Below are 118385 nucleotides of genomic sequence, written 5' to 3' on the forward strand. Positions count from 1 at the left end.
ACCGTAGATAGAATAGATAGCAGTCGTGGTCATACACGTGAAAATGTGATGTTGACCTGTCTTGAGTGTAACCGACGCAGAGGTGTTGCTGCAGTTATTTAAAATGATTGAATCACTTCCGCGAATCACTTTAGTGATCGAGGTGGTAATTGTGTATCCGTGGGATTCACCTGAAGTTGCTCGCGTGTGAATCCACGCTGAGGAGCAGTCGAATCTAATCTGTAGATTGCGTTTCTCCCAGTTGATCTGGTTATGCTGGATATCTTATGTGTAGTAACACTCCATGTGGGATCGGTTGCTCTTTTTTTTCCTCCTTCTAGTTCGCCTGGTTCGTATAAATACCTAACGGTGACATTACCCAGCAGTGGGAACGCTAGCGTCCCTGGCTGCGTTGAAACATTTTGTTGCTGTTGTCCGCGTTCACTGACGCGGGGTATATATTTTTTTGTGATTGCATTTACAGGTCTCATGTTTGTTGTTCTGGTAATTTCATTATTCAGCGCGGCTATCACGTTTGGCAGTCTTGCAACCCATTCACGAGATCTCGTATCGTAAATGAATTCCCTCGCGTACTGGTATCCGAATAATCTCTCAGCGAGTGTTCTATTAAATCGCTCAACAATTGCCTGATCCCGATGAATTTCAGTATGTCCTCGTCGTATGGTAACGTTATGCTGCTTTGTCAGTGATGATACCGCGCCCTGAAATTCCTTGCCAGGATCAACTTGTAATAATCGTGGCCAGTTTAGAGGTCCTCGTTGATAAATTCGTTTAAACGCAGAGGCGACTTCGGACGCTGTTTTAGTCGCTAACGGTTCTGCTTCTTTGTATCTACTAGCAACATCAACTACTGTTAGCGCATATTTGTATGTTTTTCTACGGACAGTATCATGAGGCAGGAATAGTATGTCAGCCTGATGAACTTCATTGGGCACACTAACATCAAAATGTGCAAAATTGATTTGTCGAGGTGGGGGTAGGTAGATTTGCCATATTGCTTGTTTTGATAGCCAATTTTTGGCAACCTTGCGTGTTACTTTTGCTGCGCTGGCGAGTTTATTAATTGCTGAGTTACCTCTCCAGTATCCGGCCGGGGAATAATAAATCGCTTGCATTTGCATTTTTATTAATTATCCAGCACCTAATGCTAATTTAGATTTCATCGCTGATCTTATTAACCAGTTGGCGAGTGACTCCTTAAATGATTTATTTTTTATGGCGCTTAGTGCATGAATTAATTTCACATCCGCGATATGCCTGTCTTGTAGATCTTTACTTAGATAAGCAACATCATGTATGTGACACGCTGCGTCGATAGCGTTTATCGGATACTTTCCCGGTTTTGGTTTAGATTGTTCATCAAGTCTGATATCTAGTCGGGTCCCTGGACCGCAGTAATTGTATCCCGGAAGATGTTTTTCTCCTGGATATTTTGCCCAGGGAGTTCCGGGGAGCTTTCCAAGTTTGGCTGCAATGTCACCTCCTCGCTTTTTTTTTGAAATCTAAATTTTTTTGTGCCACATCGCGCACACTTACCAGAGAGTGCTTGTCTGTTATTTTTTGTTGTAATGGTTGTTATGTCGTTTGTAGGGGTTCGTGCCTTGCACTTTACACAATATAAATCCATAATTATTATTCTTTATATACAAATGGAGATCACTGATTTTTCTGCGACGCGAAGGAAAGAACCAGTCAAGCATAATTCCGTGCTACCAAATTCTATCAGAATGATCATCATAGGACCGTCAGGATCAGGTAAAACGCAACTGCTACTGAACATGATAATGAAGTGGATGAAGTGGGATAAGCTGTATTTGGTAGCACCATCTGTAGATGATCAGCGATGCTATAATGTTATAAAAGATTTTAATGAGAGTGCAAAAGCGCTGAGTGAAGACGGCGACGAGGATGTTGTTGAATTTATAACTGATATTGAAGAAGCTCCGTCCGTGGAAGACCTTAACGGGGAAATAAATAACCTAGTAGTGTATGATGATGTGATGCTGGACAAGCAAAAAAATCCTGCAAGAATATTTTCCCGGGGTCGTCATAAAAACACTGATGTGATTTATGTTACTCAACGTTACACACAAATACCAAAAGTAATCAGGGATAACTGTAATCTTCTTGCTGTGTTTAATGGAGTTGATGTTCATACGCTGAGAAATATTCATCAAACCTGGTGTAGCGGCGATATGGACATAAATAAATTCAAAAATTTCTTTAGTCGCGCTCAAAGAACCCCGCACGGATTTGTAACAATAAATTTACACGACCCGCGGACACGATACCGTATCGGACTTGATACATTGTATGGTTAACATAAAAATGTTTTTCCTTGGAAACTCATTTCCCAGAGCAGCAGAGGGGGGGGGGGGGGGGCTGGACCGACCGACCGTGTCAATGACGACCCCGCACGGAAATAGTTTCAGATTTATTAAAGTAAACCAAGAACGTCAGCGGGAGGATGTTATTGCATTCCCCGGGTCGTCAAAGAGTCTCTCCGAGAGAAATTATTCGACGTTCAGGGATATTTTTTTTTATTTTATGGTCTACATGGAAAGGTTTATCGTCGAAATAAGTAAACCGAAACTGTTTTTGTCTATTCAGTACTATTTTAGTTTCGGTCTGTTCACCCCCTCTGCTGCTCCCGCCCAAAGAAGGACATCTGAACAGGTACGCAGAGTATATTACCTTTCTGTCGCTTTTACATGAACGTAAAGTAGCAATACATTGAGCCCCCTTCCTGTCAATCGTCCTCTGTCGGAAACTCAATAAATCGCGTGTATAAGGGTTTATCTATTAATACGGATAAACAGAAAGACAGACGGGGAGGCAAGCATACATACATAGCAGATGCGTCTGCTTGTCAATATACTAGGATGTATGTCTGTAGGTTGTCAAGATTTAACAGATCTAGGATCTCACATTTCATGTCAGGTATTTTACCAGCCCGCTGTACTTACTCGCAGCGTATATTGGACAAATATTTGGCAGGTAATTATGTATATTTAGCAACGAAACAGGACACGCTAAGTTCCATTCGAGTCACTTACTGTTGGGCCTTTAACGATAAATAACGTGGTTGTCAGGTTCAAGTTAGTGTTGGCTGTTTATCGTATGACGAATTTGTCCGTGCTGCATCTCATAACACTATACTCTTTGTGTGTCATTAAGAAAAGGACAAATTCCTGTTATAAATCTATGTTTTTAAGTCGGTGCCTTTTGATTATTGATTACCCATTGGTGGCCTGTCTAGTACGAATGCCCCTGAACTCTCCATTTCCTTAGAGACCGGTAATATACGGTTACAACATGTTTGCCGAAAAGCGACTTTGGTCTTTCTTGATCTGGACCTGGTTTTCTTGGATGTACAATGGTCGAGCAGGCGAGTATTAAACTCTCTCTCTCTCTCTCTCCAATACGTACCTCTTCGAGGGGCTGTGACGCTGCGACCATATCATTATTTCACTTTTCATTTATGGTTCGGGTGACAAAGTGACCTTGCTATATAATGAACACATATTCATATTTAAAACTCAGGAAACACAAAGTCAATAAAAATGACTTAGCGGTGATTAAGTTTTATTTATTTTACCAAAGATCCAAATCTCACCACTGATCTATCAGTCTGTGTTGAATAACAAACCCTGAGACAGCTGACGATGTATGCTTTCCATAGTCTAGTATATACACACGTATAACATACGAATACAGGTTTCTGTCAGTTTTGCCTTTGCAGGACCTTCGTGGACGATACAGACTATGCAGCCATGGCCATACGACATTGCACAAAAAAGCAACATTATTTTAAATTTTTAAAAATAACAATAAATGTATGTGTGACATTTGATTCATCGCCATCATTTTCATATTGTACCAACACTTTTAATTATTTGAGACTGTCATACGCTTTTGTATACTGTCCGCTTTACCCACACATCTAATGATTCGTAGATGAGTCTTGTTTACCTTTTCTTTATGATGGCTAACTGCTGATACATAATGGGACTTGTCAACACTATCACTGACTCTTGTTTAATGTATGTGATCATTTTGCCACGACATGTAAGCGCAACACAAACTAAACATATCTAAACGCTAATCTCTGCTACAGCTACCAAGAACGAGTTGATACAGTTGATCCGTGTTAACATATTTTGTTTTACTCAAATGATCCAATAGCGACTTCGATAAAGAAAATGTCTGACACAGAAGGATGTCACATGCTTAAAACAAGTATGATGATGTATGCTGGTATAGATATACATGTATAAAGTCTTTATTAAATTAATTATTTTTTTAAATTGTTGTTTGGTGTTAAATCATATGGACGCGGCACATGTTATGTTAATAGCAGCTGTATGAATCATTATGTCGGGGCATACTCAAAGTCTGTCATGAAGTAACTCATGTGAAAAGGATATTCACTTGTAAACAATCACCTCTATCATAATAACAAGATAAGAATAATTATTTATCATTATTAGATAACATTTCCATTTACTTTCAATGACAATGAGCTAAATATGTTTGACGTACGGGCATTTTGACATTTTATTGTAGAACATGAAAATATAGAATTATTTTGTTGGTCGGTGATGATGGATTGGAGAACCTGAAAAATACAGTTTTTCTTTTTCTTTACTTTTTCTAAATAATATTCTAATAATGTCTTACCATATTCACAAAATTGTCAAAACTTGTGACTGAAAAAAACACAAGTGCAAAATTTTACTTGGAAAACGTTTTAAGAGAAAGTTTATGGGGAAGCGTACATAGATATAGTAAAAAAAGAGTGAAAGAATATTCTCCCTCCAGAGAGAAACAGCATCTGGAAGAAATATATTCATATAACTCGAGGCATATTAAAATTAGTGCCATTGTCTGATAATTCTAAAATGAAGTATCTACATGTTTGTGTTTGATTTTTGTTGTTTGAGGGTTTAACGCCATTTTTCATCACACGATAGGCTATACATGGCGGCCAGTATTAATGGTGGAGGAAGAACCCGGGAAAACCCCAGAAAGAACCACCGACCCAAGAGAAGCTACTGGCCAGCTTTCTCACATACCCACATTGGCTGAATCCGAGACTCGAACCCACGCAGGCTGAGGTGAGATGGCAGTGATCCGTAACGGAGAGCTCTCTAGCCCACTCGGGGCCCCATGTTTGTGTTTGATGTTTCATACTAAGGTTATCATTATGAAAGAAGAAAGTACTCTTAATATCAGTGATAATATTACGTGTGACTATTACCGGCATTATGGGGCTGCTATATTTTACGTTACTATTTGTGGGGGCTGGGAGTTGAAGATGAAGCAAAATGTTAACACACCTTGCCTACACTGCGTCATGCAAATAATGCATGCAAATGTTCATTTGAGTGCTTTCGAGTACTGTATCGTTGACTCCACTAATTCAATTAATCGAGACAAATCTCCATTCATGCCATTGAATATGGTTCGTCGACGTGTAAACCCGTCTAGGAATAGGCACTAAACCGCCAATGGTAGTAATGTCCGTCTTTCGATGAAGGCGATGACAAAGGAAACAGCAAAAAAAAAAAATACGATGAAGATAAGGACAGAAAATGACAGAGATCGTTGTGAAAAAATACGCTGTGCTGATCTGTATCATGACAATTTGATAAACAATAAACAATGTTGAAACCAAAGACCACTCCAGTGGCTAGTGGTTAGTATGTCCGCCTTGTATGCGGGAGGTCGCGGGTTCGAACACCGGACGAGTCATATCAAATACATAAAAATTGTGCTAACAATTGACTCACTTGGCGCTCAGCAATAATGGGTTAGTGTTAAGACTGGTCGGCCGTGTGTCAAGATAATGTAATTGGGTGTTACATAATGCACAATATCTGCCACAAGATGCGCCAGTGCAGACATCGTATCGATATGACTTTTTTTTATAGTTTTAAAACTACGTTACAAATCCAAAACACACACACACACACACACACATTCACACACAATGTTGAAATGTTCGTATGATACGCCTAGTGTAATAGTGTTTGTCTTTCATGAATTTTGCACCGAAAAAGCTGTGATACTAAATATATTTTGATTTTATTTTATTTTTAAAAAGCACATACTGCAACATTTGTTCCAAAGGAATGCGATTGAAAGTCCAGAAATTTCATATAAAATAACTTTTACTGAATTGATTCAAACGAAATTATTATATTTTAATGCGACAAGTAGTGATAAGGTCTGTGGAAAATTAATCAGTTTCTGCCATATTATACTCGTGTTATTTGGAACTGTTTTAATGGTAAATCGTAGATGGGAGTAAATGCACTTAGGTTCAATTAACAACAGACACTTTCTTAATGATTATCCAGGAGCTGATGCTCTTCTGAGAGAGTTGGTGATTTTGTTTTCTTATACCGGTGTTGTCAGAACATTCACAAAAATTGTTAAGCAGCAAGGATGTCAACTATTATAGTATAAGTGTCTTTCAGGGCAGCAAGATATTTACAATACTAGTCACGGATACACAACACTCCTAGACATACATATACAGACAGACAGACATACTAAACATAATAAGAATAGTTCCATAGAGTCGATTGAAATGTAATGGCTTAGTCTTCTTGGAACAGATTGTAAGGACTTCGCAAAACCAGTTATGATGGCCTCTTTTTTTTATTATGGTGTTAGCTGTAACATTTGTGATGATAGATCGTAGATGGGGCTAAACATGTCCATGTTAATAGCATATATTTGTCATGGTTATCCCGGACGTTATGCATTTCAAATAGATTCGTGCTGATATGTTTCTTCTATGTCGTATTTAGGACACTAACACAAGATGTGCATAGGAGAGAGAGAGAGAGAGAGAGAGAGAGAGAGAGAGAGAAATAATATAGCAATAAGCTGGAACGACTTATCGGTGATTCGCTCCAGCATTTACATTTCCTTTACTTTACATATATCCCATCTATATGGAACACACGCATATGCCTTTAACATTTTATAAGAAACTTATGAAATTATTACAATAATGTTAGATTCTGGAAATTTGAATGGACATACACACATAACTATACCTTGAACTTGGAGACAGTAAAATGCGAAAATTAGAAACACGTACGTGAAAACAACAAACGGTAGAGAATGACTATTTACATCTATTGACAAAAGGATATCTGGACATCTTTATATAAGACCACTAGATTGATAATGTTGTCGTAAACTAAATGGAGAGATTCACAAACATGTATTTGCTTTTGCATGCCAATGCTACCATTATATAACATCAAATGTTTTGAAATTGAAAGATTCTCTTAATTAAAACTACTACTCGCACTATGGGACTTCCATAATTACGTTTAAATGGGTTGGGGGATGAAACAAGCACCCAAACCCACCGTACCAAAAATTCCAGCGTGTATATGCAATATGCGGGCTTTCATTCGCACAATCGCTTATCTCATTTTATAAAGTATACTGAGACTAAATTTATTCGTACAGATGTGATAACATCTTAGCTGATGGACTAAATCTTCAGAAGCTGGGCTATTATTCAGCGATGATGGCGATGACCAATTCAACAGTCTCATAATTGATATCGACGACACAGATGACAAAGATCACGTTCAAAACTACGATAATTTTTTGACCACTATATAGAGTTAAAAAGTTTGCCTGCTCAGTATCATTCGGTTTTCAAATATGATTTTGTGGGGCTGATAAAGTTCTGATACTAGATAATTTACGCAGGTTCAAATTTATTGAGTAGATTCGGAATGGAGGAGATATCATGTTTATAGAGTCAGACATACGTACAGACAGACAGATGCACATAAGACAGAAATAAATGAAAATTTAGTCTGCCTTCTGGCGACTGCATAAATTGACCTTATAATCAAATATTTTTCATCCGTTCATGTACAGTCTGTGAAATGTATATTTTTTATTTTTTGTTGATTGAACTATGCCTTGAGAAATGCGATACATCTGCACTCACACACACACACACCTATCTAAGTATGATAAAATACAGGTGCAAATTCAGAATTTCTTGAATCAATTAACCTTTTTGAAGATTTGATTATTCCTGATTTATGAGGTTGTTTCCTAAAATCTGATGGTTATTTAAACAATTAAATCTATACAATAATTTAATGTGCTAGTTTTATTTATCTAGCGTAATATCTGAACTGATTTTATAACACTTAAGTGTTACTTGGCTTCATGATCTATCTTTACTTTTACTTAATTCAACAAGTTACATCTGTACACTCGGTTATCCGTAATGTTAGATGCTATTTTCTATCATTTTGCGACTATACTGCCAGTTGTTACCACTCCGGTGGCCTAGTGGTTAGAGCGTCCACTTCGGACGCGGGAGGTCGTGGGTTCGATTCCCGGCCGAGTCCTACCAAAGACTTACAAAAATGGTACTAACAGCTTCCTCGCTTGGCGCTCAGCATTACGAGGTTAGTGTTAGGACTGGTCGGCCTGGTGTCAGGATAATGTGACTGGGTGGGACATCACGCTACACGTCTGCAACATGATGCCCCAGTGCTAGACATCACTATAAACTGCCACACTGCAGACATCGTAGCGATATGACTGCAAAATTTTTAAAGCTACGTTAAAAATCGTAATCACACACAAAAACGTGGCCTACGCCAATAAAATGTGAGATTTTCTCTTTGAAGGCGGTACCACCAAGGATGAGTAGTTTGATGAATTTTGCTTGAACAGAACTTGAGAAATGAAGTGTAAACATAACATTTAATCACTGTCACACACACACACACACACACACACACACACACACACACACGCACACACACACACACAGAGACACAAGATATGTTAAGGCCCATATCCACATCATGTTACATCTAATCGTAGCTATCGTTTGCCTTCGCCATGTGGTCTTACTACCTTTGCTTTCAGCAACTCCGCTATCTGCGCCAAGCCAAATTCATCTTAGTTGTTACTTGGCTTCATGATGATCCTTACTACCAAAGAATTCACGATGGTCCCGCTTCATGTAAAGATACATACATACACGGTACACTTAGATTTAACGGTATTGTGTCACGCGTGGCTTACACCGTATGTAGACTTCAGTTCGTTTGATATTATGGTTCGCTGACCACTGTATTCACATTTAACCTTTTAGAAAAATTAGTTTCACGTTCTTTCTCCCTCGGGGAACATTTTACCTTGACAGCCTTATGGTTGACATAGTTACGTGATATAAACATTAGTGTATTGTTTGCCGTGCTACACAGTGTTCTGCGCACGGTAACCCCGAACTTACAACTTTGACCGACTATCTTAATTGGGGTAAATTAGACTGTATGTGGAACAAAATACCAAATATCGATATGTTGTTACTATTTGAGATGCTTTATGTTAAATACGTATAACCCGACTAGCACATATTGTTTATATTTAAAAAAAATGCTTTTAAAACAATGATGTTTTGGAACCATTTGTACCTACCAATTCCTACATTCATCTGCATTACGTTTAGTTTGTCTCCCTTCTGCCACACGTAGAGCTATTATAACAGGATACACGTTCAATGTTTGGTATCATTAATGAAGTGTATAAGACTAATTTTCACCAAGGAAAATTTTATCATTTTCTAGATGAATTATAAAGTCAGAGGTTCAGTTCCATATTTGCGGATTTTTTGCTAGGAGTTTAGTGTGTGTGTGTGTGTGTGTGATTTGGATTTTTAACGTAGCTTTAACATTTTTCAATCATATCGCTACGATGTCTGCACTGTGGCAGTTTATAGTGATGTCTTGCAGTGGGGCATCATGTCGCGGACATGTAGTCAAAATATCACACCTAGACACTAGTCCTACAAAGTAAGACATAGGACATGTTGTTTTTGTTTTAGTGCTATGTCTCACTATCCAGATAACGGTCTTGTATAGCGTGTTCCTATGTTGTTGACATCGGAATGAGTAATCAAAGTTTCAGGAACATCTCACACACTTGACAGCCTATATATACATTCTTCCACTAATGTATGTGTAGTTAATATACTTAATGTGCTATATTTACCCTGGCGGAATGAAAATATGATAATAACAAATAGACTCATTTTCACGTTCCTTTGATATACATTTGAATTTGTTGCAATACGGCGGTAGTCGAGGTATGCCGAAGTAAGTTCAAATAGGTTCATGTTGGGGATATGTTTCTTGAACGAAACTACCCGTTGCTTGCAGTTACAATAGGCATAATATATTTTTTATTCGTATCGTTAAAGAATAATATTTCAACTTAACCCGATTTCGGCATTCCCGGTTTTCATAGCTTTCCAGCCAACTGAAATGTAGACCAATGAAACTTGAAAACAGGTCAATTTCTTTTGTGAGAATTTGAATTTATTAGAGAAAAGACATCAGAATAAGTAATGTTTAACTAAAACACTATGACTTTACTTTGTAGAAAAGCGTCGTTATTTCAGTTGTCAGTTGTGTGAAATATTCCTGAGAATTTGACTTTCGTTACGATGTTAGTCGACATCAAAACACACTACACAGCGCCGTTAGTTAGGCTGTAAGACCTTGACGCCCACAAAATAAATATCAGCGTCGAGATCTTACATGTAGGACTAAACCAGACACCAGGACAACCAGTCCTAATACTAACCTCTTAATGCTGAGCGCAAATCGAGGCAGCTGTTAGTACCGTTTTTATAAGTCTTTGATATGACTCGGCCGGGGATCGAACCCACGACCTCTTGCATCAGAGGCGTTTAGTTGTGTATAACAGCGAAGTATGGCTTTATATCAATTGATGACAACATAAAAATGCAAGGTACGCTATTTCAGAACTGGACACACCAGAATTTGTTGCAACTCAACTGTATGACAGTGTTGTCCTGTACCACCACTCCCGTTAATCAGGTCATTCGACGCGCCCTTAATAATTTGTTTACAAATATGACGTCATAGAAAAGGTTGACAAAGGAAGCCCCTAGCACAGTGTTATATGAGTTGGAGAGATTATGCAGGAGAAAAATATTGAGTGAAGAGTAAATTAATTCTTCCTCAAAATAAAATACTGATTCACAGAACGTAGTTGTAGTAACACTAGTAGTAGGAGGAAGAGAGATGGGAACGGATACACATACATATAAAGAGTACAGATATAAACAGACAGTCAGACAGAGGTAGGGGTAGCTAAATAATTTTTTAACGTCGTTTCGTTTCGATTTGCCGTATATTTTAACTGCGGCAACGTCGCAAGTTCTTTAGTCAGTCAAATGTGTCAATTATTCCAAACACAATAACATAATTAATGGGTGGACAATAGATTAGTTGTGACAGTAAGTAAAATATTGATGAAAATATGCATTTAGCTTCGATGCTATTTCAGTTTTACAAAAGTTGCAACTTTCAAGTTTAAACTCAAGGAGGTAGGTGGGGAAGAGAGACCCCGAGAACCATGCAAATAACGTGAATAGTAACAGTAGAACAGTATCATCCAAATGACCAATACTAAATGTTTTAAATACATTCGTAAAACATGAAAAAAAAGCACATGTATATATATATATATATATATATATATATATATATATATATATATATATATATATATATTTGCATACGCCTTTTAACGAATATTATACATTGCTATTGATTATAATTTTTGTCTATGTGATTCTGAAGTTAATGTTCAGCAGATATTAGGTTTTACAGGAGGTTAGTCACATGACCAAACAAAGGGACTGTTCAAATATTAGGCAGTAATACACCATTATCGTATCAAATGGTATTAAAGAAAAGTGGTCTTAATCACATACGGGTCTTTTAGCGTGTTACCGGAAACTGTTTACAGCGCTGGGCAAGCTGGCTGCCATTTTGCAGCTTGTTATGTATGTCAGTATTCGGAAAGCTGGCTGCCATTTGTTTATATATTGTTAAGTGTGCCAGGGTTAGACCAGTTTACTGCAAGTTTATCACGCTAGTTTTCTTACTAGTTATTCTACATATCAATTGTTTTTGAGTTCAAACTGATGTGTTCATATTTACTGTTTTCCCTCAACTAATAAGATTTATATACAAATATCATCCTATCTTTTAAGGTTGTAACCATTTAAACCCTATTTTGCATTTGATGTATCGTTTAAGGAATGAGTTCATTCGGTCTTCGGTTGTGTTTTCATCATGTTCATATTTGTTTCAAGGGATTTATCATCCTTAAACTTTTGACAACATTTATATTCATTAGAAGCTATGTTTAATCAAAAATCAGTATTATATATCTAACAATTCGATGATGTGCCGTCATACCCAAAACTTTCACACACACACACACACACACACACACACACACACACATTATTCAATGTATTGTCTAACTTAACTACTATAGCAGTTCCCTTTGAGGTGCATAACAGTCCACGTGCATCTAGCGTAAATCTTTCGAAAGTAGTGCGCACTTTGTAATGGTGTTAATATTGCACTGAAGTCCTGATTATTTTGAACGATTTGGTATCTTTACACTTTATTTTGTATATTATAGGCCTACATCGTTAATTGTATTTGGTTGTTTCTTTATACCAAAATAATTAAGTTAATTCGTTTTTACCCTGACCATTGTGTACTACCTTAGTTAAACCCTACACTGTAGTCACTATTTGTAGGTGTGCCATTAATCTCGACGCTTACCTAATTTGAGATGAGCTAAGACACAAAGCAATTTCGTGAATGAAATGTTTATAATGTAGCTTAACGATGGGTGAATCTGAAACCAAGCTCTTGCGCATAAAGTCCAATAATAGATTCAACAGAATAATGCCACAGAGTTAAACAACCGAGATAAGGAATTGATGTCTTCGAAAACAACCGAGATAATCAGAACATCTAAACCTTTTTTGAAACAAGAATAAACGTATGCTTGTTATATGGGTCTATCACCATGGGTGATCAGTTTTTAGAGTCTAAAGCAGACATATGAACAATGTTATATCAGCAAGGTTGTCAACGTATAGGATTAAGACAAATACGAATAACATAACGAGTTTATCACCAAGGATAATCAAAACATAGATTTTGGACACAAATATGAATAATGTTTAATCAACAAATAAGAGATATAAATGTACTATTTATTGTCTCACAGCGTTGCTGAATACTTCATTTCACTCTTATAGTTATATTGAATATCGAGTTAACAACGGAACATATATAGCCCTTTGCGTTCAGTTGAAGAACACAAGCTTTTTCTAGTTCCTTATTGTGGCACGTAACCGGGTTTTAATGCTGAATTCAGTTTGCAAGTTGGATCCTTTGCTTCCACATCCTCGAGCGGAGCCTTGGCTGAGTATCGACGGGCGCGATATGTGAACGCTAAATCATACTCGACGAGATATCCATTCTGGTTTGGTCCGTTGTCAGAGCGTATGGCAGCTATTTCGACATGGAGCGATAACTAGTCTTCGTCAGATGTTGTAAACCACTACCGCTATGCCGAGCTATATGTCTGCGATCCTGGTTTCAACATTCTACGACTTTTTTGGACGACTCTGCACCGTTTCCAGACAGGACAGGGTCGTTGTGCAGTCAACACTGACACTTCCTGCAACTGTGGAGCTCTACAGACTATGTTACGCATTATGAACAACTGTCCACTTACTAAATTCCCCGGTGAACTGCAGGCTCTGCTCCTTGCTGATAATGACGCTGTTAAATGACTGGACATGCGCTGCAAAAGATACATACAATCTAAATAAATTTCAGGTTAGACAGCTCTCGTCGAATGATCAAAGAGCCACCACTTATGACCGCACCCCCTCCCTGCCATCTAAAGGAACATTTGAGAGCCGCCATCGCTGCTTTGGTCCTTCACTGCGAGAAAACAAATGCTGTCCACAGTAATAAGGTCACCATCAACATCAGCGTACGGGTTATACGAAACCCTACAGTTTTATGCATCGTCATACAAAATCCGCTAAACATAATGAATGGAGCAGTGTTGCACACTAGACACGCTAAAGTACGAAAGCAGTTATGTGCGCTACGCATTCAAGACAATGACTTTGCTTCGTTATAAACTAAATCATTTCATCAAAACTGCAATACGAGATTATTATGATAATAACAAAGGTTCGTACATGAATCTGTTTCCGTCAAGAATGATCTCACTGACTTATAATATATATATATATATATATATATATATATATATATATATATATATATATATATATATATATATATATATACATAACATTACTCATCATTAAATACGTGCAACGTCTAACTGAATTCAATTTGTCCAGTTGTATAATAACAATCTTGAAACAGGCTATAGTCACTATGAGAGCATGACGTTATATCTATAAAATTTAGAATAAATACTTGAACATTCAATATATCAAATATATCTATCACATAATGCAGATAGCTAACATAATGCAATTTTATATTGCATATAACGCTACAGCCGAACATTGCTCCAGTAAAATCGAGAGCTTAAAAAAAAAAAAAAATTTAAAAATCGTGCTGTTATAATAGTCAGACGTGACTTTCTAAGTTCACTGGATATGGCCTAAGAGCTGAATCTAATCGGTTTATCTACTTCTAGGACTTTGCCCTTGCATCTTTGGTTTAACATCCCCATTATTTTGAAATAACTAAAGGAGTAAATAAACCACTCTCAGATAACGATACACACGATAACGGAACATAAGGATTATATTTTCTTTCTTATATAAAAATTGACATTAAGTATAAATACATACATACATACATACATACATACATACATACATACATACGTCATTGTAAGCATCCCTTAAGACATAGCATTTTCCCGGATAAACAAGGCAAATGTATGTGGAAGCTGGACGCTGAGACACAGGAATGAGTGTCAAAAAGACACGGATAAAGTATTTCTGATAGACAAGACGTGTCAGCTCGGTTAACTCTATCAGTAGAATGCCCTGTGGCAGAACACTCGACAACAAAGCTGAGTTGTTGTTACAGCTGTTATTTAAAACTTCAAATGCATTTTTAGGTGAATCATGAAGTCTTTAAGTTTAACATGTACTTATACTCTGCATAAATGGCTGTAGCGAAATGAAAGAGGTCCGTGTATAGTGTGAAATTGACACGAAAGCTGTCCGTGTATAGTGTGAAATTATCACGAAAGCTGTCCGTGTATAGTGTGAAATTGACACGAAAGCTGTCCGTGTATAGTGTGAAATTGATATGTTTCATGACACCATAAAGCCCGTAAGCAGCAGAGAGGGTGAACAGACCACTTAAGGAAATGGTCACCCTTTGTTTTTAGACCAAAAAAAATAGTGACCCTTCATAGAGGTCAATACCACGTCTACAATTATTGTTTGTCCCAAACAGAATTGTAGACGAGCCCTCTCTGCTGCTATATTAATTAAAAAATTGTTATATTAAAAATAATGGTACATCCAGAATCTCATACTGCAAGAATAGCACGAGAACGATTAGAAGCAATTAAAAAATGTCTTCCCGTGCGAGATTCATTTAGAAAAAATCTACAAGCGCAGCAAGATGCACAAGTTGAGTACGAAGAAGAAACTAAAAAACTGTTCAAACCCGTCACTGTAGCTACTGAACAAGTTACAACAGTCATCAAAGAAGACCTTCTTCCGGTATCAAAACAAACAGCAGAACAAACCGAAAAAATAGCAAGAAGAACTAAACAAACAAAGAAGATTTTACAAGATCTTCCACCTGGCATAGCCAGGGAAATAGCTGCGGCTCAACCTCCACCTGTTGGTGAGGAAATACTTGAAAGTATTGGAAAACGTCGTACTGAAGTCGCCGACGTGCAAAAAGAACACGCACCTAAATTCAAGCCAGTAAAAGAAAATATCAGATTGATTGCAAAATTTAAGGAAGGGGTTGTTGAAGAAATTAGGAATTCTGAAAGAGAAAAATTACCCGAAAAAATATTAGATTATATATCTGACAAATCTGGTATTTTAAAACCCCGTCATGAAAAAGTAAAAAATAAAGATCTTATTAAATGGATATATCGCATACATGCAAACAAAAGACGTGTTGAAGGTAATGATTCGAAATACAAAGATCTTTATAAAGAAGTAGAAATACTTCATAGAGAACGACTAGAACAAGAACAAGAACAACTCTCCCGCTATCAGCTTCCTCCACCTTTACAACGTAAAAAAATTCTGCCCCGACAATGACATTTACACCGGTAGATTCACCACATGGATTTCGAAATGACTCACGTGACATACCCCCGGTCACCACTGAAGTACTTTCTCCGGTAATGCAACCACCAGTATTTAAAACACCTCAAGATGAACCTAAAACAGGATCTGGTTTATGTCCTGATACTATCATTAATGATGTGTCACGGTTAGAAGTTCTCGTAGGAGGAAAACGTGCAGGAAATAATTCACCAGAAATAATCAATGAAGCAGCTGATATTTGTCGGCCATTATTTCAAGGTGGTATCATGGATATCGGAGTTTACCGAGAACTTATCGATGAACTTGTTGATGACTAGTTGTTAAATAAATGGTAAATTAAGAAAGATGATCATACATAATAATCATCGTAAAGCTGTACAGGTCAGAGCGGTAAACTCACGATTACCAATCTATACAGCTACTTACGGAGATGGACTTGGTGATGTTGTACGGGGATTATTTACAAGGATAGCTCCAAAAGCAGTACCTGTTGCAAAACAAATATCGATGAAAGCTATCGATGTTGTTCGTGATAAAGCTCCAGGTGCAATTGTCAATGTTGCTGGTAAGGCGTTCTCGGCGATCAAAGATAGACTAGCACGATTATTGCGACGAAAACAACAACCACCAGTGAAACTGGCAAGTACTAAAATTATGCCCGCAGACGTAAGTAAAATAATAAATCAGGCTGCAAATCAAAAACTAGCGGAATAATCTAAAGAGGCAGAAAGAAATATAACATCAAATTTGATAGCAGATCAAGGACTCAATCATGCTGCAAATAAAAAACTAGCGGAATTATCTGAAGAAGCAGAAAAAAATATAAAAGCAAATTTAATAGCAGGAAGCGGTCTTCGTCGACAATGATTTAGATCATCATTTGGAAAAATGGTAATTATAATAAAAATGTTCAAGCGTGAATCAGACTCAGCATTTGATATGGAGGCACCTGTCCTTAAGTATGAATCTGTATGTGATTATCAGTTTTATTCCTATGACGCAAGACAACCAAATCAGCGGGGGAGAATCGAATTACAGGTTCATGATACAAGTAGATATTTCTTGCCCGCTGAGGCGTTTATTGAAGTAGAAGGTAGACTTGTAACGAATGTTGTAGCTAATACGCCATATGCTGCTAATTTGCGAGTTGGTTTTGTCAATAACGGAATTATGGCGTTGTTTGATAGCGCCACTTACATGATTGATGGAAAAAATATCGAATCAATTCAGAAGGATGTTGATGTTGCTACAACAATAATTGGCCTAGCGAGATATTCTGATGATTACTAAAGATATTACTAACCACGCTGATCATGTTCAGTATACTAAAATACGGACAGCACAGGCTAATGCAGTTGATCCACAGCCAGTTGATTTTGAACACGCAGCCAGACCAGGTGCTGCTTTTGATATTTATAGGAAGTGTTAATGCGACTTACAACGTAGGGTTTGCAACACGCCGAGCGACGTTGTTAGGAAATGATAGAAATTTTTTATGTGCAATTCCATTATCTCACATTTTTGGATTTTGTAGAAATGTTAAAAAGGTCATCTTTGGAGCTAAACACACAATTGTGCTCGTAAGAAAAGGTGATGATAATGATGCAATCTGGCGAGGTGCTGGTGTTGCTGATGGTAAAGTAAATATATCAAAACTTTCATTGTGGATGCCAGTAATGACTCCATCTATTACTGAAGAACAAAAATTACTTTCTTTTATGGATCAAGGTGGTAAATCATTGCTATCATGGTTACAGTAACCACAGATGCTATTCAAAGTAATTATATCATTTATTTACATGGCATATAGCATCACAACAAGGTGTTTCTGCGCCACGACATATTTTTATTGCGCTGCAAGATGATGCTTGGACGAATAATCAAGAACGTTCACATATGATATTTGACAACCTTGGAGTTAATGAAGTTTCCTTAAATGGACATCAAGAACCAGCTGAAGATATGTTGTTAAATTTTGATCAAAATCACGTAGCGCGTGCATATCATCGTTTAATGTCATTCATGGGACGTGATCAAAATATAGATACTGGTTTGCAAATATCACAATTAGATTTTACAGGTCTATATCCGATTTATTATTTTTCACTAGAACATCTTGATTTATCCAAACAATCTATCGTTGATATACACTTTCGAGCTCGTGTTACTATCCCTCCTCCTGATATAGCTGGTCCACCTCTTATTCGCGGCACCTACAGAGCAATCGCGGTCATACTCAGCGATAAAGCCATGTTACTTGAAGGCGGTAGTGGTCGAATGAGAGTAGTTGATGCACTAGTGGAAAATCTTTAATTATTCAGAAAAATATTATTTATATAAAAATGTCGTATAGTCATGTTAATGTTACTCTGACTCCCGGTCAGGTCAAAAAGCTTCAATCAAAAACCACCAGCAAATGCGGAACTAAAATATCACTAAAACGAGATCAGATGGGTGGTGGTCCAAACAAATTATCGTTGACAAATAATCAGATTAAACATTTCAATAAAGCCCTAGAATCAAAAAGCGGAGTTCAATTACATCTTTCTCCGAGCGCCATCAAAGACATGGTTAAAACGGGTGGTATATTTCCACTTCGTGCGGCTATTCCAGCGTTAATAGCTGCTACCGCTCCAGCCGTAGCAAAAGCAGCCGCGTTAAGTGCTGTTGGAACAGCTGCTGGAATGGCTCTAAAGAAAGCAACAGGGCAAGGATACAGAAAAAAGGGACGCGGCCTAAGATTACCGGGATCTCGTTGGGGAAGAGGTCTGAGGCTTCCACGTTAGATGCTCCAGCATCAAATTTTGATTTACTTGATGTTGCTAAAAAATTAAAAATAAAAAACTTTAGAGGTGTTTTCATGCGAGATCAGTTACCAAAACAACCAAACAAACTCGAAACAGGTATTATTAATTTATACTCAAATTCAGGACCCGGTACTCACTGGGTATCATACGCGGTTGATCCACGTGGAATTGTTTATTTTGATTCATACGGGTTAGCTCCACCCGTTGAATTTATCAAGTACGTCGCACCACTTCACGCAAGAACCTCTGGTTGTAAAGTTTGGTATTCAACGCTACCCACACAAACAATTACAGATCCGCCAATATGTGGCCGTGAAGTAATTAATGTACTTAACGCTATATCAAAATCATCCAAACCGCCACATAAAGTCGTGCATGATTATACAAGTAACCGATTCGTTGCGCGTAAAGCGTTTTAAACAGATCTTGGATCTTAAAATATAATGGTTGATATTTACGGAAGATCTTCATCTACCAGTAAGAAAAAAAAAATCCGACGTTGATCTGTCGAAATACGCAACTAAAGATGAACTCGCTGATATCATGAGCCTGGCTGAAGTTGACTCAGATGAGGTCGTTATATTTCAGGATCAATATGGAAAACTAAAAACGAGCAACATCAGATGGAATGACATAGTTCGGCGAGTACTCGGTGCGGTCACGGATAATATTCCTGTATTTACTGACAACGGCAAAATCAAGGATTCAAGTATATCGTTTATAACCATCAGAGATGAAATTGTAAAAAGTGTTGCTAATCGCGTGAAAAACACCGGTGACACAATGACGGGTGAACTCAACATGAACGGAAATAAAATAGTAGTTTTAAGAGATCCAACCTCCGACGAAGATGCAGCAACAAAAAAGTACGTCGACACCGTAGATAATAAATTATCCACGTTACGGGTCGAGTATGACGTTCACGTAGGCGCTTTTGGAAGATTTCGCAGAAACCATCAAAGAATCGTAGAAGAATTCTTCGGTAATCCGCAAACTGTTGTCATAAAACTTTCTTATATCAAAACCAACATTGACACGATCAAACAAACACAGCAAAACATCGCAGCGGGGATTACTGATATCGTTAACAAAACCAGTCTGATTAAAATTCCAGCCGGATTAACTCCTGGACATATCACAAACAACGTATACAAGGTATCATATGGATCTGCAACATGGTCTAAGCAAAATAATACTATCAAATATACCGCAACAGTCACTGGCGTGTACAGGCTGTCTGTGTTCAGTGGTGCAAAATTTGAAATATTTACAACGTATCTATGGTGTCATTCAACAGATAGGTTTTCCGGGGTTGTATCTGTTATATTAAATAGCGGAACCGAAGAAATATTTATTTTGGAAGCATCTGATAAGACATTAAACGCAACATCTTACTGGTGGTGTTTGGAATTTGTAGCTGAAACACCTCAATTGGTTGCGGCATAAAAATATATGGATGGTGCACAATACAGGTACAATCAAGCGCGTGAATGGCAGGCGGCGCTAAAAGATCGAGTCGAACAATATGCAGGAAAAGTACAAAAATATCGACGACGATTAGTTATCGTGGACGTGATCGTTTATTCAGTGTCCGCTGTTGTTGCTGGAACTGGTGTTATATTATCAGCGGTGACAATGATGGCACCAGCAGCTGTAACTATTTGTATTTCAGCAGCAACAACTATTGCAGGTGTGCTTAATATCATCACAAAAAAAATATGCACGTGCATTAATGAAAAATTATCCGATTACATGATAAGATTGCATACAGCGACGGTCGCATACTCGAAGTTATCTTCGTTGTTATCAGCGAGTCTCAGTGACGGAATTATATCTTATGTCGAGTTTTCAATGATGACTAAAATATATCATGAAGGCATCGGTATTAAAGATACAAGTACTAATAATGACAGAATTACTTCAGCAGATCGTGACTAATACAACTCCGCCAAAGATAACGATGATCTCGGTAAGTTCATCTGGTCCTGAATTTAGTATTAACTTTCCTACTGCAATTCCAGTAAAGGAAATAGCACTAGCGCAATTTCGAGTATATTACAGCTGGCCAAATATCAGATCAAAATCATTTAATGGTACACCAGCAAATAATTCGCTTGTATTTGCCAACAAGAACAAACCAGATGGTACTCCTGACTGGATAGATGTTGGAATACCCACTGGTAGTTATGAGATCGAACAAATCAATGAGGAATTTCAACGTAGAATAAAATCAATAATCGGAAAAGAAACAAAAAGATCAATGTTTATGAGCCGACGCTGTCCTCGACGGTTGAGATACATTCTCCTGATTATGCCGTTGATATTTATCAATCCCCGATAAGATCCGTACTAGGTTGGCCTGATGTTCCTCCAGTGTATGAAGGACCACCAGAACCAAAACGAGCTGATTTCGCGCCAACAAGTAGCTCTCGTCACGATATTGAAATGAATTCAAATTGGTTAGATTACATAGAATTAAAACCAGAGGTGATAGGTGGAGAACTTTATTATGATCCTGTACTTATTTCTTATAATCTTAACAGACGTATTATTGCTTCGAATATTGATTCTATATTTTCTTCAATAAACTCAGACCATGCAATACAGTTAAATAATTTACGTGATAGTTTTCAAGAGTATTTATTTGATTTATTTGACATCTTCGCGCGATAATATCATCAGGTACATAGAGGTTTTAAATTTTATAGTTGATTCTTCTGAAATTATCTATAATAGAATTAGAGATGTAGTTCTTAGGTCATCAAACGATTATAAAAAATCCTCCACAGCCAAGTCCAAAATATCCGAAGCTGATATTGCATCATTTAAGTTCCCTGATTATAATCCAGATAGATTAAGAAAATCTGTCAATGATGTTATCGATGAACATTTTCCTAAAATACTCGATGTGTGGAGAAAACTAGCCCCACCTCCAACTGTTCTCAGATATAATATTGCTCCCCATGGCGGCGGCAGACACGTATCTCCAGGAATCGTTAATATAACCAGCACGACTGTGGTCAGTCTGGTTTGTGACGTAGTCAATGGTAGCTATCAAATAGATCTCGGAAAATCAAATCAGGCTCAACAAGGATATATTTTATATACATTTACACCACAAGTTTCCTCTGGAAGTTTAATCGTGCAAGAACCAACTAATCCTGTGTATCTGCGGTGTCACAATAATATGTTAACACGAATAAATTTTAAGCTCACAGACCACCTTAATCGCTTAATTGACATACGTGGAGAAGAGCTTGTGATAAATCTTTATGTGAAATCTTAATTAATCCGGTAAATATTATATAACGTACCAGCACGTGATTGTTTTTATACATGACAAAGAAGCACTTGAAATCGCCATCAGAGCAGCGTTTTCACAAAATACAGAACAATTTAACGTTAATATAGTTATTGATGAATACGGAAGCGAGGATTTCTTATTAACACAAGAACAGTTAGATGAGCTCCGTCGAGAACATCTGTAACAGAGATCAGATTCTAAATTATACACACTCCTGTATTAAAGTCGATCAACTTAAAAAAATTATGTTTCAGAATAAATAAATAAATAATAAATTGTGTACAATCTGGAATATTTTTATTATTTTTCTGAAATATAATCAATCTGATGGGGTAATTGGTACTGAAAAGCATACAAATCAATCAGTTTTCCAAAAAATACTACAAAAAATTTTTATTATTATTCTGAAATATTTTATTATTTATGTAAATTAATTAATTTATTAATTCTGACTGGGCGATTGCTACTTAAAAGTATGTAAGTCAATCAGTTTTGTAATTTTGATGGGGTGATTGCTACTCGAAAGCATACAAACCAATCAGTGTGTTAATTCTGATGGGGTGGTTGCCACTTAAAAATATACAAATCAATCAGTTTTCCAAAAAATATTTTATTATTATTCTGAAATATTTTATTTTTTATGTAAATACAGTGAGGGAAATTATACTACTACTCAGGGTTGCTTTGGTCGTTACCCGCTGACATAATTTTTCTTAAGTATCTTATGCGGGTACTGATTGTTTTTTTCGTTTGGTATTCGCTGGATAATCCCGATCTGACCTTTTCTACTGCGACAGAAAGAGGAACAAATTCATTTACTTGATCATCGTTCACCATAGCCAGTAACTGAAACATAGCTGCCTGAATCCGCTTTATGAACTTATATTGAGATGATAGAACATACTTATTTTCATTTTTAAGTTCTTCTAACGTTTCAAAATCAGATATTATTTTTTCAGGATTTAGTTCATCAGATATATTAATTCCGTTTTCTTCTAGTTTTTTAATAGCAGAAATAATGTTTTTGATATTCTCATGGTTCATTATATAATATATAAATCTTTAAAATAAAAAAAAAAATTATCCCTATAGAACCCCTATCGAGTCTTTAGCGAGTTCGTCGGGATGTTTCAAGGACAGCACAACATATACAATGAAGAGCCCCTATTCGAGTGTCTTAGCGAGGTCAGATTATGAATGATTATGGATGACGAGCCCCTATTCGAGTGTCTTAGCGAGCTCAGATTATGAATGAAGGGACGGTACAACATATATTATAAAATGAACTTCTATTCGAGTTTTTTAGCAAGTTCATTAAGTATGAAATGAATATGTACAATGAATGAACGAAGGACATTACAAACATATAATGAATGAAGGACAGTACAAACATATACGCTCAGCAAAAACTCACCCACAATAATCGAGCCCGTGGGTGATACGAAAATATGTATCAACCACCGGTTAATATGGTGGTTGGGTTTTGCTGAGCGGAGGGGCTTTTTGCTGAGAATTTACTTAAATATTGTTTATAACACAAATGTTCGTGACTTGAAGAAACTGGAAAGAACTTGTTCGCTAAAATACATGTTACTTTAACATGGACAAAAATGAGACAAAGCAATGATTGGGCATTGTGCACTGTTCTAATAGGGCAGAAAAATACACGAACTGTAAGTCAGAAATCATAAATCCTTTCTGTGATGCATACTGTTCAACTGGCATCACAGACCTTACTGATTTTCACACTTTTAAAACTGCAAAGCACGTGTTTGGTTTCCCTGATGATCATGACCATAAATTACCTCCCTTTTCGTGAGTCAAAAAATAAGTAGTATAATAATGACAATTTCTGACCCCCCAAAAACTAAATATAATTCGAGGTGGTTATGATAGTTAACAATACTGAAAGGTGATTTTCTGCTTATATTTTTTTGAGAAAGCGGTTTTATATATATTTTCTGCTACTTTTTGTACTGAATGCGGGTGAATATCAAAGTATTTCGCAGCAGAACGTATCGAACGAACTATAATTACTTCGTCAGTTTCTATGTTTGTGGAATTTACCGCCCTTCTAGAAACTGTCTTACATCTTCCAGTATTACCACATGCAGAGTTCACGCTTTGTGTGACAACACGAAGGTTGGATAAGGAGTTGTTCTGAGGATCCCCGTCAACAACTCATACATAAATCGATGACACAGATATCTTTTCTTCCCAACTGTAAATCTAAGATAGCGAGTATTAGAAACAACACCACCCGGTCTCTTCAACCTGCAGTGTCTGATGACACCATTACGATCTGATTCATAGTTTGTTATTGTTGTTATTGTGGGATGTGGGACAAATATATTTTGCTCCATATATGCAATAATATTATTTGTTTAAATCATTGTTTGTCTGAAATCTTGATATATAATCCTCCACGGATTTTATAGCGTTTTCACTATTATTATTTTTTTGTCATAATATCTTTTAAGTTCCCTGAACCGTTTTCCACCGCACTTTCCACATAATTCTGTTTTTCCTCGCACTCTAATACCACATCGCAGACACGGTATTGGTCCTAGACTCCCCCGCCGTATGCCTTGTAAGTGCATCCAACAAAATTCACCTCTACAGGATTTGTTGCATCGATTTACTGAGCCGATCATCAACCATTTGCATTGAGACATTGTACATATATAATATTTTTTATTTAAATATTTGTTTTAATTATATGAATGAGTTTGAGAGATTATCCCAAACTAGGCCTGTTAAATATAAATTCAACCTCGACAGACCATCTCCCGACTTACCAGTACGAGATTTGGTTGATCCGAAAAATAAAAGTTTGATCAATAAAATTCACGACGCCAAGAAAGAATTTTACACAGACGGTGCATCTCATACATGGTCAACGTTCAAGATTATACGCAATACTGTCAAGGACGCCACAATGAATGACAAGCGAGCGGCAACTATCATTAACTACATCACTGAATACGAGGGCAATCAAAAATATTTCTTCAGAGTAAAATTTATTGTACTAACAGAAACAGGTAGTTGGATTATCCGTGACAAATATGATCCTGTCCTTGGTAATAATAAAATTGCCATATTAAGTAAAATTTCCAGACCGGGTCTGTTGACGGGTATTGACAAACCGTATTATGAGCGAGCGCATCCTGTAACAGCAGTTATTTATGGAATCTATGAGATAAATAAAAATCCCAACGTTGATAAACTGACACCCATGAAATTTTCAAGGTTAAATTGTGTAGCCGAACAAGTAATAGAACACTGTACAAACGCGATGCGTGGAAACGGATTAACTGATTTATGACGTGCAAAAAATAAACTCGTGGGCTGATTCAGTTAAGGATACCGGCACTACAATAAAAGATGTTGCTGAATTAGGAAAAATATTAAAATTTCCAATCAAAGTATCAACAATAACGGGAGAAGTATTGTATGAATCGAAATATAAATCGAAAGGAGCTTCAATAAATATTATTGATCATAACGCGCACGCATGGACCAGCGCAGTAACGATATTTCCGCGTGATCGAACTGTTAGATTTTACCCCCCAGATATGGGAGCAGATATGTTTGATTTTATCAACGAAATTAGTAAAAACGATCCTGTATCGGTATGGTTATTTAAAAGTAATGAGGAAGGTGGATTTGATCAGTTTGTTAGACCAAACGGTGAAATATATCGAACAGAATCTCTCCATGACGAGATGAAAAATCTTGCGGAGAAGTTTTTAGAGTGCAAACTCGCGGAAAATACTGACAAATTACTAACTAATTGCTTTACCGTTCCATCTGTTGCGGCTCATTTTGCCAGAGAAAGAAATTCATGGAAACCAACACGATTTGATTTACTCGATGACATACGCGCAAGTTGCGTCGAATACGGACACGGTGGATTGTGGAATACCAAATATAATTACAATGATGTTATTTCAGTTGATATGGTTGCATGTTATCCGGGAAGTTTTCTAGGATACGGAGATTGTTCTGTGTACTTTAAAAGATTTGGTCACCCTACAAACGAGATGACGCGAGTGGCAATTAATGGACCATTACCTGATTTTGATCTGACTGGATTCGCTTGTGTTGAATCATTCGAGCTTAACGAAAATCTTCATCAGATTTGTTATGTTTGGTTTGGCAGACATTTTTGTGAAAAACGTTGGGCACCTATAGTTTTATTACGATATATGCTAGATTGTGCTGTACTGACATCGTTGGTGGTTAGTGAGGCAATTATATCATATCACGTGCAGACCGAAGTTTGGTTGCCCATGCCAGATTCTATCAGTCTCGATGAAGTTATTAAGGAATTTAAGGAAAAATGTCCTGGTGTTTCCGAAGATGATATTATCAAAGAAGCTCCTAAAATTCTCGAGATTAAACTTAAAAATAACGAAAAAACCGCAAAAGATCTCGGTAGAAAAATTATAGGTAAGTTTACTCAAGGTGGTGCATATTACCATAAAAGACATCACGCACGATTAATTTTAGATGATGCCGAGTACGATTTTATAATTGCTGATACAACAGCGAGAAAAATATTTGTAAATCGAGAAAGTGTTTATTTATCCGACGGAACAAAATTGGGTACGATCGTTAGTTACATAAATGATATCTCCCCACAGTATACTCATCTAAGATCTTCCATGTTGGCTTATGTTTCTATAAATTTATTATCGATGATTAATAGATTCCCTGAGACCGCAGTCAGAGTCGCAACAGATTCGTTTTATATTTCGAGTAATTATTTAGAGTCTGTTATGAAATTTACAAGTAATGATGAACGATGGAGTTCGTGCAGAATAAAAAAGGAAATATTACACAATTATACAGAATCAGCAGATGTTCCAATGAGAGATTTTTATCGTAAGGGTAATAAAATATCAGAAATGTCGAAAGCACCATCGTTGAGTGATCCAATAACTAGATATAAGACAGTATATCTCAATGGACCTGGTGGATGCGGCAAGACGACTCGAGCAATTAATGTTTTTAGAAATTCAGATATGATCGTGCTGACACCCACACATAGACTTGCACGGGAGATGAAACAACGGCAAGAACAATCGTGCACGTATCATAGTTTCTTCCGGTGGCGCGGGAACACATGGACTCCTGAACGAATGGGAGAAAAGTATATACCTAAAATAATTATTTGGGACGAGATATGCACGGTGTCATTGGATACATTAAACATGTTTCTTGATTGGTTCTTGATTGGTTGTTGACGAAAAATACCGCTATAATAATGTGTGGCGATCATGGTCAACCGCCGCCTTTTGTTGGACCATCTCCACATGATTGGTTAAAAAATTTCGTGGATTATTACGAAGAAATAGATGATGATCATAGAGCTCTCGATGCAAATTTAAAGGAATTAAAAAAATTAATCAGATTACAATCAAACAAAATTCAGTGTGAAATAATACGTGGAGTGATCTCAGAGACCTCAATGAACGATTTCTTAAATTTATGGAGACCCAACGATTTGATCGTAGCAAGCAGAAAAATAATCAGAGACGCTTTACAACAGCAGTTATTTCAGCTGCATAAAGAAAAATATTCAGAATTACCCGTACCGTTGTGTTATAGACCATCAGATACACGAAAACAGAATATTAATGTTGATATTCCAGGACAGACTGAGAATCAGAATCTCGTATTAAATGATATTGTCGCCGTTGATATCAATGTGGTCGAAGATGCATTACGCGCTGACAAATCTCCATGGGTGTTGGGATACGGTATGACGATCCACTCGTCTCAGGGATTAACTATTTCTGATACACGAGTCTGGATTGTAGACGATCGCATTGAGTGGTCAAATTTAGTTTATTTAGCGGTATCAAGGGTGAGAAATATATCTCAATTACGTAGAATTATAATTCCTGAAATCGTTAATAAATTTAACATGATTGATGATGATATAATAAGAAAAAAATTAATCGGATACAAACAATCTGATAAAAAATAAACGCGACTTTGATCTTGATGTTGAATTTATTATTGAGTTAAAACAGCAGCAGAATAATCATTGTGCCAGCTGCAATTGTATAATGTTGTGGAGGTATTCGAGTAATGATTCAAAACAATTTACCGTAGACAGAAAAGATAATAGTCGGGGTCATACACGAGAAAATGTGATGTTGACCTGTCTCGAGTGTAATCGACGTAGAGGCGCCAGCGCCTTGGGTGCTAGTTAAGTGATCGCGGTGGTAGTTGTGTATCCTCGGGAATTATTTGTAGTTGTTCACGCACAAATCCACGTTGAGGAGCAGCCGAATCTAATCTGTAGATTGCAGGTATACCTGAGGATCTTGTCACGGTGGATATTTTGTGTGTGGTAACACTCCAAATAGGATCCGTTGCTCTCGCGCTACCACCTTCAAGTTCACCCGATTCATATAAATATCTGACTGTAACATCACCCAATACTTTTTGTTTTTCAACATCTTTTCGTTGTGTTGGTATATTATTTTGTAATTGCATTAATGGGTTTCATGTTGGTTGTTCGTGTATTCTCATTATTTAACGCAGCTATCACGCTTGGTAATCTTGCGACCCATTCGCGAGATCTTGTATCTTGAACAAATTCCTTAGCGTATTGATATCCAAATAACCGCTCAGCAGGTGTTCGATTAAATCGCTCAACAATTGCCTGATCACGGTGAATCGCAGTATGTCCTCGTCGTATTTTGGTATTATGTTGTTTCATCAACGATGATACTGGACCAAGAAATTCCTTACCAGGATCAACCTGTAGTAGCTGTGGCCATCGTAGACCACTTTGTGGTCCACCACCTCGTTGATAAATTCGTTCAAACGCATCGGCTACTTCAGATGATGTTTTCGCTGATAGCGGTTCTGCATCTTTATACCCACTTGCAACATCAACAACGGTTAGCGCGTACTTGTACGTTTTTTCTACGTACAGTATCATGTGGTAAAAACAGAATATCTGCTTGATGAACTTCATTAGGAACACTAACATCGAAATACGCGTACTGAATTCGTTTCGGTGGTGGTAGATACATTTGCCATATTGCCTGTTTGGATAACCACCCTTTAGCAGTAGAATGTTTAACCGCTGCTGCATCAGCAAGTTTACCAATTGCTGCTTTGCCTCTCCAATATCCTCTTGGAGAACAATAAATTGATTCCATTATATACTACCAGACCCAAACGCTACTTTACTTTTCATCGCGGATCTTACTAACCAATTAGCTAATGATTCTCTCATATTTTTATTTTTTATAGAAATTAATGCATTAATTAATTTCACATCTGCAATATGTCTGTCTTGTAGATTCTTACTCTTATACGCAACATCATGAACATGACAAGCTTGATCAATAGCGTTTACTGGTTCCTCGCCTGGTTTTGGCTGATCTTGATTATCAAGTCTGATATCGAGTCGAGTACCAGGACCGCAATAATTATATCCTGGTAGATGTTTTTTCTCCTGGGTATTTAGCCCATGGAGTACGTGGAAACTTTGACATCAAATTAGCAATATCACCACCGCGCTTATTAGGTAAAAACGAAAATTTCTTTCTACCGCACACAGAACATTTTCCACCATACGCTATTTTTTTATTTTTTGTTATAACCGTAGCTAAATCAGTAGTTGGAGTTTTAGATCTACAGCGTAAGCAATATAAATTCATGTTATAATATATATGGATATAATTGATTTCTCAGCAACTCGGCAACCAGAGCCAGTTAAACACCATCCTGCACTACCGAATTCCATCAGAATGATTATCATAGGACCATCTGGATCGGGTAAGACGCAGTTATTACTTAATCTGATAATGAGATGGTTGAAATGGGATAAATTATATTTGGTAGCACCATCCGTTGATGATCAGAGGTGTTATGATGTACTTAAAGATTTCAATGAAAACGCAGGATTACTGGACGAAGATAATATTATAGAGTTTATAACCAATATTGATGAAGCGCCGAGCGTTGATGTTTTGGACGGATTTATTAATAATTTAGTTGTGTATGATGATGTGATGCTAGATAAACAATCAAATCCAGCCAGAATATTTTCTCGTGGTAGACATAAAAATACAGATGTGATCTATGTTACTCAACGATATACACAAATACCAAAAGTAATCAGGGACAATTGTAATATTTTAGTTGTGTTTAATGGCGTAGACACACACACGCTGCGAAATATTCATCAAACTTGGTGTAGCGGTGACATGGATATAATTAAATTCAGAAATTTCTTTTCACGAGCGCAAGTTACTCCGCATGGGTTTATAACAATAAATGTACATGATCCTAGAACAAGATATCGTGTGGGTCTTGACAAAATATTTGGATGATAAAATTAAATTGAATTAAAAAGATATCATTCATATAATGAACAATTGTGCGTGGCTGCGTCAAGGAACCACTAACAAATGTGATAAAAAATGCCGTGGAGAATATTGTAAAAAACATAATTATCTTATAAAGAAAAACCCTCATGCTGGTCCACGAAGTTGTGTTGGAAGTAACAACGGCGTTAGAGGATTATGTCAGATCTGCAAAAATTGCGGTGGAGATCGATACAGAAGTTTAATGAACTATTACAGAAAAAGAAAGAACATAAATCCAAAAATAGAAAAACCACCATCAGAACTTGAATATTACTTGAAACATAGAACAAATTCCCAGGATTCAGATGAAGATTCCCAAGATTATTGAGCAGCAGAGAGGGCTTGTCTACAATTCTGTTTGGGACAAACAATAATTGTAGACGTGGTATTGACCTCTATGAAGGGTCACTATTTTTTTTGGTCTAAAAACAAAGGGTGGCCATTTCCTTAAGTGGTCTGTTCACCCTCTCTGCTGCTCCGTAAAATATGAAATTATTTCTTATGAATACATCCAGGTATTCATATAATAATGACTCAATGAAGAGAAAAGCCCAAAATATATTTTGACCCTTCTTTGCTAATATTTTCAATAAGGACGTATTAATACAAAAGTTGTTTTCACCTGCTATTACGAAGTAGCATCTTGTTGTTTTCTGTGCCACGTGCTGGAAATTTAGTCATTCTAAATTCTTGTCAAAAAGATTTGGTAAAAATGTGAAATTATGAAGTTTTGGGTGTGATGTTGCAAGACTATCGAGAGTGCTTATAGTGACAACAGTGAATTAGAGTGGTTATATTAACTATAGTAAATTAGAGTGGTTATTGTCACTACAGGAGACTACAGTGGTTATAGTCAGTACAATATAGTATAGTGGTTAAAGTCACTACAGTAAATTAGAGTGATTATAGTCAGGACAGTAAATTAGAGTGGTTATAGTCAGGACAGTAAATTAGAGTGGTTATAGTCAGTACAGTAGATTAGAGTGGATATAGTCACTACAGCAGATTAGACTGGTTATAGTCAGTACAGTAAATTAGAGTGGATATAGTCACTACAGTAGATTAGACTGATTATAGTCAGTACAGTAAATTAGAGTGGTTATAGTCACTACAGTAAATTAGAGTGGTTATAGTCACTACAGTAGATTAGAGTGGATATAGTCAGTACAGTAGATTAGAGTCGATATAGTCACTACAGTAGATTAGAGTGGTTATAACCCCTACAGTAGATTAGAGAATGTTCATCGGGAGAAAGCACACAACACCCTTTAAACGGAGAGATGAGACGATATATAATGGCAAACTAGGAGGTCGAGTGCGTGTTCGATCGGCGACAGAGTCATACCAAAGACCTATACAAATGGTACTAACAGCCCCTTGCTTGGATCTCAGTATTAGGAGGTTCGTGTTAGGACTGGTCGGCCTGGTGTCAGGATAATGTGACAGGGTGCGACATCGTGATACATGTCTGCGGCATGATGTGCCAGTGCTAGACATCATTATATACTGCCGCACTGCAGACATCGTACGATGTGACAGAAACATTGTTAAAGCTACGTTAAAAATCCAAATCACTCATACACACTACCAAACTAGTCTTTAAATGTCAGCTGCATTGAGCATTCATCTTTCTTAAACACTCATTTGTGCCAATATCAATGCAATACATTATTAAGCAAACCTCTGCAGAACAAACGTGTGTGTTCAGAGGCAACATTTTTCACCTCCAACATTAAAGTGCACTAGACTGGTTTTTTTTAATCTGCTCTCTGTAGGAAAATTTCAAGTAAACGAAACGGTTAGTAGCTACTTGTGTGTATATCGTATTGTGTATTAGTGACAATAAATAAGAAATCATGCGGTATCATGTTAATTATTCCCACACTGGGTAAAGCTATGCAACGTTAGATCAATAACTCTAATCATACATATATAACTCACGATCATATTACAATGTGAATGGAAATCTGTATACATTAAAAACATTCAGTACTAATTAGATACAATTTACTAATTACATATAATCGATTTGTACCTGAATGGGGTTATTCATGCACTTTCCTGTTTTAATATTAATCAAATGTAATTGATTAATGCGGGAAATATTTGTCTAATCAGTCCACTTTAAATGTCCCATTGACGTATTAGGCAAAGACAATACTACATTACAAGCATCAACTAATTTGTTGAATTTTACCTTTCTTCTGTCGTCGTTAGTCTTTCGTTGCTTGTATTATTTAAATTGTTTACACTGGACTTTGGTACTTTTGAATGTATTCACTTAACTGAATCTTAAAGATATTGCTTATCCAAAATGCGATCCCATCACGCAACACGCCTACAGTGCTACTTGCGTACTTGACGTCCTAAGGTCATGAGTATATTTCAGTGTACGGAGTATTATTGGATTGTATATCTTAGACTTAATAGCGACAGGATAACACTTTCCAACGCATTCAAACGCTGTATGATTTCAGTCGACTGATCTCTGTGATCTGTATGTTTAGTTTTTATATATGGCATCCATACGATCGTTATGCGTCATTATTTAGAGCGGATGAAAGTGAATTTCATCTCATCCCCATTAAGCAATTTAATGGTTGAATTCTGAGGTCTTTGTGGACAGATAATCACACAATTATCGTCAGCTAAAACGAGGAATATAAGGAAGAAAAACATAAGGTTTTGAAAATTGAATGCCCTTAAGTTATTTAAGTCGAATTTTATTTTCCGTGCTTGTCTGGTGCCTTAGTTAAAAAAGTATGCAAGTGATAAATTCTAAAGTTTGTTATTCATATTGTTTTCTGTGTTTGTGTTCGTTCTTTTATGTTTTTGCTTGTGTTTTATTTTTTTAATATCCCCTGTGTTCAGCGTACGTCTGTACTGCTCATATGCGTAAAAAAATTGCATCTGATTTTTTGCCACCTACTTCTGATAAAATAAAACGATTTCTATAAATGTATGGATTACATTGGATTTGTTTTCCCTGTTAGGGACGTATAAATCCCGAGGCAGGCATATGTTTACCTGCTCCCGAGAAGCCTTAGCTACTGCCTCGGCTTGCATAAAAAATATCTCGCTTTTTGACATGTTCTTTACTAAAGTTTTAGTAATATACATGCTTTTGTTGAAAACTTAGAATGTTCTATAAATGCAATTTTGACCCGTATCCTGGACCTCACATTGTGAATTAGATTTTATGTAAGGGTACGAAAATATAAATTATTCATTCCATCTTAGTAGAATTGAGTTGTGTTCGCTGAGAGGATTTAAGTTATTTTTGTATTAGTGATTGGAATTATATGCTATTCTATGACTTTAGAACTAAATTACTGATTTGGAATTATTGCGAATCAATTCAAGAACATTTTAGATTATATTAATATGATTGATACATAAGGTTAGCACATCAAAACTATTCCAGACTACTGGCAAATCAGCACATTTTATATCGAAATCCATTCGGAACCCCACCGCAATTAATCTGGGATTTTGTATTGATTCCGATCTGTTCGGACATGTATATCTAGGATACATGATTTACTCAGTCGCATCTGGCTCATTCATCTCTCTGTAGGCGACACTTGAGTCGTGTTTATCTGCATAATCATTCTATTATCTTTAAGGAGCGCGTAATCTCTCGCACGGGTAGCCTATGCGACTTCACAATATGGTTCGGGTTAAAATGCTTATATGTCTGCAGGTCTTTACGCCCGTAAGAAACTTCTTATGCACGTATAATTTCATCGTTTCTGGTACATGTATGTGAATTTTGCTCTACAGTTGCTTTTGTCGCCTTGGAACGCTCTGTTTCAATGATTCTACCTTTGTATACTGTCCCTGGCTTTCCCTACAGGTAGCATTGTAATTGAGATAGTTTGCTAGCAGCTGTATCCAGGTAACCATAATTTAGTATAACTCTCCTCCCACGCTGTATTCCAACATCACCCAGAGATTCACACTACTTCTACGTGCAGGTGGTATTTTCATTATGTTTTGTGTGCTTCATTGCTTTATTAGACTGTCTTTTATCAATATCTGGGTAAGTATCTTTTAAGATTTAGCTCTGCACAGACATTGCGTTCTAATAGGCAAGTGCACATTTAGCTCTATTTCTCTGAACGATTAGAACTGTGAGCGTAGAAGAGGGATAAATCAGATTACAATTCAGCCATGAAACGGCAGTCATTAACACGATCCGAAACAGCTCCGGCACCGAGGTTGCTTCCGCAAGAACAAATATTTTCAGTTGCTCTCTACCTTTCCTCCTCCGAGTTCGATTTGATTCCGGTTGCGGAACAGCGATGAGCAGAGGTAACATAGAGCAAATTCCCTCTCATTGAATCAATTTACAGACAGGTCATATGGATCGAAACATCCCATAACCCGTTCCAACTAATCATCATTAATATATCCTCCATAACACGGATGGCCCATTACTGCTGAGACCGGCCTAGCCATAAAGTATGATCACGAAGGGCTACAATAACAACAATAGGCGCTCAAACACTAACAGCCGAGCTTCTGATATGTCTTTCATTTGGAAACCTCAGCAGCTGACAATGATATACGCGCTTTGGGGATGACGAAGCCACGTTCGAAACGTACGGACCGGATGGCCTCTAATGACATTTGACAGTTAGTGAGCAAAATAGTTGCCGTGGTTTCGTTGTTGGACTTTCGTCTCTATGACTATCTTCCAACAGAAGGAAAATTTCATATATTTTCCCACCTCCAGTACTTCAGGGTGTGATTGGGTATCGGTCTCAAGAAATGCCCGAGAGTTAAATAGAGCCGCTCAACACACCATGGCCAGTGCCGTAACTGCAGCCACCAATTTACAATTAGTGGAATGCTACTTCGTGATCGCTACCTGTACTTTCCTGAACCGGCATAAGGCCAAGCTAAAAGCATAGCTTTTGTCCTTTAACCTTCCTTTTCACGGCAAATTAAAAATGTACGCAAAGAAGCCACGAAGAGACCGATTTATGTCACTGCCAAAACCACAACGTCGATACAGTTATAGTACCAGAAAGAAATGAAAGGACTCAAACCTCTGAAACCGTTCAATCATAGCTTCAGCCAGCCTATTGTTAATGTCATCCACGACGGAAACTTCGTCATCAGCGTCGACTTAAACGCAACATACCTTCTTGTCGGTATTTACGAGGCTTTCAGAACGTTTCTGCTAGTTGCGTAGAAAATAGTAAATCATTTCAGGGCACTATACTGAAGGCTAAGCATCGGCACCTGGGACTTCACTCATCTGTTGAGTCGAATCATGGCGCATGTCCAGACCATTCCTAGGTCGGCAAGGTCGGGTTACCTGAAACACATCGTGCTACATCATTAGTTTGTTAGGTCTAACAAGACATGATGCCCCTATGTTGCCTATTTGTAATTATTGTGAACAAGGACAGATTTGACATAGTACCGTCAAAACAAGTTGTTTACATAGGATAGGAGGTCAATAAACGGGCAACATATTTATTCAACGCGGCAGTTTACCATTTGATACTTGTTCGCCTTTCTTGGCACCCATTGTAAACGATTATTCTGCCTGACTGTAGGCCTAAAGCTTGCCCACTGGACCATCTTCCCACCATCTGCATACAACTGAGGCATCATCTGCGTAACTGGGGCAACATAACTTAGCTCATGGAGGGTATACATATACTGGTACAACACCCCGTGATAACAGTCTGTACCGATGGAAGTACTGACGGCTGGGCAACCAAATGACTCCCATCCTTTCGGAAAACCAGCGATTCATGCTTTCCCCAGGAAAGTCATCTTTATATCAATTATTTCTCGAGATGACAGCCATTCGCATGGTGACAGGAATATTTGCATGACAAAGGGAGTACTCATTCGGGCTGACAACTCTACAGCGGTGACATATCTCAAATGACAAGGAGGAACCATGTACTACAGTGGTGATGTATTTATATCGACAAGGAGAAACCAAGTCCCAAGATCTTTGCGTCCTGGTATGGGACTTTGTAAAGTTGTGTTGTCAACAACAAATCCGTATACAAGTTCGCCATATCCCAGGACTCCCAATCTAGGAGACACAGTTTTGTACCGGAACAATTAGCTAACACAGACAGAATGGTGTTTTCATCCCTCAGTTTTCATTCGGATATGTACAAGAGAGGACCGACCGTTATTGGACATGTATGCACGAAGGTGATATACCAACTCACAACCTTCGTATCTCTCTTCCCGGAAGCAAAGTAAAGTTTGAAAACGGCTTGGATGCATCCACTTATCCTCCAAAACATCCGATTAAAAACATTTGATAGAGAAAGCAGGATAATCAGTGTGTAGCCTTATCCTCACTGTACCACTCGGATGCGAGAAGACAAGGATTAATCGCGCACTCGATCTCCTCATAGAATTCGGAATTTCCCTCACCTACTCATACAACCACGTGCAGGTTTTTCATTCCTACTCAGACGTAAGGAACTTGCTAGTCTGGGTCATATGAAACAGGCCCGCGGAAGTACAAATCTCCACCACCAGTCATGGAGCGAATGACTTCTAACAAGAAAGTCATCCAATCTGAAAGCATACGAAGGCAAATGGTACTTTTTCACACACTGATGCACACACAATTACAGGATACCTCTCTAGGAATATATACCGCAACAACCTAACTTCTTCTTGCTCTACGTGGAACGTTTGTACTGAGTATGATATATGCTTACTGCTTTGCATTTGGTGACATCTTTCTTCGTCTAAGAAGAGAGGATATCGGAGAAAATAAGGACTTAACTTATCTACTCTCCAACGTTGTTCATACCGGACCATACACGATAGTCTTATATCAATTGCAAAACCTTTCAAAGGTATTAACTAGCTAAATAATACATATTTGAACAATTTTTAAGGGCGTCTCTGGCGCATCTTTCATACAAGACCTGCTTTATCATGACGTTAGGCAGAATTACCCCAATACAGGTCCTATCAGCAGACCCAAATTACGCGCAATTCCGAGAGACTTACTCATGACGGCATTCTCTTTCATCGCCACGATCCGTCTTCATTCCATGTCAAGGAACCTTTTTCATGCCTGGACAGGGCAACTGAAGGCCATCTGTAAGAGAAATTCTGGCTTTCAAGTGATTCCTTAATGCCACATAACCTCTGCGTCGAGAGTGATCTCAACCTTGCATACTTCACATAACAGGACATAAGGAGATATCAAGTGGGTTATTCGCTCTGCATATAGAGAAACAGCACCTACTCAACGAATATATTACAAATTTCGGCTCACAAGTTTAGAGCAGTTGCCGCCTGCCTAGAATTTGACCGGAACTGTTCAATAACGGACACCAATCAAACTGTTGGATGTTCATTCTCATCGCTATTATCTCCGACATCTGTCATTCCAATGGGACCAGTTTGGTACGGTAGGCCATATATCTACAGCTCAAGAGGTCACTTTTTCAGGTCAATCGACAGCTTCTTATAACTCTGATACAGGTCTCCAGTTGGCTTTGCGGATGGGGTGGGAATTTTTCCTTTTTTGAATCCTCGTCCCGACAGATGGAGTCCCAACCAGTAAAGTCACATAGAAGCTGTCTCGCATACATTAGGGGACAGGATATGGTATCTCATGGGTAAGTGGATGTAACTCCGTCAACCTGTTAACTATTATATTAAACTAATGTGACTGGGTAACGAATTGAAAGAAGACACCAATGTTTCAAAGTTAAAATTTTACTTACCCAATCATAATATACATACACCGCCCCGGCCTCTCAGCAGTTGGATCCATATAGAGACTGCCTTCCGGTCCAGTAGTAACTAATGTATTCTTAGTCTTTGCCGCAAAGTCTTATAAAGAGGGGAGATAACTCTGCCAGACCGCCACATAGTTCAGCAGACAACTTTAAACTCTCTTTACCTAAACGTAGTATCTGGGAGGGTTGGATTTACGAGGTAGTAATAGTTTCCCTAAGGTATTGTGACTGGATAAGTGTTCTTAAACAAAACCATGTTTTAGTAGGAAAAATTTGTTTCTCTTTTATATTTTTGCTTCGCTGTCTACGGTAATAAATTATTTATTGAATTTTATTTCGTTGTTTAATGTTACTTTTATTAATACCACGCATTTATAATAATCACATGATGAACGTACATTTGAAACTAGAGTTCTAGCGGCATTTATGTCATTTTCTGATCCGTAGCCGACTGTTTGACGAACATCTAGCGAAGTGGTATAAGTGGAACATATGTAGTTTATTGACGAATTAATCAAATTATTTAGTTGACTTGCTCTACCTGTAAAGTACTGACATCGTGCCTTATATCCTCTCAATGAGGTACATTTTGTTTTAGAACCTTTGATATTTCTGTCCAAACGACCGATGGCATTTTGCTAATAGTGATGTGCGCTTTATTCATTCATGTGTGGCCTTCGTAGCTTGGTCAATTGTGTAAGCACAATATGCCATTGACGCAGACAGAATTATAGGCTCCGATCGTGTGTTCCGCAGAAGAAGGTAAAAGATAATTTTTGTTGATAAGGAACTCGTTCATATTACTATCTTTAATTCAATGATGTTTCCATGACAATTGTTTGTCTACGAATGTTAGTGTGAACGTAAATCTCAAGCACACTAACCAATTTGCCTAATGAATCGCTTGTAGAGAAAACAGTCTTTGATATGTCAAGCCATTTCCTTTCTGTCTTGATTTAAATGAATATTTAGATCACTTTCTGTGTGGATAATATCCTGAATAATTAGCAACGTATAAAATAGCCGTGTTTGTATTTCTGATAGTGTCAACGTCTATTTTAAAATCCATATGGTAATATTCTACCTTAATCTGAGATGAGTCCCACTATTCTCTGAATGACGCTAACCAGTTCGTAGTTACCTTTGTCAAGAAAGTTTTCTTCGTATGTGTAAATTGCAAGTATCGAGCAAGCATCTTTTAATAAGCTGTAGGATTACATATTTTGTGAATTGTTATTTTATGGAGAACTATTGTCCTTAAATTGTTTTTTGCTATTCGTTTGAGCTGTAAATATCACAGAGACTCCATGTGTGGACTTGAATGGCTTGCAATATAGTGTTGGTTATATCATGAATTTTCACTTAATTACAGCAAGATGATGCAACAGTCTTGTTTATATGAATTGTAAAAGCAGCACGATCAACATGTATTCAATAATAATAATAATTAATAATACTAATCATAATAATAATAATAATAATAATACCAATAATCTCATGATAATGGTGTTAGAAAAAATCCGTTCCATGGAACTATATACTTGAATATTCCTTTAGTCTCGCTTAAATCCTTTCAACATACACTGCATGTTTGAAAGTTGAATGACATAAGAATGTATGTGGAATTACTTTTACAGTTCATTAATTATTGTGCACGCAAGGAATGTTAGAATGTTATCATAGTAATGGATAAAATTACCTAACCAACGCAAATAATTACGTATCACATACCATGCTATTTGGAGTACGTACCACATATCATGCTATTTGGAAGAAGTGTCACGTACCATGCTATTTTGAGTACTCCAAGGTTAAAAATCTCCGATCATTTCATATTTTTATTAGAAGTATTGAAGTCATTTACAAGACTTGCATATGAAAATCTCAAAGATTAGCCGGTACGTACACATTGCTTTAGCATTGGAAGAGTTTCTGACTGTATACATGTATCAATATTTGATCTCGACCATAATTTGGAGGCGCGCACTTTCAGATGGCGTAATAAGTCTTCTTTACTTCTTTTCAGAAGTTTGCAATAGTTCATTGGGATTAGAAAATGGGACTTTAAGAACTGATCAGTTCTCAGCATCATCTACCTACAATAGCACTTTTCTGCCTCAAGCTGCTAGACTTAACAATAGAGGAGGTAAATAATTTTATCATTTAATCAATCTTTATTGATGAATATATATCAAGTGTGACAAAAGCAAACGATAATAATATGTAAACGTTACCAGGAAACGGACTATGGCATTTATTCTATTGATGGTCTTGACTAATTTCATGTGAAAAGAGTTGTTTTTAAGTATTTTTCATTATCTGACTGTTATTGTATATATTCTATTCAATATCGACTGTATCCTAAAGTAGACGAATCGCATATTAACATCAATTTGATGACAGTACAGTTAAAATAAGATTTCGGTCTGCAGCAAGATATGTGCTGAGATTAATTCGAAAGAAGAGAGCTACATAAATAAGAACATGAAGGAAACTCCGGGTTGCGAAAAAGAAGAAGAAGAAGAAAAAGAAAAAGAAGAAGAAGAAGAAGAAAAAAGAAAGAAAAAAGGAAAGAACGAAAAAGAAGAAGAAGAAACATAATAAGGTTATGTTGATGTTATTATGATGTTGATGATGATGATTTAGGAGAAGAAAAAGAGAACAAACACCAGGTACAATAGCCACGTTTTACTGCAATCCTCGAAACGAACTACTATGCAGATGGTGTACAGGTGTATATATGCGACCGAAGTGTCGAAATGCGTTTCTGTTGGAATGTGGTAGGGTGTCCAAAAGTGCTTAAAAGAACAAACTCTTTATCTAAATGATCAAGAAATACAGACTCATCTGCAACGTTTTTATAGTAAAGGATTGATACTTAAATATGTGCACATACATATAGTTACATATATTGGTAGATTAAATAAATTCAGAGATTTAATACTTGACATTATAGCATGCTCTGTGGTCCTCATTTATCTTTTATACCGGCTTGCATGACAGATGCCTTTATACAGCAAACTATATGTGTAGAAATGAGTTTGTCCTGCGTTCATTGAGTAGTTCTCTGATGCTTCTTCTTTAAGACCTTGTCTCGTTAAATGACGTGAACTGACGCTAATTGCCAAAAAATATTTATGGTGGCAAGAAGCTAAATAAAACATTTTTTTTTCTTTTGCTCTCCACTCTTCTCTGATACCAGGGAAAAAAGTTATAATTTTTGTCCTTTTTGCCCAGAATCATCATTTCTTCGAACTTCTTTTTCTTTACCATATTGAACAAAATATTCTCATTTGACCGTGGACATTTTAATTAGTTATACAGTGCATTATAGTCCGTTTCAGTTGAATTTTTGTTTATATTTGTCTTAACAAGAATGTCGTTAAATAACAGCTTTGAACTCTAGTTCTTAAATGTTGATATTTTCTCTTTACTTTGCTCCAGCCTTAAATGACCTGAATTCATATATCTATGTCAGTTGAGGTGTTATTCGGACAATTATGTTGCAGTAGCGGCAACGTAAGTAACTTTAAACGCTTGTGTATTTGTCAATTATATTTCACTGGAAGTTACTAATTGTTCTAAATATTAAATTATAATTAGTTGCAAGCACTAAAAGTTACTTTCAGTAGTCACGTTCAGTTACAACAACTTAATTTAGGTTACTACTTTGGTGAAAGTTGTCAAGAACAAACTAGAGATCAATTGTATGCTCAACATGAGATCAAATGAAATTCATGCACTTCATGATTAGAAGATTACAGATGGCACAAAATGTTTTTTTTGATAGAATTGAATAAACGACTATGAATATCGGTATTTCAAAATGTTTGTCATGCAGTTCCTATATCGACTTATTTGAAATGCGTTGCAAATAGAAACGTTGGATTTACTGTCACCGAAAGAGTCATAAGTGTTTTTTTATATGATGGAAATCGATATTGAATACGATGCAGGTCGTCAAAGAACAGTTTAAATAAATACAGTCCTTTTGATTTATGGATATGATGTTACTGTAGAATACATATTTGAAGACAAGTGTGAAGTTTCCATATACGTGTTCAAAACAACAGAAGACATACACACCAAACAAGTTACGATAACAAAGACTGCAAGAAAGGTATAATTTATTCGTTTCAGGTTGGTGCTTAGATAAATAGAAATCACCGAATAAAATGATATTTGTAAAGAGTACTTGAATTTTTCCACAAAATGTCAGAGCGTACAAGACTATATTTTTGGGGGGTAAGATGACAGACATCATCCTTTAAAGCTTTTAGATTTTGAATTTTCAAAAAAGATAAAACCTTATACACTCGTAAACTAACCGGAGTTCGGGCTTCTGCATGTATATTAGATCATCGAACCTGCTTGTGAAATATTAATTTACATTTATACTAATCGCTCTTGTGTATTTCATAATGCATTCCACAAAACTGCACAACTAGCATATCTTAATTAAAGCCAAATAATGCACGAATATAAACGGCGTTCACCCTTAATGGTGAGACACATTTTAACTTAACCAATATGCGCCATATTTGTGATAAAATAAAGCTTTTAAAAATAAGGGTCCAAGTTCACTTAACAGGTAAGTAAAACTATTCATATCCTAATGCAAGAAATTTGACTTTCGAATATCAAGAATTCACCTCAGCTTTGACTTATCTGTTTGCAGGTTATGACTGCCATTTATTCATCATAAGCATCAGTTAGATAAATATGCATATACAAGGAATAAGTCCATTTGTTGCAGTCATTTTGCGTCTGTCGAAAATTATTTAAAGTTAAAATGATTTCTAGTATTTGCTATATGCAACACGCATAATTCATCATAACTTGTCAGTTCAGAAAAAAAGGACTGCAGTCTGAAGCAATCTATATTAATTATGATACCACCGTGTTGTGTAAGATTGTACAACCTAAATGAATTTTAAGACAAATTCTAAATCATTTATATTAAAACGCTTTTTTCTATAAAAACTATATGATAGGAGAAATGAAGCAATATACCTATTATATACCTCTACAGCGAAAAATCAATGTATTGTGAAGAAGTCAGCATCCTTTGTGTATGTGTGTGTGTGAGGTAATATAAAGGAAACAGCTGCAATGCTATATGATAAGGAGGACTCTTAGAACTTCACACGTGAACAAAATAAATATATCGGCAGAACTAAGGGATACACAATGGATAATGATGTACGTAGGATCTTGGCACATAAAAATATTCGCTACATACAATGGCAGAATCATATACACAATACAGTGACACTGATCAGAATGTCAATGTTCTAGGATTCGTTCATAACCTTAATTTTAGGCTAACCAATATAGAACATAAAATTATCGTAATATATAATGTTCTCAATGATCGAGAGTAGAATAGGGGGAACACATACCACCACGAACACTATGTGGATAATAATGCTTAAAAACCCTACGAATATAAATGGCGAATGTAATACATATAAAGCCAAATCCGTTTTTTTTTATATACAAAGAATGAACCACCTATTTATATTGAATAGTGCATTCTTTAGAAACTTTGCAAAACTGAATATGTTACATGGATAGAAGGCAACCTTATTAAAACCTAAAGTCAATGAAGCAGGGCGCATTGCATTACTGTATTTAGAAGTGCCACATGGCTTGAACAATTACTTCAATATCTATCATATATCACCAGAAACGATTTACCACTTTTGGAAGTAATCAAGCATTGATAATCAATATAAAAATGAACATAAAGGACAACACAACTAACTTAACTAATTACAGTGCACGTGGAAAAAAAAAAAAAAATAAATACATCATTCGCTTCAGTAATGTGAGGCTTATTCTAGGGTAACTAAACAACTGAAGAATTAAAGACTTTTCAATTATAGGAGCTAGGAAAATATTTGAGACAAGGAGCCACTAACAAATTCAAAAATAACTTTTTTATATTGACGAACAAAAGTGTAATCGGTAAACAGTTGAAAAATCTAATTTCAAAGGACAGTATCAAAATCATGTCGAAACTAAGATACATTTTTTTAAAATGCTAAAATATATACTTTCTTAATTTTCTAGCTGAACTAAAATGCAACAGAATATTGTTTAATTAGCACAAAAAACATCAAAATGGCATAAAATTGAACCCTCTACGATAGTTTCACTGTGCTAAAATCGTACGAGTGTCTAATGTACGAAAGGTAAGCTTAACTATGTAGAAGATAAATAAACAAAACTTTGCAAAATTTAAACATATTTATTATGAATATCATTTGAAACTGATCGGATTCACGTAGATACGAGACGTAGCATTACCTTTTACGACACGTTTAATTAAAAGATGGGAAATATTTTCAAAGTAACACAGGAAAACAGAACGGTATGAGCTATGTGGCACATTGTAATATAGACTGCGGTTCAAACCTATTTGCTTTGGTCTTATAATAATGAGATGTATAACATTAAAATAAAATAAATACATCCAACGGATCATAATGATAAACTACGTTCTGTTGATAGAAAGATGCATTTCTTAAAACTATACATTTAAGCAACAAATTAAGCTCCATTGAGCATATAAAAAATAGTTCAGGAAAACAATCCTTATGTTCCCAAGGGCTTCTGTTGAAACTGGGTAACGTAAGGTAAAAGTAGAAAAGTCATTTTGAAAACTTTCTAATTACTGTTAATCTGTAACGTTTTCCGGAACGTGGAAAATACTGCAATATACGAACAGTACACACAATGCCTGTGCACTTGGAAGATCTTATTCTAAAATCATCATGGATTTTGGTATATCGTCCCATTTACAAGGCAAAGTTTAAAATAAAACGTCAATCATTTGGGAAAGCAGAGGCACACTTTTTCTGCTCAGATGCCTCAGTGTTTCACGGCAGTGGCAAGTTATAACATGTGATTAAATAAATTCATCAAACAAATCAGAAATGGTAGGCAAGCTAAAAAACCTCTAATGAAGGAATAAGTGCTGTACCAGCTAACATTAAACAAATCCACGCATTGTCCATTGCCCTTGCTGAAAAACCAACTTCGCAATATTTTTTATGAAATTGAAGGAAGTTATTGGCAATATCGCTCAATACTATTACTTTGCTTGATCACCATTACTAAAGTATTTAGACCTTGTAAAATGGTTATGCCTTTACAATGCTTTTATCAGTGTAATAAATGTAAGAAGTCATGAAATATCTATCCGAAAGTGATCTGTTGACACGTAAGACAGAAAAGTCTTGGCTTGAATCTGCTGAATGATTCATATCTGTCCTGATACCCAGTTATCATTATATTCAAAGTGGAAAAATTTGAACAGGAATTAAAGACAACGGAGCAACAGAGATGCAATCAACGGAAAGAGGAATGAGTGAGGATCAATGCAATAACATTAGCGAGAACCTCTGAATTAATCTGAACTGTCCTAGATCAACGGGTAATAATAGGGATTTAGTACGGAGTAACCACAGTTGTACAAGGGATACCTGGTTAAAGCCGTGTAAAGTAAAGACGTCACGTTAATAACAAACAATATAATTAGTGTACAATATTTTAAAGATGTACGTTTTTGTTTGATATGCTGTCTATCTAATCTAACATTTTATTTGCATTCAGCTGGATGGATAGCTTCTGTATATGATTCCTATCAGTACCTCAGAATTGATCTGGAAGGTAAATGGAACATCAGCGGATTCGCTGTACAGGGGGCTACAAATGGATGGTTTACAAGAGAATTGCGAATATCGTACAGGTAAAAACGATGAATTTAACCGGTGTTCACTATTTATGTGGGTCTAGTGCCGTTTTTGTCTGCAGAATACCTCTCATCTGTTTCAGTTTACATCAACACATGTAGGCACTATATAAAGCAAATTCGTTTGATGTGGCTTTCGAAACTTGCATATCGGTATCGTTTGATCCTTCATAACCCGCTTTACATGCAATAATGTTGGGCTACCGTGGAAACACACAACTGGGTCACAAAAGGCTATAAACTGAAACAGTTTACCATAGGTTAGTAGCAAACATGCAGGATGCATATTTGTTTGCAAGACTAAAGGTAATGTAATGTAGATTTGTTGATCTTTCTATAGATTTTCTACCTCACTGAGTCAAGAAGCGTAGAATCGAACAAAGCCCTACTATACCCAGCCGCTCTATCAATTTAATATTGTATGGCTTATGTAACTAAAATGGATTACATTCAATTCTAACAACTGCATGGAACAGTACAATACAATATTTTCAGGCAGGGAACACTAAAATACAAAGTCACTGAAGATCGAGTCTAATTTATCTTCTGCAATAACTTTGGATGCTTCTGTAAAAATTGAGTGAAGTTCGTATCTGACTATTAATACTTTGTAAATACATATCCCCCGTCAGCCACATTACGGCGCCTTGGTAGACCTGAGTTATTCTCTTCACATTTGAATTGATCAGCATTGTATTTGCACTACGTTTAATTCCTTAACAAATTCCTGGTCTGCTAACGTCCACTAAAAACTGCCCTTTAATATCATGATTATTTTCGGTAGATTGGTTGGTTGTATTTTAACGGCGCATCAGCACTGTTAGGCTATTTAGGGCCAAACAAAAGGTTATATGTATGATCGCCTAAAAATTATAAAAAGTTTCATATCGACCAATATCAAATCCAAATAGCTGAAAGTATAACTGTAAGAAGGCAACAGTACAAAAAAGCTTCCAGACGGGGGATGTAAATGGTGTATGATAATGAAGACAGATGCAAAAAGGTATTGAAAAAAGGGACAGTATATACATTACATAAAAATGGCCTAGGTGATGGCATAGAAGTTATATCTTATAATAAATGTTGATTTCTTTCAGGAATTTCACAATACAAGTGCTTTTTATTGTATCATAAAGTTCCTTCATGTCATGTACATTGTAATACTGATCGCGCGTAGGTTGCAGGTCGAAACACTTTATCATAAAGTGCTTAACAGTGAATGGTTCATTGCAAGAAAAGGCACTCTGGTGGGTCTTCGCCTTTTAGTATGTGGGAGTGGGTTATATGCGTAAGACCAATTCGAATTCTTGCAATGACTACCTCTTCCCTACGGTTGGTTCTGTAGGAAGGAATAAGGAATCCATTCTCCTAGGGTTGTCATGATGGCGTGAATTTTATTGTATTATTCATTGCTTAGTGCCATGATGCCTGCCATTTCTTACGTAAAGTCTGTTTGATACTAAGGCCATTTTAGCAGCGCGATCTGCTTTTTCGTTACCTTTAATACCAACATGGCTAGGTAACCAACATTATACAATATTGTGGGAGGTACTCAGCTCACTAGTTTTGGCGAGAACGTTGGTCAGCAATGGCTTCTCCAGTTCCATATAGTGTACTGATAAGGAGTCGCAGAAGATGATGCTATTTAAAATACGTTTGTCTTTGATATATTGCAAAGTAAGATATATTGCTCTGATTTCGGCAGCAAAAATTTGATATGCCATTTGTTAAGCGAACTTGCGTTGTGTGTTTCGGTGAGTTCGTGATAAGAATTGTGAAAGATGAAAGGGTTTGTCTCAGATTATTTTCCATCGTGAAGCGTAAAAATTACTTTTGGTTCTTGAAGTAGCCAGGGAGGTGTTTCGGTGATATATGTTTTCTGGATTTTAGAAAGATTAATTTTTGTACTGTCAAGGCTGAATAATATTTTAATGCCAAATGAAGGTATGGCATTTGTTTATTTTCGTATAAGGTTTGGTATTTGGCTGAACATCAACCAAAAAGCAGAGGGTTTGATCTTAATTTGAGGGCATACTCTGCGGAAGCGTTTCTCTACGATGTGATAAAGGTGGTTCGTTCGCTCAGAGAGGAGGCTTTAACACGGTGATGTCTTAACTGCTCCCAGAGCGAGTCTTTTTTCTTGATGATGAATTGAGTCAAGTATCTTCAAATACGACTTCATAACTGAACCATAAACAACGCAACTATAGTCCAGTTTTGAGCGAATAAACGTTCTATATAAACTGAGGATGACTTTTCTATCAGCACCCCAGTCAGTGTGTGCTACTACTTTGAGTAGAACTAGAGCTTTCAAGCATTTAGCTTTCAAATTCTTTAGGTGTGGAATAAAAGTCAGTTTTCTGTCAAAGATAATACCTAACAGTTTTGTTTCCTCAACAACTGGAATAGGTGTTCCGCCCAGAGTGAGTTTAGATTCATCATGATGTCTTCGTAAATTACAGAAATACATGTATGCCGTCTTCGATTTCGAGAATTTGAAACCGTTACTGGTCCAATTTTGAATATTGTTGATATTGTGTTGTAGTTTTCTTTTAATTGTATATATGTGCTTTGATCGATAACATATTAAAAAATCATCAACGTATAACGAGCAATCCACACCATAAGCCAAACACTTTGTGATTCTATTGATGTTGATGTTGAAAAGCGTCACAGATAGAATGCTGCCCTGGGGCACACCCATCTCTTGCTCGTGCAAATCGGAGAGCGTATAGCCCACTCGTGCATTGAATTCCCTATAGAGAATGTTTAATATGAAGGAGGGCAGACGGCCTTTTAGACCCAGATAGTGTAGGCCATTTAGTATCCCGTACTTCCACGTCGTATCATAGGCCATTTCTAAATCAAAGAATGCCGTTAATGAATGATACTTCTTGATAAATGCGTCGCGAATAAATGTTTCCAGTCTAACCAGGTGGTAATTGTTTGATACGGCCATATCGAAAGCCACTTTGGAAAAGAAATATTAAATTGTTAGTTTCCAAGTACCATACAAGTCGAGAATTTGTTCCATTGTTTTGCAAAAACAGCTTGTCAGTGCAATGAGTCGATAGTTCGAGCATCTGTGCTATCTTTACCTGGTTTGGGAACCGGTATTTCTGTTGCTTATTTCCAAATATTAGGTACATTACCAGTAATACATAAATCATTGAAGATTTTCAAAAGAGAATTGAAAGATGATTCTGGAAGGTGTTTCAAAAACTGGTAATGTATTTCGTGAGGCTCAGCGGATGTATCATGGACCTTGTCTAAAGCCTCCATAAACTCCAGTAGTGAGAAAAGTTGATTATCATTTTCGGAGTTGTTGGATGTGAATAGAAAACGTTACTTTTCCGTTTGATGATTTACTCTTTGGAAGGCTTCAGAATAGTGAGGTGATTAGGAATTTTTAGATAAACTGTCAGCAAGAATATTTGCTCTGTCACATTTTGAACTAAACTTGTTATGATTCAGCTTCAGATGTCGGAGAGAATTTGTGTTTTCTCTTTCCGTTTATTTTACGGATAGTGTCCCAAACGTTCTTAATAGGGAACGATAGTTTAAAGAAGAAACATATCTCTTCCATGATGCTCGTTTACTTCTTTCATTGTGCGGCGAGCTTTGGCCCGGAGGATACGGTATTTACTTAAATGTTCGGGCGTCGGATGATTGTTAATTTGTTTCAATGCTTCTCGACGTTGTCTAATGGTCTCCTTACATTCCTTAGTGACCCAATGTTTTGGGGTTCTTCTACAGTTGAGTGAAGACTTGTGTATGGATTCGTTTGCAATCTCTATTAAAATAGAAGTAAAATGCTGAATATGGTTAATAACGTTGAAGACTGTATCCTCATTTAGCATTGTTTTACAGAGTTTTTAAAACTTAGCCCAGTCGGCCTTCTTTATATTCGATTGTGGAATTGCGTCGGTAATAGTAGAGTTGATATTTTCAAGGTAGATTGGAAAGTGATCACTGCTATGAAGGTCATCAGCGAGCTTCTAGTCATAATCACAAAGCAGCGAAGGAGAACGAATTGTCAAATCGATACACGTGTATGTACCCGTTCCTGGGTGTAAATATATCGGTGATTTGGTGTTACATAAACTCATATCGTGCCTATAGATGAAGTCTTTTACTTTGTGGCCTCGCTCCATTATGTGATTTGTTCCCATAACATGTTATGGGCATTACAATCTCCGAGTAAAACAAAGGCAGGGGAAAGTTGTTGAACATAGATGGTACTGTATTGATGTTTGGTGGCTTTTAAATCTAACAAAAGGTAATCAATCGATGTAAAGTGACGATTAGAGCAATGGCTTGCAAATGTGTTTAAATGGATGACGCTATGAAGGGTTATATTGTTTACAACAACAGACACTCCCCCATATGCCCTTTTAACATTGTGGGAGTAGTTGTTAAACAGGGAGTAGTTTTTAAGTGTGATTCTATCCGTACCTTTCAAGAATGGTTCCTGAAAGCATAGTACTGCTGGATCATTTTCTTTTAAAAGCAGGAGAATATCATTGTAATTGGTTTTAAGTCCTCGACAGTTCCAGTTTATGATGGTGTTCTTCGGTATACATTTAAATTGAAAATTTTGAAGCTAGGTTAGATCTTTCGCGGAGGAAATCTGTGTGGTCATTTCTCTGCAGGAAGTACGGAGGAGAATGTTGTGTTGGAAGGCTGAAGCTACATTGAGCGCATTTAACAGTTTCTTCTGCATCAATGCTCTCAATGTCTCCAAACCTGTTACAGAGTTTGTATGGGTCATCTGATCCCCTCTGCTGCCTATTTCCATGCGATTTGTTTAAATTCTTTGGTGATTTTGGTAGTGGTGTATTATTAAAGGTTGTCTGAGTAGATGCCGTGTTTTTCTATGCTTGGTAATGGTGATGTTAGGGCTTGCTGTTGAATCGGGTAAATCTGTCTGTGTTTGAGTGTCCTTCGTTGTTTCGGGATCATTCTTCACTACAGTGGAGACGGAAGGGCTTGGATGGGATGTTTTGGCATGTTCAAGGTTTCTGGCTTCTGGATAGGGAATTGTAGCTGTGTACTTTACCCTTTGTATTTCCTTCTCCTGTTTCCAAGTATCACAATCCTTGGAATTGGTGTGGTGCTCCTTTCCATAGTTGACACAACGCGGAGTTGCACAACTATCAGATTCCTGGTGAGAATGGTCTCCGCATCGGCCACATATTTGGATTTTTGGGCAGCGGTCGTCGTGATGGCCATATTGCTGACACTTAGCATCGAAGGGGGTTTGGAATGTATATCTCAACCTTCATTTGCACGAAGCCACCTTTGGACACTTTGGGTACTGTTGGTTTGTTGATGGTGAGTAAAATGGTATCGGTGTCCTGCAGGTTGTTTTACGTTTAATACGTACTCTACGGACTGCAGTGACACCTTCGTTTTTAATTCCTTCAATGAGATCTGTGTCGCTGACTCCAGCCATGTTTCGGCAAAGAATTATGCCTTTTGACGTATTGAGTGTGGTGTGAGCGAATGAGGTCACTGAAATATCGAAGAAAGTTTTCATTTTCTCTTAATACTTTCTATTTGACCTCGCCGCTCACACTCAATAAGAAGGCAACCTGATTTCAACTTCTTAACACGTTTTGGTGTGCCGATCGATCCCGGTATTGTCTTTTCAATCGCAACAAGAGAGAGTGCGGAAAGATGTTTTGAGGCATTTTCGGACAGTATAACCATTAAGCGTGGAAATGACTCAAATCTGCATGGTTATTCATCTGACTCAGATCTAGTTTTATTGCGTTTGTTTTGATTTTTGTTTAACTTTCCATGTTGTATTGATAAAAATTCAGCATCCGTGCTCCCCGCCCACCATGGTGCCCAACATGGTGACACGTTTTAAGTGCCAGGGATACACAGGTGCTATACTCAGTCAATAAAAGTACCTATGATTAACCCGTGAAGCCACCGCCTTCTGTGGTCGGTACAATTACCTCCTGATTGACCCGTTAAGCCACCGCCTTATAAGAAGTCTTCTAAGTCTTGGGAAAGGGAAATATAAAGGAATAGACTATAGGGGCAACGGTGGTATCAACAGAGATACAAGAAGAAAGACAAAGAATTGAGAGAGTAAATAAAGACTTCCTAGGAATCGGCGTGACCAGCAGATTGGTCGAGACCGGGTCCATCACGAACACCCGTATAGAAGAAGTAGAGGCCAAAGTAGTGTATTGCATCAGAAAGCCTCTGTTCAACTACCAGGATATTTCCTCCCCCGGCACGGAACGCAACCCACGGTAAACATGTTGCCTCTACTTTGTCGCCTCTTACGTCACGTAGTGAGGCACACCGGGCCAAATCTACAACCCCGGACTCGCAGGGTGAGCATATTTTAGCATGCGAGCCTTTGATGTCATGTTTGTTACAGACGAATTTTGAGAAAGGTTAACAGTTTGTTCTATTGTGCAAGCACATAAGCACATTCGAACCTTCGTTCGGAATAAATTTGGATATATTCCGGATTAATGTGAAACTGATAATACATTTAGGATACTATTATAGGACTTTATACACTGACAGCTTTAATTCTTTCACTTTTCTGTTTATGTTTCTCGGAAATATATATAATCAAACAGTACAAGGAATGAATTTGAGTGAAAGCGTGAAATACATTTAAGCGTTTATATAAATGATATTCAAAGAACAAAAAAGTAAATATGTGGTGGTCCTTTATGTAGAGTCAACACTATACCAAACACAACCAGAGGGATCGCTCCTATTGTCTGCTGTGAGCAGGTGGGAAACTAAATTAAATTGATAAGAAAATCGACCCAAACATTAATGAGTTTTGACGAGTTGTCCTTCATGGGATTTGAAAGGTTTGGTATGCTTTACAATGCTCCCGGTGATACGCATGGTTTATCTGAATGTATAAACAAAGTAACATTTATTCACATAACTTAGTAAAAACTTTGTAGCAGAAGCAAAGTTGCCAAGGGTAAATATCTTTGACGTTCTGCTTGTTTATTTGAATCTTTTTTGTGCTGTTTGATTTCTTCCGAATGTTAGAACTACCTTGGCCTTTTTATTATGCCTGGTAAGGTTCCTATGTTAGTGCATGTTCACATGGTAAAGCAATGGTTTTATACGTGTTTTAAGTTTTAACATTAATGCTCTCCAGTACATCATTCTGAATTTATTCAAACAAGGTTTATACAATCAAGAATATATGCAGGAAGTCTTTTAATCAAGTATGTCATTTAAGAAAGTTCTAATACAGTTCGTCAAGAAGAACATGGAGTGGAGATGATACACGCCATTTCTTTAAACAAATTTCTATATAAAAATCTCCAGCGTATCCCTTTATAAATTGTTTTTGTTATGTTGATGCTGCTATGTTCCTTTTCAATAATATTTCTAAACCTTCTCAATATGTATGGAACAGTGATGACAATATGGTTTGGTATCCATACAATTCCCATCTATCTGACGACATATTAGGCGAGGTCATGGCTGCAAATGAAAAAAGTAATCAAATAAAACGGATTCAACTAGATCCAACAATTAAGGTAAGATGTGACATTTCAATATGTGTGAGGTGAATTTAAGATGAAAATTGACATATATTATTTTGACACATATATAAGTTTGATAATAATCATTGACTTCTCTTCTGCATCTTCATTTTAAAAGAAGTTGGTGTTAATACAGACCCCATATATTATGTACACATTCAAACGGAAGAAATACATCAAATGTATACATAATTAGTCCATGCTAAAGAACCTAAAATTAATGGATATAAACATTCATCTGAACTTGTCTTGATTATATTGTATAAAGGTGATCTGGATTTATATACGTTTTCTTTACATACCTAGTTCTCGATGAATTCAAACCAAAAACAAAACGTCACGCAAAAGATAGAAGAATACACACGATGTTAACAGCAAATTATAAACTACCACAAATGAACTTTTACAAATATGCTCCAGTAAAATATCATTCAAGTGATACAATGCGATATTTCTGGCAGTGTAATCAGAATGTATGTCGGGATATCAAGGGAAAGAAAACATTGTCTTATAATATGTACTAAATCTATTACAATTACAGATAAGAGTTGGAAAGCTAACAGACTCAGAGGAGACTCTACATGTACTCTGGTGTGTTTGAATTGCTTGAATGTAAATGACAACATCCTAATAGTACGTTCTTTGTAAATGTTGTAGCAGTTTATTCGTAAAACTACTTCCTAACGTTTATCTAATTAGCAATTCTCTCTGGATATGCCATATATATATATATATATATATATATATATATATATATATATATATATATATATTGCAGGCACGCTTCATAGCTTTCAATCCTGTTTCATTCTACGGTAGTCCATCTCTCAGACTTGAACTGTACGGCTGTAACGTCGGGAACTACAGTAATCCCGTATACACAACCATTGACAAGGATATCGAGGTAGTACTTCATGAACGTTTGTTCATCGTAGTTCAATTAAAATCGATATAATTCAATTCAGCACGCTTCAAATATATCTTTATTGCATTAAAGTTGTACTGATTTATTGTGTCCGCGTCCTTCGCTGTGTATAGTAGGCTCTTGTAACGCATATTTCTCCATCAATTTATACCTTAACAATTGCTTGACAAATCAAATATTTACTAGAGCGATTTTGTTCGTAGCATAATTGTACTACTTGTCATATAGTGTCTCATATTTTGGTGATAATGCCTTGTAACAAGATAACCGGGTGGGATATTTCGGATTAACAACAGAACACGTAATGACGACACATATATATGATTTAATATGGTGATTTATATGAGTAGTGGATTATGAAGATATGTGCGTATTTATAATCCAAATATTGGATCTATTTAACATAAAAAACGCACAGTTTCAAAGATGGAAAAAATATACAAATAAATTTAGTTCAGTAACCCTAAAATACAGGATAAATGATTTCACAAATGATTCAATAATGGAAAGATGAATATAGTTCACTCAAATAGTAAACGATGTAAGTCTTTACACATAGTAAAAAATGTATTCGCTCAGGTAGCGAAATTATGTCACTAAACAAGAACGGATATACAATCTATCCTTCCAGTCCTGAATAATACACTGGGTCTTACTAACCTAAAATTAGCATACAGCTAAAAATACATGTGTGGAGATGCACTCCGTCACCCGTGCACCTTATCCGCTCCACAGCTCCTCTGAATCAATTTCACAACCAATATAGACTCCGGACCCTCGGAATACTATGATCACTTGAAACATTAGACCCTCCGGACACTTGAAATATTAGACCCTCCGGACCCCCTGGTCCTTTAACGGCTCTACAGCTGGGTCACCTTAGTCACTCTTGACATTCCGGACGCTAGACATTAGACGCTCCGGCACCTTAAACGCTCCGGACACACGGACGTTTCTACACTCTGACAACACCCGACACCCCGGATATTCTTACCATCAAAAATAGCAGCAGGGGGGGGGCGAATCCGACATTTTGTCCAATCGTTATTTTGCTTAATTATTACTTTCTGCACTCAGCGGATCCGGTGTAGTCAGCGCCTGGTAAAAAAAAAACGACGACGGTCCATCCTACACGACGGTGACGTCATTTGGTTTAATGTGAGCCGATCCCAGTTTTGTCAGCGTCCGGTAAACACAGCGACGACCGCGTCGATGTCATTTCCCCCCCTGCTGCTAAGAAGTTATTTTCAAAGATCTTACAAACAGAGTGATTACTAACTCCTCCTCTTGTAGATCAATTAGGTTATTTGACTGATCGGTAAGTCTAAAATTAATTTTTGTTAAAAACCGATTATGGCATCGCATATAGACCGGATTAATCGGGCTCTCAATGATTAAGAATCCGGGAGGGGCTGTTGGTGAAAATGAATAAAGGATATACCCCTGTTGAGCTTGATTTGATTGCTTGGTATCTACCTGGTAACTCCCTTCGATAACATCACACACTAGATTGATTGCTATCACCGATGCGATATTTACGTTGTATGGAGCAATATGCCTACCACCATCTCTGTTATCGTGTCTGAGGATAGTTGATGGACCGAGAAAATCATTAAAAGACTTTCTTAGTTCTGGCGCGTTGTATCCTGGAAACTTGAAATCGGGTAAATTGGCTTCTGTGATATTATACTCGGTTAGGAATTTTTGTTTATTACCATCGCTGTTAGCGGATATTATTTTAACGATTCGTTCATTGATATATTCCATGTCTGATATAAGTTGATTTAACACCTCAACGTGTTTTTGTGCTTTTGTTTTCCGTAGTTGTTTTAGTTGAAATTGGTAATTATGATTAATCTCGATAAAAACACTAGCGATATCATTTAAATTAATTGTTAATATGACTTGCGATTCAGGAGTTTCCTTATACTGAAAATACCATTGCATGGTATCCCTGTCTTGAAATATAAACCAACTGGGTAATAACGTGCTTTTCATAATAGACAAATCATCCAGATAACTGGTAATAATTTCATGATACGATTGCGCATTCGTGTGCAAGTCCGCGGGGATTTCATTAGGTGGATTCATGGGCCAACCTAGTATGGTTCTTATTGAACTGTTATAAATATCAACCATATACCCCGGTGTGCTTATTTCAATCGTCGACGATAACGTCGGTTCATGAACCGTAAGACCGATTTTTGATTCTTTTCCTGTGATCGATTTTATCCTGCGTTGAAATTCTTTATTGATTTGTTCTACTTGGTATGACCCAGTTGGTATTGTAACCTCATTCCAGTCTGGGGTCCCATCGGGTTTATTTGTCCATGCAAAAACCAGCGAGTTATTAGGTTGTTGTCCGTTAAATGCTTCCGCTCGGATATTAGGCCAACTGTGATATACTCGCAATTTTGCCAGCGCTATTTCCTTCACTGGAACCGGTGATGGGAAGTTTACACTGAATTCGGGTTTCGTTGATGTTATCGATATCATACTTGTTTGTACCGGAGTGGTGTTTTACGCGATCCGTTGAAGCAATTGAAACCCTTCGGGGTTCAGCGACATTATTATTATTCGTCGTTTCTAGTGTTTAATTTCAACACCGAATATTAACAACCTGCTTGTTTTCAGGAGAATGTTTTAAGCCCATTGAAGTTGTTTCAGGAGAATGTTTTAAGCCCATTGAAGTTGTTTCAGCGACGTGGTTTCCAGCTTCCAGTTGAAAATCCTCGATTTTTGACATCGCGGAGTCATACAACTGGACCATCGTGGAGAATTCAGCATCGGATATAAACGAATTATCTATCGCCAACGAGATCAACCCGGATAATTTCGAGTACGCGTCGGATACTATTTGATGTTTTACTGTATACTCGTTGAGTTTTTTCTGAGAACACGATGATATCTTTCTAGTGATTGCGTTGGCGACTCCAGCAATTGTTGTCGCCGCGGAGATAGCGATTGGAACAGCGATCGGGGCCATCATGGTCACCGTGGATAAAATGACACCGGTACCAGCTACTATACCTGACACCGAGTACACGGCCGCGTCGATGGCGGTTATTTTTCGGCGGTATTTTTTTATTTTTATATGGTATTGTTCGGAAAGCGTTTTCAAATTCGCGGAGAATTCTTTTACGGTATTGAATCGATATTGATGTGACGTCGGTGATACCTCTGATTCAATTACCTTGGTGGTCATTTTTATTTTAAAAGAGCTAGTGTTTTTAATTACTTAGATCCGCTACAAATTCCACATACCATGTAATGTTTGCCCCGGTTAAATGTCTATCGACGGCATAAATTGTAAACAGTTCAGCTGCGTCCTTGTCTATAATTGTTGATATTGTATTGTTAAACCCGGATGAACTCGACGATAATATATTAAACTGCATCATTGAAACCAGTGTCAATCGATAAATACCCTTAACAGTTGCGGCGATTTTTACTGTATTCTGTGTAGGAGTCCAAGCGAATGATCCATGCCGAATCGTGTATACTGTGTTGATGGTGTTTTCATGAGGGATTTTTATTTTTGTCACCTCCGGTAGTCTGTCTTTAATCGATTCAACGTTAATTTTGATTGTTCCTATTTCCTGTGTATGCGCGTCTATACCCTTTTTGTTCGCTGCAACATCAGTTTTGATTGTTTCTATTATCCGTTTATGCGCGTCTATATTATTTATGTTCGTTGCAACATTAGAGCTGATTTTTTCTATTATCAGTTTATGCGCGTCTACATTATTTATGATCGTTGCAACATCAGTTTTGATTGTTCCTATTTCCTGTCCATACGCAGTGATATCATTTATAGTTATTGTAATTTCATCCGGTCTGGTATTTTTTTTACCAAAGAATTTATCAATGGTGTTATCAGCCCTGTTAAATTTTTTTCGTAACATGTAAAATTGGCCCGACAGCGTTGTAAACTCCGAAATAGTATTTTTTATCCCCACAAGATTCGGTTCGGTTACCGTCGGGGTTCCAAAAAAACTAGCAGTAGTGAGTTGTATATCGGTGACAGACTTTTGTATCCCCTCGAACTGATTTGCTTGCGCGTTAAATTTATCATACAAATTTTTTAACGAATCCGACACGGATATATAATTGTTGCCAAGTGTACTTATTTTTCCATTTATCGTCAAGATGGATTCACCTGATTTAAGTCGTCCGTCATCGGTATACAACGCGATATTGTTCTCGGCGGCATCACGCTGTCGTATTAAAACGTCATTCAGCGACACATTACTGGATTTCAATTTACCCTGGCGGTCTTGAAATACAACTATTTCGCCCGGGTCAACACTGGTTAAATTTAACGTATCAGCGATTTCATCCTCGATTAGTTTTTTTATGTCATCGGTGGCGAGCGTTTCCGTGGGTTTTTTCAGCGCCGAAACCGATCGTCCCCAGTTATCAATCATTATTATTGTAAAAAAAACCAGTGTTTTCAATTAACCCGCCGGGCCTCTACGACCCCACTAGTGTATTCGTTTACAACCACATGAGGTGGTTTCCGCGATGATGAAATCGTCGCGAGTACGTTCAATACCTCACGGCCGCATATCGGTGGGTCACTTAATTGTTGTGTTGGCAGCGTGGAATAAAAAACCGGGGCTGAACACGCCCGGATATACCGCATGAACTCGTTTGGCGGGGCTAACCCGTATGAATCAAAATAGACGATCGCACGCGGATCAATTGCGTATGCAACCCAATGAGTTCCCGCTCCGGAGGATTTATCGAGGTTAATTATACCGGTTTCAATATTCCTTAGTTTTGTCGGTAATTGATCCCTCATAAAAACACCTCTGAAGTTTTTTATCGCTAACGCGTTTGCGGCATCTATTAAATCAAAATTAGACATAAGAGTCATTACACGGTTCCCGGTAGTCTTAGACCCTTCCCCGAGTACCATGAATACGGGGTTCCCGGTAGTCTTAGACCCTTTCCGGCTACGGGTCGTTTTTTTTTTATAGCCTTTCCCGGTTGCCTTCTTCAATGCCATTCCCGCCGCGGTACCAACGGCTCCTAACGCCGCCGCCTTCGCCACTGCTGGGGCCGCCGCGGCAATCAACGCTGGAATCGCAGCTAACAGCGGAAATATCCCACCGGTCTTTTCCATGTTTTTAATCGCTGCGGCCGAAAAATCTATTTGAACACTCTTTTTATTCTTCATCGCATCATTGAAATGTTTTATTTGACGCGCCGTCAACGATATCTTATGATTACCACCTGCCATCTGTGACGGCTTTAACGTTATTGTGGTTCCACATTGTTTAGCCGACTTTGATCGTAATTTCTTGACTTGACCATCGGTCAACTCTACGCCGACAACATTATACGACATTTTTATTGTAAACGCGTTTATGTTTTCAATTACATGTTTTCCACTGGCGCATCAACGATTCTCATTCGCCCACCAACACCTTCTAGCAGCATTGATTTATCGCTGAGAATGACAGCAATAACGGCAATAACGCCGCGAGTTACATTAGCTCGGAAGTGTATATCAACGACGGATTGTCTTGTTAAATCAAGATGTTCCAGCGAAAAGTAATAGATCGGATATAGTTCTTTAAAATCATGTTGTGATATTTGCAAACCAGTGTCGACGTTTTGATCACGACTCATATACGACAGCAACCGATGGTACACGCGTGCAATATGGTTTTGACCGTAATTAAGTTGTATATCCTCAGATGGTTCCTGCTGGCCGTTTATTCTCAGCGAGACGTCAGTAACGCCTAATCGATCAAATATCATATGGCTGGATAGTTGATTATCAACTCTCGTCATATCCTGCAACGCAACAAATATATGACGCGGAGCCGAAATGCCTTGTTGTGATGCCAGGTTCCATGTGAATATACCATTGATATTTGATTGCTTAGTATATGTTGTTGTTGTTAGCCAACTTAGTAATGATTTTCCTCCCTGCTCCATAAAGGATAGCAATCGTGCCTCTGTGGTAATGGATGGAGTCATTACTGGCATCCACAATAATATTTTAGTTAAAACGACTTTACCAGGGTCATTATTTGGATTCGCAAGATCCGCTGGAATTCTCCAAATTGCATTTCTATCATCACCTTTTCGCACAAGCACCACGGTATGCTTTGCTCCGTAGATAACTTTTCGCACGTTCCTACAAAATCCAAATATATGATGCAGTGGAATCGCGCATGAGAAAGATCTACGCGGCCCTGTTAACATTGATATGCGTGTTGCAGCTCCGATGTTAAAATTAGGATCGCTGTTTATAATCATATTCTCAACATCAGCATCAGCGTTATTAGCATTATTTCTTGGTCGTCTTACCACAAATTGCGAGTTTCCAGCAGTGTTTCTAGTATCCTTTGCAAACATCATAGATGGACCCGCTGATCTTGTATAATCGTCGGAATATCTTGCTAGCCCGATTATTGTTGTAGCAACATCAACATCACGTTCTATAGACTCGATCTCTCGCCCGTCAATGAGATATTTTGCGCTCTCAAATAGCGCCATTACGCCGTTATTGACTAAGCCAACTTTGGTACCATCTGGATACGGTGCTGGTACAGCAGGAGTATCGGCCTCTGTTACAAGTTCTCCTTCGATTTCAATAAACGCTTCACACGGTAAAAAATATTTACTGGTATCATGGACTTGAAGTTCAATTCGCGATCGTATGTTGGGTTGTACTGCATGATAGGAATAAAATTGATAATTACGGACAGAATCATCCTTGTGCACTGGTGCGTCCATATCAAACGCCGGGTCAGCTGTTCGTTTAAACATTTTATTTAATAATACGCTGATGCATCTAAATCATCGTCGTGGTTTTAAATCACTTCCCGCTAATATGTTTGCGATGTCATCTTGATTATTGTTTACCAACGACGCTAGTTTTTCTTCCACGGCGTTATTTATTACTTTACTGACATTCGCAGGCATCACTGTCGTTGATGGCATCACCGGTGGTTTCTGTTTTCTTTTTCGTGAAAATCCTTTGGATTTTACCAACGACATTAGTTTGTCCTTTGCTGCAGAAAACGCCCTTCCGGCAACATCTCCAATAGCACTAATACCCTTATCACGAATAACATCAATGGCCTTCATTCCTAATTGTTTAGCTAACGGCGCCACTTTTGGAGCCATTCTTGTAAATAACCCCACAATGGTGCTACCGAGACCGTCTCCGTACCACGCGCGGTATACGGGCAATCGTGAGTTTACCACGTAGACGCTGACTGGTTTATCATGGTTGTAGTGTATAATCATCTTTATTATAAAAAACACCAGTGTTTTCCAATTAGTGGTTGGTCAATCGCTGTAATGACCGTGGTCCACGAGTTCGTCTATGAGCGTTCGATATATATTAATGTCCAAGATACCACCGGCAAATAACCGCCTGCAAATATCAGCGGCCTCATTGATTATTTCCGGAGAGTTATTTCCGGCTCGTTTTCCTCCGATTAGTATTTCTAGCCGTGATATATCACTGAGAACACTATCAGGACAAGTAACGTCTTTACCAACAGAGTATCCTTTTCCGTGTTTTGGTCTTTCACTTTTTACTTTATTGTGGAATATTATATAATTATTATCACGCGGTGGTAATTCATTTTTATATTTATTTGCCAAATACACTATTCTTGTCCAGTCCTTTAACGACCTTATATTTTTCTCGTAGCCGCTATTGATATGCTCATCTCGTGTGTCCTTAGCAAAATTTGTAACAGTAAAATCAACTAATTCTTCGTAGCCGAGATTTCTAATTTTATCTATTGTGCTCTTTTTAAGCACATTACGGGGTATATTCCCCTCTTTCTCTATTTCTTCCGTTATTTCTTCCGGTATTTCTTCTTCTGGTTCTCTTGCGGTGGCGCCTGGTTCTTCTTCATCGGCTATTGTAACATAAGGTTCTTGTGGGTCCGTTATAGCGAGTGGTGGCGGCCTCCGTGTTGTAGCGAATGCTATTTTCGCAGGGAGTGTTTCCAGAGACTCTTTTGTTTGCTCGGTCTGAACCGCTATCTTTTCAAGCGCACCGAGGACGGGCACAGTTGCCGCCGTAACATTTTTGGTCGCTTTAGTTACCGGAGCAAAGAGCTGTTCGCTTCCAACAGCAAAATCAGTTTGTAGTTGTTGCCGCGTTTGAAGTTGTTTTCGAACCCTGTCTCGTAACGGTATGAACTTTTTAAGCGCTACTAGCCGCTCTCTGGCTAGCCGAGTAGTAAGTGATTCGCCTACCATTATTGCAATTGCTCCGTAGTTTCTAATTTCCCGCCGAGTGTGGCGGGGGGGGGGGGATATATCCCAGGGGCTCCAGGGAGTTTTCGTCTATAATCCTTCTAATGTTTTTAATTTTATTAGAGATTTCTCGACGTCGTTCAAAAGCCTGTCCGAGTTTTTTTCGTACTGTCTCAACGGCAGTAAATAGTCCAATAAATGCATTTACGTCATTGCCATACAAGTTTTCATTGATCGTATATTGTAATCGCTTTATAAAAGAATACTCGCGTGGCAAGGTATATCGACCTTTCTTTGATTGCTCGTTAATAATTTCATAATCGGACAATATTTTTTGGTTCTCAAGCTTATCAGATAATTCAATTCCTTGATTTTTTAATTTTAAAATCTCGGTTAATATATTATTGATGTCTTCGATATTCATATACTTATAAAACATCTTATTTTTAAATAAAAAAAAAATTATTTTACAAAATGAACCCCGCGTATCAATCCCGAGGTGTGTTAACATTCGATGAAACCGTAGGATAATTCGTTTTCTTCCGGTATTTCTTCCGGAAGAGACAATTTATTGTAGCGTTCGCACTGTCATGGCGACTTCGTCAGCGCCATAGGCGCCGGTGACTTCGTCACGGTGACCTTGTCACTCGCTGATTTCTGTTATATATGAAAATCGAATTCTGTGACCCGTCTTTTTTGAGATCGCTGAATTCTGTATTCCTTCTGCAACAAATCGTATTGAGGCGATATAAATGTCAAAATATTTTCCTGCCTCATTCATCGACTGAAATATTTTTTCCTCGTGAGTTGTTGTATCAAATGACTTTACGGGTTTTGCTTTCTTTGAAAACTTACCAGTTTGGCCTTTTTTGGTATTTTGACTCTGCGAGATGGCTTGCAAGTTTATAAGAGAATTATCAGTCTTATTATTATTAATATGATCAATCACAAACCCATTTTCGATTAATCCGTTGAATGCTTCAAATACAATCCTGTGAACATAATAGCTTTTTCCTCCCGCAGTAAATTGCAAGTATCCCTGATTATTTACGGTACCAATCGGCTTCTTCAGTCTACAATTTCTAACAACGCCGTCGCGAGATGCCTCGTAATTAACGAGCACAGGATGCGGCTGATATTCTTGGTTCATTTGTATAATAATACTACTTGTCTATTTCATTATTTGGTTTAATTATAAACCTTGCAATGTAGTCCTGAGGAGTTTTGATGACTGAGTCAGCGGTGGGGTCAATGACGGTGTTTTTTATTCGCTTGTCGTAATAACGTTTTAACTCTCTGTATCGCTTTCCGCAACAATTGATACACAACTGTGATTTTCCTCTTACACCAACGTGGCAAACCAAGCACGGTAGGGGGCCAAGAGAACCATTACGAACGCTTTGTAAATGATACCCGCAGAATTCACCTCTACATGATTTATTGCACGGGGTTGTCGACCCAATCATCAACCATTTGCAGTGATTCATTATACTATATTCTTTCATTTAAATACTTGTTTTAATTATATGGAGGAGTTCGAGAGATTATCAGCAATTAAACCCTGGAAAAATATTAAGTTCAATCTCGATAGAGTCCTCAAGGACGCGCCAAAAGCGTTAATAAACGATAGAACCCTGTTGAATAAAATACGCGATTGTATCAATGAATTCAAGCGTGATGGTGCATCTCATAGTTGGTCAACATTTCGAATTGATGGCGTTGTTGATGCTACCATGAACGACAACCGCGCAGCAACGATAATATCACAACTTGGCTCCAGCAAGTATTTCTTCAGAGTAAAATTCATTGTCCGGGTGGAATCAGGCAATTGGATCATACGTGATAAATTTGAACCAGTTCTCAGCGACAAGAAAACAGTCATTGTTAGCCGCGACTCCAAGCCGGGGCTGTTAACCGGAGTTGACAGACCATACTATGAGCGAGTGTATCCTGAAACAGCAGTTGTTTATGGAATATACCCGTTAAATAAGAAACCTGATATCGGAAAACTAGCGCCGATGAAACAGTCAACGGGGATAAATTGTGTAGCAGAACGAGTAATAGAGCATTTTACAAATGCGTGTCGAGGAAACAAATTGACTGATTTACGACGTAGTAAAATAAACCAATGGGAGGAGACAGTGCGCGAGCGAGGAGCAACCATCAGCGACATAGCGAAATTAGAAACGTCGCTGAGATTTCCAATAACCGTTACAACGATAACCGGTGAAGTATTATATGAATCAAAGTATAAATCAAATGGAGCCCCAATCAAAATTATTGATCATAACGAACACGCGTGGACGCCCGCGGTCACAATATTTCCACGGGATAGAACAGTAAAGTATATCCCCGGGGAATTCCTGGGAGAGGATGGTTTTCTCGCGGAGAGGAAACTATTTGATGCTATTGCTTGCTTGTGTAAAAATGACCCTGTATCAGTGTGGTTACTTCGCAGCGCTGAAAACGACATGGATACCTTTGATCAGTTTGTAAGACCAAACGGTGAATTATATCGCACTGAAGCGTTTCACAACAAGATGAAAAAAACCGCCATGGAATTTGAAGAGCATGATGAACAACTGCTAACAAATTGTTTTACGATTCCATCGGTTGCGGCTCATGTTGCAGCAAGGAAAAATGCGTGGAGACCAACGCGCAAGGAATTTCTACCGGATGTACAATCCAGTTGTTTGGAATATTATCACGGTGGACTATGGAACACTGAATACAACCGCGACGCTATGATTTTCGTTGATATGGTTGCCTGTTATCCAGCGAGTTTTATCGGGTATGGATCCGCCGCTGAGTATTTCAAACGATTTGGACACCCCAGACATGAAATGACTCGTGTTGCTATTAATGGACCACTGCCTGATTTTGATTTAACCGGATTCGCTCGCATAGTATCATTTGAATTCGCGGCAGGACTTCATCGCTGTTGCTATATTTGGATCGGTAGACACATGGCTGAAAAGAAGTGGCTGCCAATAGCGCTGCTACGGTATATGATTGATTGTAGCATGCTAGTTTCGTTGATTGTCAGTGACGCGATTATATCATATCGGGCGCAGACTGAAGTCTGGTTACCAGAACCGGAGCGTCTAGATAGCATAATTGACGAGTCCAGAAAACACATTGATGCCGACGACGAATATATCATCGAATGGTCCAAAAAGATATTCAACCAACGAAACTGCGACGCAAAAGATCTCGGTAGAAGAATAATCGGTAAGTTCACACAAGGTGGAAAAAACTGCGACTACAAACGATATTGCTCACGGCTGATTATAGATGACGCAGAATATGATTTCGTAATCAAGGACGCAGTGGCAAAAAATAGATACCTGAACTGCAAAACAGCTTTCTTGTCCAATGGAACAAAGTTGGGTACAGTTGTTACCTACAGCGATGGAGACAGCCCGGCATATCCACATTTGAGGGCGTCTATGCTGGGTTACGCCGCTATCAATTTATTCTCGATGATAAATAGATTCCCCGACACCGCGGTTAGAGTAGCCGTTGATTCATTTTATATAGACGTAAAGTACAAGGGAAACTTAGCCGAGTTTACTAGTCCGGACGAGAGTTGGGATATATGGAGAATTAAAAATGAAATACGACGCGATTATTCCCCGTCAGCAAATGTCACCGTTGAAAACAATTACTTACGCGGTGATAAATTATCAGAATGGTCTAATGCACCACCGTGTTCTGATCCAATTTGTAGACACAAAACAGTTTATTTAAGCGGCTGTGGCGGGTCAGGAAAGACGACTCGGGCAATTGAATTATTTCGAACGCGGGCAAGTATAATCGTGCTTACACCGACCCATAGACTAGCGCGAGAGATAAAACAACGAAATGTTGACGCCGTTACTTATCACAGCTTTTTTCGATACAGCGGCGGTGAGTGGACTCCTGATCGAATGGGTGAAAAATTTATTCCTGAGGTTATCATCTGGGATGAGATGTGTACTGTTTCGTTAGATACTTTACAAATGTTTCTTGAGTGGTTGCTGCGCGCGAATACAGCGGTAATCATGTGTGGCGACCATGGCCAACCACCACCATTTGTCGGCGAGGATCCACATGATTGGTTAAATGGTTTTGTGGACTATTATGAAGAAACCGATACTGATTACCGAGCACTTGATGAACAACTGCGCGAGGTTAAAAAATTAATCAGATTACAGCCGGATAGAGTTCAATGTGAAATAATCCGCGAGGTGATTCCGGAAACGCCGTTAAATGAATTCTGGGAAACATGGAGACCAAACGATTTGATTGTAGCGAGTAGAAAGATAGTCAGAGACACACTTCAGCGGAAGTTGTTTACGTTGCATAAGGAAAAGTTTCCAACGCGCCCAGTGCCGTTATGTTATAGACCCGCGGACACACGGCGGCAGAACATTGAAGTTGAAATCCCGGGCCCGACAGCATTAGGGACAAAAAAACAAATTCTTGTGCTGAATGATATTGTGCTCGTTGATATCAGCGTCGTCGAGGACGCGCTACGTGCTGATAAATCCCCGTGGACGCTAGGATACGCAACGACAATACATTCCTCGCAGGGATTAACCATCACGGACACAATTGTTTGGATGGTTGATAATCGCATCGAATGGTCAAATCTAGTCTATCTTGCAGTGTCCAGAGTACGGGGAATGAATCAGCTTCGAAGAATTGTTATTGACGAAGCCAGTGACAACGATGACATTATTGATGCTAGCGTCATTGATAGAAAACTCTCGGGTTACCGCCAACAGGATAAAAAAAAACAGCAGCGTTTTGATATTGATGCCGAATTAATAATTGCGTTACGACAACAACAGAATAATCACAGCGCGAGTTGCAATTGTGTAATGCGCTGGCGTTATTCGGATAAAGACGCTCGCCAATTTACCGTGGACAGGATCGATAACAGTCTCGGTCATATCCGTGGTAATGTGAGGTTGACCTGTTTTGAGTGCAATAGACGCAACGGCGCTAGTTAAGACCACGCGGGGGCAATTGAGTATCGTCAGGTATCACTTGTAGTTACTCGCGTGTAAACCTCCGCTGTGGGGCAGTTGAATCCAGTCTATAGATCGGTGGTCTACCAGTTGATCGTGTTATCGTTGATATGTTATGTGTGGTAACACTCCAAATAGGATCAGTAGCTCTTTTTTTTACCGCCTTCAAGCTCTCCTGGTTCATACAGATATCTAACAGTGACATCGCCGAGAATCGGCTTGGAAACGCTATCTATTTTTGATCTTCCGGGTATATACTTGTTTTTAATCGCGTCGCTGGGCTTCATGTTGATTGCTCGGGTAATCTCGTTATTTAACGCTGCAATTACGCCTGGCAACCTTTTGACCCATTCACGAGATCGTTTTTCTTGGATGAATTCCTTCGCGTATTGATACCCAAATAACCGTTCAGCAAGAGTCCGATTGAATCGTTCAACAATTGCCTGATCACGATGTAGCGCAGTATGACCTCGTCGTATCGCGACGCTATGATGTTTCAGCGTTGATAAAACAGCGCCGCGAAATTCATTGCCAGGATCAACTTGTAATAGATTTGGCCAGCGCAGAGGACCCCTTCGGTAAGTCCGCTCAAACGCATCGGCTACTTCAGTTGCTGACTTTGTTTTTAACGGCTCCGCTTGTTTGTATCGACTCGCAACATCAACTACGGTTAGCGCGTATTTGTAACCGTTGTCATGCGGCAGAAATAGTATATCAGCCTGATGAACTTCATTAGGTACGCTGACATCAAAGCGCGAAAAGTTGATTTGTTTAGGCGGTGGTAGATAGATTTGCCATATAGCCTGTTTGGATAACCAATTAGCCGCAACGGCTTTTGTTACCTTTGCAGCACTTGCGAGTTTACCAATTGCGGCCTTCCCCTTCCAGTATCCTCTCGGAGAATAATAGATGGATTCCATGTTGTTATTATAAACGCTAGCGTTTTCAATTACCAGCGCGAGAAGCTCCGCTTCCAATCATTAATTTACCTTTCATAGCCGATTTTACCAACCATGAAGCCAACTTTTCTTTGAATGATTTATCAGGAATAGCATTTAACGCGTGAATTAATTTTACATCCGCGATATGACGCTGTTGCAGATCACCGCTACGATAAGCTATATCATGTATCCGACATGCTTCGTCGATAGCGTTTATTGGATACTCACCGGGTTTGGGCCGATTTTGATCATCGAGTCTGATATCTAATCGTGTTCCGGGGCCACAGTAGCTATATCCTGGGAGGTGCTTTTCTCCTGGATACTTTGCCCACGGTGTTCCGGGGAGTTTTGATAACTTGGCTGCAATATCACCTCCTCGCTTTTTTTTAAAGCATCCCCGGGTCTAATAGAAATAAATCTAAATTTCTTTGTACCGCATTGGACACACTTACCAGTAAGCGCCGATCTGTTATTTCTTGTTGTAACGGTTGTCATATCATTTGTGCCAGTACGCACTCTACACTTCACACAATATAGATCCATAATTTATGTATAGAGATATGAATATAATTGATTTTTCGGCGACTAAAACGAGAGAACCAGTTAAGCATGTTGCAGCGTTACCAAACTCGATCCGGATGATTATCATCGGACCATCTGGATCCGGCAAGACGCAATTGTTACTCAATTTAATAATGAGATGGATGAAGTGGGATAAGTTGTATTTAATCGCCCCTAGCGTGGATGATCAACGATGCTACGAGGTGTTGAAAGATTTTAACAAGAATGCATCAGCGATCGCTGAAAAAAATGTTATTGAGTTTATTACAGATATCAATGATGCACCGGGTATTGATGATATTGATGGCGACGTTAACAATCTAGTCGTGTACGATGATGTTATGTTAGACAATCAAAAAAACCCAGCTAGGATATTTTCCAGAGGCAGGCATAAAAACACCGACGTGATATATGTCACTCAACGATACACTCAGATTCCAAAAGTAATCAGAGACAATTGTAATATTCTTGCTGTATTCAACGGCGTTGATACACACACGCTACGAAATATTTGGCAGACATGGTGCGGAGGTGACATGGACTTTAATGGTTTTCGAAACTTTTTTAGTCATGCTCAGTCGACCCCACATGGATTTGTAACGATAAATTTACATGATCCTCGGACACGATATCGTATCGGACTTGACCAAATATTCGGTTAAATTGTAACTAATTTTCATTGTAAATAGCCCCTTAGCAGCAGGGGGGGAAATGACATCGACGCGGTCGTCGCTGTGTTTACCGGACGCTGACGACGCTGGGATCGGCTCGCAGAAAGTATTAATTAAACCAAATGACGATTGGACGAACCCGCGACGTCGTCGTCGTTTTTTTTTTACCGGGCGCTGACTACACCGGATCCGCTGAGTGCAGAAAGTAAAAATTAAGCAAAATAACGATTGGACAAAATGTCGGATTCGCCCCCCCCCCCTCCCGCTGCTAAAATAGCTGAAAATATACCCGATACAGTGTACTACACTTGATACAGACATAACGTAAGGACGTTATACATGGTAAGTTATAATGATTATATTATTATGGCAATTACAAAACAGAGGTTCAATAGTAAACCTAACCCTGCTCGATAAGACAATAGTAAACAATTCTTTTTTTAAAAAAAAATGTAGATTTACATTACCAATATAAATCCTGTACTACGTCGCAATAAGAATAAAAAATGCACGCGTTATGGTATGTAAAGAAAACTATAACAAACATGCAAAGGTAAATATGGTAATACACTAGTTATCACTTAAAACCCCAAAATTACCTACCCCTACAGCTGGAGTTGTGCGAATCCTTTTAGCAGGCCGCTTGCTGACAAAACCATTAGTATTGTAAAGGTCTTTTACATGTAACGTATTTATACCTTTAGAATTTTCGTTATTCCTTATCGAAGGCACCTTGCACGTGTGGCATAGGACGAATCGTACTCACGATTTCGAAATACATAGACCATATTATAATCACCCTCGGGTATCGTTGTACAGAGAAAAGAAACGAAACCCGAGTACATGTATTTAATTAACAACATTTACACCATTCCGTGACATGCCTTTAACCATTACCTGTGAGACAGAAGACTGGAACGATAGCAAATTAACCGTTTGATAAATATATCTACTGTCTCCAATTTCAATATTGTACTTAGCTTTTATCGGTATGTGTGTAAGGAGATGAGGGAACTGTAAGCACTTTCCTAAATAAGTTATATCGTATATAACCAAGCCTGCTCCCATCAGTTGTATCAAAGAAATGATATATATGATGACACAAATTCTAGGATAGCCGAACATGGATTCCAAGCCAAAGTCCGGTCGTCGTTGACAGAAAGATAGCAGTCAGACCTTCTGGAATTTTATCAGTACAACCAGGCGTCATCGTAATATTCACAACGCCAGAAGCTGAACTAAGTGTATATGGTGAGCAGAGCTAGATCTCTCTCTCTCTCTCTCTCTGGCCCCGACCGAACAGGGTAGTCTGCCCTCTACTAAACAAAAGTCCCATCTTCCATCCTTGTTTGAGTAGTGTTGTGAATGGATAACTCATGCACGTGACGACGTTTTGAGGCCAACATTGTTTACATTTACAACACAACTAACAACGAATTGAAATAGCTTTCTATATCTAAAAATACGTGTTTGTCTCTGTGGCATATTATTTATTTCCTAACTTCAGTTGACATGTTCTAAGACAATTTCATGTGGCCGTTTAGTTTACATTTCATATACCAAAACATAGAATATAATTTGTAACTTAATGAAGCGGTGCAAATCATAATCAGATAAGTCAAAAATGGAAACTTCCGGCTATTTAGTTACAATAGAAGAAAAATAGCATAATGCATTACGCAAATCTAATGACGTAAAAATTCAGACAAATGGTTAGGGACATTGCTCAGAGTCTGATTTACCTATAAACGTGATCTATTTTCTTGATTATGTCACTAACCGTACCAATCATGCAATTCTTTATTTTTAATTTCGTCAGAATGAAATATTTTATGCTTTCCAAACTGTGTAACCATATCCTTATAATTCAAAGAAGGCATCGACCGTATTGTAAAACGGCGAGTCAAATAGAGACAATTGCATGTCATTTTTTATGCAAATCTAACCATCTTACGAAGATTATGTTTGTGAAGAACGATGTAGTTCCGTATTTAAATCTTGCATGATTTTTCGATGTAAGCTTTAAATTGTGCTTTCATTTGAATTAGTTTTCATACTTTTATGCAAAATGATTAAAGTCAATCATCTGTGCGACAGAAGGTACTGGCCCTATTACCATTCTTGCAAAATATATGTCTGTTTAATTTGTCAACAAATGTTTTGGAACATTATCTTCAAATGGGAGGGACAAAATTCTAGAAACATTTTGCAGTCAATAAGACAAGAATAAACTTAAGATAATTCAAATAGCTGCTGAAACAAATCACAAGTTTCTTCTTTAACACCTGTGCGCAACTTTTGCTGTCAGTGGGAAAATATTTTTGCTTCCTTTAATATAAAATTTAGAAACAGAGGTAACCTTTATAACAAAAATATAATTTGGCCCATGAGACACAAATTATACATTCTGAAGAGAAAAAGATGTTTTGGTGGCTGAAATCTCTTTTCATTGCAAAATTTTGAAATGGCAATTTCTGTCCACTTTTTAATTATAATTGTGTTATAGGAAGGCTGTCTACAAATGGGGTCAATATCGTACCAGTTTTATTTAGTGGAAATCATCCGGTCATGCAAGCCATGAATCGATGGAGTGGAATAAAAATTCAAGCTGGAGGTAAAGGTGTAATTTCTAAATGCGAAATAGATTTAATTTAAATTACAAACATTATTGTCAGAAATAGGTAGCATAAAACATGTATAAATTTGTACCTCTATATTAATCTAAGTACGCCATGTACAGAACATATTGAATACTTTTATATTTTTGAAAGCTGGTCACAATTTCTTTCTTTAACACCTCTCTTTTCTTTTACTTTTATTACGTATGTGTTCCATTTGGAAAAAAACAAACCTTTACTTGTATTTATGTTTAACAGCTAAATCCAGATCGAGTATCACGCCGACATTATACCTTTGTTTCTCCAACAGGTAACATGTTCTATGGCATTTATGTGCAATATCATAATATTTACATCTATAACATAATTCATATGGTCACTGTCATCATTATCGTCGTCGTCATTGTTGTTTGTCACCGAGCACTTAATTTAATTCATAATTACAATGAAGAAACAAATACATAAATGCATGCTTACTCGTTATTTTCCAGGCTCCATTTTTACTGTTGACACCCGAATTAGACAAGCAACTGTAGGCATCACGGGTGCCTCACAGGGGATGAAAATTGTGAAGACTGTAATCCATTCCTGCAGCGATGCAATTCAAATATCTAATGGGCTGGACAATAACAACATGTCTGTGATAATCGAGTCGAGGCTTGTTTTCAATGAAAGAGGAATCGTGTTGCATGGTAGTGATGATGTCCCCTATATTACAATAGAGAAAACAGAAATCATGTTGAATACGAACAGTGGAGTTGCTGTAGAAAACTGGGACCGTACATCGCAGGATTATGAAGCTACAACAAAACTGAACCTGATTAGCTGCAAATTAAGCAGGAATTCACAACATGGACTTCAAATAAGGCCAGATATTCCAGGGCACATTCGGGTTCAAAATTGTTCTTTTGAACGAAATTTGGAGCAAGGAATATATGTTTACAAGTCGAGCAATTATGCTATTAGCATGAACATGACGGTATCATCCTCAAACTTTTATGACAATGGTTGGCGAGGAATTCACATTTATCAAAGTTACAGTGACTCATTTGCTCTTATTTTAAACAATAACAACTTCACGGGAAATACATATAATGCAGTGTATATATACGTTATTACTGCATATGACCGACCTATCTTTATTACAATTACGGAAAATGTATTTTCATTCAGCCCTAAGGGAATTTATCTCCTTGGATTTCAAACTACAGGAAGGATGGAGTTTCATTTTCAGAATAACACTTGTATGGAATCTCCTGGATGTCTAATTTTAAATAGTAGCAAAGATACGAAAGCAGTCATCACGTACAATCGATTTAAGAACATTCACGGGGTTTCAGACAGTGTCGTAAGTTCAGATAAGGCTGTACTTATATTCACTAACAATAAGGTAGAAAATTGCAGTACGTCGACTCTTCTTGAAATCGGAAATGGCTTTGATCATGTCATAAAGCACAATAACTTTACTTCAAACAGTGGCATATCGTGTCTTCTTAAAATTTCGACCCTATTTGATGAGGACAAGTTTATAATGGCTCCTGACAATTACTGGGGAGACAATAACATTACAACAATAAAGCAGAAAATATGTGACTTTTTTTTAAACATTGCGGTGGCACGTGTCAAACTGCGGTTTTATTTTGCAGACCCTTCCATGGAGAATTGGACTCTCACACACATAGATAGCGAGGATAAATTTTATGATATTCCACAGTTTTTGAATGGTTCTTACTTGTATGGAGGCATTATTACAGGCACACTAGCCGGGGTAGATCAGGCAAATACCCCAGTACTTGTAAACCGGAGTATTCTAATAGAAGAGACAGGAATGCTATGGATCCTTGGAAACAACGTATCGTTTACAGAGGATAGGGGAATTGTTGTCAGAGGTTAAAATAATTGTTTCCTTATTAGCAATTTTTCATTCATTCAAGTATTTCCGAAGAAAACATTATTTTAGTAATTGGGCTAGTTATTAAAATCGAAAATGAGCTAATCATAATGTTTTTTAATTTCGAAATATTCTTATTCAAACGCAAAATTGTATCAATTATTTGTAATTTGGTCAAATATGCAATGAAACATATTAGGATCTGCAAAGTAGTCCCTTTGCATTGCTACAATAATATATTTTATGTATGGTCCTTCATGTAAACAACTTTGCGGCAAATTAAAGCAAAAAAGAATTCAAGTTATCTTTAAATTATTTATATATATATATATATATATATATATATATATATATATATATATATATATATATATATATATATATATATATATATATATAATGATTATTATTATTTTCAAGGTCAGTTATTCGTTGGCAGTAACAGCAGCATGGTCAATATTACAACTCTTCGATCAAATAGAACTGGCCAAATCTGGAACGGTATCACCTTGTTTGGAGGACGTACGTATAAATATTCCCATTTTCCCTTGCAACATTAAATATAATATCATTGTGGCCATCTGCAAATTGATCCCCTCCTTGCTAAATCCACTTAATTGTAATAATATTTAGTTACAGAAAAACCATATGAATCAATAATTTATGTTAAATACCAAGTTGTGTTTTTGACAAAATTTAGCTATTAATGTTTGGCTTTGTTTCTTTTCTAAATACGTTATCCAATCCTGTAGAGATAAGAGAACTTCTACCTCCACGCCAGTACAACCATACCAACTATTGCTTTTTTACGAAAGGGAGCTAACCGTTGTCTGACGACATATGTCGCCGTCGGACAGAGTTATTTCCCCTTAGTTATAAGACTTGCCGGCAAAGCCTAAGAATATATCAGTTAATATTTCCGCTCGTGCCAAGATGCACGCTCCCGTCACGAGAGATATCGCAAGAGCCATAATTCACGTCGAGGAGAAACCATTAAAGTTAAGGTAGTTTCGGAAAGTATCCTCCATCTAAATATTTCTCTTCCTATTCCAAAAAGGTACTAATTGAATCAATTGCTAACACATTTAGGTACTTTCACCTGGAGAATAAGCGGGTCACCTAAGTACGGGATATAATTATTTTACATACGTGATAGTCTTTAGCGCTTATAAAAACTTCTAAAATTTTGGTAATGACATTAATAACGGGTATATATTGGTGAGTTTCTGTTCCAAGGTATTCGTAGTGTCCGAACGTCAGCTTCAATGTTTTTACTTGTAGAAGCGGTATGTGGGCTTTTTTCTACAGGAAAATGCCTGATTTAGGACACTGACGCACCTACTATGTAAGTATCTATAATGGAGCCTGCGTTCCTCTTATGTGAAGCTTTTTTAGTATAATATAGAAACTTGTGTACATTTCGTTATTGCTTACACTCTGGTCGGACAAGCACAAGTAAGATTTTTACACATTGTTTACCCAGTCGTGTCTCGCTCATGGTTGTTCCTATAAGCGACACTTGAGTCATGTTTATCTCCATACGTTTCGATAACTTAGTCACTCCCACAGGTAGCCTATGCAACTTTACAGCACTCTTTACGTATATATAATATCGTCATTTCCACGACATTCTTATCCTTGGAATGACATGCTTCAATGATTCTACATGTTGATACCTTTCTAGACCTTCCTTGCAGGTAGTAATTTAATTGCGATCCTCTGTTATCATTATCTCATTTTTACAGGTAACCATCATACCCAAGACTTACAAAATGGTATTGACATCTGCCTCGCTTGGCGCTCTGCATTAAGAGGTTAGTGTTATGACTGGTCGGCCTGGTGACAGGATAATGTGACAGGGTGGGACATTACTTTACATGTCCGCGACATGATGCCCCAGGGTTATACTTCACTATAAACTGCCACACTGCAGACATTGTAGCGATATGGCTGAAAACTTGTTAAAGCTACGTTATAAATCCAAATCACTCACTCTCGTTTGGTATAGCTCTGTGCCGACACGATATCCGAACATCACATGTGCAATACCACAGGCTTATAATTCTCTTCCTTAGAGGTGGTATTGACATTATATTTAACCTGTATGATTCATTATAAATTGTCTGAGTTAACATGTTTAGGATTTAGATCCGCATGGATATTGCCTTCTGTCAGACAGGTGCGGGGCTATAGTTTTAAAATCTTGGCTTTATTTGTTTAACAGAGAAGAACTATGGGCAAACCGCAAAATTAGAAAGCTCAGGGCGAGGACGTCAGAAGCCTTCATGCTGACCTTTCCTCAGTATGACATTTATGGAGGACAAAGGAGATGAATCAAATTACCCTTCAGCCACGAAGCGCCTGACATTGACATGCTCTGAAAGACCTCTATCACCCAGGTCCCTACCAGAGGATTTTTGGCTACTAGCTCTTTATTGCGTTCTTTGGGCTAGACTCGATTCCGATTGCCGAACATTCACTGACAGAGCTAACAGATAACCATGGTCCCTCTCACTCTACAAACATTCGAACGGATTACATGGATCAAACATCCGATAACCCATCCCAACGGATAATCTTAACGATATCCTTCCCAATGGATGGCATACTTCGGCCTAGGCCATATTCTAGAAACCAAGAAACATCAATATTACGGGCTCAGTCACTAACAGCCCGGCTTCCAGTACGTCGAACCGGACATTTGAAGACATGTGCAGTGAACAGTGTAAAACCATATAACACCCTAAGGCACTCATTCGGCACGATGACACGAGTATTTACTTACTCTCCAACTTATTTCGCTTCACAAATATTCAAACCTCTGCCACGATAAGTAACTCTTTAATCCAAAGTGTTCTACGAGTTTAGAAAGCGACAGGTATCATGACTCTTCTCCAGCTATGTCCAACGCTTTGCCGGGGACCTTAGCCTCTCCTCATGCAACCAAATTGATCTTCCTTGTTTTGCAGTGCTGTCATCTATTCAACACTATCAGCTGGCAGGGGAAGATATATGCTTCTGGGCCTCCACTGAGGACGTTATCCACCTTTGACCTCTGGAGATCACAGCAACCTAACCAGCTCTCCAGCATTCTGATCTGATAATATTCTGACCAGCCTCCCTCATCAATGTGTCGTTGGTTCTACCTTTACCGCACACCAGTCCTTCATTTTGAACAATAGCAGTTGAAAGTGATATAACCGCTTTGGGGACCGCCATTTGTCCAAGCTAAGAGCACAACCCTTTTCCACGACCCTTCTCTTTCTTGGCCAGGTTGAGGAGGTCCACAAAGAAGCCACCAAGGAGACCAATTTTGCCTTCCGCAACGTTGATACATAGTTAGTACAGTGGTACCTCGGGTTACGAACTTAATTCGTTCCAGAACTCGGTTCGTAACCCGAAACGTTCGTAACCCGAAACATTGAAATCAATGAACTAGAGACAATCCGTTTCAAGATGAAAGAAACGTTCTTTTTTATTAACATCCGGTCGTTTACCTGTCAAAACGCAAAGAATACGTGTACTTCACGTATTAAATAAGAGAAAGAAAACAACCAAATAAATTAAATGTAAAATAAAAAAAGATTTAGTCCATCTTTCTTACCAAGAAAACGATCATGGGAAATTTGTCACTTTGTTTGCTATTCTGAATCATTAGTTTCAGGAGTTTCTTGTCGCTAAGCGATGTTAGTACTGCGTGGCCTTCGTTTGTACTGTACGCGATCGTTTGTCTCCAACGTTAAACCTTGCTCTCTCTCTCTCCCTCTCTCTCTCTCGCCTTCGTTCGTAACCCGAGGCACTGTTCGTTACCCGAGACAAAAATAATTCGAAGTTGTTGTTCGTAACCCGAACTGTTCGTGACCTGAGGCGTTCGTAACCCGAGGTACCACTGTACAGGAAATCAACCAAACGACCTAAGGCCCACTGATTGGACAAGAACCTCTAAAACCGTCCTATTGCAGCTTTACCCAGAGAAAGCCACAGTTCTTGCATTTTCTCTAGACCTTTTTGATCCCAAATACAAATGGCACTCTGCGTCTCGTCACTGAATTACGCGCCCTCAATCAAATTGTCCACATCCCTTGGTTCTCAGTGGAAACACTACAGCGTATTTTGAATGCCATCCATGAACGAGACTTCTCTTTCAGTGTGGACTTAGACAGTGTATACCTTCATGTCCCTATTAACAAGACTTCCAAGTGGTTCATGCGATTCTCCTATAACATCGCGTACCTATTGAGAACACTGCCAGTGGGGCTTAGAATCGTCCCTGGGGCTTCACGTGTCTTACGACTCCAGTAATGGCGCATGTCTGGGTCATTTATATAGGGCAACATCAGGTTACCTGGACAACACCCTAAAGAAATATCAATGAGTTAGGTCTAACAAGACTTCATATCCCCTTTTACCAATATGGACTTCGCGTCAACAAGGAAATATCCGACCTAGTACCATCTCAACAATTACGTCATCTAGGTATGGAATTCAACACAAAAGCAACATGCATCGTCTCCCTAAAGATTGGTTATTGTAATCCGAACCATTGTAGTACCTTCACCTTCGATAAATGATATCCGCACAGGATTGATTCGCCAACTAGGCTTTATCAATGTGGCCACGGTTCTAGATCGCTTTCCTGTACGCCCTTTGTAAATGAATCTTTTGCCCGAATAGAGGTCTAAAGTTTTCCCACTGGACCACACTCTAACCATCCGCGTACAACTGGAACACCATCTCCTACATTGGAGTAATATAACCTGGCTCACTTCGGGTATATGTCGACCAGTATAGCCGCCCGAGATTACAGTCTGTACCAATGAAAGTGCTGAAGGTTATGGAGCCCACCTCCTACAGTCCGCTCTGCACGCTCTCCCCTGGAACGAAATCCTTCTATCATTCGGTTCTTTAGAAGACACCATTGTAAAAACCTTTCAGTGGTAACGGAAATAGTTGCATGGCAAGGGAGGTCCCATTCTCTCTGACACTTCTACGGTAGAGATTTCTCTCGAACATAAAGGAGACATTTGCATCATAGTGTGGGATATCTAAAGTGGTTCCGTCAACAACAAATGCACGTAAAAGTTTGTCATATCCCAGGACCCCTAACGTACTAGCCGAAGCTTTGTGCTGTAACAATCGACTAATACAGAAAAAATGATCTTCAATTCCTAGCGTTTCATTTGGATATGTACCTGATGCAACTGACCATTGGTGAACCTGTTTTCGACAAAGTTGAATACCAAATCCCATCCTTCGTATTTCCAGTCGCAGACTCAAAGACTGAGAATCCGACGCTTTATCGATGGTTGGAATACGCCTACCCTCCAAAACATTTGATTTCAAAAGTGATAGAGAAAACAGAAGATTCGGAGTGTCGCCTTATCTTCATTGCACCACTCGCAATGAAGATATCGTGGAACAATGACTTCGGAGACTTCGGATTTTCCCTCATCTACTCAAACAACCACATTGGTATTTGTTTCATTGTCCAGAGCTACGGAGCCTGCACGCCTAGATGATATGAAACAAGCCCTTAAAGTAATAAACAATTCTCACAACCAGTCGTAAGAGAATCACTCTGGCAAGGAGGTCGTCCATTCTGAAAGCATGCGAAGGCAAATGGCACCTTTTCATCCTGTTATGCACAAAAGAACACATCCTAACTTTCCAGGCCACTTGACTGCAAATAGCTTTGTAACAAGATAACCGGGTGGGATATTTCGGATTGACAAACAGAACACGTTTTGACGACACAGATATATATGGTTTAATGTGGTGATTTATATGAGCAGTAGATTATGAAGATGTGTGCGTATTTATAATCCAAATATTGGATTTATTTAACATAAAACGCACAGATTCAAAGATGGAAAAAAATACGAATAAATTAGTTCAGTAACACAAAAAACCCCACAGGATAAATGATTCACAAATGATTCAATAATGGAAAGATGAATATAGTTCACTCAAATAGTAAACGATGTAAGCTTTTTACTCATAGTAAAAATGTATTCGCTCAGGTAGCGAAATTATGTTGCTAAACACAAGAACGGATATACCATCTATCTTTCCAGTCCTGAACGATACACTGGGTCTTACTAACCCAAAATTAGCCTACAGCTAATAAAATACATGTATGGAGATACACTCCGTTACCCGTGCACCATATCCGCTCCACAGCTCTTACGAATCAATTTCACAACTGCTACAGACTCCGGACCCTCGGAATACTATGATCACTCGGAAAATTAGACCCTCCGGACACTCCAAATATTAGACCCTCCGGACACCCTGGTCCTTTGACGGCTCTACAGCTGGGTCACCTTATTCACTCTTGACATTAGACACTCCGCACACTAGACATTAGACACTCCGGCACCTTAAACGCTCCGGACAAACGGACGTTTCTACACTCAGACAACACCGGACACCCCGGATATTCCTACCTTCAGACAACACCGGACACCCCGGATATTCCTACCCTCAGACAACACTGGGCACCCCGGATATTCCTACCCTCAGACAGCTGAAAATATACCCGATACATTGTACTAAATTTGATACAGACATAATAACGTAAGGACGTCATACATGGTAAGTTATAAAGATTATATTATTATGGCAATTACAAAAAGACAGGTTCAATAGTAAACCTAATCCTGCTCGATAAGACTATAGTAAACAATTCTTTAAAAAAAATGTAGCTTTACATTACCAATATAAATCCTGTACTACGTCGCAACAAGAATAAAAAAATGCACGCATTATGCTGTATAAAGAAAACTATATAACAAACATGCAAAGGTAAATATGGTAATACATTAGTTATCACTTAAGACCCAAAAATTACCTACCCCTACAGTTGGAGTTGTGCGAATCCTTTAAGCAGGCCGCTTGCTGACAAAACCATTAGTATTGTAAAGACCCTCTACATACAGTAAAGTATTTATACGTTTAGACTTTTCGTTTTGCCGTATCGAAAGCACCTTGCACGTGTGGCATAGGACGAATCGTACTCACGATTTCGAAATACAATAGACCATATACATAATCACCCTCGGGTATCGTTGTACAGCGAAAAAACGAAACCCAAGTACATGTATTTAATGAATAACATTTACACCATTCCGTGACAAGCTTAATTCCTTTTCCTCTTCGTGGAAATGTCGAACTGAGTGCGATAAAAGATTCATCATCACGTACAATTCGATACTGGACAAAACAAGGACTTTTCCGACCTACTGTCCAACACTGAGTAGACACGACCATAAACTTGCGCTTTGTAACCAATGTAGGACCTATCTTGGGTTTTAATTGGCCGAACATGACATATTTCAACCACTTTCATGGGCATATCTGTCGCATCTTTTATATAAGATTTGCTTTCTCATGGTGTTAGCGATGCAGGCAGAATTTGAGAAATACAGACCCTTTCAGCAGATCTGACTTACGTTCAGTTCCGACAAGACGGGTCAGTCTCATAACGGCATTCTTTTTTATCGCCAAGAACTCGCTTCCTTCTTTGGGTAAACATACTTTGGTCACGAAGCCTCTGTTTAGTCTGGACAAATAAGCTGAAGGCCAACTATATGAGCCTTTGAGGCTTTTAAATGGTACCTTATTGGACCAAATCACCATTCTTTATTTTAAATAAAATGAGAGGAGGATACGTCAGAACATTTCGGCTCACATGTTTAGAACACATGCCATCAGTCTAGCATTCAACTGGTACTGTTTGCTAACCGACATCATTAAGGCTGTGGCATGGAGATAAGACCGCCCCCCCCCCCGTTATCTCCGAGATATGTTGTACCAAATGGACCCGTTTTATCTGGTATAATGTATATCTGCATCTGTCACCAGGTCGATGGACAGCTTCATAAGAGGCGTCTTCACGATTTCCTCTTTATTTACGGGGCGAACATTTTCCTCCTTTCAAGCCGCGTCCCCGTAGATGAAGTCCCCTCATGTCGAGTTACCTAGCAGCTCTCTCGCTTTACATAGTTGACCGCGGATGGTATCTCCTAGGTGAAGGGATGCACCTCCCTCCACTCTTAATTGTTCTCCTAAAGTAATAGGAGTTCGGATAGGACAACGTCATTGTGCAGCACACACTGTGAACAACTGTCCTCTGACAAAGTTCCCGGGTGGACCGTAGGCTCTGCACTTTGCTGATGATGACGTTGTTCAATGGCTGTGAACGCAATGCACACGATAGTATATATATATATATATATATATATATATATATACCGCATTTACGGCATAAACCATGTTTTCCTAGTAAAATATATTTCTTCAACAATACTTACTCTAATATAATATACATTCACCCACCCGGTCTCCAGGCAGTTAAACCCATAGGTAACATGCATTTCGCTCCAGTAGGGACTGTTGTATTCTAAGGCTTTGCCGCAAGTTTTGTACCTAAGGCGAGATAACTCTGCCCGACTGTCAGGTCGGCAGACAACTTTTAGCTCTCTTGAGCTAAAAACAGTATCGGGACGGGGGTGGGGCGGCAGGATTTGGGAAGTAGTAGTAGTTATCCTAATGTATTAAAATTGAATAAGTATTCCCGAAAAAATAATTACATAAGTGACGTGTTAATACGAAATTGTTATAATCGGGCAACTGCAATTAACAATTTCAGCGATTGCCACTTTACGAGTTAAATATATCCCTATTTATACTAACAAACCTTTGTTGTTTTTATTAAAACAATGTGAATGTAAAGGACGTGGAATTTTTCCTTGTTTGGGTTCCTGTGGTTAAAGACTCTCTAACTCTGATAATAGTATACTTTACGATTTGTTACATAATATTACCACACTGATTTTGCACAAAATGTATATGCTTCCTATATAATGACCAATGATGTTTTTTTTTTTTTTTAAATTAATATCTGTTTTCGTACTGTGAATGGAACTATCCGTCAGATCCGTTAGAGTTCAGAGTGTAGCGTCTGTTCAATACATATTTTAACATCGTGTGAGTTTAGATAGGAATTTGTTCATTTCCACAACGTGTCAACATTTGCAACGGTAAATTATATATCTTTGGCAAGTACAGAGTCTCGTCTTGCTCAATGACAGGCTATAAACAAGACCGTCATTTGTCGCTTAATTTCGGTTTGTAATATGCATTAATCTGTCACAAACGTTTCCATCGTTTCTAAACGTAAGGGAGCGATGTGACATATAGGTACAAGAGAGAAGCGATGTGATATATAGGTACAAGAGAGAGAGAGAGAGAGAGAGAGAGAGAGAGAGAGAACACCAACAAGAAGAATGAAATATGAGTATGCTTGGGAATAACACAAGTGACACACATTTCAATTAGTGAGAAAAGGAACCACTTCCGCTCATGATATTGGCCCTTCGGTGATAAAGGTTTTTTTTTACTCCACTAATTGCAGTATTTCGAATTAGTAATAAATTTATTGTATTTAAATAATGTAATTCTCAATATAATCAATGATTTATTTGTTTATATAGTTTTGTGCGGGGTTGTGGAGCTGAGACTACGTTTGTATTTAAATATTCGAAATTTATTATTATTATTTTGATTCCTTTCCAAGAATAGGTGTAAAAGAGGTACCTTTGTTTCCACCTCCTAGTGCCGTTTTAATTCATAATCAAGGCTGTTTTGAAGTACAAATATAAATAATATGCGATTATTGCTGGTGTGAAAAAATCAGATCTATTGAATTCAGTATATTAAACGTAATCTTTGAGCACTATTGTACCTTATATATTGAATACGGAAATGAAAACACGATGAGCCTATTACCAATACAATATATTGATTTATCCTTACGGTTATTTGTAGGAAATTATATTATCCAAATTAGAAAAGAAATTCAATCTACATCAATATATTTAATGTTGATGAGATAGTCACGGAAATTGTATTACGCTTGTTGAGAAACAACCTTTCTAATGACATACATTATGTAGAGAGAGTGATTATTTTCTAAATTAACAATCTAAATCACCTTTTAACTTAACAGTAGAAACAACATACTAACCAAAATGTTAGCTTCCGGTGTTTATAATTATCGCAATATCTCTTTGTCAAATTGTGCAACTTACTTTGCAAGAAATTTAATTTTTTTCAGGACTGATATTGACGAATACAAACATCAGCGGCGTACGTGAAGCTATCACTGTAAAAACAGTGAACATTAAAACCCAAACAGGCATCAATGCATCAGATAATGTCACCACCATAAAATCGGTATTTTCATCATCCAGCTCCTTGGAAGTTCGAGGCTGCTACGCAAGCGGTGTTGGTACCTTTATCAATGTACCGAGTCTGAATGGAGATTTGAGTATTCTAATAGATTCATCACGTTTTAATTTGAACAGACAGGCAGTGCTAATTGAGCTGAATGATACACAGAATATCTATATTCAGCTCTTTAATAGCACATTCCAAAGTAGCACATCCAATGTCATACTCATCACTGAACAAAGACCACAGACAAATTTAACACAAGTCAACGTGGACATACAGAATAGCATATTAAGTTGCCTAACTTGTATTACGATAGGTGTTTCTACTTGTTCTGCTCATTTTAGCTTTCGGACACATCGTAGCATTTTCTCCAGTTTGTATTATATCATTTACATAAATGCACAATCATCTAACACATTTGCTGCCCAAAACTCATTTACTGCTGGTGACAGAGCGTTCTTTTTTAAATTCTGCAGCAGACAGTTTGAAAATGTGAATGTTAATCGGGCTATAAGTATTCAAAACAATACATTCACAACATCATCAGATGGGGAGGATATTTATTACTACAATTCGTATACAAATGATGCAATACACACATTCAATATTCAGGATAATGTTTTTGCACAACCGGGAATCACAAATAAACAAGGCTTTGTAGTGTACGGCCACCACTATACATCCGACACAGGTAATAATTATTTCATTAGGGAAAATACATTCTATGGGTATGGAACTGCTTTAAACTTCAGTGGAAAGGCAAACGAAATTCAGATATCCCATAATACGTTTTTGAATAATTCGTATGTTTTGAAAATAAACAGCAGATATTACAGTACAGGTTTTGTAGACATATCTGAGAACCGTATAGAACATAACAGTGCTGATGGAATCCTGCAGATTCAGTATTCTGTATCTGATGAGAACGTTCGAATTCATGTCATCAACAACACATTTGAAAATAATACTGGCTCTGTAATTACAGTGTCGATTCCTTATATACTTCTTAGACATAATTTCTTCGCAAATCAGGATGCCGATTACAACCTGAGAGTCATTCCTGGCATAGAAACGTCATTTTCAGGCAAAGTTATTAATGCTTCTTTAAATTATTGGGGAACCAATGATGTCAACCTTATTGGAAATCAGATTTATGATGCAACCTATGATGCATTGTTATCTGATGTCATTTTCCGGCCATATCTCGGATCTAGGAATATATCTAACATTCAGGATGAAGACACCGCTTTCGTAAGCCCTAACGGAGAAATAGGAGGCATGGTAAAGGAAAATATTTCTTTGTCAATTGATAGAAGCCCTTATTTGGTGACCTCCAACATTGAAATTAAAGAAGAGGGAACACTTATGCTCGATGCTTGAGTAACCTTAAAATTTAAAGCGAATCTTGGAATATTTGTGTTTGGTAAGTAAAAGTGTAAATTGTATAGTTTCAATTGCATTTGATGATCTTACAATTATAATTGCTTCTATATTGGATTGTAATGGATTCTCGTTTCATAAGTACTATTTCCAATTTGCATTATTCGTTCTTCGACTATCGATGAATGTTTTCGATGTTTGCTTGGAGGTTCTCTTGAATAGACTGACTGTCAGATACTCAAACCCATGTGTGGACTTGTTTTACTATCTTGATTCACCCTCTGGTGATATTTATTTTGCTATAAATTTGTCCTTTCTTGTAACATGATAGCAATGGAAACCATGACACCGCGAATATCCTTTGTCGTGGATTGTATCTTACTGTTTGTTTCTAACAGAGGTCGAAATTGCACTCTGACAAAACATAAAACGGTTACACTGTATGCCTTTCTCGTTCAAGCTTATGTCATTTATTGTATTCTAACAAACAGTTGCTCTCTTGTATTCTGTCCACATAACCGTTTTCAGTTTCAATTTCAGGTTCTTTCATAGCTCTAGGCAATTCATCGCATCCAGTGCAGCTTTTCTCAGAAAGACATGACCAACAATGGCGAGGCCTAGAGTTCAAGCGAAATAGAGGTATAGTTACTGTTTCAATTTATGTAATACTTGTGCAATTCAAGGTTATGGGATGATAGTTAAGTTGTTCTAGGCTATCTGTCTTCCTTATTTAGGATTAGATCATTTAAAGTCAACATTTGTCCAATAATGCAATTAGAAATAAAACGAGAAAAATGATGTCAGAGTGCATAAATTAACAATGTGGTATAAACAATAACCTTCAGAAAGTCAATTAGCTTTAACAATTGATAAATATTTATAGTGTCAAATTTAAATAATAGCAGCGTCATTTTATAACGTTCAATGAATTTGAAATATCTAAATATAAACCCATTGGAGAAGGTCACGTCTTTTGAATTTGAGTTAAATGTGTTATCATTGTAGGTCTCGAGAGTGTAGAATATATATATATATATATATATATATATATATATATATATATATATATATATATATATATATATATCCTTTTTATTTGCAGGCAATGTAATGTCAACTTTACGCAGCATCCACGTTAACAATACGCTCAATGGTGTCTTTATCAATGGAAAGTTTTCAGAGATAAATGGTGTTGTGTCAAACTTCTCACAAGAACATGGATTTATCTTCACCACTACAATGGATGAATCTTCTTATTATGAAATAAAGGTTGAAAATCTTATTGCTTCCAACAATACCAAGAGTGGAGTTCTCATCCGGTCAGAACAAACACCAATGAACTATCCAAGGATCGAGATTCAGACTTGTTTAGTACAAGGAAACACCGAAAGTGGGTTTAGTGTCGAAGCGAATGCCACAGTAATTATTTCAAAATGTCATATTGTGGATAATCATTTGAGTGGAATCTACATAACCAATGGGGGAAAAACCCGCGTCTTCTCATCTATGCTGTCTCTGAACCGTCAGTATGCTTTAAATGCTTACAGGCCATATGAAGTCCTCCTTGAATCTTGCAATGTGTCTAATCATAATTATGGCTTTTATAGTTATCTGGGAACATGGATTACGCGACCATATATGGAAATCTATCTTGACCAATCATCGCTTCTCAACTTGACCATGAAACGGAATCGATTCGTAAATAATACTGCGGACGGAATTCGCCTATATAAAGCTTACTATAGTAGTAGTGAATACTTCTATGCTTTAGAAGACAATATATTTCAGAATGGCAATCGAACACTATTAATTGACGATCCATCGTTCTCGCACGCAGACGGCATCGGACACATTACGATTCATAATAATACTTTCGATAATATCACTGAATCTGTGTTTGAGTTAGCATATTTTAACATAGAAAGAGTGTCTACCTTTTGGATAATGAACAACATTTTCAGCAACAGCGTTACCACAAACTTAATTGTCTTTAATGGAATAGTCGGCGTTATATATAATGGTAACATTACCATTTATGAAAACAATTTTCTAGACAATAATGTAAAGTCAACAATCGTGTTGAACACTTACTACGATAATGTAACAATATCTAAAAATATTTTCAAAAATGTAGGATCTGAATGTGAAATAGTGGGACCAGACTTCAAAAGTACCTTTTCTCTTGATGCCAAATTCAACTTCTGGGGCGAATCAAAAGGAGAGAGGGTTGTAGAAAAGGTGTGCGGCTTTGAAAAAAAAATGACAAAATCTTTCATTTATTATGTTCCATATTATATTGATGTTAACATGCAAGCACAACTTGCACAGGAACAAGACACATTCAACCTAGATGGCGCCCTAGGAGGAGAAGTGACAGGAGTAGTCAATCTATTAAAGCAGATGTCACCGTATAGAATTACTCGATCGATCATGTTGAGGTAAATCCGTTCAACTTTGAATACGATGTTTTGATCAATTTATAATCAACTGTTTCTGTCGAACGGTTTCATTCAAATATTTTCAGAATTTTTGTATTTATAAATATAATTTATTTGAACTTTGACATGTGTGACGTTTTTAAATTGCAACTATTTGAACTGTGCCATGTCTCACTAGTAGTGAATGACATTATTTTTTACTTGGCAAACTTTGCTTATCATGTTGGTGCACTTAAATATCGTATCGAATCAAAGCAAATTTGTTACTTTTATCTATCTAAGATATCAATGTAATTTTCCTCCCAAGTGACATTTGCTATCTATTATTTCGTTTTAAAACTATATTATGAAATGTCAGTGCATTTTAACCAGATCAAATTTTACTAATTTTTTCTAATCCAATCCCTCATTGAAATGTAGTGCTCCACGAAAGGGGCACCTGCTATAATCTTTTGATTTTGTAAATAGCAAAAGTCTTAATTCCAGGAACGATTCAAGACTCGTCATCGAAGACGGGGTGATACTTCAGTTTGAAAAAGATCGCGGAATTTATGCATTTGGTAAGTTTGCAAAATTGTACATAGTCACAAATCATATGATAAAAGAAATGGGATATGCTACGTTTTCACAATTTCAACAATATATTTAAAAATTATTCAGCTTCAAAGAGAAAGCATTTTTAGTCTCTCTTTCTCTCTCTTTCTCTCTCTCTCTCTCTCTCTCTATATATATATATATATATATATGTGTGTGTGTGTGTGTGTGTGTGTGTGTGTGTGTGTAACACCAAGTCTAAATATAACTCAAATATATATATGTGTGTGTGTGTGTGTGTGTGTGTGTGTGTGTGTAACACCAAGTCTAAATACAACTCAAATAAATCCCTGCTTTGTTTCTGCCAAATTGATCACAAGTAATACAATGTTGGAAAACGAGGTATTAGTCTTTTTGTGAAGTTCGCAGTGAATGTTTGAAGATGATTTAGCTCATGAGATTTTATTGTTAATGGTAGATGAAGATGCAACATCCAGGAACCAATGTAATTGACATGACATCTAACTTTACTTATTACAATTGAAGATAATATATGCTTGACATCTATTTCATCTTTGCCATCGTTCCCCGCCACCTCCACCAAAGTGATATATTAGGTTTATCCGTTATTAAAACATTTACTTCGTTTTCTCGTTACCATTCCGAGAGAAACAACATGGGTCCTCGTTAAGGAAATATTTCGTACCAATCTTAATTATGTGCATTGTCTTACTTAGGTTCCTTACACACGAGAGGTCTGGCCGATTCAAGGATAGTATTAGAGGGAGCTAATGCATCTAGATGGTTTGGGATTATTCTGAATTCAAGAGTGGCAGGTACATTATTGACATTTTTATGACAGATCTTGCATTTATTATCATCTTCCCTCATATTGTTAGACCATGTATCATTGACTAATTGACGACATCTCTGGTAGAAATCAATAATTTGGTGACAGTTTCTCCTCCACGAGGTGATTCACTCGTTATTTATCCCTTCCTTTACCCTTTGCACTCCTCCAAAGAAGTCATTCCCACGATATGTGTAACTTTCTCTCCGACGAATCACTCTTTGATTAATCCCTATCTTCGTCAAACTCAAAATATAAACGCGGTCTGGAAGTGGTGTTGGTTTTTTTAGTTCTTTAGAGGAGAATTTGATGTCATGAAAAGCATACCAACATTTATTTTACTGATGTTCTGAGTATTACGTCAATTACTGATAATTATATGTCTAGCCTTTAATGAGAATTCTAGCGAGCCCAATGTTTCTACTAACCTGAATCGGGGTTTAGACGATTGTTATGATAATGTTTCACTAACACAACATACTGGATATATATGAGACACTTGAATATGTTAAATTATAGAGATGAATAAATGGCGAATTTCGCTCTTAAATGTATATCACATTATTAAGAATGTATTCCCTATCTTCAAATATTTCTTTCTCAAATGTGGATGTTCATTTGGTCGTTATTACTGTCATCATAATACCATATATTCATCCTAAGCATATATTAAATACTTGAGGTAAGTTTGTTATATTAATCTACTATTAGCGTCCATTTCGTAGTTATATAGATGTCGCTCTAGTGATTCTTACCTGTACTGGCCCTCATGTGGTCTTTACTTCATGTAATATTGTCATGCAAGTGATACTATAACGTACTTTCCGTATGTATCAATTAAGACGCTTCATTTAATTTATTTGTGCTTGGTGTGGACTGTAGGAAACCCAATTATTTTGCTGTAATGTTTTCGCCGTGGTCATGCACTTACTGGTAAGTTTTCTATCTATAGTTTAGTTCAAGTTACTACGAGCGAAGCTTCTGTTATTTGACTTATATAGGCAGTCAATTGGCCTTTCATACAGGTAACATTTATTATAATTTATAGCTTAGCGTCTTCTTCATAAGGTTTAATAGCAACGATCCAAATTGCTGACTGTATGGGCAGCCACGTGCGCATTTGTATAGGTAATTATCATTATGTGAAGCCCTGCAACTCAGCTCCGAATTTCATATAACAGGATGCCTACTCCGCTAAATCTGTATATATTGTTTGTTCTCTTTTGTCTTACAGCTTTAGAACATGAGCAAGACCCGAATGACAACCACTCAACATGAGTAGCTTATTCCTGTTGTCAATCTACAAATACATTACAGACATGCATACAATGGACAAAAGTTACTGAACGGGGAAATCGCAGAAGCGCACCTTCAGAGACGAGTGTGTCATCAGTTTACACGCTCAGGTTCGACATCATATATCTTGACGGATAGCGTGATAGAGAGTAAAGAATCAGTCTCTGTTACTATCTCTCATCTCAGAATTAGCCAACGGCATCGTGATCGTCCATTTATATCCTATACCCCGTCTCATTATCAAGAACTGAACAACGGCATGCCAGTCACTATGGCCCAGTTCTTGACCGGTCTCTGCTTTATGCCTGTGATCGTAATGGATCACTACCACAATCGATCATTCAGTAATAGCCACCAAAATAGCGACTTTACCCAGTCTCAATAACCCATATGATTCATGCACTCTCAATGGCCTATGGTAAACGCATGGTGCCGAAAGGCACTCCATGCATACTATGCCCAACTTAGTGCCTCGGTATCAAAGATATATCTCTTCACTTTGTGCTTGAGCGTTTGCCACAAAGAGAGCATGTACTTAGTAACAGCTTGGAAGTCACCCTGTCAGACTCGGGACATTCTGCAAGTTAGTTAGGCACCATCTTCGACTCATCTCCATCCACTTCGCAGGTAGCACAAGAGACAACACCTTTATCCATAGACAAAGGAACTTTCCCGCATGTCCTCTTGTCGTTTCTGTTTTTCTTGTTTTCTTTACGCACCAACCAAAATCCGCAAACAAGCCACGTACCTCACTATCGCGGCTAAAGCGGAGATACTTTCAGGACTGTTAACAAAATGATCTATCTGACACAAGCCACTGGAAACAGTCTACCGAATCTACAACTGTAGAACACCTCAGTTCTTATGAACGAAAATGGACTAGAGGCAGAGAGTTTCTGTCCACTTCAGCCCACCATCTAAACAATTATATAATCTTCCTGCCGCCTTTTAGTACCGATCACGGAAGGAAGAATGCTCTTTTTCTTCCCTGCCGAATGCAATAAGATGTAACACAATAACCTATGGACTCGACGAGCGGTTCCCATAGACCCAGGGTAACATTTAGCACGTCTATGCCTTTGTTAAGGGTTACGTCAGCCACATACATACTCTATCAATTAGTCGCTCCCCTTGGGTCACGAGGAAAACATCGCTCTGTGTTCTAAAGGTCGTCCTTGCGGGAGAATACACAATCAATGTTGACTTGGAGGATGCGTATCTTTACCTAACGATTCACACAGCTTCTAGTTCAGAACACTCCCAGTAGGACTCAGAACCAGCATGAAAATGCAATTCTCATTCTGTCAATCCGTGTATCAGTGCCAGAACATTATATCCTACATCTAAGTGGACAGACAACTTTTAGATTTTGAGCTAAATGTATCAGCCTGGATGGGCGAAATTTGCTAGGCAATATTAGTTTTCATAAACTATTTTTAACGGAGAAATATTTGTGAAAAAATGTAAAGTATTGGACAGGTGGTTTCCTATATGCGCCATTTTCACTATGACTGGTATGTTATACAAACAGCATATATATATATATATATATATATATATATATATATATATATATATATATATATATATATATATATATATATATAATGTTGTATAAAAATCACATACATATATGCATACATACCACTTCTACTAATATTAATATTTGCTTATGAAACTTTGAACTTCGCTTTTATTCCCATTCTATCATATTTTCTTTCTTCAGATGAATCAAGGCTGAACTTTACACAGATTTTACGAACACGATTTGGTATACAGACTCAGAGTCCATATTTTGTTGTATCGTCGTGCATTATATCGGATTCATCCGGTTTTGGACTTGCTTTGAGTCTCGATCTAAGAAACACCATTCATGATTTCTCGGGAACAATTGTCGAGAACACGAATGGCGATGGAATTTATCTGAGAGACAACGGAAACATCTCCATTGTGAACGTTACAATTCGGAATGTATCGTCGCGAGGAATATATTTGAACTCACAATGGGGTCAATTCAAGTTAAGTAGAAGCATTATACGTAACTGCTCCAAAGCCGTCGTTGTAACTTTCCGTTCCTCAAATGTTGCAGGAAATGTTTACATGGAGAATTGCACCATTGACAATAATACAGTTGGTGTATTTATTTCAACTGAGAATTACCTTAGTAGTAATACCATTAACTTATTTAAAAATATCTTCATGAACAACAAGGGCCTAACTTTGAATGTAGATGTTCCAACATCTCATGAGGGTGTTTATGACAATGGATTTACAAGACAGATTGACATAGGGTATAATTACTTTGAGAATAATGGAGGTATCATGTTACAAACATGGAACTTAATGAATTTAACATTTCACGATAATATTTTGAAGAAGGGTAGCATGACAAGTTCTTCTAATCTGTGCATGCTACATGCTTTTGCAAATGGAAATTCTGATCTCGCTTACAGACGATTTGATGTTTCAACAAATGTATTTGAGAGAAATGATGCAGCTTGTGCTATATACTTGGATGCGAGCGACTACGTGGTAAATGGAACATTTTTCTATAATAAGCTTTTATCCAACAAAAACAAGGATTCTGTTGTTAAAATCAATACTCTGCATTACAAATTTTCTCAAAATATTTTCGATAATCCGGGTTCACCATTTGATGTATACGTGACGAAGCAAGGCAACGGTACAATTACAGCTGCAAATAATTGGTGGGGTAGTGCCAACTCCACTTTTGTTTATGATAGAATATTTGACTACAGAAGAGATGTTACTCTTTTAAGTGTTAATATCACACCTATTCTGCCGGATTAAACGTTCGATTGCTCTGGTGTTAACAACTGCAGTGGACGTGGAGAGTGAGTGCGTTCAAATGACTGTAGATGTATCTCCGGATGGGTGGGTCAATCTTGCTCAGGCTATGACTGCACAGGCGTAATTTCTGTTATGGAAATAGACAATGTGTCGGACCTGTTCTGTGCAGTTGTTTGAACGGTTGGACTGGTAATGAATGCATTTATCCTGTATGTAACGACGTCAATAACTGTAGTGACCACGGTGTCTGTTTTAGACCCAACATCTGTACCTGTGCAAGAGATTTTATAGGGAATGACTGCAGCAGATGCGTTGCTTTACACTGGGGACCGGATTGTAAACCGTGTCCATTATGTAGAAATGGAGTCTGCGACCTAAATACATGTATAATTTGTGTGAAAAAGTTATCATTGTCAATGAATTGCATTAAAGAAAAACAATTTCCTTAATTCACTCAAAGTTTGTAAAGGACACATTTTTATTGTAACGAAATTATAATATTATAACTTTCAGTTCCCGGCGTCTGTTCATAATCCTCCAAAACTTAATAAAACTGAAAGAATATAAATGGCAAGGACGAAACAAGGTCTACAGATATTTTACGTTATTTTTTCCTGAAATAAGTTTGGACAAATCATAAAAGTCTATAACGTACTTGATATGCTCAGAAAAGTTCGATAGCTGATGTTAGAGTTGAAACAAAGTCACAATTTCGGGCAAAGCGATATGTATTTGAAGCTAGAACGTGCAATCAAGCCGAATGTCTCCGAATAATAGTAGATATTATTCATCATTCAACACAGTAATGTAAGTTATTAGATTATATGCATCAGCAGCTGGGAGGGCGAACAGCCTCTAATTGGGATACCCTGGAATTGTAAAAAGAGAGATCGCGATGATTAGATTTATATGGAGGCGCTTTTCTGTGCTGCTTTAAAATAAAAAAATTGACCTTTCCTAGAATTGTAAAAAAAATAGATCAGTGACTGGGTACTAGGTTGGAGTCGCGCCCTCCCTGCTGCTGTGAATTTAACCGAATATTTTATCAAGTCCGATTCTATATCGTGCTCGAGGATCATGTAAATTTATTGTTATAAATCCATGCGGAGATAACTGAGCCTGACTGAATAAATTTCTGAATTTAATTATATCCATATCACCGCTACATCAGGTCTGATGAATATTTTTCAGTGTGTGAGTATCAACTCCGTTACACACAGCAAGAATATTACAATTATCCATGATCACTTTTGGTATTTGTGTATACCGCTGGGTTACATAAATTACAGCAGTGTTTTAATGCCTACCTCTGGAAAATATCCTAGCTGGATTTGATTGTTTATCAAGCATTACATCATCATATACAACCAAATTGTTAATAAACCAATCAATGGAATCAACGGACGGTGTTTCATTGATATCAGTAATAAAGTCAATAACATCATCACCGCGTTCATTTAACAATTATACATTTTCGTTAAAATTCTTTAGTACATCATAGCACCGCTGATCATCTACAGACGGAGCTACTAAATACAATCTATCCCATTTTAACCATATCATTATTAAATTAAGTAACAGTTGTGTCTTACCTCTTCCAGATGGACCAATTATTATCATTCTAATTGAATTCGGTAACGCAGCATGATGTTTAACAGGTTCTCGTTTTCTTGTCGCGGAAAAATCAATTACATTCATGGTATATATATATATATATATATATATATATATATATATATATATATATATATATATATATATATATATATATCCATGGATTTATATTATGTGAAATGCAGGACACGAACTCCAGCAATTGATCTAACCACGGTTACAATAAAAAATAACAGATCAGCTGTCACGGGTAAATGTGAACGATGCGGTAGGAAGAAATTTAAATTTATTCCCACTGACAAATCAGTACAATCAAAATTTAAAAAAAAACGTGGAGGTATAATTACAGCAAGATTAACAAAATTACCAGGGATTCCTTTTGCTAAATGCCCAGGAGAAAAAAACATCTTCCAGGATATAATTACTGTGGTTCTGAAACCCGACTTGATATCAGACCAAGACCAACCAAAACCAGGCAAGGAACCAATAAACGATATTGATAGAGCGTGTCTTGCTCATGATATCGCATATCAAAGTAATAATATACAAGACAGACATCTCGCGGATATAATATTAATTCACGCGCTAAATTCCATTAAAAATAAATCATTCAAGGAATCATTGACTAATTGGTTAATAAGATCCACGATTAAAGGTAAATTAGCTTTAGGTGCTGATAGTATATAAAATGGAATCTATTTATTATTCCCCAACTGGATACTGGAGGGGTAAAACAGCGATTAATAAACTCGCTAAAGCAGCAGGTGTCGAACGTTGTGCTGCAGCAAGATGGCTATCCAAATAGGCAATATGGCAAATGTACTACCACCACCTAAACGAATACATTTTGCACATTTCGATGTTAGTGTTCCTAACGAGGTTCATTAAGCTGATATATTGTTTTTACCACATTATACCGTTAAAATTGGTCGACGTCAAATAAAATACAAGTACGCGCTAACTGTAGTTGATGTTGCAAGTAGATACAAAGAAGCAGAACCATTATCAGCAAAGACAGCAACTGAAGTAACCGATGCGTTTGAAAGAATTTATCAACAAGGACCTCTACGATGGCCAGAACTATTACAGGTTGATCCTGGCAAAGAATTTCTGGGTGCAGTATCATCGTTGATGAAGCGACATAATGTCAAAATACGACGAGAACATACTGCAATTCATCGTGATCAGGAAATTGTTGAACGATTTAATCGAACACTTGCTGAGCGGTTATTTGGATTTCAATACGCAAAGGAATTTATTAACGACAAGAAATCTCGCGAATGGGTTAAAAGATTACCAAGTGTGATAGCTGCATTAAATAATGAAATTACTCGAACAACCAATATGAAACCGATTAACGCAGTCACAAAAAATATATACAAATACAACGACGTGATTTTTCAGCGCAGCCAATATTAGGTAATACCACTGTAAGATATTTATATAAACCGGGTGAACTTGAAGGCGGTAAAAAAAGAGCGACTGATCCTATTTGGAGCATCACGACACACAAGATATCTAGCGTAACAAGATCCACTGGTAGACCTGCAATCTACAGACTGGATTCAACTGCTCCTCAACGTGGATTTGTACGTGAACAATTACAATTACACACAATTATCACCCAAATCACTTAACTAGCACCTCTACGTCGATTACACTCAAGACAGGTCAACATAGTATTTTCTCATGTATGACCAAGACTGTTATTGTTTCTATCTACGGTAAATAGTCTTGGATAATGTTTCAGATACCGCCACAGCATTATACAATTGCAACTTGCACAATGATTATTCTGTTGTTGTTTCAGCGCGTTAATAAATTCAACGTCGAGATCAAAATCGCGTTGTTTTTTTTTTTTGTCACTTTGTTTATAACCAGCCAGTTTTTTTCTTATTATATCGTTGTCTATATTATCACTGATCACTGACGAATCCATGACGATTCTCCGTAGTTGAGATATCCTTCTAAGTCGAGATATTGCGAGATAAACTAAATTCGGCCATCAACGATCCAAACAACTGTATCAGTAATAGTTAATCCCTGATAAGAGTGAATCGTCATCGCGTATCCATGCGTCCACGGAGATTTATCAGCGTGTAGAGCATCTTCAACAACACTGACATCAACTGCGATAATATCATTTATTATTATATGCTCATTTTTTCCCCTTTAACTTTACATTGACAGAATCGTTCAATATTCCCCGATACTGAACGCGCGCGACAATACACATAGTATTCACGTGAAAAATGGAAATATTTTCTTTTGTAAATAAACAATGGAGTCAGACGCCAGCACTTTTGATTTGTAAACAAATCATGTACTCTCGCGTAACAGGCTCTTTACGTTGTGGTTGTTTAAATTTTGTTTCTAAATGAACTAAAACATGTTTCGTGGACTGAAAAAAAAAACCCAGCTGTCTTGACATTTTGCGTTGATACAATGTTACTGATTTAGGCTACCTTATATATATGACAGATTAGGCCTTACAACTAACAAGGCATATACTGTTTTCTTTAGCTGGTGATAAGAATGGCAAAATAAAATATACTTACAGTTTTACATCTTGAATTTCCTCAAAATGTTTTTTCTTAATTCTGCAAATCCGAATTACATGAGCCATGTCATAGGTTTTCAATCTGGATTACACATTTCGAAAGTGTGCTGTAATTTCGATAAGTGCAATTGCATCCTCCTTACTGCACTCAAAATGAAATACACATTAAATTCCATAACGTCGTTTTGAAAATTGCAATTGAAAGACTTCATATTTTCCCACGTTATGATTTCAAACATTCAGTGACAGAAACAGAAACACATTTGCCGACGTAAATACGCTTCTCCCGCACCACTTCAATCCACCGATGTATTTCATGTATAATTTGCACAGATGAATCCAGTCCAAAATCACAAACTTTCGTAGAATCGAAACAAAATATCAAAATATATTCACTCCAGATCAAATGGAAAAGTCGTTGCAATGCGCATTCATTCACAATATGACCGCAAATTTCAATTTTAACTAGACACGCAATTTTCTTTCGAAAGTTATGTCGACCGCGCGACTAAGTTCAAATTTATCTGGGTGGAGCTATGTGCGCATTAATAATGATGTCATTTTGTAATGTCAAATCTGCGCTTGTATATTTAGTTTGGAATACGGCATTCACTCATTTATGTTGTTTCTTGTAGTGTGTTTTGTTTATATAATTAAACCTTAGGTAGAATAAAAAAATGAGCATATAATAAAAAGGCTACTGTGTTTGTATGGGAAAATATGAACTCGTTTTGTCGCAAGGATATACTGCACTCACAAGTTCGTGCAGTATTCATTCCGAAAACTCATTCCTATTTTCCCATACAAATGCAGTAACCTATAAATACTAAATTCTGTTTCCCCTGTCCTGGTATATCAACGTCAATATTTTACCGTCGCGTATCTGCTGGTCGATAAAATAAAGGAACTGGCAACGTTGGAAACTTTTCTCGTTGCAACTGAAACAACTCCCGTTAAAGTGTTTCACGAACTATCTTCCTACTTGCCACTATCAAATCGTTTGGTCTCCACGGTTGTAAAAATTCGTTCATTGAAATTTCTGAAATTATCTCGCGCATTACTTCACACTGAATTGTATTCAGTTGTAGTCTGATTAATTTTTTAACTCACTTAATTCTGCATCAAGAGATCTGTGATTATCATTTATTTCTTCGTAATAATTAACAAAATTCTTCAACCAATCATGTGGAGATGGTCCACCTATAGGTGGTGGTTGACCATGATCGCCGCACATTACCACAGCTGTATTTTTCAATAACAATCAATGAGAAATGTTTTTAATACTTCCAACGACACAGTACATATTTAAGCCTAAATGATAATCCTCGGAATATATTTCTCTCCCATTCGATCTGGAGTCCATGTTCCACTGCTGTATTTGAAAAATCCATGATAAGTACAAGATTTAACCCCTCGTTGTTTCATCTCCCTGGCGAATATGTGTGTTAGTGTTAGCACAATCATATCCGAATTCTGAAATAATTCGATTATTCGAGTTGTTTTACCATAACTACCCTGTCCGTTTAAATAAACCACTCTGTGTCTGGATACTGGATCATACACGGATGGCTCCGACGATAATTCTAATATCTGATCGTGATAATAATTATCCTTAACCGTAACATCCGCGGATTCACAATAACAATGTAACATTTCTTTTTTTTATTCTCCACGAACCCCATGATTCATCAGTGCTTGAGAAATGAGCCGGTAATTGTAAAATGAATCCGTTGCAACCCTAACTGCGGTATGAGGAAATCTATTTATCATCGATAATAGGTTTATAGAAACATAAGCGAACATTGAGGATCTTAAATGTGTATACTGAGGGGATTCTCCATCAATGTAACTAACAATTGTGCCTAACTTTTTCCCGTCGGATAAGTAAATACTTTCCCGATTACAGAATATAATTCTCGCAGCGGTATCAGCAATTATAAAATCCAATTCAACATCATCAATAATCAATCGTGAGTGATGCCGTTTATGATGATATGCTCCACATTGAGTAAATTGACCGATTATTTTTCTACCGAGATCTTTTGCTGTTTTTTCATTGTTGCTGAGTTTAATCCAAAGAATAGACCACTCCGGTGGCCTAGTGGTTAGAGCGTCCGCCTCGGATGCGGGAGGTCGTCGGTGTGATCCCTGGCCGAGTCATACCAAAGACTTACAAAAATGGTACTAACAGCTGCCTCGCTTGGCGCTCAGCATTAAGAGGTTAGTGTTAGGACTGGTCGGCCCGGTGTCAGGATAATGCGACTGGGTGGGACATCATGCCACTAGTCTGCGGCATGATGCCCTAGTGCTAGACATCACTAAAAACTGCCACACTGCAGACATCGTAGCGATATGACTGAAAAATTGTTAAAGCTACGTTAAAAATCACAAATCACACACACACAGCATGAGCAGCAACTGCCGAAACTGTAAAACAATTAACCAATAATTGCTCAGTATTTTCTGAATATCCCTTGGCAAGTTTTTTCATTTTTTCATGTAGGGATTCTCTACGGTATAGATCACCGTTAGGTCTTAATTGATCATATTCCTCATCATAGTTCTTAAACAACCAAACTGACATGGGATCGTTTTTACTTATCTCGTAAATAAAATCAAACATATAATCAGAATAAAATCTCACAACACGATCTCATGAAAATATTGTTACCGCGGAGGTCCACGCGTGAGAGTTATTATCAATAATTTCAATTGACGTTCCTTTTGATCTATTTATTGATTCATATAAAATCTCTCCCGATTGAGTTTTTACTACCATTGGGAATTTTAATTTACTTGATAACTCAGCAACATCGTTTATTGACGCTCCGGTATCCTTGACCGATTCAGCCCGCGTGGCTATTTTTTCACGTCGTAGATCTGTTAAACCACTTCCACGCTTCGCATTTGTCAAATATTCCATTACTCGCTCGGCTACACAATTCAACGATGAAAATTTCAACGGGGCAAGATCACTAACGTTTGGTTTATTATTTAGTTGATAAATTCCGTAAACAACCGCAGTCACAGGATATGATCGTTCGTAGTATGGCCTGTCAATGCCAGTCAACATTCCTGGTTTGGAATCTTTACTTTGAACAGCGGTTTCTTTTTCCAGCAATTACATGATCACGTTTGTCACGAATAATCAACGTATCAGAATCTCCTGCTTACGCAATGAATTTTATTCTAAAATATATTTCTTATCACCTTGATGAATATTAATGTAGTCGATAATCACTTTCGCTCATGTATCATTCATTGTAACATCAATGATTTTGTCTTTGTTTTCGTCGACGGTGTCACTTATAATTTTGAATGCAGACCACACTTGAGATGCTCCATCATCACGAAATTCTTTTTTGGCATCCTTGATAATATCAATCAGATCAGTCAGTGCTCTCCTCCGTGAGTCATGGGTTAGTCTGTCAAGATCGAATCTAGAAGTTTTCCAAGGCTTGATTGCAGATAATCTCTCAAACTCATCCATATTATATTTTAGACAAATATCTAAATATATAATGAATCAGTGTAAATGGTTGATGATCATTTTATTAAATCCATGTGGCAAACCCTGTAAAAGGGAATTCTGCGGACAGCACTTGCAGAGCGTTCGTAGAGGTTTTTGAGGACCAATACAATGTCTGCGATATGGTGTTGGAGTCCGAGAAAAACACAATTATGCGCAAACTGTGGTGGAAAAAAACCATCGCGAGCTTAAAAGATACTATAATATAACGACAATAACAGTAACAACGCTATAAAATCCGTAGAGGACTATCTAAATAAGTTTTGAGACAAATTATGATTTAAACAAATAATATTATTATAATGAACGGAGTTTGTGAAGCATCCTACAATAACAAACTACGAATCAAATCGTGATGGCATGATTAGAAACTGTCAGTTGAAAAAACCAGTTGGTTTTGTTAATAATACTGCATATCTAAGGTTTGGTGTTTGGGGCAAGAAAACTTATCTTTATCATCGTTTCACATACGCGTGTTTCTTTGTGATCGATCATATGGACGGAAATAAACTTAATAATTTATTCAATCTTCAGGCTATTACACAAAGCGAGAACTCTGCACGGGGAGGGACTGGTAAGTACACAAAGGTTCCTAGAGCGATTAAATCCTTCAATACAGAAACTAGCAAAAATATTGAGTTTTTCAATCAATCAATTCAGCTAGCAAATATTTTGATGTTAACCCGCATGACGTAAAATACGTCTCAGAAAATATAAACAAATCTTCAATCTCAAAAAATATAAACAATTATTTTCTATTATTCTTAGGTAGATAAATTATCATCTTTTGCAAGCAATTACCTCGAATTATATTTATTAACTATTTAATTTTTTTTTATATCGTTAAAATATAAATTTAGCTTATTTATGGGAGATAACTCCGTTGAGTATACTCATGTAATTAAGTTACCTCTCTTTGACCATGTCACGGACCCGCATATGTATTCACGATAAAATATCTTGTAAATAAATTTTAAAAAAATTGCGTTAATTATACTTGTTATGTCTTGTGAAAACCTGTAATATTGTATCATAAATTTGATAAATTGTTCTTTTTTTAAAGTGTTCTACGTTAAAATATAAATTTCAGTGTATTTAAGGGAGAGATCTCCTTTGAGTATATTCATGTAATGAAGTTACTTTCCGTTGACCAAGACACTCGCACATAAATATTATCACAAGCACTCTGTGCAAGCGGAAAATTGTTGTACATAAATCTAAACTTGTTAATAATATTTTTTCTGTGGTTTATGTATTTCTAAAGTCAGTTGAGAAACCGTTAATTCGACAAACCGTACTTATTTAATTTCTATTTGTCGAGAGTGGCTTACAAGAAGAGCATCAGTTATCTTCCTTATATTTTCCGTTAGCTTACAGGAAGAGTATCAGTTATCTCCCTAATATTTTCCATTATTTTGTATCAATGACTGTCATTGTGGTACATGTGATCTTTTTATTAAGCACAAACAATATACTTTTAAGAATGAATATTAAAGCAACAACTTTTGTCTTTATTATATATGAATATAAAACACTGCACTTTTTCAATGGCTGATATTGGTTCTGCAAGCCCAATAATGATCAGATGTACAAAATTTAATTGATCTCTTGGACTTGAGGAAATTTTTCTATTGATTAATTATATAACTATTAAAGAAGAAAAATAAAATGTGGTTATCAGATTAAAAACTTTACAAGTTTTATGAGAATATGGACAAGACCATGCTTGACACTAATGATTTGAAACTGCATTCATAATATAGGTAACAGTGTCCAGAAGACCTCAAAATACAGCAAACAAATTATACCTGTATAAAAGAACAGATCAAAACCTTCATTATTCTTCTTAAGTTATAATAAAACAAAGAGTGCAAACTTTGAAAAATTTAACAAACAATTTATTTCCTTGGAAAAACACTGTAAAAAAGATGAAAAAATAAGAACTTCGTTTTAAGAATCAAATCCAGAAATAGTCCAAGAATATTCCATGAAATAAATTGTAGAAGTCTTAATAATGAAATGTTCTTGTGAATTCAAGTTCAAATCCCAACGAAAACTCTAAAATGGAAGGCGATGACATATACTGAAGCCTTTATGGTGCTGTAGCATCTACAGTTCTTCATTATTCCACAGACAATAACATTCTGGTGTTTGAATTTCCGAATAAAATTTAAGTAAAGGCCTTTGTCCAAGAATTCTGTATGACCACTCTAATATTTCCAGGTAAAATAATTAATCTTTTTGAATCCAAATAATTTGAATAAAAGATAAAATATAACTCCAAAGTAGCCAAAAATGCACTTTCCTGTGTAAAAGCCCAACTAATTAATTTCTCTATAGACATCAATATAAAACCTGAATACTGTGCACTTTCGGAAAACCCAGAATTGCGAAATGGAGGCTGTTTACATATAAAATGACGTAGTCCCAGGCAGTATGACGTTGATAAAAACCAATCATTTTACTCTGAAAATAAAATTAAAATAAAAGTTGTTTACTTGTCTCTGTGATTTCTGAATCAAGGTCAGAAACTAAGTCAAAATTAGAAACAGTGTTTCTATTATTAGGTATTTATGAAAGATTCAGGTCAAACTGAATTTTCTGGAAAATATCAAATTCCTAGTAAACAAAATTACATTACATTGATGTAATAATTTTTTTTTTTAAAAACTTACAAATATACACGTAAATTAAATCAAATATAAATTAAATCATATACATAACATTCTTTATTAATATGTCTGGCCATGCACAAGTAGGACAACAGAAACAACAATGTTTTGTGCATAGACTGAATATAAAGAATGCAAACAAGAATGTGTACAGCCAGTAAATGTATCTGGAAACAACAATGTATTCATCACTCACACTGATATCCATTAATTCTAAAGTTTACAATCTTACATCTGGAGTGTACAGAACATTTACCATTTGTCACTCACACTGATATCCCTTAATTCTAAAGTTTACAATCTTACAACTGGAGTGTACAGAAAATGTACCATTCATCTACCACATTGATATAATAATAATAATAATAATAAAACTTAGCACAGTGCCTAATTTTTAGAGGCTCAAATCACTTTAAAATTTTAGTAAACACAGAAAAACATACAAAATGATTTCAAAAACAACACAAAATTACAAAACATAAACATGCTGACATAATTAAGGAGATAAAAAAATTAAGTTTTCAGGTCTTGCAGTTGAAACAATATCCCTTAATTCCAAGTGTGCATAAACTTAACATGGGTCATTCGCATCAATATCCCTTAATTCCAAGTGACCATAAACTTATCATTGGTCATTCACATCAATATCCCTTAATTCAAGTGTGCATAAACTTATCATTGGTCATTCACATCAATATCCCTTAATTCAAGTGTGCACAAACTTTTCATTGGTCATTCACATCAATATCCCTTAATTCAAGTGTCCATAAACTTATCATTGGTCATTGACTTCAATATCCCTTAATTCAAGTGTGCATAAATTTATCATTGGTCATTCAGTTCAAAATCCCTTAATTCAAGTGTGCATTAACTTATCATTGTTCATTCAATTCAATATCCCTTAATTCAAGTGTGCATAAACTTATCATTGTTCATTCACTTCAATATCCCTTAATTCAAGTGTGCATAAACTTATCATTGGTCATTCACATCAATATCCCTTAATTCAAGTGTGCATAAACTTTTCATTGGTCATTCACATCAATATCCCTTAATTCAAGTGTCCATAAACTTATCATTGGTCATTGACTTCAATATCCTATAATTCAAGTGTGCATAAATTTATCATTGGTCACTCAGTTCAATATCCCTTAATTCAAGTGTGCATAAACTTATCATTGTTCATTCACTTCAATATCTCTTGATTCAAGTGTGCATAAACTTATCATTGGTCATTCACTGCAATATCCTATAATTCAAGTGTGCATAAACTTATCATTGGTCATTCACATCAATATCCCTTAATTCAAGTGTGCATAAACTTATCATTGGTCATTCAGTTCAATATCCCTTAATTCAAGTGTGCATAAACTTATCATTGTTCATTCACTTCAATATCCCTTAATTCAAGTGTGCATAAACTTATCATTGGTCATTCACTTCAATATCCCTTACTTCAAGTGTGCATAAACTTATCATTCGTCATTGACTTCAATATCCCTTACTTCAAGTGTGCATAAACTTATCATTGGTCACTCACTTCAATATCCCTTAATTCAAGTGTGCATAAACTTATCATTGTTCATTCACTTCAATATCCCTTAATTCGAGTGTGCATAAACTTATCATTCGTAATTCACATCAATATCCCTTAATTCATGTGTGCATAAACTTATCATTGGTCATTCACTTCAATATCCCTTAATTCAAGTGTGCATAAATTTATCATTGGTCATTCACATCAATTTCCCTGAATTCAAGTATGCATAAACTTATCATTGGTCATTCACATCAATATCCCTTAATTCAAGTGTGCATACACTTGTCACTGGACATTGACTTCAATATCCCTTAATTCAAGTGTGCATAAACTTATCATTGGTCATTCACTGTAATATCCCTTAATTCAAGTGTGCATAAACTTATCATTGGTCATTCACTTCAATATCCCTTAATTCAAGTGTGCATAAACTTATCATTGGTCAATCACTTCAATATCCCTGAATTCAAGTGTGTATAAACTTATCATTGGTCATTCACTTCAATATCCCTTAATTCAAGTGTGCATAAACTTATCGTTGATCATTCAGTTCAATATCGCTTAATTCAAGTGTGCATAAACTTATCATTGGTCATTCACATCAATATTATTTAAATCAAGTGTGTATAAACTTATCATTGGTCATTCACATCAATATCCCTGAATTCAAGTGTGTATAAACTTATCATTGGTCATTCACATCAATATCCCTTAATTCCAAGTGTCCATAAACTTATCATTGGTCATTCACATCAATATCCCTTAATTCAGGTGTCCATAAACATAGCATTGGTCATTCACATCAATATCCCTTAATTCAGGTGTCCATAAACATAGTATTGGTCATTCACATCAATATCCCTTAATTCAAGTGTGCATAAATTTATCATTGGTCATTCACTTCAATATCCCTTAATTCAGGTGTCCATAAACTTATCACTGGTCATTCATTTCAATATCCCTGATTTCAACTGTGCATAATCTTATCATTGGTCATTCACATCAATATCCCTTAATTCAAGTGTGCATAACTTTATCATTGGTCATTCACATCAATTTCCCTTAATTCAAGTGTGCATAAACTTATCATTGGTCATTCACTTCAATATCCCTTAATTCAGGTGTCCATAAACTTATCACTGGTCATTCACTTCAATATCCCTGATTTCAACTGTGCATAATCTTATCATTGGTCATTCACATCAATATCCCTTAATTCAAGTGTGCATAACTTTATCATTGGTCATTCACATCAATTTCCCTTAATTCAAGTGTGCATAAACTTATCATTGGTCATTCACTTCAATATCACTTAATTCAGGTGTCCATAAACTTATCATTGGTCATTCACTTCAATATCCCTGATTTCAACTGTGCATAAACTTATCATTGGTCATTCACATCAAGATCCCTTAATTCAAGTGTGTATAAACGTATCATTGGTCATTCACATCAATATCCCTTAACTCAAGTGTGCATAAACTTATCATTGGTCATTCACATCAATAGCCCTTAATTCAAGTGTGCATAAACTTATCATTGGTCATTCACATCATTTTCTCTTAATTCAAGTGTGCATAAACTTATCATTGGTCATTCACATCAATATCCCTTAACTCAAGTGTGCATAAACTTATCATTGGTCATTCACGTCAATATCCCTTAATTCAAGTGTGCATAAACTTAACATTGGTCATTCACATCAATATCCCTTAATTCCAAGTGTCCATAAAATTATCATTGGTCATTCACATCAATATCCCTTAATTCCAAGTGTCCATAAAATTATCATTGGTCATTCACATCAATATCCCTTAATTCCAAGTATCCATAAAATTATCATTGGTCATTCACATCAATTTCCCTTAATTCAAGTGTGCATAAACTTATCATTGGTCATTCACTTCAATATCACTTAATTCAGGTGTCCATAAACTTATCATTGGTCATTCACTTCAATATCCCTGATTTCAACTGTGCATAAACTTATCATTGGTCATTCACATCAAGATCCCTTAATTCAAGTGTGCATAAACTTATCATTGGTCATTCACATCAATATCCCTTAACTCAAGTGTGCATAAACTTATCATTGGTCATTCACATCAATATCCCTTAATTCAAGCGTGCATAAACTTATCATTGGTCATTCACATCATTTTCTCTTAATTCAAGTGTGCATAAACTTATCATTGGTCATTCACATCAATATCCCTTAACTCAAGTGTGCATAAACTTATCATTGGTCATTCACATCAATATCCCTTAATTCAAGTGTGCATAAACTTAACATTGGTCATTCAAATCAATATCCCTTAATTCCAAGTGTCCATAAAATTATCATTGGTCATTCACATCAATATCCCTTAATTCCAAGTGTCCATAAAATTATCATTGGTCATTCACATCAATATCCCTTAATTCCAAGTATCCATAAAATTATCATTGGTCATTCACATCAATATCCCTTAATTCCAAGTGTGCATAAACTTAACATTGGTCATTCACATCAACATCCCTTAATTCCAAGTATGCGTAAACTTATCATTGGTCATTCACATCAATATCCCTTAATTGGAGTGTGCATAAACTTATCATTGGTCATTCACATCAATATCCCTTAATTCAAGTGTGCATAAACTTATCATTGGTCATTCACATCAATATCCCTTAACTGAAGTGTGCATAAACTTATCATTGGTCATTCACTTCAACATCTCTGAATTCAAGTGTGCATAAACTTATCATTGGTTATTCACTTCAATATCCCTGAATTCAAGTGTGCATAAACTTATCATTGGTCATTCACATCAATATCCCTGAATTCAAGTGTGCATAAACTTATCATTGGTCATTCACTTCAATATCCCTGAATTCAAGTGTGCATAAACTTATTGGTCATTCACATCAATATCCCTTAATTCAAGTGTGCGTAAACTTATCATTGGTCATTCACTTCAATATCCCTTAATTCAAGTGTACATAAACTTATCATTGTTCATTCACTTCAATATCCCTTAATTCAAGTGTGCATAAACTTATCATTGGTCATTCACATCAATATCCCTTAATTCAAGTGTGCATAAACTTATCATTGGTCATTCACTTCAATATCCCTTAATTCAAGTGTGCATAAACTTAACATTGGTCATTCACATCAATATCCCTTAATTCAAGTGTGCATAAACTTATCATTGGTCATTCACTTCAATATCCCTTAATTCCAAGTGTGCATAAACTTCTAATTGGTGATTCACTTCAACATCCCTGATTTCTAAATGGTACAATCTTACAATTAGACTATACATAACTCTATCATTCATTATGACTGGATTACATTAGGGATTACACACACACACACACACACACACACACACACACACACACTTATATACTCAAGTATTACAAATAGCTGCATATCATATATAGTGTATTTGTTCAACTGTAAACAAAATGATCTCAGATAAATGGATGTATAGACCTATGTTAGACCCAGTGAAGATTGTGCAGACCAATCAGATTTTAAGAAAATGTTCAACCAACTAATAAGCACAGGTTTAAACACAAATGTGTTTCTCCTTTTAAACAAAAGTTTTGGTTACCAAAATATTTTTTAAGATATGAAAGGTTTTAAAAAATCTGGACGAGAGATCTTGACTTAGAGTAGATATTGTATAGGTTACTTAGCACAGGATTGTATATGTGACCAAGTAGATTCCTAAATGACCCACTTGTCTGACCTACATAGAGATATCTTTGATAAAACTATGTGACAAATTTGTTCAGAGGCCATTTAAATTTTCCATTTGGGACTACTTCATAGGCAATTGTCGTGTGAATTACAATCACTGTTTAAAATATTTTATCGTCAAACTGCATGGCAAGCAGATGTGTATTTTATAAAAATATTGTTCTGCGGATGTGAGTAAATGAGTGGAAGAAATAATGAGGGAAGTATGTAGCGGAAAGTGATGGCAAACCATAAAGTTGCAGTAGTTAAACATTCAAAACCATACAGCCATATAAACACTCAAATGATAATAAGCTATTTTGAGAGAGCCTTACAAATAAAATAATCAGAAAACAGAAATTGTTGCCAGCCTGAATGGTTACAAATCGTATGTCCATATCAAATGCAAAATACCAATCATTATGGTACAAATGATTTCATTCTTGAAAAGGGAATTGATTTGTAAAAATATTAAACATTTATCATTTTCATTGATTTTGAAAGGTACACAGTATTAATATTATTTAGTAAACATAATCTTAACAATTTACATCTTCAGAAATCAATTCCCTGAACAATTATCACGTAAACTCAGTAGTTTCTCACTTAAGTCGATATTGGTAAAGTTTTTTTCTGTCTGATTGAGTTGTGACTAGGAACACATCGCTGTCCCTACTAAAGCAAATAGCATTAGGCATAGATGGAATCCCATCGGATATGATCTGAACAACAGCACCATCTGGTGTTAACTGGTGAATGTTGCCAGAGCCAAATCCAAGGACATACACATTATCGTATTTATCTGTAGCAACACCACGGGGCTTCTTAAGACTGTCAGGACAGTAGACAAACTTCTGGCTGCCACTCATGTCAAAACAATACAGAGAATGGGCCAGATTCACAGTGATGTAGACATGTTTGAATGATGAATCTACAGCGACAGATGTCCATGAGGAACTACACTGACAGTCAAACTGATGACATGACTCCTCTTTCCCTCCACTGCTGATGAGGCTCCAGTAGTGTTTGCCTCCTTGATTACAATTACCAGATGTAACGATATTCCCCTTTCTAGCAGATGCAAGACTATAGCAGTAATATCTCGTGGTCACCATCCTGGTGGGTGTGATCTTTCCATTACTGACAGACAGGACCTGGACCGTTTTCTGACCTGGAACAGTCACAGCCACCTCATCATCATTCACAACACAGATGCTATATGGGGAGCCTGGCAATCTGTAGCTGGTGACGGAGTTGTATGAGGAGTTGAGCAAACACACCCTGCTGTTGTCATAATCTGCTAGCATCAAATGACCCGAGTACAAATATGTGATACCTGTATAGTTCCCTAGCAAATTATCATTATTTTGGATCTCAATAATTCTATCTCTCTGAACCAGACAGTCTCTGGATGGCTTCCTGATACCTGGAACCAAACTATGAAGTTCCCTTATACTCACTATCTTTGCCAAACTATCAAGGCCTGCTGACAGTATGGGCTGAACTTGGGGATTTACTTCCAACTGGACTGTAGTGGTCTCCATCATGGTGTACTTTTCTTGGATCTGATCCATGTATGATGCCAGTTGTGTCGTCATTCTATCGGCAGTAAGAAACACCTGCATTTCAGTTCCATATCTTTTGACTGTTTCTAGGAGTGTATACGAGTTTTGAATCAAGTTGATCAAGGACTGAGATCTGTGGATTTTTTCTTCTTTAATCATAATTTCTTCCTTGTAAATTCTATTTCCTTCTATCTTCACACTTCTCTCCAACTCATCAAGAATGTCGTTAAGCTTTTTTCTCATCTCTCTGATTTGAGTAATTAAGTTGTTCACCTGGGTTTCAAGGAGACTGATGCTAGATTCATTGACATTTTGAAACTTTCTTAGTTGAGTCTCTAGTATTTTCATCTGGTTGATTATATCATCTGGGTTCTTCTCCTGCTGTAGACCTGACAATTCTTTCTTCAGATCAGAAACATGAGAACAGTTTCTGTGACTAATAATAGAACACTTCCCACAACAAGCTGTGCCATGATCCTTGCAGTAGAAATCAATCGCTTCCCCAACATGTTCCGGACAACTGAACCCCTCGGAAAGTTTCATTACATTATGTGGATTGCTTGAGAATTCTTCCATGGAAATAATAACATGATTTCGAGATAATTTTAATTTCTGATGAACTTCTAAGCAATGTCCACACATAGCTTCCTCACACTCAACACAGAAACCTTGAGCTGGCCTGGATATGCCTGTTGAGTGACAACTGTCGCATGGGTGGTGTACAATCTCTTTCGCATCACTTAAAATTGACTGTAAAATCACATTGATCGGAAATTGGGATGACAGGATTTGGACAGGTTGACCTTGCAATGAAATGTGAACATCATATCCACAAATCGGACACTTGATTTGTTTAAATTTCCTTACGTTTTCCTCCTGAGACGATAAGAAGTCCTGTATGCATTTTTCACAGAAAGAGTGCATACACGGCAACTGTCTTGGAATCTTGAAATCACCCAGACATATGGGACAACTCTGTTTCTCTTCGGTTTGGTAAGGAGCTCTGGATGTTGCCATCATCACTTGCCCTGTTAAAAGAGATGTCATATTAGGCCTAGATGTATTTACGTTTCTTGGTTTCGACAACAATTAATCATTTTTCTGAGTGCACTCCTTCCGGGTCGAGTCTAGACAATTTAAGTTTCTACAGTAAAAGTCTACACTAAAACAGTGTAAGGCCGTAACTTAATGCGCGTGACTTTCAAACCTTTTTTTTGCTCAAGTTTTTTTGTGAATATTTATTAAAAAATTTAACAAATTACAGCTTTTAAAAGGTTATCAAAATATATCAGGATTTGTTAATAGCAGCGGCACAAACTCATTATGACAGTTAAACACTGTATATTTCCCATTCTACATGTGTATTTCTAGATAGTTTTGTTTACGGGTTACTAGAAACAACGCAATATACTCAACAGCCAAAATACATACCGAAATACGCATAATTTTCACCAAAATGCTCATGAAGACGAAGGTATTGTGATCTACATTTGTCTGAGCAATAATTAAAAAGCAAAATTAACTTTGATTTAAGTGATTTCGATACGAATCCTGTACCTATTTATAGCAACGATTGGGTATTTACTCTACTCGGTCGTACTTGATTAGACACTACATGATTGGGAAAAATAAACTTTTAAATAAATATTTAATTGCATACTCTGAAGTACTTATTCTTATTTTTCGAAAGTACCATTAAATTAAATAAGTATATAATTTAATGTTGTCGAAAACGTTTTGGTGCTTTTATATTTTTTCACTTTCATAACGATTCGATTTATTATCGTACGCAACCAATCAAACACAGCCAAATGACGTCATTAATTAATTATGATTTAAATAGGTAAAATTAATAAAACTCGTCATACGTTCGTCTCGATGAGTATTTCGTTGTTTCAAAAATGTATATTTCGGAGTTTGAGTGTATTTCTGTCTTTCTAGTATCAGGCTATTCACGTAATGGAGATTCGGAACCTCAGCCGTCGATATGAGCATGTAACCCCGGGCTACAATTCGTTTCCTTGAGAACTATATTCTGAATTACTTTCGGTCACATGGAACAATAAGGCAAGTCACACTGAGAATAATAATGTCGGCTTTTGCCGTTGTGTATTTTATGTGGTGCACTCCGCAAGAGGTGAATCACCAAACACCTCAAATGAATGTGTATTCCTACAACTACATGACAAGTTACAAGTGTGCATCCATCATCCACTTTTCCAAGCGAAAGGCAATAGACGATGGGGCATCTCCTTGCTGGCAATACCCGCCAAAATACTTTTCAGAATTCTGCTGAATCGTCTTTTGCATCACAACAATCATGGACTTCTGCTAGAAAGGCAACTTTTTCCCATGAAGGACGAAAGGCTTAAGAGTTGGGCATTATTGAACAAGTTTCATAAATTTGATATTAAATCATTACCCATTTGAGATTCTTAGATACCTTTTTTTTTGCTGAAATAGAAATAGAAAGATGAAGAAATAATTTCGTTCATTCTGACTCAGATGTTGTACCTTTCATTTGCTGCGCGTAAAAAAATGGGCCCAAACTGTTTGACGTTTTCTTGTTGGAGTGTTATAACCAATATAATTTAAAAACAGATATTTCTTTTTCAAATTAGAATTAAAATAATAATTGTCCTTTCGAATAAATGGAACAATAGTTCTATGTGATGTCAGATAGTCATAATTCATTCAGGCTAGACAATAGTAGTGAAGGGGGGAGGGGGCGATATACCGACAATGGAAAATACATTACAGACCCACCCCACCCCCTTGGGCCTGTAGAGCGACAAGATTTATAGCAATAGTGGGAAAGTAAATTACAGGTAAGGTGACGTCACAGTACTGAAGATTGGTAACAATGTAGCAAGGGGCTGACCTCAGTAGGGACCAAAGTGCGGGAAAAAAACCCAGATTGTTTTGGCGGGACAGAGACATAGATAACACATACAACAGACAACATACTAACACAAACAACTATACAACCGACTAAAAACAAAAATTAGGCAAGAAAGCAAATCCTTTCGAGGCACATGAGTGGCCCTGAAAATGGCCTTTGGGTTCTTCTTTTTCTTCTTATTTCTCCAGTTCTTTCTCAATAATTCCTTTCTTCTTTTTTCAGTCTCTTGAATCCAGGCAATATGTCCCATCAATCTAAATTTTTCCTGTATTTTCAACCAGTATTCGTTCAGCTTATCAAACTCCTCTTTCTTTAGTTTTCTTTGTCCTTTCTTTCTTAAACCCAGCTGTCTTTTATCATCTTCACCTCTTCTTCGAGCACTTTTCTCATTATTTATTCTCCTTTCTTTAGTTGGTCCAGCCCCCACTTCACAAATGACCACTCTGTCCAATGCAATGCGTCTTCTAGAAAGAACCTGTCCCGCATGACACCATCACGTGGTTCCTTCAATACTTAAATCCTGACATACTTTGGTTTGAAACCTCTTAACTTTTCTACTTCCTCCTCTATCCTACCGTGTACCAGATCCCTGGCTACTTTCAGGCTAGTGACAAAGTCTAGGATACCTTTCATAGTTCCATTCCTTCTCAAGCCTTTCCACTACATAGGCTGCATCCATGATCCAGAACCAGCAGTCCTTCAATTTGTTGAACAACTATATTGCCATTTTCGTTTATTCAGTGTTGAATGGCGCGAACGTTGAACGCTTTGACATTATATCTATTAAGCTCGGACGTCAAGGAAAACATTCCTTACACTCACTTCACATATTGTCTACTACCCACACACGATAAGGAGAAAAATAACAACCCTAAATTATACTATCAAAATCCCCAATAGCTACTATCCATACAAGGGAAAGCGAAAAAACAAAAAACAAAATATACTATCAAAAACACCAATATATACTATCCACACAGGGGAACGAGAACAAACAAGACCAAAATATACTATCCACACACAAGAAGAAGAGAAAACAAACCCAGACATTACTATCAAAAGCTCAAATAGCTACTATCCATACAAGGGAAGGCGAAAAAACAAAAAACAAAATATACTATCAAAACACCAATATATACTATCCACACAGGGGAACGAGAACAAACAAAGCCAAAATATATGATCCACACACGAGAAGGAAAAAAAACCAACCGAATTATACTATCAAAAACCACAATATCTATTATCCATACAAACGCGAACGCTTACAAACTCCCAAAATCTACTATTCACACAAACGTACGCGCACTTATTCAAGCAAACACTCTGCTATCCACACAAACGTATGTGATCTCATACACACACCACAAACACACTCACACAATCACATCAGTAAAGGAGTGAGTGTTTATAATCACACTACTCCACATTCACGCAAATTGTCAACTTGAATAGTGTCTCTTTTCTAGAGATTTGGGTAGTCCTGAAAAGGGCTGCTTTAGAACTCCAGATGCACATCTTAATGTCGGCGCCTCCCATGTCTGGCACCCCATACACATCTCCGGCTCCAATCCTGCTCCCAACTGATGCGTGTGGTTGGGAATGCTGAGGGAGGTTGACTGGCTTCACTCTTCCAGTCTTTACTTTCAGGGATAGCGAAGACTTCCCTTTCTCTTCTACTATGCCACAAGCGCAGATGCTGTGGAATCCTCAATTCCTCTTCACAGTTTTCAGTCTGGCGAACCACTGGTCTTTCTCCTAGTGGCAAAGGTTGAGGCTGTGGTGCTGTTACTGTCTGTGGAGGCGTACTCACCTAAGTTTTTACCTCACACACAGGTCTTAACATGAGGTGGGGAAGGATTCATCTCTTCTTTTCCTCCTCTTCTTTCTTTTTTCTCTCCTCCTCCTCCTTTGCTATCCTGGCCTCTTCGGCTACAACCTCCATCGTCAGTTTATCCAGGATGCGCCTGGTATACTCCAGGTGCATTTCGAGCTCAAGCAATATGATTATCCTGCTCATCTTCTTTAGTTGATGCGTCAACAATGGGTAGCCAGAATGACGAACCTTTCCCTTTATTTTTGTCAAGCATGGACGCGAAGGAAAACTCCCCAAGACACCAAAACGTACAAGACCCATATCATTACCCAAAACACATAGAATGTGTGGACTTAAAAGAAACACGCGCTCACTTTTTACTTACAAACGCTAACGACTAATAAAAACTCATGGACTATTTGGCAAGCTGCGGAAACCAATTGCTTATGGACACTATTCTAACAAAGTTAAATAAACGAAGTGCTTATATATACACTTCTAATTGTTAATTTGCTAACATACCATTGACAATTGAATTAGTATCTCTTTTCTAGAGCATTGGGTGGCCCTGAAAAGGGCTGTTTTTGTAGACAAGGAGTTATGGCAATCTTTTATTGTCTGAGATTGCGTCCCCGTCTGACGACAGGCTTTCTCACAGGATAGGATCTGCTTCGGGAAGAGAAGGAGAACTCCTTGGTGTAAACACGGCAGTCGGAAAAGTTCTGTGTGGTTCCTGCTGATGTTGCTGTTGCTGCTTCTGCTCTCTCTGCTTCCGAAGCCTGTACTTCTCCATCCAATCTTCTTTCTCTTTCTTGGTTTCCTCTCTGAAGAGCTCTTCTATCAGGTATTCGGTCACTTTTAACATTCTGACATTCTCTATCTATGCAAGCTTCGGTATCAGGCTTTTCCTGACACGATGTAAATTCAAGTAAGCTTCGTTCACCTTGGCTAGTTATGAACACATCTTCATAGAAGGATGAGTCAACAATGGATAGTCAGACTGGAGATTGACTACTTTATATTGTTCAAGCGCGGACGCGATAGAAAACATACGTACGGTATTTTATCGGGTCGGTACGCTAGGATAGTTTGATTTGAGGGTGAGGGATAGAGAGAAATCAAACATCATTGTTCATCATAAAAATAGGAAATAAACGACATACACGTTTTTTCGAACACAACATTTTTTATTCAAATAATTAACAACCAACAATTAACAATTAACAACAAAACACACATTTTTCAAACAAAAACAAACTATTTTGGACAAGGTTGACAACGTTGTGAAGTCAGGCTAGACTTACACTGATGGAAGTCATGGGCCATTGATGTGCCCTACGTTTTCTAGCTAAAGACAAATCATAACCATAATGGTCACAAAACCATCGATCTACTTTCTCATCGTTTCTAGAAGAATGACGATGAAAATAAGTCACTAAATGTTCTAAAGGATATCACAGACTGCGTTGATGAAGGAAATACGTACAATATTGTCCACACAACATGGAATCGGTGACTTGTAATTTCACATTATTGAATCGTGTTGTCTGAGCATTTCTTCTCATAAAGCCGATGACGTCGTCTTCCAAAGGTAGCAATTCATACGAATCAAAATGCTCCACACATCCTTCTTTAGGAAAGTAGACGGCTACCCTGGGAGATGACTGTCGTCCGTGTTGATGACATAAGCTTGATAGTCTTGAGGTTTGCGATGACGCAGTTAATCTTTAGCACAGACGACAGGACTCCAAGAAGCATTGTACGAACTGTTGTTCAAAAGGTAATAAAGTTACCAGGTATCCATTTTTGCATTGTATTGTTGTTTTTTCTGGGTTTTTCTTCACAGGTAATGATAAGTCATCAATTCAATCCTGACTTTTTGATTGAAAGTGTCTGACAAGTAACCGTTTCTTTGCTTCGTTTCCGCACTCTGAACCAAGAGAGAGTCTATATGATGGATCTCTAGAGTTATCAAAGGAGGAGAAATAATGAGCACGCACGTCTTTATACTACTGATCCAACACAGATTCTTCCGAGAATAGACTCCAAGCTTCGTCCAGATACTCGTCCAATTTTTCTTCTTCACTCAGCATCAAATAATTATCGTGTTGAATTTGACTGGGATGATCGTTCTGACATCCATAGCAATATTTATTGATCGTTTCATTGATCACCAAACACGCGCTCGAAAACGATCACTTCGTTTTCGGGAGGCATTTCTTTGGGAGCACGTACGACGCTTCGATGGTAAGATTGGTTGTACGCTTGGACCAAG

General features: G+C 37.2%; 2 protein-coding genes across 3 annotated transcripts; one reads left to right on the forward strand and one right to left on the reverse strand.

The window, feature by feature from the left end:
* The first annotated feature begins 2950 nt into the window (after nt 1-2950).
* Nucleotides 2951-86898, forward strand: LOC149774744 (uncharacterized). Of its 2 annotated transcripts, XM_089944759.1 has the most exons (12): nt 2951-3388; nt 40498-40617; nt 46092-46227; nt 53648-53771; nt 54556-54681; nt 71241-71379; nt 72635-72742; nt 73238-74635; nt 75058-75159; nt 76383-76451; nt 84755-86296; nt 86794-86898. In XM_089944759.1, exons 1-11 carry the CDS (start codon nt 3316-3318, stop codon nt 86251-86253), a joined length of 3894 nt encoding a protein of 1297 aa, XP_089800885.1. In that variant the 5' UTR covers nt 2951-3315; the 3' UTR covers nt 86254-86296; nt 86794-86898. The 2 variants fall into 2 exon arrangements, with proteins under 2 accessions (XP_089800885.1, XP_089800886.1); XM_089944760.1 differs by lacking the exon at nt 76383-76451 and having other exon boundaries at nt 2955-3388.
* Nucleotides 86899-103318: 16420 nt separating this feature from the next.
* On the reverse strand, nt 103319-112996 carry LOC149774745 (uncharacterized). The gene is made up of 2 exons (XM_089944883.1): nt 112824-112996; nt 103319-112420 (listed from the first exon to the last, which is right to left on the reverse strand). The coding sequence occupies exon 2, from the start codon at nt 112410-112412 to the stop codon at nt 110430-110432; it is 1983 nt and encodes a 660-aa protein (XP_089801009.1). The 5' UTR covers nt 112413-112420; nt 112824-112996; the 3' UTR covers nt 103319-110429.
* Nucleotides 112997-118385: the final 5389 nt, after the last annotated feature.

The sequence above is a fragment of the Sinohyriopsis cumingii genome, unplaced genomic scaffold (genome assembly GCF_028554795.1).
Source record: "Sinohyriopsis cumingii isolate HCF-2022 unplaced genomic scaffold, ASM2855479v2 utg000160l, whole genome shotgun sequence".
Taxonomy (NCBI): Eukaryota; Metazoa; Mollusca; class Bivalvia; order Unionida; family Unionidae; genus Sinohyriopsis; species Sinohyriopsis cumingii.

What these genes read in the sequence shown, in the direction of transcription:
- LOC149774744 (XM_089944759.1), top strand. Translation starts at nt 3,316, where the DNA reads ATGTTTGCCGAAAAGCGACTTTGGTCTTTCTTGATCTGGACCTGGTTT. An exon ending in GAATTGCGAATATCGTACAG is followed by an intron (nt 46,228 to 53,647) that starts GTAAAAACGATG and finishes TGTATGGAACAG; the next exon opens with TGATGACAATATGGTTTGGT. An exon ending in CCATTGACAAGGATATCGAG is followed by an intron (nt 54,682 to 71,240) that starts GTAGTACTTCAT and finishes CACAAATTCTAG; the next exon opens with GATAGCCGAACATGGATTCC.
- LOC149774745 (XM_089944883.1), bottom strand. Translation starts at nt 112,412, where the DNA reads ATGATGGCAACATCCAGAGCTCCTTACCAAACCGAAGAGAAACAGAGT.